This window comes from Leucoraja erinacea, chromosome 20 (genome assembly GCF_028641065.1).
Source record: "Leucoraja erinacea ecotype New England chromosome 20, Leri_hhj_1, whole genome shotgun sequence".
NCBI lineage: Eukaryota > Metazoa > Chordata > Chondrichthyes > Rajiformes > Rajidae > Leucoraja > Leucoraja erinaceus.
In genome coordinates, this window is record NC_073396.1 from 4744895 (window position 1) to 4889073 (window position 144179).

At 44.8% G+C, this 144179-nt stretch overlaps 3 protein-coding genes and 1 pseudogene across 4 annotated transcripts in view; 3 read left to right on the plus strand and 1 right to left on the minus strand.

Annotated features, from left to right (window-relative positions):
* Window positions 1-5280: 5280 nt before the first annotated feature.
* On the minus strand, window positions 5281-42278 carry LOC129706667 (importin subunit alpha-5-like). The gene is made up of 12 exons (XM_055651055.1): window positions 42150-42278; window positions 40747-40890; window positions 20833-20961; window positions 18194-18331; window positions 16993-17078; window positions 15003-15271; window positions 14746-14828; window positions 12676-12939; window positions 10211-10444; window positions 8985-9167; window positions 7797-7946; window positions 5281-6372 (listed from the first exon to the last, which is right to left on the minus strand). The coding sequence occupies exons 3-12, from the start codon at window positions 20899-20901 to the stop codon at window positions 6280-6282; spliced, it is 1569 nt and encodes a 522-aa protein (XP_055507030.1). The 5' UTR covers window positions 20902-20961; window positions 40747-40890; window positions 42150-42278; the 3' UTR covers window positions 5281-6279.
* On the plus strand, window positions 42152-104943 carry LOC129707108 (myosin-16-like). Its single transcript, XM_055651898.1, has 41 exons — window positions 42152-42441; window positions 42946-43089; window positions 44712-44868; window positions 47330-47357; window positions 49821-49917; window positions 51399-51491; window positions 52765-52828; window positions 52979-53077; window positions 56793-56896; window positions 58322-58460; window positions 61921-62039; window positions 63310-63459; window positions 65250-65420; window positions 65797-65973; window positions 67136-67262; window positions 68432-68490; window positions 70055-70142; window positions 70815-70932; window positions 72037-72157; window positions 73128-73264; window positions 80678-80816; window positions 82461-82697; window positions 84564-84650; window positions 86065-86210; window positions 87483-87573; window positions 87759-87815; window positions 88878-88964; window positions 90078-90323; window positions 92208-92325; window positions 93665-93792; window positions 93873-94069; window positions 94866-94998; window positions 96186-96402; window positions 97889-98025; window positions 99241-99344; window positions 99900-100092; window positions 100939-101142; window positions 102623-102748; window positions 103195-103365; window positions 103744-103944; window positions 104665-104943. The coding sequence occupies exons 1-41, from the start codon at window positions 42241-42243 to the stop codon at window positions 104854-104856; spliced, it is 5604 nt and encodes a 1867-aa protein (XP_055507873.1). The 5' UTR covers window positions 42152-42240; the 3' UTR covers window positions 104857-104943.
* A 3243-nt stretch (window positions 104944-108186) lies between these two features.
* Window positions 108187-108305, plus strand: LOC129707128 (5S ribosomal RNA; annotated as a pseudogene).
* Window positions 108306-112170: 3865 nt separating this feature from the next.
* rnf216 (ring finger protein 216) overlaps window positions 112171-144179 on the plus strand; it is a 124503-nt gene continuing 92494 nt past the window's right edge. Inside the window, exons 1-8 of one of the 2 annotated variants that reach the window (XM_055651053.1) lie at window positions 112171-112258; window positions 129694-129787; window positions 133441-133556; window positions 136287-136411; window positions 137662-138279; window positions 141812-141888; window positions 142689-142779; window positions 143231-143395. In XM_055651053.1, the coding sequence (XP_055507028.1) occupies window positions 133490-133556; window positions 136287-136411; window positions 137662-138279; window positions 141812-141888; window positions 142689-142779; window positions 143231-143395 (1143 nt within the window). In that variant the 5' untranslated portion in view covers window positions 112171-112258; window positions 129694-129787; window positions 133441-133489. The remainder of the gene's footprint in view (window positions 112259-129693; window positions 129788-133440; window positions 133557-136286; window positions 136412-137661; window positions 138280-141811; window positions 141889-142688; window positions 142780-143230; window positions 143396-144179) is intronic. The other variant, XM_055651054.1, reaches the window with a different exon arrangement.

The following is a 144179-nucleotide window of genomic DNA, read 5'->3' on the forward strand; positions in this document are numbered from 1 at the left end:
CTGGACTACACGTCCTCCCACCCTGCCCCCTGTCCCCTGTAAAGACTCCATCCCCTACTCCCAATTCCTCCGCCTACGCCGCATCTGCTCCCAGGATGAGACGTTCCACATCAGGGCATCGGAAATGTCCTCGTTCTTCAGGGAACGGGGATTCCCCTCCTCCACCATAGATGAGGCTCGCACCAGGGTCTCATCCATACCCCGCAACACTGCTCTCTCTCCCCATCCCCGCACTCGCAACAAGGGCAGAGTCCCCCTAGTCCTCAACTTTCAACCCACCAGCCGGCAAATACAACAAATAATCCTCCGCCACCTCCAACGTGACCCCACCACTCGCCACATCTTCCCATCTCCCCCTATGTCTGCCTTCCGCAAAGACCGCTCCCTCCGCAACTCCCTTGTCAATTCTTCCCTTCCCTCCCGTACCACCCCCTCCCTGGGCACTTTCCGTTGCAACCGCAAGAAATGCAACAGCTGTCCCTTCACCTCCCCCCGTCGACTCCATTCAAGGACCCAAGGAGTCGTTCCAGGTGCGACAAAGTTTCACCTGTATCTCCTCCAACCTCATCTACTGCATCCGCTGCTCTAGATGTCAGCTGATTTACATCGGGGAGACTAAGCGGAGGTTGGGCGAGCGTTTCGCCGAACACCTCTGCTCAGTCCGCAATAACCTACCTGAACTCCCGGTGGCTCAGCACTTCAACTCCCCCTCCCATTCCCAATCCGACCTCTCTGTCCTGGGTTTCCTCCATTGCCAGAGTGAGCAACACCAGAAATTGGAGGAACAGCACCTCATATTCCGCCTGGGTTGCTTGCGTCCGGTGGCATGAATGTTGAATTCTCCCAATTTTGCTAGCCCTTGCTGTCTCCTCCCTTAACCCTCGAGCTGTCTCCTCCCATCCCCCCGCCCTCGGGCTCCTCCTCCTCCCTTTTTCCTTCCTTCTCCCCCCCACCCCCCATCAGTCTGAAGAAGGGTTTTGGCCCGAAACATATCCTAGCTCCCAAAAGCAGAATGCTCCAGTAAATCTGGCCTAGTGCAACAGTCTACAGGCACAAGATAGACACAAAAGGCTAGAGTAACCCAGCTGGACAGGCAGCATATCTGCCGAGAAGGAATGGGTGACGTTTTGGGTCTAGACCCTTCAGTTTGGGAGGGCTACAGGCACGGCTCTGCTTCAGCAACAGAATTCTAAATATTTCACCCATGCATTAAATCTGTCTGAAGAAGGGTTTTGGCCCAAAACGTTGCCTATTTCCTTTGCTCCATAGATGCTGCTGTACCTGCTGAGTTTCTCCAGCATTTTTGTGTACCTTCGATCTTCCAGCATCTGCAGTTCCTTCTTGAGAACTCTCTTGCTTCATCCTGGTGGATTGTGTCAATCGGGTTCTATTGTGACATGGAATTCTTACTTGAAGCAGCAGCACCACAACACACACAATTATGTTTTTTTCGTGAATGCAACTAAATACAATGCTAATAAATGTATGTATAAGCCGCTGAGAATGTGGGAGGAATTTTGCACAGTTCTCATTTTGTATGTATTTTTAAAATCCTGAATAAAGTTTATTTTGATTTAAAAAAAACAGGTTTGTCAACACACAGTACTCAATGGATAATAAACAAACAGAAAAAGTTCAATAAATAAAATATATGGTGCATAAACAAGAGCATTTTATTGTCATATAAAATCCTTACTTGCAGCAGCATGCAAAAAACAAAACAAGACCCAAGTCTAAAAGTAGAAACAGGGAACTGCAGATGCTGGTTTACACAAAAGGACACAAAATGCTGGAGTAACTTTGCGGGTCAGGCACCGCTTCTTTGAAGAACGTGGATACTTGGCGTTTTGGGTCGAGACCCTTCTTCAGACTCAAAGTTCAAAATCCCTTGAGTAACCCAGAGTTTAATTGGCGTTTGTAGTGTTCAAATAGACTTGATGGGCCGAATGGCCGAATTCTGCCCGTATGCCTTCTGATCTTATGATCAACAATGCACCATAGCTGCAGTATACAGGAATGGGACAATACAGTATGATTACTCATCTTTAGACCACACCTTCCAAACCCACAATTTTCAGCAGCATAGGCAAGGGCAGCAGATCCACAGGAACACCACTGCCTACAGGTTGCCTTCATAATTACAAACAATGCCAATCACGATAAATCCTGCAACTCTCAGACCAATAGCATTTGGAGACATCCTCACCAGAAGAACTTGTAAGAGCTGCCCGTCAATAGCTGACAACACCCTGGCCTTTGCCAGTAGCAACAACATTCTGAAAATGACCAAGTACCCTTGAAGTGCAGCCACAGTAATGTATAAAACATGGCAACCAAACCATGTACAAGATGCATGATCAGACGTGCGGTGGTGATCAGATGTGTGCTTTTGGGTGTTGACTCAGTGATAAATATTGACCAGGAGATGGGAAAAGACAGCAGATCAATAGTTCCAAGAAAACTTTTACATCCAAATAAAAGGACAGGCAAGGGTTCAGTTTAGTATCTCATCCAAAACAACATATTTAACAGTGGTGGCCAAGAAAACATATCTCATACACTGTTGGGACTTGATCCGTTCACTCAGCTTTGTGTGAGCCAAAATTCAGACAATAAAATACTGCAGCTTGAATCCTGGAACTAAACACAAACTGAACCGCTGCTTTCAGTTTTGTTTAATTTAGAAATAGGCTGCAGCCCACCGAGTCCGCACCGACCACAATTACCCGTACACTGGTTCTATCCAACAGACTAGGGACAATTTATAGAAGCCAATTAACCGACAAACCTGTACGTCTTTGGAGTGTGGGAGGAAACCGGATCACCCAGAGAAAACCCACATGGACAGAGGGAGAACGTACAAACTCCGTACAGGCAGCACCAGTAGTCAGGATAGAACACAGGTCTCTGCCGATGTAAGGCAGCAACCCTACTACTGTGCCACCCCAAACATGCAGCTCACAGAAGCTCATTGAACACGATGCTGAAAGGTATAACATTAAATACAACAAATACTAAACAGTAGAATTGTGCAAGGATTGTAGTCCATAAAGAATATACCTACAGTAAGTGCAATAACTGAATGAGGTGCAGTTAAAATTAAAGTACAAGGAATTCTCTGCCACAGAGGGCAGTGGAGGACAGTTCACTGAATGTTTTCAAGAGAGAGTTAGATTTAGCTCTTTGGGCTAATGGAATCAAGGGATATGGGGTAAAAGCAGGAATACGGTACTGATTTTAGATGATCAACCATGATCATATTGAATGGCGGTGCTGGCTCGAAGGACCAAAAGGCCTACTCCTGCACCTATTATTCTATGTTTCTACACAGCAGCTTCTCTGAGACTGCGGTGTGAAAGAGGTGATTGGTTCAGTTTTCTGGGAGCAGGGGGAAGAAGCCTTTCTTAAGTGTCGATTTCCTTGCATTCGATCTCCAGTAACTTCTCTCGGAAGATGGAAAGAGAAAAAGGAATGGCCAGGTTGGCAGGCATCATCAACGACACTTCCAGCCTTCCCGATGCAACGGACCGTGACGATGGACTGGATGGAAGGAAGAGCCGAGCCTACGATGGACCGGGCTGTGTTCACTGCTCTCTGCAGGTTCAGGTGGTCAACCCAGAGGAAATATCACCCTAGTCTGAGATGCATCCCATCAGAATACTTTTTATGGTGTATCTGTAGAAGTTTGAGAGAATCCTTACAGACTTGGCGAATCTTCTCAGATCCAAGAAAGTAAATACACTAGTGTGCAGGAAGGAACTGCAGATGCTGGTTTGCACGCAAGTTAGACACAAAATGCTGGTGCAACTCAGCAGGACAGGCAGTAACCCTGGAGAGAAGAAGGGTCTCGACCCGAAACATCACCCATTCCTTCTCTCCAGTGATGCTGCCAGGCCTGCCGAGTTACTCCAGCATTTTGTGTCGATCATACACTAATGCTCTCTTGATCACAGGATTCATGTGAAAGGACACGGTTTTCTTGCTGGTGATCTGGAGGCCACGGAATCTGAAGCCGCCGGTTATCGCCACAACAACTGCGTTGATAAGGGCAGGGTTGTATTCACCGCCCCTCCCCCACCCCACCCACTTCTTTTGGTCAACAACCAACTCCTTCATCTTGTAAGAGTATTATCAATAGCACAAAATAAAGAATGCATGGAATTAAAGATCTTTGTTTCATCTTCACCACAAAGCACAAAAAATGAGAAATATTTAGAAAATCAAGGCACAGTTGAAAATTTAAAAAAAACAGACGGAAAGAAAATAAAAAAGGCTCTGTGTGATAAATTTGTCAGGAATGTTTGAGTTGCTCACTGACCGCTGTTGAACAAATGCATAGACAACGCATCACAATAGCTTGTCTTTGATGCTTTTGTTCTGAGGTCTCCCAGCAATTTTAATTCATTTTCACAGCAAAAAAATATATCGTAAGAAATGCAATGAGCAAAATATCCACAATGAGGCGGGGCGGCACAGCGGTAGAGTTGCTGCCTTACAGCGCTGGAGATCCAGGTTCAATTCTGACTAGGGGTTGCCGTCTGCATGAAGTTTGTACATTCTCCCTGTGATCGCAATGGGTTTTTTTCCTGGCGCTCCAGTTTCCTCCCACACTCGAAGTTTGTAGGTTAATTGACTTCGGTAAAAATTGTAAATGGTCCTTGGTGTGTAGGACTTGTTACCGCTAGTCGACACTGTTTTCCCAGTTTGATGCTGCTCCAATATGAGAGTAGGATCTCATGCAGGAAGAACCATTGTCATTTATCTGTGACACTGAACAATCATTCCCTGCAGCAATGGTGTACTGCAGCAGCAACGCATGCCCCATGTATAAAAGGCATTGGAGCTCATTGTCTGGGTTACTCCAACAGCTCCTTCCAGTCTGCATCCTTTACCACAATCTATTGCAACACATTACGTGTCTATTGGCATGTATTAATAAATGCACAATGATACCTCAAAATGCAGGCTCTCCTCCTAAATCACCCATCCCTACTACTAGTGATCATCTGCAATGCTGTCTCGGAGGACGAGAATTAACAGCATTGTGAATGTGCCTTCAGAGAGGAGGTTCAGCCACCATCACACAAGGGCAGGTAGCAATGGGGAAAGTTGGTCTTCACCGTCAATGACACCACAACGTGAAAAACTACTTGTTTTATAATAGTCAATTAGGACCTCATCCAAATTTTCAGATGGAGTGATGGAGGCAGGTTTGTTGGTATCATTTAAAAATAAATTGGATAGGCATATGGATGAGAAGGGAATGGAGGGTTGGTGGGACTAAGGGAAAAAAAAGTTGTTTGGCACGGACTTGTAGGGCCGAGATGGCCTGTTCCGTGCTGTAATTGTTATATGGTTATTGTGCCAGCTTTTTCGTGGACGTACCCTCTTGGGGCATGAAGTTTGCAGATGATGGAAAGTGAGACGAGGATTGAAGAGTGGCAAATGATGGCTTTAATGATCCCCCCCCCCCCCCCCATCCAAAAAGACAGTGCAGTGACCATAAATTTGAAGTGGGGGGGGGAAGGAAGGGGGGTAAAAAGTAAAAGTCAGGCAGCATCACTGGAGAACATGGGCGATATTTCACATTGGCCCTTGTCCATCCATCTCACATTCCGCCTCCTTGCCCAGTTTCACCCATTACTTGCCAGGCTTGGTCCTGCCCCTCCTCTACTTTAGCACCTCCTGCACACCCCCCTCACTCCAGCATAAAACATCACCTATGTTCTCCAGAGATGCTACCCGACTTATTGAATTACTCAAACATAGAAATTAGGTGCAGGAGTAGGCCATTCGGCCCTTCACCGCCATTCAATATGATCATGGCTGATCATCCAACTCAGTATCCCATACCTGCCTTCTCTCCATACCCCCTGATCCCCTTAGCCACAAGGGCCACATCCAACTCCCTCTTAAATATAGCCAATGAACTGGCCTCGACTACCCTCTGTGGCAGAGAGTTCCAGAGATTCACCACTCTCTGTGTGAAAAAAGTTCTTCTCATCTCGGTTTTAAAGGATTTCCCCCTTATCCTTAAGCTGTGACCACATGTTAATCAAAGTTGCAGCAAGATGTGGGCTATCAAATGGAAGATGGATAAATTCAGCTATCACCTTCTTTGACACACCTTTGTGTTGAAAGTTTACTATTTTACCGAGACCTTTAAAATAGCAACCCAATTTAAAAAAAAGTTCTGCAAAAGAGGTTTATTTGTGAAAGTACAATATATACACCATTTTTTAATTACAAGTGACTGCACCAACTGCTTTGCTGCACATTTTAAAGATGGAATTTATCGTCGAGAACATCGTTGACTTTGAATAGCAATTCTCCATTTCCTTCTTCTGGCTCCTTGTCTGTAACTTCGTTCTCCTAGAAGAAAACCATTCAGGTTGTATTAGGTTGCTCAGTCTTCAAATGGTAGTCTACCAGAAATATGCAGGAAAATTAACTAGTGCCTCCCTTGTCTATCTTCCTCACCCCCCCACCCTACCCCCCCCTCCCCTCCAAAAAAGAAAAAACAATGCAGACCACTCTGGACAGCAGGGACATTTCACAGTGACATGGTCTAACTGTTCTGCACATTGCAGCCTGCAGGAGTTGACTATCAGCCTGGAAGGGGAACTTGCTGTTCTGGCCCCTGCTCGTTCCCTGAAGACCAGGAGGAGGGAGCTAACAATGACAAACGTGATGGGTGGGGAGCAAGGCAGGAAGGAGAGGGTGAACTGGGGTCTGGCCTACACCACCCTCTGGGCACTTTAGTCCACATCAATCACCCATTCACACTAGCATCATGTTATCCCACTTTCAAAGTCAAATGTGTTCGTCACATGCTCCCGAAGGTGCAGTGAAATGAATATGCCAGCAGCGATACTTTAAAAAAAAAAAAAAAACAACACAATACACAATAGAATTGAACACAAACATCCACCACAGCATTCTTCACCGAGGTGGAAGGCAACAAAGTTCAGTCAGTCCTCCTTTGCTCATACGTGGTCAGGCACATAAACATGGCGTAATCGCCGCGACAGATGGCCGTATGTACAGGCCTTCTCATCCACGCCAGACACGAGGGGCAATTTACAGAGGCCAATAAACCTACAAACACTTCGGGATGTGGGAAGAAACCTATGCAGTTAGATTTAGCTCTTAGGTCTAAAGGAATCAAGGGATAAGGGGGTGGGGGGGGGAGAGAAGCAGGAACAGGGTACTGCTTTTAGACGATTAGTCATGATCATATTGAATGGTGGTGCTGGCTCGAATGGGCTACTCCTGCACCTATTTTTCTATGTTTCTATGTTCTACAAGGAGAAATGCACAAACTCCACACAGACAGCACCAGAGGAAAGGATTGAACCCAGGTCTCTCAGCAACTACCAGCTGTGTTACTCAATGCAAATAAATTGATACATTCAAGACTTTAATTCAGTTATTACATTATGTTAGTGACCACAACATTAACTTTAAGCTCCTAGAAGATTAATTATTCAAGTACTTAGAGTTTGGTTTATGTCAGTCTTCAAATTAGATTCTATAGATAAAAAGTGTCGTTTAATTTTGAATTGACGTTTATTGGCATAATTGTTGAAGCAAAAGCACTGCAAAGGACTTAAAGGTAATGCTCATTTACTTTTTGGCAAACAAATTAAAATAGTCATTCCTTCCCCTCGTCAGTAGCAGGTTCGAGGGAGAGCCATGAATCCAAATATTCCTCAATTCACAGTAACAGAAGCCAGTGTAGGTTTGAAAGGAAAAAGCATTTGGTAGCAGAAGCAAGGTCACCTGTGAGTGCTCACCTCGTCATAGAAATACTTCTCAATTAGCTTTAATGCGGTTTGATACACCATGCTATTTGAATGGAACTGAAGAGCCTCAATTTTCTCCAAGCCATTAAATTCCTCTATTATTAAACATAGTTTATCTGTCTCGCCCAACTGCTCAGCAGCCTGTAACACACACACACAGACACATGCACACACACACAGACAGATATACGATTAATTCACAGCTTTAGTGTACAGTTGCTGCTAATCACAGGCCATGCTACTCACATCAAGATGCCCTTCTCTTTGGGCTGATGCAGTGACAGGTTCTGTCAAATGGTGAGAATACAAATCAACTGTGATATATACTAGGAAAGAGGGGGAGAGCACTTTACAGAAAATATTAACATGCAAAGTCTTCACATCCTGTAAATAATCCCAATATAAAGGAGTTATGATTGGAGTTGATACCTAAATGCAAGTTTTTAATACAATTCCCAAACTTGAAAGAAATATGAAACTATAGAATGGAAGTTGGCCTGGTGACCATAGAGACGCTTATACTTGGAGGTAATTAGTCCCACATTAATGGTTCCTTTAATTTTACTGTTCCTTGTAACAGTAATCTCCCATCTCCAAAATACTCTTCACCAGCTTCAACCAACGCCTTTGGTCATCTACTAATGGGCAAGTTTCATAAAGCTCGAGTTGGTCCTACACGGGTTGAAGCGACATGGCAGAGTGAAAAGATGCTGCCCGACCTGCTGAGCTTCTGGGCTCTCAAGTTCAGCAGAGGGAAGCACTGCCAGGGCACAAAGGCGAGGAGAGGGGCGTCGCATCCAAGGAACAAGATGGCTGGAGGCCTGCAGCAGCCAGAGATCTTGCCTGGATTGGGCACAATTCACAAGAACTAGAGCCAGCGTCCTTGTTAATCTGATGCTACGCTACGGCTTATTGCGCGACTGAGGAGACCGCCGGCAAACATGTGGCGGCAAACTAGTCGCCTGTAGTTGCCTAAAACATTCCCCAAGAGGGACAGGCCCATTAGTGTGCGACATTCTCCACAACTGCTACATTGGTAGATACGTTTCTCCAGTAAAAGGGACAAAGTCTTCACTCATGAAGTCAACATGAACTTTTGCCTCCACCAGATTTATTTATTTATTTATTTATTTTTTAAGTCACAACCTTTGCTACTTTAAAGGAAAAAAAAGTGCTTACAAGAAAGATATTTCCCAGAGCATCCAGGATCACAAGGGTAACTTTGGCATCGTTGATGTCGAGTAGATTAATGAGGGGTTGCAGCACTCCACACTTCACCAGGTGGATAACCTGTTCAACTGTACCTCCGTTAGTGTAGTTGGTAATAGCCCAAACTGCTTCCTTCTGGGCTTTGAAGTCGCCCTGCAAGATGAGTGGATGAAAAAAAACATTAGCTCAAAGGGATGTTTTATCAACAAACATAAAGGCCTTTGATTGTCAGTTAAAACACAACTGCATAACAGTCACTCAATGTACCATACCATAACCTTCACTACTAATATTTCATTGGTGTCAGCAATGCTCATGTCCATGTTTAAATGTGACTAGACCAAGTTGGGTCTGCTCCCCCAATGGTGTGATCCCCCAATCCAATATTCCACCATGCACCCGTCTCCTCCAACGGAACTGAAGCCGTTCCCAAATGTAAGATTCCAGCACTCCCCTGCCTCCCTCAGCAGTGGATTAAAAACAAATTCCAATTGCACCTCCCCTGCCTGCTGCAGCAGTTCCAATTGCAATACCAATTGGCCCTCCCCCTCCTGTTGAAGCACTTGCTGTGATATCCCATTGAGGTGAAAAGTTCAGAGTGTTCCTGTCTTGCAACTTTGTTTTGAAGTGTTGGAAGCTGACAGGAAGAAGCAGCCGTCCATGTAAATGGATCCATTCCGATTGGACATCTGCGAGCATTGAGCGTTGTGACATCACACGATGGGAACGAATCAAAAGGCAGAAAGGCAGCCGGACGCCAGGCGGCAACCACACAGTTTTAATATACAATAGATTGCAATGGTCAAGCCACTTGTCAACAGCTTGGTGGGATTTACTGGTTAAATGCCACCCAAAATAAATGGTGCAAAAACCTTCTGGTGATTGTCGATGCTGCTTGGTCACAGGCACGATTTCGTACACAGATCACACAATGAATAGGCAGATAAAATGCTGGAGTAACTCAGCGGGACAGGCAGCATTTCTGGAGAGAAGTAATGGGTGACGTTTTGGGATTGAGACCCTCCATTCATTCTCGCCAGAGATGCTGCCTGACCCGCTGAGTTACTCCAGCATTTTGCGTCCATCTTCAGTGAAAACCGGCATCTGCAGTTCCTTCCTGCACATTTGCTCAAATAATTCCCATTTAACAAATACAGTGACCAATTCTATGAATGACTCACAACTGAAGTACCTACTTTTTGTAGCAGTTCAAGAAGAGGAGATAAAATTCCACAGGTAATCAGCTGTTGAATCTGCATTGTCTGCCCTGCAGCAATGTTGGAGATGGCCCAGGCAGCTTCCTTCTGTATACAGGCCTTGGAATGCATCAGGAGCTTTGGCAGAACACGGAGAACTCCAGCTTCGAGGACAGCCTCCGTTTGGCTGTCAGTCCCACTCACAACATTGCCGATAGCACGGAGAGCAGGGGTCTGAAACACATGGCAAACACAAGACACTTGTGATAAAGTGGACCAAACTGAAATGGCCAGCAAGTGACGGCACAATTGGTTCAATAACCGATGTTTACATTTGACACATTTCCAGGATGAAGCATCCATGGATACAGATGCTGCAGCGCTCAGCAAAGTCTAGCTCCAAGTACAAAGGTCACATTTAGGGATCAGGTCCTCGCCCGAAGACTTGGTCAGTGGGACTGGAAAGGCTCATCTGACCTTGGTCCTGCTCGAAGTCTCGGATAAGGTAGGTAACCTTCAAGGTGGGCTACAGGAGGCTAAATTCAAGAGGGAGTTAGATGTGGCCCTTGTGGCTAAAGGGATCAGGGGGTATGGAGAGAAGGCAGGCACAGGATACCGAGTTGGATGATCAGCCATGATCATGTTGAATGGCGGTGCAGGCTCGAAGGGCCGAATGGCCTACTCCTGCACCTATTTTCTATGTTTCTATGTTTCTATCCCTGGGGTACAAAGAGACCTGGGCAAGGAGAGGAGCGTGAAGTTGGTTCATGGGAACTGCTCCAGTACATAGATATAGTCACGGGCCAGCTGGGCTGGGCATAATGGCAGTGCTTGCATGTGTCATTTCACTGTGCAGTGGCAAAGAAGCCACTATTGATCTATTGCTAATTGTGAAACCCTATTAATGACCCGATGAGTTGCAGGTGAAGCAAAAGCCAATCTCACTCCTCAAAGCACCTGCAAAGTAAATGTCTTGCAACATGTAGCTGCTGTACACACATCCTGCAGAAGAAATCACCATCAATACAGACTTGTACATTCACAATATCCTCAAACCAGATAAAGCCACAAAGCTAGATCTCACTTTTGCCAAAATTGCTATTTCATTTGGCATACCATGTCATCCATGCATGCCAAAAAACAGGAATTTTAATATCTTATCTTATTATCTCTGCTCTAGTTTAGTTTATCGTCATGTCTAGAGGCACAGTGACAAGCTTTTATTGCATGCTATCCAGTCAGTGGAAAGACAATACACGAGTTAGAGCTCTAGGGGCTAGTGGAGTCGAGGGATATGGGGAGAAGGCAGGCACGGGTTATTGATAGGGGACGATCAGCCATGATCACAATGAATGGCGGTGCTGGCTCGAAGGGCCGAATGGCCGCCTCCTGCACATATTTTCTATGTTTCTATGATTACAATCAAGCTGTCCATAGTGCAGAGATACAGGGAATAATTACTATAGAGGCGAGTAAAGTCAATGCTGCCCACATCTCAAATACTCCAAAAGATTAACAATACTCATCTTGGAATGATTCAATGAATAACTTTGAGGTTTTTTCCCCTTGTAGGAGTAGGGAGGGGGTGGGGGGGGGGGGGGGGGGGGGTGGGTGGGTGTGGGGGGGGGGGGCGAGCTGCCAGAGTAGGCACAACATTTGAAATGGACTTGGACAGGTACATGGTTAGGCAAGGTTTAGGATATGAGCAACATTGGATTAGCTTAGATGGGGCATCATGGTGGAGTTGGGTTGAAGGGCCTGTTTTGGTGTTGAATGCCTATAGACAAAATAATCCATTGTCGCATGAATAAGCATCTCCACCACAAACAGGTTTTCCAGCGTGGTTTTGTGAAAGCTGCTCACACAAATGGGCTGCCGTTTCTCCTCATCTTTCCTTGCAATGCAATTATCGCAATAATGTAAACAAAATACTCGACATGCAGATAAGTATTCAACGCAAGATTGCTTTTTGTCATCAGCAAGATTCTGATGTCCCAGTAGATGAATTAAAATGTGCAAATTTGGAGACTGTGCAGCATCAATCAGAAGCAAATATTAATTGCTAGGCCACACAACCACCTCTGAAAGATGCCTCCCCTCATAAGTTAAACCGAACATGATATTTTCTTTGATTAAATTTACACAACTTATTTTGAAGTTTAATTCAACAGGACTCGCATTCCATCCAGACTCAGGTGGCTTCTGTGCAGAGTTTGCATGGTCCCCGTGGCTAAATGGTCTGGTTCCCTCCCACACCCCAAAGATATGGATTCATTGATGTCTAAATTGCCCCTAGTGTGTAGAGTATAAATGTGAAAGTGAGATGACCTGGAACTAATGTGAAATGGAGATCGATGGTCGGTGTGGACTTGGGGGGAGCTGAAGGGCACGTTTATTTCCATGCTGTATCCTTGGGAAAAAAAAAAATTCAATGAGAAGCAAGATAGAGCCGTCAGAGTACTCACCAACACAGCCAGATGATCACAGTCCATCAACTGAACAAGTCTTGGCAAAATACCAGTCTGAATCACCACTTCAATGCGCTCGTTCGGGCCGTCAGTGAGGTAGGACATTGCCCAACACGCATCAGAGAGCAGTGCAGGATCACGATGATGAAGTAACTGAACCAGCGTGGGCAGTATCTGGCAAACCATCCCCAGCGGCGGGTGCGGGTTTTTGTTGCGGCAAAGGTTCGACAAAGTCCACGCGATGTTGCGCAAGAATCCAATCTAAAATTCACATTTAAAATCCAATAGGTCAACACTGAAGTAGAGGGGGGGGGCAATTTAATAGGTTTAGTAAGTTTAGGTTTGGGATGGCAGGACTTTCTTATGAAGAAAGACTGGATAGACTCGGTTTGTACTCGCTAGAATTTAGGAGATTGAGGGGGGATCTTATAGAAACTTACTAAATTCTTAAGGGGTTGGACAGGCTAGATGCAGGAACATTGTTCCCGATGTTGGGGAAGTCCAGGACAAGGGGTCACAGCTTAAGGATAAGGGGGAAATCCTTTAGAACCGAGATGAGAAAAACATTTTTCCACGCAGAGAATGGTGAATCTCTGGAACTCTCCGCCACAGAATGTAGTTGAGGCCAGTTCATTGGCTATATTTAAGAGGGAGTTAGATGTGGTCCTTGTGGCTAAAGGGATCAGGGGGTATGGAAAGAAGGCAGGTACAGGATACCGAGTTGGATGATCAGCCATGGTGGTGCAGGCTCGAAGGGCCGAATAGCCTACTCCTGCACCTATTTTCTATGTAACAAGATCAGATAGTGAAATATTCAATGCACCAGCTGTAAACAAATTTACAAAGATATTCTAGTTGCCCCCCCCCCCACCCCCACCCCCCCCCCTTAATTGTGACGTTAATGATTGTTGCGCCACCTGGTGGCTAGGCCACTTACTGGGCGAACCCATGGCACTAGGTCCGGCAGAGTCACATGACTGTGGCGGGAAGATGTAGTCATGTGGTTTAGGTGTCTGTGTGCGTCTACAGCTAGCTCTGGGAGAACGCGCCTCAGTCGCGTGTGAGCTGTTCTCTGTACAACACAATAAAGATCACTTTGTTTCACAACACGCCTCTCGCTATAACACATCCAATTTGCACAAGAGATGCAACTGAATCAAAAATCAATGACAAGGGTGGAATTGTACTTGCATCAACCAGGTTCTCTACACGGGAAAGACAGGATTTAAGAGGATTTAAATCTTGTATTTTAAATGTAGCAATGTTTCTCAAGGCATTTCACAGCACCACTTTCAAATATATTTGACTGAGCTACTCAAAGTCAGATGTGATTCTATTATTTATTTATTTTTTTTAATATATAAAGAATCTTGTGAAATTAAGCAATGGAACAAAAGGAGAACATTCTAAATCTCAGATCATTGAAAGCTGAAGGCAGAACATCAGTGAAACCGAGACATTCACATTCAAAGAGTCAAGATATTGCCAAAGAAAAGCAGGAAAAAAATCTTGTGTGATCAGAGGAATATTCTCCTGATTGTTATTCATTTCAATGGTACATTGAAACAAATAACAGGGGCTGCACAGTGGTAGAGTTCCCGCCTGAGATCACCAGAGACCTGGGTGCTGTCTCTACGGAGTTAGTGCATTCATGCCGTGACCATGCAAGTTCTACAGATGCTTCAGATTCCTCCCACATCACAAAGACGTGCAGCTTTGTTGGTTAATTGGCTTCTGTAAATTGCCCCTAGTGTGTCGGGTACGGGTGACATATGGCACAGACTCGATGGGCCGAAGGGCCCATCTCCACGCTGTATCTCTGAACTAAGTGTCTCATGTACAGTTCCTTTTTTGCATAAAGTTCAGTAAAAATCTTACTACGTCTCAGCACATTAATACTCGGGTACAAGTGTGTAGCAATAGTGGATTACACAAAGACCGCACACGAGAATCGGCACAACCCCAGCACCATTTTTGCATCATTTCAAATTGTAACCTCAACGGTATAAACAGCAGCCTCCAACAGAATGCTAAACAGAGGAACTGCACGCGGCAGTCTAAACTTACAGAAATGTCAGGTTTCACCAGCCCCAGAAGTGACGGGATAGCCGAACTCATAATGACAGCATCGCGATAAAGGGTACCATCACCTGAAATAAACTCTAGAGAGTTACCAGTTCCATTTCAGATTCAATTTCAATTCAATTTTTAATTGTCATTGTCAGTGTACAGTACAGAGACAACGAAATGCATTACGCTGGAATTTCAGTGCATCAGTAGAAAGTCAACTAAAAGCAGCTGGCTGGAAACAAGCCATTTCGTACCTGCAATGTTACCCAAAGCCCACACAGCTTGCTCACTGATGTGCATGTGGGGAGAATCAAGGAGACGGACAAACGCTGGAATAGCACCTGCTTCCACCACAGCTTTGGTCTGGAGCGATGTACCAGATGAAATGTTAGTGAGTGCCCAGGCAGACTCAAACTGCAGTGATGCATCATCATCACGGTCAAGGAACTCAACAAACTTCGCGACTAGTCCCAATTCAATGATTTCATCTAGTGGAGGCTTCCATGTTCGTGACAGAATCTTCCTATCGAGGGGAAACAATGTACAAAGGATTTAGTCGCCAGAGTTTTACTCATCATTATGTAAAGTGAATTGACAAAAGTGGACTAGGATTGCGTTTTGTCTGCTTTGGGTTGCACCAAACCTCAAGGACAAACCTTTGGATAGAATGGCAAAGGTGGCGTACAGTCTGCTTGCCTCTACAGGTTGGGGGCATACAGTACAAGAATCAAAGTCAGAGTGCAGCTGTGTAGGACTTTGTTTAGGCTGCAATTGGATTAGTTTGTGCAGTTCTGGTCGCTTGGATACAGGAAGATGGAGGCTTTGGAAAGGGCGCAGAAGATGGCTGAACGAGGGGGGTATTATTTACAAGGAGAGGTTAGACAAACTTAAATTGTTTTCTCTGGAGCGTTGGATGCTGAGGAGAGACCTGATAGAAGTATGAAGTGATGAGAGGAATAAATAGGGTAGCAGTTGCAACTTTCTTGCCAAGGGTGGAAACTGTCACAGAGTGCAGGGAGCTTGGAATGTGTTTCCAGGAGCAATGGTGGAGATACGATAGCAGCATTGAAGAGGCTTTGAGATCGGCACCTGGTTATTCAGGGAATGGAAGGATATGGATGCGAGTTACAGGAGATCAGTTTATTTTGGCATCATGTTGAGTGCAGGAACTGTGGACCAAGTGTGGCCCTTTCCACACTTTACATTCTATGATAAGGACAGAAGTGCAAAATGTCACCTTGCATACAAGGATTCAGAGGTCGAGGTCAGGATAATATAAAGACATAAAACAACTACATACTGTACCACGTTTGCTAACTTTAATAAAAGTTAGCATTTTTCTTCAGGTGATATGGAAACACTTAAGCAGAGAGAACTATATACAGAGACACAGTAACAGAGCAATCATCATTGTTCTGATATTTGAAACTTTAATGACTTTCCACGATTATAGTGTTTAAGAAGGAACTGCAGATGCTGGGAAATCGAGGGTAGACAAAAAACGCTGGAGAAACTCAGCGGGTGCAGCAGCATCTATGGGGCAAAGGAAATAGGCAACGTAGATGCTGCCTCAACCGCTGAGTTTCTGCAAGGGTCTCGACCCGAAATGTCACCTATTCCTTCGCTCCATAGATGCTGCCTCACCCGCTGAGTTTCTCCAGCATTTTGTCTACCTTCGATTTTTCCCAGCATCTGCAGTTCTTTGAATGAATGAATAATTTTATTGGCCAAGTATTCACATACAAGGAATTTGCCTTGGTGCTCTGCCCACAAGTGACAATATGACTGTGTTTAAGAAGGAACTGCAGATGCTGGGAAATCAAAGGTAGACAAAAAACGCTGGAGAAACTCAGCGGGTGCAGCAGCATCTATGGAGCGAAGGAAATAGGCAACGTTTCAAGCCGAAACCCTTGGGTATCGGCCCAAAATGTTGCCCATTTCCTTCGCTTCATAGATGCTGCTGCACCTGCTGAGTTTCTCCAGCACTTTTGCCTTCCCCAATTACAGGTTGGTTCGACAGAGGCCGATGGGGGTTTGGCGTAAAGGGAAAAAAAAAATCAATGAACAAACCTCAATTCAATTGAGAATTCAACACTTTTGTTGATGGTGTCCTAAATTGAATGACTTCACAGACCTACCCGTACAATGGAAATGAGGCCAAGACGGGTGGATTAATACGGTTAGCAGCTCCCTGCAGTCGGGAAAGAAAATGAGAACATTCCCGTAAAGAAGCCAAGCTCATACCTGGCTCTGTATGTAGCCTGGAGCTGTTGCTGTGGATCTTGGCTATTCATTCCCTTCACCATCTCTTCTGTAGTCATGTCAGAATCCTACAAGAGAGTGCAGAGCAAGGCTTCAGGTTTGATGGAATATGGTCATCAGGTTAATTTTTGGATAAGGATAATTTTATGGAGTGCTTGGAGTTCATTAAATGTTTTAAAAATGGCTAAATTAAAAAGGCGTGCAGAACAGTGGCACAGCAGCAGAGCTCCTGCCTCACAGCACCAGAGACCCAATAGACAATAGGTATAGGAATAGGCCATTCGGTCCTTGGAGCCAGCACTGCCATTCAACGTGATCATGGCTGATCATCCCCATGCTAGATCCTGACTCTGGGTGCTGCCTGTACGGAGTTTGCAAGTTCTCCTGTGACTGCGTGGGCTTTCTCCAGGAGCTATCGTTTCCACACACATTCCAAAGATGTACTGGTTTGTAGATTAATTGGCTTCTGTAAATTGTCCCTGGGTGTGTGTGCAACAGGACTAATGGATGGGTGATCGCTGGTCAGGGTGGACTCGGTGGGCCAAAGGACACATTCCCACACGGCATCTCCAAACTAAGAGCATAGACACACTACAAAATTCATGCGTAAATATGGGGTTAGCCCATCTGGGTCACCGCTAACTCACTGCGCTGGAGACCCCAGGTTGGATCCTGCTCTCAGGTGCACGTGACCATGTGGGCATCACAAAGACATGCAAGTCTTGGGTCAATGGGCCACTGTAAAATTGCCCCCTTGTGTAGAGTGGACGCGAAAGTGGAATAACTGAACTTGTGTGACCAGGTGGTCAATGGTCGGCATGGATTTGGAGGGTTGAAGGGCCCCCGTTTCCTTGCTGCATCTTTCAAGCCAATCAATTAACAACTCGTATCTAAAAACGGTAGGTCATTAGCTCATTGTGGACTTGCACCAAAGCAAGACACCAGAGAATGAAAACTGGAGGTACATCTGGCGTTGCTGAGGAAGACTTGGCATGTCACTAGAAGCCACACACGCCACCTACCAAGGACAGCAAATCACATTTGGCAAACAATATCGCAAGGAATGTGTCCCATCCCCTCAAATGCTGAAAAGCAAAACCAATACAAAATTAAGCAAAGGGTAAAATCCTAGCTTCAACTTCAGCTAATTGGTTTGACAGACAGTCAATGGAACAACACATACATGAACTCCCGCTGGTTTCTGCAATGAGTAAGTATCGTCATCTTGGAAGTTGCTGATGTTGCGCCTCTTCAAGATTTGTTCATCTTTTTTCGCTTTTCGTAATTCAACGCAGTATTCAGCCCTTTGTCTCCTCAGGTCCTGTTTTGTGGGTGGGGGTGGGAAGAGAAAAAAAAACTGGAGTAATCGGAGGAATTAAGAAAGAACTTGCAATTCACGGCAAGTCATAACCCATGCACTTGACCCCGTTTGCAACAATTGAAGATATTTCCATCAGTTCAAGGCAAGAGGATTGTGGTCGCCCAAACTTAGTGGATTTGCACAAAACTATTGTAGAAACAATTACAACTATACAGCACAGTGGCACAGCGGTAGAGTTGCTGCCTTACAGTGTCGGACATGACTACAGGTGCTGTCTGCAAGTTTTCCCCCCGTGACCACGTGGGTTTTCTCCAGGTGCTCTGGATTCCTCCCACATTCCAAAGATGTGCAGGTTTGTAGGTTTATAGGCTTCTGTAAATTATCACTAGTGTGTAGGATAGAACTAGTGTACGGGTGATGACTGATTGGCACAGAGTTGGTGAGCTGAAGGGCCTGCTTCCGCATTGTATCTGAGGCCTAAAGAATTACTAAGAACACATAGTGGAGAAAAATAACATGGAGTCCAAACATTGCATGTGTATTCAATTTCAACTATTCATCTGGCTCCTTAATTCATTAGCCAATATTTGTTTCCTCGTATGTTTTCCTTAAATGTATCATGTCAACTGCATAGCATACAACGTCCTGGCGGAAGGACTCCTTTTGGGACTTTTCCTTAAATATTTACTAGTGGTCACATCTTGTTGGGCCATTTCAGCACAAATCTTGTGTTAAATCCTTTTATAATTCTCAGAAGCTGCACCAAGGTCTTTCCTGAGACTCTGCCCAAGTAGAAAGGAAATGTATCCATGATTCGCAAGGAAGTATGGACAATATCAATTCTGGTTTGACTTCAATGCACTCTCAACTATGCTTGTTTCCCCTTACACTCAGGGTGGTCAAACCCATTGGCTGTACTTTTAAGTTTCATCCAACATTTGATAAAGTTGAACATAACAAAGTTTTAAAAAGTCCCTCTGGAAGTAAACTTAAAGGTTATAAGGTCATAAGGAATAAGAGTAGAATTAGGCCATTCAGCCCATCAAGTCTACCCCACCATTCAATCATGGCTGATCCATCTCTCCCTCCAAACCCCATTCCCCTGCCTTCTCCCCATAACCTCTGACACCTGTACTAAACACGCAACTTAACTGAATCACTGTTCAGCATTTAGACTTGTAATTCCATATCCTATTTTTCCACTACAATTTCCAATTGATCACTCTTCTATTACATTAGTGTATTATTGTCACATGTACCAAGGTACAGTGAAAAGTTTGTTGCGTGCCATCCAAACAAAAAACTGTACATGATTACAATCAAAATATTCACCAAGTTAAAATAAGTTTGTAAGTTTTCGGCTAGATGCAGGAAGATTGTTCCCCATCAGGTCTACTCTGCCATTCAACCATGGCAGATCTATATCCAGTTTCAACCCCATTCTCCTAGTCTTTCACCCCATAACCCCTTACTAATGAAGAATCCGTCTTCTACTGCAGTTGTACAGGGTCTTGGTGAGACCACACCTGGAGTATTGTGTACAGTTTTGGTCTCCTAATTCTTGCCATAGAGGGAGTACAGAGAAGGTTCACCAAACTGATTCCTGGGATGGCAGGACTTTCATATGAAGAAAGACTGGATAGACTCGGTTTGTACTCGCTAGAATTTAGAAGATTGTGGGGGGGATCTTATAGAAACTTACAACATTCTTAAGTGGTTGGACAGGCTAGATGCAGGAAGATTGTTCCCGATGTTGGGGAAGTCCAGAACAAGGGATCACAGTTTGAGGATAAGGGGGAAATCTTTTAGGACCGAAATGAGAAAAACATTTTTCACACAGTGGTGAATCTGTGGAATTCTCTGCCACAGAAGGTAGTTGAGGCCAGTTCATTGGCTATATTTAAGAGGGAGTTAGATGTTGCCCTTGTGGCTAAAGGGATCAAGGGGTATGGAAAGAAGGCAGGTACAGGATACAGAGTTGGATGATCAGCCATGATCATATTGATGGGCCGAATGGCCTACCCCTGCACCTATTTTCTATGTTTCTAACCTTGGCCTTAAACGTACCCATTGACCTTGGCCACCACGGCCTTCTGCAGAAATATAACCATTTATCCGATTGGAACCATTCATCTTTCCTTTGATCCGAACAACTTATTCCAAGATTGACAACAACTACCTTCCTTTGAAACCACTGGAATGATTTGAAGCAGAAATTATGTATCCAGAGAAAGAATACAAAGACCCAAATAACGCACCCAATTCAGAATCTGATGATAAAAATGACATGCAAATATACTCCTGCACAACTATTCTCTACAGACTTCAGGGGATAAATAGACAATAGACCAATAGACCATAATTAAATCACCAACTATAAATTTCAGTTGCATATATTGAGCATTCACATTGGACAAGAGAGGGGCTATAGGCAGAGTAAATGCAAGTTTAATGCAAGTGAGAGCCAAATGAAGATAAGAGAATCACGCAAAAACAAATACCTGAGGGTTTTTGCCATAATTCTTGAATTTTTTCATCCTGTCATGCTCCGATTTGCAGCTGGACGGCATCTTCACAGCCGGAGTTTTTACAAAGACTGTGACAAAGCTTCCGACAATGCGAGCAATAAACTAAAAAACAAACAACGCTTTAACAGAAGAGCGCCACGACTAACTCAAAGTTAATCTATGTGAGCACAGGCAAGAAACCACAGTGTTCTATATATAACCATTCATCTCTCATCCCCTCCCATTCCCAATCTGACCTTTCTGCCCTGGGCCTCCTCCATTGTCAGAGTGAGGCCCAGTGCAAATTGGAGGAACAGCAACTCATTTCACTTGGGTAGTTTACACCCCAGCGGTATGAACATTGACTTCTCTAACTTCAGATAGCCCTTGCTGTCTCTCTCTTCATCCCCGTCCCCTTCCCTGTTCTCCCTCTAGTCTTTCTGTCTCCACCTACATACTATCTTTGTCTCCCCCCCTCCCCCCCCCCAACATCAGTCTGACGAAGGGTCTCGACCTGAAACCTCGCCCATTCCTTCTCTCCAGTGATGCTGCCTCACCCGCTGAGTTACTCCAGCATCTTGTGCCTACCATTCATCTCTCCTTTGATCTGGTTAACTGATTGCAAGATTGCCAAGTCCTTTTCAAACTCACTGGAACGATTTGAAGCCGAATTTAAGTTTACTGAGAATGAATACAACCTCACGAACGTCCCATCTAAAAATACCTCTAAACAACTGTTCTCTACGCACCTCATGTATTTATTTCCCCCTTTGGATTTTTAAATGGTTAACTAAACAACCCGTTGCAGTGCAATCTAGTAATGCTGCTTCCATTTTATTGCTCATTTTATGGTAGAAAATAATTTCATACAAATGAAATGAGAACCAGTTCAAGAGTTTTGGAATGATTAGTCACATTCTATCCCCATAAAGATCAGGAGCCCATATAAATGCAATGCAATTATCTTTCAAATACTCAAGCAGGAATATTAATTCTAGATTCAGTGGTTTTTGGGACAATCATTTGAAATGTAACAACTTTGCTGTTATCCACATTTGCTTTTAAATAAATCATTGTTCTGGAAATGACAGTAACTTTGTCTAGACATTCAGATGGCCAACTATCACAATGGCTTTGTAAGAAGATACTCAATGCATTGTAAGGTTAGCTCCACAAGGTAGACAGAAGTGCATTAGAGTCCGAGCATTGGCTTGGTGTTGTTTGGAGCTGGTACCTTCACAGTGCAATCTGCTCCACACTGCCTCTATGTCACGTGAACTTTATGCAAAACCAATTTTGGAGCATGCCACTTTAATTCCTTGATGGCATTTTTTTAAATCTTCATTCACTTACAGCATAATCTGCCTGCTACATCATGTGCTGATTAACCATACATAATATAACCATATAACAATTACAGCACGGAATTAGGCCATCTCGACCCTTCTAGTCCGTGCCGAACACATAATCTCCCCTAGTCCCATATACCTGCGCTCAGACCATAACCCTCCATCCCATCCATATAACTATCCAATTTATTTTTAAATGATAAAAACGAACCTGCCTCCACCACCTTCACTGGAAGCTCATTCCACACAGCTACCACTCTCTGAGTAAAGAAGTTCCCCCTCATGTTACCCCTAAACTTCAGTCCCTTATTCTCAAGTCATGTCCCCTTGTTTGAATCTTCCCTACTCTCGGTGGGAAAAGTTTTTCCACGTCATCTCTGTCTATCCCTCTCATCATTTTAAAAACCTCTATCAAGTCCCCCCTTAACCTTCTGCGCTCCAAAGAATAAAGCCCTAACTTGTTCAACCTTTCTCTGTAACTTAGTTGCTGAAACCCAGGCAACATTCTAGTAAATCTCCTGTGTACTCTCTCTATTTTGTTGACATCCTTCCTATAATTAGGCGACCAAAATTGTACACCATACTCCAGAATTGGTCTCACCAATGCCTTGTACAATTTTAACATTACATCCCAACTTCTATACTCAATGCTCTGATTTATAAAGGCCAGCACACCAAAAGCTTTCTTTACCACCCTATCTACATGAGATTCCACTTTCAGGGAACTGTGCACAGCTATTCCCAGATCCCTCTGTTCACCTACATCCTTCAATTCCCTACCATTTACCATGATTCTTCATGGAATTTCGAGTTGACCATTCTAGACAACTTTGGCACGTGGAGTTTGGGGGGGGGGGGGGGGGGGGGGGGGGGGGGGGGAGAGGAGAGGGCGGAAGAGTGCAAACAAGGGGGTTGGGAATTAAGATTTTAATTTGAACTCGAAGGCTATACAAGGGGAACCATTCCCATTGATAAAAGGGTGGCGGGTGCCTGGAACGCGCTGCCATGGTGGTGGAGAACAGAGATACTGTATAATAAAAGATGCTCTATAGTCTTTGGTGGAGAGGGACAAAATAGTAGCAATTTTCGGGTTAGGCACGTGGATATGCAAGGAATGGTTGGATGATGGATCATGTGGTCATCTTATAACATGGTCTCCGTTGCCATTGTTCCTATCCTATACCAGGGCTCAAGAACAGGGAACTCAGGAAAAAGACAACGTTTCGGGCCGAAACCCAAAGGTTGCCTTTTTCCTTCGCTCCATAGATGCTGCTGCACCCGCTGAGTTTCTCCAGCTTTTTTTTGTGTACCTTCGATTTTCCAGCATCTGCAGTTCCTTCTTAAACACAGGGAACTCACCTTGGGATTGTTAGAGCAATAGAATTGAAGTCAGACATGTAGTGAAGTTGGGAATGCACCGCCTGGGGCAGTGGAAGCAGATTCAATGTTGGTGAGACAAAAATGCTGGAGAAACTCAGCGGGCGAGGCAGCATCTATGGAGCGAAGGAAATAGGCAACGTTTCCAGCCGAAACTCCTTCTTGTTGGTACTCGCGGTGGGGAGCAAGTTACGCGTGATTGCAATTGTAAGAAGAACCGCTGGGCTAGGAATGGCTTAATGGTTCTTGTGTGGGCGTTGTCTCAATGTCGGAGAGGGGGGGGGGGGGAGAAACGGGACCCAACAGCTTAATTGATACAATAAATGCCCAATTATCACTTTGGCTAACGATTTTTATAAATTAAAAAAATAACATCTCTCCGTTTTTCTTTAAAAAAACCTCCCCACCCATCCAAGAGCTAAGACACTGGCAACATTAAGACACTGGCAACATTAAGACACTGGCAACATTAAGACACTGGCAACATTAAGGCGGAATTAAGACAAATCTAGACCAACACTCTTTCCCCAAACGCCAGTGAAACAACCTTGTTCGCCACTACCTGGATGAAACGGTCTCTAGCAATTGGAGATTAGCAAATTAATTCGAAGTCTACAAATGAGTGACCATGAAACCCACACCAACAAATACTGGCGAATTCTAACATCAACTCCACCTTCCAGTCACTAACTCGGATTCGCCCTTCGTTGACAAGGCAGCTCCCATAGAAAAACTTCATTGCGCACGAGTTTAAAAATACACACGAGGAGTCCATTAAGCGTTTTCAAAATCGATTTAATCTAATTAATTAATTCTCTCCGCATACCATGAAGGATTTCCTGGCGTCAAGGTCCCTCAGCAACCCATTGAATGATTTGAGGGCTGTGTAATATCCAATTATGCATTAACTTGAAGGCATTAATACAATTTGGATATTGTGTCGAGCTATTTTTAGCCTGGATACCAAGTTAGCGACATCGCGTAATCAACGCGTTCAACAAACCTCGTTTGTAATGAACGATAAATTCTGATACTTGAATCTCACAATCGATTTGCCACGAAAGACCAATAACGATGACCCAACCCAAGATTCAGAAAATTACCATTGCTTTGAATCTACTCGAACCCCATGTGTTGTTAGTTACCAGATTAATCAAGACCCTGATTTTTTTTTAACTGAAATTATTTTAAATCAAATTATTATACGGGATATTTACTAATCACGAAAAGTCTTAATACTAACGCAATCCATGTCAACAAAAGTGCAGCTTGGTTTTAGGAAGGGCCCGATAAATAGAATTATGGGGCAATTTGGTAGATTTGAACTGGCAAGAACACCGAACTAGCCCTGAACTGGAATTTCGGTAATTTAGCTACAAATACGTCGCTAAATCGAAAAAGGGTTTACAATCTCGATGATATACAACATTTCTTACTCAACAAAATAATTACATCCTATGCAACAAGGAGACTGCAAGAAACGGGAAGCAGAGGGAACGGCAGATGTTGCAATGCTGAACAAAGCCCAGAGTGCTGGAGGAACTCAGCGACGCCCTCTCCACAGATACTGACTGGCCCACTGACTAACTCCAGCACAGAACTCCATCTTAAACCAGCAACTCCACGGACATCAATGTAGAGTTCACAAAAGGAATAACCGAACAGGAATCATTCCAGGAATCGCGAAAGTGGCCGCTTCAAAAGTAGCAAAGGGCTCGAGGTTTTATTTAATTAACAAATTAAAGAATTGAAAATGAGAGCAATGAGATTAAGAGCAAAGATTAATAAAAAAAGACCTTAAAAGGAGTTAATACGAAGTTAATAATAAGTCAAATTATCAAGTTCAAGTCAAGTTATTGGGCAAAAGTAACACAGACATTTTGCACCTGATAGCATAGAAATGTTTCACAAAAACGACAGACTTTTGAGTAGTCCCTAATATCTATGACGAATAAATGGAACCTATTCTCCCTGCATCTTCACTCACCGCCGGGTTACTTTGCTGAATATCAACACGAGAAATGTGGAACTTGCGGCTGGGTTTAAATCTCCCGGCCTTTGCTCGTCTCAGCCCCTCTCTGCACTGGTTGGGTGACCCACAGTGAGCTCCGCCCAGGGCCCGGGACAACGTTGACCCGACCAGCTGTTTAATAAGCACTGATTACAATGAGAAAGACACTGTAAAAAGATACTTAATATAATGAGATGTTTAGTTGGATGTGATTTGGGGGGCAGGTAGAACAGCTTTGAAGGCTATATACACTGGGTTAATTAGATCTGTGTTAGATTATGGTTGTGTGGTGTATGGGGCTGCATCAAGTACTTCTCTTAAGAAAATAGACAACATTCAATATCGGGCATTGACAATATGTACAGGTGCAAGAAAAACAACTCAAACAGCAGCATTACAGGTTGAAATGGGGGAGAGATGCCTCTAGAGATGAGAAGGATTCAGCTTTCATCGGGCTGGATTTAAGAATATGTACAGGTGCAAGAACACCCAGCAAAGTTACTGCCAAACAGCAGGGAAAAGGAGAGAAGGAAACAATGGGTTTTGGATGGACCTCTAGGGAGATGACAAATCAGCATACAGCTTAAATGTGAATTCCAACGGTTCCATTACCCTCAATTCCACCTTGGCCACAGTCCAGAGAACAGTACCCTTTACACATTAGAACTGAAAAAAACCCTAAACAACTGGGAAAAGGAGGATACAGGGAAACATAAAAGTTTTGGTCCAAATGTATACAGATGCATCCAGGGATTTAGTAGATAAATCAGGCATAGCATTTATTGTACCAGAATTTCACAACAAAGTAGGGAAGAGGATGGGGGGTGGGGTGGGGTTTGGGGGGGCACATATGACAATAATGAACCACAATCTGAATGGGCTGCGTAAAATCCAAAGTGCAGAGTTCCTTTCACAATTTCATAAATTCATGACTTCTAGGAGCAGTATAAGGCCATTCGGCCCATCAGGTCTACTCCACCATTCAATCATGGCTGATCTATCTTTCCATTCTCCTGCCTTCGCCACATAACTCCTGACACCCCTACTAATTAAAAAAAAAATCTGTCAATCTCCACCTTGAAAATATCCATTGACTTGGGCTCCACATCTGTCTCTCGAATTGCTAGACTTTTCAAAAAATTAAACAGAACAATATAAAAATTAAAAGAAATAGCTACGATTGCAATTAAAAGTACAATATTTATACAATTAGCAGGAATGTACTATTCTTTAAAGGCTTTGAGGGATATGGGCCAAACGCAGGCAGGTGGGTCGAGTGTTGATAGGGCATCTTGGTTGGCACGGGCAAGTTGGGCCGAATGGTCTGTTTCTCTGCTGTATGTCTCTGTGACTTTACTATTAGCCTGGCCAAGCTAGAGAAGAAATTGTTAACATAAAGGTATTCAGAGGGTATAGATGCAAGGAACTGGTTTACAAAAAAAAAGACACAGAGTTATTCAGCAGGTCGGGCAGCATCTTTGGAGAACATGGATAGTTTTGGGTTGGGACCTTTTTTCAGACTCAATAAGAAGGGTTACACCACAGAAGGTCACCAATCCATGTTCCCCAGAGATGCTGCATGTTAATCCAGCACTGTGTATCTTTTGTAGTGCAGAGGGTAAGATTCTTGGTGTGTCGGATGGAACTGCAGATGCTGGTTTAAACCAAAGATAGACACAAAATGTCGGAGTAACTCAGCGGGACAGGCAGTAACTCTGGATTGAAGGAATAGCTCTGAAGAAGGGTCTGAAGTCTGAAGAAGGGTCTTGACCCGAAACATCACCCATTCCTTCTATCCAGAGAATCTACCTGTCCCGCTGAGTTACTCCGGCATTTTGTGTCTATGTAAGATTCTTAGTGGCAGTTTCCATCTTTCAAATGGGCTGTTGAACCAAGGGTTTGCAGGTTAACTGGCTTTTGGGTGAATGATACCAATAGTCTATCTTGCCAATTTTTCCATTCTTTTTAATAGTGCTGGAATAACTCAGAGGGTCAGGCAGCATCTCTGGAGAAATCTCAGGCAGCATCTTTATTTGTCAGGTCAGTCAACTCATTGCGCTGAAAAGAGTAACTATATCTCACAGTTGCTGTCCTAATATAAATATGTGTGAGGGCCCCATTGTCATAGTTCACAGATGCAGCAAGATCTCAACCTTTGGCAGAAACACTCTTCAAAAGTTCACGTGATAGGAGCAGAATTTGGCCATTCGGCCCATCAAGTCTACTCCGCCATTCAATCATGGCTGATCTATCTCTCCCTCCTAACCCCATTCCCCTGCCTTCTCCCCATAACCTCTGACACCTGGACTAATCAAGAATCTATCGATCTCTGCTTTAAAAATATTAATTGATTTGGCCTTCACAGTGTTGTTATCATCTGTGTGGTGCAGATTAGCAACTATTAAATCATCAGCTGCTGCATAATATAACATTAACTATTTTTGCTGTCTCCGTTTCAATCTTGGAGAGGTTTCACTTTGATGAAGACTGTCCTGCTCAGTGCCAGCTGATGAAATTTATTTATACATATTAACATCATTAATTAGAACTGAATGGATTCAAACGCAAGTGTCTGATGTTACTAAAAATATAGTTGAAATGCGCTTCAGATGCAGTCTAATGGGTCTCCCAGGATTTAACCGTTCAGCCATGAGAAGGCTTGCTAAAGAAGTAATGCATCTGTTTAGGAGTTCCCAGCGCTGATAGATAACGATAAAACTAACCACAGGAAAAGAATGATAACTGGGAATAAACTTCATATTTAGATTTTTTGCTATAATTCCTTTTCTATTTAACACATTGCTATAGACAGCAATGCTGACAAAACAAAACATCTTAATTGTTTTTGCACACTAACAGCATTGAATACTGATTTGAAGATGGTATAAATAGAATATCATACTCAAATTCATCCCCCATTTGAAACTGCTGCTGAGTGAAAACCTCAGCTGTCCAACTTCTGTCAAGTCTTTCCATGCCTGCACATGCACAAATTATCTTGTTTATAGGAGAAATTGTGGATATGGAATACTCTGCATTTTATTTTGTCTGTAAAACTTAATTCAAGAGCATCTGAGCTATAGTCAGGATAGCAGCCAAAGATAAGATGATAATTATATTCTTTTAAGATGCTATTGGCTTAAAAATGATAACTACTGCTTGCTGAATATACACCAATGTTCTTAATAGTTTTGACAATATAGATTATTTATTTACAAACGACTGAATATTTTTCTATCCATAGCAAATATTAACTTTTTAAGTCCAACGGCAGCAAGTGTTAGGTATTAGGTTTATGATTGTCACGTGTACCAAGGTACAGTGGAAACATCGAAACATAGAAAATAGGTGCAGGAGGAGGCCATTCGGCCCTTCGAGCCTGCACCGCAGCAAGCTTTGTTTTGCATGTAGTCCAATTAAATTGGATAATACTATACATAAATACAATCAAGTTTGTTCGCTCGTATGTGTGTGTGTCTGGCGACCCACAGCTCGCTGTTGGCTTCCGTCGTTGTCCTACCTGTTGATAGAATTGGTCTCCCGACATCGTGCCGTCGTCTGCGGGGATCGACACAAGAAGGCTTCTGTCATGATCCCCAATACAAGCAAGTCAAACTCAAGCACAATAGGTAGAGCAAGGTGCCAGGTACAGCGTGCAGAATATAGTTCTCAGCATTATTGCACATCAGTTCCATGGACACTGTTCAATGCCCACAATCAGGTAGCAGAAACTTGGACAGTTCCCTAGTTTATGGAAGGACTAACATGCAGAGACTTTTAACAGCAGCCAAGACTCCATCACCCAGCTGATAAAACTATCAGCTCCGGTTGTCTTTAGTGGCCAAGTAAATGTTGTCCCACCACTCCCCTATCCCAATCTATCCATCTTATAAAAGTATAAGAAATAAAAGCTAGACTAGGTTGAGCCACCGTTGAATTATAACCATGGCCAAATCTATCTTCCTCACTCTACTAACATATAGAAACATCGAAACATAGAAAATAGGTGCAGGAGTAGAGGCCATTCGGCCCTTCGAGCCTGCACCGCAATTCAATATGATCATGGCTGATCATCCAACTCAGTATCCTGTACCTGCCTTCTCTCCATACCCCCTGATCCCTTTAGCCACAAGGGCCACATCTAACTCCCTCTTAAATATAGCCAATGAACTGTGGCCTCAACTACCTTCTGTGGCAGAGAATTCCACAGATTCACCACTCTCGGTGTGAAAATTGTTTTTCTCATCTCGGTCCTAAAGGATTTCCCCTTTATCCTTAAACTGTGGCCCCTTGTCCTGGACTTCCCCAACATCGGGAACAATCTTCCTGCATCTAGCCTGTCCAACCCCTTAAGAATTTTGTAAGTTTCTATAAGATCCGCCCCTCAATCTTCTAAATTCTAGCGTGTACAAGCCGAGTCTATCCAGTCTTTCTTCATATGAAAGTCCTGACATCCCAGGAATCAGTCTGGTGAACCTTCTCTGTACTCCCTCTATGGCAAGAATGTCTTTCCTCAGATTTGGAGACCAAAACCGTACGCAATACTCCAGGTGTGGTCTCACCAAGACCCTGTACAACATATATTTTGTGTCCATCAGTATCCAATTATGTATCTGACTCAATGTTGAATTTGTTCAACATTTGACCATTCGTAGGTCTTAGGGCAGAACATGTCGACCATTCACCGCAGATATTTCTCATCTTGGAAGATGCATTGTACTTTTTATATCTATCTCACAATAATGCCATAACCAATAACTGCCACATAAAGGTTGTCGCCCAGGTGGGGTTTTGTGGGCAGCTCAATAATAATCTCATAACGTATCTCATCGAGAACTCGTAAAGTGTAACAAGGAAAAATCTCTATTTCGGTGAGATTGCCTCTCATTCTCCCAACTCTCATCTCTTGCTGTGATATAAAGAGTTGGCGGTGACATTATTCACTTGAACTTCCACACATTTCACCTCCAATGTCACAGTATATTATGGACCAAAGAAATCATGAGAGGAATAGATCAGGTAGATGCACAGAGTCTCTTGCCCAGAGTAGGCGAATCGAGGACCAGGGGACGTAGGTTCAAGGTGAAGGGGAAAAAGATTTAATATGAATCTGAGGGGTAACTTTTTCACTCAAAGGATGTATGGAACAAGCTGCCAGATGAGGTAGTTGAGGCTGGGACTATCCCAATGCTTAAGAAACAGTTAGACAGGTACATGGATAGGACAGGTTTGGAGGGATATGGACCAAGCGCAGGCAGGTAGGTTCAGTGTTGCTAGGACATGTGGCCGGTGTGGGCAAGTTGGGCCGAAGGGCCTGTTTCCACACTATGACTCACAAAATGGTTCTAAATCTGGAGAACATATTTAATCATTGAAAAATTGAGCAGCCTTCAGCTGTCACTAAGAGTCCACCTCTTCTTTTAGGTGTAGGTTTTCATGTGTACCAAGGTACAGTGAAAGGTTTTGTTTCACATGCGATCCAAACAAATCAGATAATACTGATATATGATCAAGCCAAACCTAAGTCCAATATGCACAGTGAAGAGAAAGATACAGAGTGCGGAATATTGTTCTCATCATTGGAGCGCAAGTTATCAGTCACATTCCCAACAATATTGCAGGTATTGGCCAACAATATGAAAATAATCTGACTCCTTGAAATTTGGCAGAAATAGCCACAATGTAATAAAAAGGGACTGCAGATGCTGGATCTCCTGAGAGATGGACACAAAATGCTAGAGTAACTCAGCGTCAGGCACATCGCTGGAGAACATAGACGGGTGATGTTTCGGGTTGGAACCATGAAAGAGGATCCCAATCCGAAACGCGACCTGTCCGTTTTCTTCGGAGATGCAGTCTGACCCGCTGAATTACTCCAGCATTTTGTGTCTATCTTTCACTGGTTGGTTGTGGAATCATGATTGGTTGCTGTGGAAATCTTGCTGAAACATTGATAAAATATAACGCCATCATGTTCATGGGTTTAAAACACCCTGATAGGCTTTACAGCCAATTAAATGCAGAGAGGATTAGTAAATGTTTCAATGAAGTAAACATTTTAATGTAGGAAACATAACCGTCGATCTGTCAGCAAGGGGCACACACAAACAGATCATGTGATGATTTTCTAAACGCTTGAAGGGGCCATCAGTGGGTTTGGAGAGAAGACTGGATAGACTTGGTTTATACTCTCTGATTTAGAAGATTGAGAGGGGATCAGAAACTTACAAAATCTTAAGGGGTTGGCAGGCTAGATGCAGATTGCTCCCGATGTTGGGGGTCCAGGACAAGGGGTCACAGCCTAAGGATACGGGGAAAATCCTTTAAAACCGAGATGAGAAGAACTTTTTTCACAGTTTCTATGTGAATGTCTGGAACTCTTCACATGAAGTTGAGGCCAGTTCATTTATATTTGTAGGAGGGAGTTAGATGTGTCTAAGGGGATCAGCAAGGGACACAGGTACAGGATACATGATCAGCCATGATCATATTGAAAACGGTGCATCGAAGGGCCAAATGGCCTACTCCATTTCTAGGTTCTATGTTTCTATGTTTTCTGTTAAGTATTTATTTCAAGGCATTCATAGAAGTCCAAACATAGGGTTGACATTAATTTAGCTGAACTTCTAATCATAGTCAAGCATTTTCACAGAAACTAAACCTGCAAATAAAAATAATAGTTTTCAATTAACATTTTCGATCATAAGGTCATAAAACACGGGAGCAGTATTAGGCCATTCGGCCCATCAAGTCTGCTCCGTCATTAGATCTATTTTTTTCCTCTCAACCACATTCTCCTGCCTTTGCCCTGTGAATGTTGACCCCTTTACTAATCACGAACATTTCAATCCCCGCTTTAAACACCCTCAATGTCTTGGCCTCCACAACCATCTGTGACAATGAATTCCACAGATTCACCATCCTCTGGCTGAAGAAATACCTCCTCATCTCTATTCTAAAGGCACGGCTTTTTATCCTGAAGCTCGCCCACGACTCGAAATATCCTCTCCATGTCCACTCTATCTGGGCCTTTCATTATTCGGTACGTTTCAATGAGATTCCCCCCCCCTCATTTTATACATTTTCAGAGAACAATTCAAAATTAAGATAGAAATGAAATTTTGTAAACAAACCTTTAAAAAAAACCAAAAAACAAATAATCTAAAACTGCAATGTATTGTGAAATACTTATCTGAGGTAATTACAGTTTACACATATAAAATTACTGCTTTAGAACGAGTAATGTTGTTAAGCAATAATTATGGCTCATTATGCAATTGGAAACTTCGACAAAGAGTGGCATCTTCAGTGTTTCCATAACAAGGATGATTTGTAAGTACTTGAAATTCTCTTCAAGTGACTGATTTCTGAAGATTATGCCGGAGTGGATGAGAGTAACGTATAGCTTTGGATGGACAAGTCATCAATGGCAGTATCTTCTGGATTGCCGTGTTCAGTTGCATTTACGTACTTCAAAAATTCTCATCGGCTTGTGATTTGTGAATGGGACCAATTCTGCTGTTGTTACAACATCAAGACCTTGACGAGGTACTAGATGACCATTTTACTGACGTGGTCTACAGGATAAATATTTGCCAGCACAGCACGGAGAATTCTCAAGCTCTTCTCCAAATGTTGTTGTGAGATCTTTTATGTTATAATTGCACAAAGAGCAGCTGCTTCACAGGTTCGATCCTGACCTCGGATGCTGTTGACAGGTGTGGAGGTGGAACGTTCTCCCTGTGACTGCGTGGGTTTCCTGCGGGTGCTCCGGTTCCCTCCCACACACTAAAGGCGTACAGGTTTGTCCGTTGATTGGGGTCGGTAAAATTGTAAAATTGTGTAGGACAGTGCTAGCATGCGGGGTGATCGCTGGTCGGCACAGACTCGGTGGGCCGAAGGGCCTGTTTCCATGCTGTATCTCTAACCTAAACTAAACATTGCTGGTTTGTAGGTTAATTGGTCTCTGTGATCACCGCGATCCTGGCCTCTCTCCACTGGCTCCCTGTGCGGTTCCGAATAAATTTCAAGGTCCTCCTTTATGTCCACAAAGCCCTTAACGGGCTCGCCCCCACCTACATCAATAGTCTGCTTCCCCACCACACCACCTCCAGGTCCCTCAGATTGGCCGACTTGGGGCTGCTGAACATCCCGCGGTCTAGGCATAAGCTCAGGGGTGACCACGCATTTGCGGTTTCAGCTCCTAGACTGTGGAACAGCATCCCCCTTCCCATCAGAACTGCCCCCTCCATCTACTCCTTTAAATTGAGACTTAAAACTCATCTCTACTCCCAAGCCTTTCTTGACGTCCTCTGAGTGAGGGCTATATGTATGTATTTATGTATGTACTTGATCTATGAACCAATGTTGTATAACGTTAGTACCTCCACCAATGTAAAGCACTTTGGCCAACGAGAGTTGTTTTTTAAATGTGCTATAGAAATAAAAGTGACTTGACTTGACTCTGTGAATTGCCCCAAGTGTGAACATATCGGCCTGGAAATACTCAGCAGGTCAGGGAGCATCAGTGGAGGGAGTGGAAAAATAAAGGTGGAGACACGAGGAACTGCAGATGCTGGAATCCTGAGCAAAGCACAAAGTGCTGGAGGAATTCAGTGGCTCGGGCAATATCTGCGGAGGGAGACGACAGAGGATGTTTCTGGTCGGGACCCTTCTTCCGACTCCCGAAATGTTGCCTGTCCTTTCCCTCTACAGATGCTGCCTGAACCGACGAGTTCCTCCAGCACTTTGTGTTTTGTTCATGTTTTAAGTTGCTGGGTAAAGGGGAAAGTCGGGAGAAAGAGAGAGTGTCTGTAGTAAGGTGAGGACTAATATGTTTACAGTACCACAGAGTTAACCACAGATATTTTTGCTTTTCAACATTCAACAAAATGTTACAGTCTTGGCCACAGTACCAACACGAGGTGTGAAGTGGAACCTGAAGTGTTCCATCTCAGGTGTAAACCAGGAAGAATATCATGGTTTTCCAGCATCTGCAGTTCCTTCTTAAACAGAATATCATGGTTTATCTTTCCAACAAAAGCTTTGACACAGGCCTTAGGAAAGAAAAAAAAAGTTTCATTCTGCCTGAGCATGCTCCAGGGAAAGAAATTCATAAGTTATAGGAGCAGAATTAGGCCATTCGGCCCATCAAGTCTACTCCACCGTTCATTATGGCTGATCTATCTTTCCCTCTCAACCCCATTCTCCTGCCTTCACACAGTAATCAAAAATCCATCAATCTCCACCTGAAGAATATCTATTGACTAGACCTCCACAGCCTTCTGTGGCAATGAATTCCAAAGATTCACCACCCTCTGATTAAAGACATTCTTTATCATCTGCTTTCTGAAGGTACGTCCTTTTATTCTGAGGCTATGGTCTCTGATCCTGGACTCTCCCGTGAGTGGAAACATCCTCTCCATATTCACTCTATCCAGGCCTTTCACTATTCGGAAATAACTAAAAATGCATAAAATATATGGCCGAAACTCTGTGCATAGTGGCCCTCAGACTTGGAACATAGAAACATAGAAACATAGAAATTAGGTGCAGGAGTAGGCTATTCGGCCCTTCGCAGCCTAACACCGCCTGTTCAATATGATCATGTTCTGAGGCTAATCCAACTCAGTAAACATGCCTGCAGATCTGCCTTCTCTCCATTAGCCCCTGATATCCCCTTAGTGGCCACAAGGGCCACATCTAACTCCCTCTTAAATATAGCCAATGAACTGAGCCTCAACTACCCTCTGTGGCAGAGAGTTCCAGGAGATTCACCACTCTTTGTAAATTTTCCAAAACCAAAGGGATTCTCATCTCGGTGGGAGGAGATGGTGCATTCTTTTTATCCTTAAGATTGTGGTCCTTGAATTGTCCTGCCTACAAATAGTAACCCTAACATCGGGAACAATCTTCCTGCAAAGTGCAGCACAGGCTAAAACCCCTTGGCAATTTTGTAACCATTTCTATAAGATCTGCCCCCCTCAATCTCCTAAATTCTAGAGAGTATAAACCAAGTCTATCCAGTCTTTCTTCATAAGACAGTCCTGACATCCCAGGAATCAGTCTGGTGAACCGTCTCTGCACTCCCTCTATGGCAATAATGTCCTTCCTCAGATTTGGGGCAGATTGGAACAAACATGATAGCCAAATGCTCGGACAGACTGGGGGCTTATTTTATGAAAAGGAAATAGCGAACACAAAATGGGTTCTGCACTAATAACACACGTCTGTCTGGAATTAGCATGCCGCTCTGAGGCTAATTGATGATTAGTGTGATTTAAACATGCCTGCAGATGCTGACATTTTCTTGTAGATTTAGCACTTGATATCTGATTAGTGACAGTTTACAGAAGAGATCTGTCTAACCTCCAGGCATCTTGTTCCACTGAAATTGAGACTGAACCTCTGAATGGAAACGTTGATATTTAAGGATGGGTCGGGACACATGGGTTTTTAATTTTCCAAATGAACATTGGGATATGTAACCCACGTGGGAGGAGATGGTGCAGGAGGGCAGAGGCAAAGATTCTGGTCCTTGAATGCTGCTCCAGTGCCTACAAATAGTAACAGTTTAATGCAAGGTGATGATCAATACAAGAAGCAACGTGCAGCACAGGCTAAAACCATGCGCTGGCAATCACACACCATCCTTGTATAGACCACACATGCATGCACTCATTTGTACATAGATACACAAGCATACACACATGTACACCCACACACATATACACACGCATTGACAATCAAACACCATTACATCCTTGTACAGAGCACACATGCATGCACGCATGTTATAGACACACATGTGTACACACGTATCACACCTGCACACATTTACACACACACAAACAGTTACATACTTGTATACAGCACACATGCACGGACTTGTGTACATACACCATCATCATTGGTGGTCACTCGAAACGAGTATGACTGTCCTCTCCTCTCCTCTCCACAGGGTCGTCTACTTGTGGGTCTGCAGATGTCTGTAGAGGCCGATCCGCGATCCACACGCCTTGGCGCAACGTGGGCAGTGGAGACTGGCGGTGGTTGGTCGGCGTCGAGTCCCCTTCTCTCTCTCTCCTCACGGTGCTGTTGCTTTGTCTCTGTGACACGGCCTAGTTCCGTTTCGTGACGTGCAGCTCCTTCCTGCACGGATTTCCTCCAGGAGCGCCCGCCTGTCCAGTTTAATGTGCTCCCTGTTGCTCGATGTGATGTGGAATTTCTTCAGACTGTTCTTGATGTTGTCCTTGAAGCGTTACTTTGGCCCGCCGGGGGCTCGCCGACCTTCCTTCAGTTGAGAGTAGAGGATGTGTTTAGGGAGACGTGTGTTGGACATGCGGATGACATGGCCAGTCTATCGAAGTTGGTGCTGTATTATTGTGGTGGTGATGCTGATCATGTACACACATGCACATTGTCAATAACACACTATTCACACATGTACAGAGCACATGCAGGCACTCAAGTGTACATATACACACACATGTATATACATATACACAGATATGATCACCCATTCACACTAGTTCTATGTTATCCCCCCCAATTCCTCATCCACTCCCTACACACTAGGGGCGATTTACAGAGGCCAATTAACCTACAAACCCGCACGTCTTTGGGATGAGGGAAGAAACTGGAGGAGAAGATGGGAGGACAAAATGCTTTTATTCAGAACAAACAAAAATGCAAAGTAGTAACACGATCAAAGATCGCCTACATTTGGCATCTTACAAACCAAGTTATCAAATTAAAATATTAACATTTTTATCAACAATACATTTGACCTCCCGCGGTGACCAGCGTCCAAGGACGGCTTCCAGAGTCCCCGTGGACACCGCGCGGGCACGGACGTAACCCCGGAAAAGGGGCAGGCAGCCGACCGCTGTGCGGCCATCGACTGCCCGCTGCCTGGACCCGCGAATGGACAGGATGTACCTTGGGAGTTCAACGTTGTGGCAAATAGCCTTGTAAGGCTGGGCAAGGAGACCAATGAGCGCACTTGGTTAATGCTTAATATAATTCTAGTCTTGCAATGCGTCACTTGAGCTTTTTAATTCCAGTATCAAGTGCATGTATAAGTTGCAGCTATTTCCTGAAGCCCAAGAGGGTCTGTTTATTTTCTGTGCATGTGCTTGATGCTGGAAGAATGTTTGCAAAAGTAGACAGCCTCCACAGTTGCAAAGTTGTTTTAGAAGAATATGGAAATAAATATGCAGTAAATATTTTGACATTGTCAGTTAGATCATAGATCGGGTCACAGGTCCAATGGCCCACATTGTTTGTGTATGGAACAAGTTCCCACCTCCAGCTTTCTTCCAGCTCTTTATACCCCCACCCCCCCCCCCGCCCCCCACTACTAACAGCTTGACCCATACTGTCGCCGATCTATATCCTCCCTGCTGCTTGACTCGCAGAATTACTCCAGCACTTTGTGACTTTTTTCGTAAGAACAAGCACCTGCAGTTCCTTGTGCTGCCAATTTAAACTAATCTCCTCTGCCTACCCTGCGCATGGTCCATATCCCTCCATGACCAAAAGCTTTGTATACACCACTGTTGTATCTGCTTCCGCCGCCACTCCTGGCAATGCATTCCAAGCACTCACCGCCCTCTGTATAAACCGGCACGGTGGCGCAGCGGTAGAGTTGCTGCTTTACAGCGCTTGCTGCGCTGGTGACCCCGGGTTCGATCCCGACAACGGGACATTAGTACGTTCTCCCCGTGACCACGTGGGATATCTCCGGGATCTTCGGTTTCCTCCCACACTCAAAAGACGTACAGGTTTGTCGGTTAATTGGCTTGTGTGGGACAGTGTTAGTGTGTGGGGGTCGTTGGTCAGCACGGACTCGGTGGGCCGAAGGGCCTGTTTCCACGTTGTATCTCTAAACTAAACTAAACTAAACTGGCCCTGCGCATACCCTTAACATTTTTCCTCTCGCACCTTAAAGGCATGCACACTAGACAACAACATTCTACACTGGGAAAAGTTATTTATATTTACTTTTACATTTCCATAACATTAATCTGGCGATTATTTGGTTACGCTACATCATATCGCATCATTTTCCTTGCACTGGGCAGTGAACTACCACTCAGTCCCTGATGGCAAATGTATGATGGAGGAGGGAGGATATATTTCACACACATTTCCATTTTTCCAAATGAAGAATTTTGTCTCTTCAAATTAATTATCGTGCTATTTCTGCAGCCAATGGTGCATGATAGGACGGGGATTTGCGTTCAAAGAGAATTATCAGAGATATTAATTTTCCTAGTTTCCTCACAGATGTTCATCTGTAATGTAGAAACAAGGAACTGCAGAAACCGGTTTACAGAAAAAGACACAAAATGCTGGAGTAACTCAGTGGGTCAGGCAGCGGCTCTGGAGAATTCAACCAGGAGTAGATAAATGGAACACCTTGTTGCAAAAACAGGGCGGCACGGTGGCGCAGCGGCAGAGACCAGGGTTCAATCCTGGCTAAAGGGGGCTGCCTGTACGGAGTTTGTACGTTCTCTCTGTGACCACGTGGGTTTTCTCCTGGTGCTCCTGTTTCCTCTCAGACTTGAAACGTGTACAGGTTTGTAGTTTAACTGGCGTCTGTAAAATTGTAAATTGTCCCCAGTGTGCAGGATAGTGCTAGTGTACGGGGTGATCGCTGATTGGCGCAGACTCAGTGGGCAGGGGGGCCTGAATCTACACTGTAGTCTAAAGTTTACAGTCTACAGAGAATCATTTTTCTTTGTTTATTTATCCTTTCAGAAACACGTCATGAATAAATGAATTATTTTTTAATATGGCTACTTTGTTCATTAATGCTGAATGTTGAAACTCTATCGCCTGTGTCTTAAGTACATACAGACTCCAGGTTAGCACCTGTTCCCTATCCCTTATACGGATATGAACTGGACCACAGAATTCCCATGAAACTGGCTATTAACTGCACCGTACACTGGGGATCCGCTTCAGCCAATGAGAGTTCAATTAAGGATGCTTTGCTTCATCATTTTTGCTTGCTCAGGAGATTATGCGTTAGTATAAAAGTCAAATTCCAATAAGACTTCACAGCAGCTTCTGCCCCCTGTGTCTGGTAAGTCTTTGGTCACGTTTCTGGTGGTGCGTTTATGATGCATTCCTCTTACCTTCACCATATTGACAAAACCTTAGTTAAGCTGCAAATTGTAATGCTTTCCTTTTCTTTGACGGGATAGCAGACCAACAAAAGCTTGTCTCTGTGCCCTTGGTACAAATGACAATAATAAACTAAACTAAACTAACTGTGCAGTGAAGTTTACCCCTTGGTTTACCATGATGGACTGCCGTTTCATATGAAGAAAGACTGGATAGACTCGGCTTGTACTCGCTAGAATTTAGAAGATTGAGGGGGGATCTTATAGAAACGTACAAATTTCTTAAGGGGTTGGACAGGCTAGATGCAGGAAGATTATTCCCGATGTTGGGGAAGTCCAGAACTAGGGGTCACAGTTTAAGGAGAAGAGGGAAATCTTTTAGGACTGAGATGAGAAAATCATTTTTACACAGAGAGTGGTGAATCTGTGGAACTCTCTGCCACAGAAGGTAGTTGAGGCCAGTTCATTGGCTATATTTAAGAGGGAGTTAGATGTGGCCCTTGTGGCTAAAGGGATCAGGGGGTATGGAGAGAAGGCAGGTACGGGATACGGAGTTGGATGATCAGCCATGATCATATCGAATGGCGGTGCAGGCTCAAAGGGCCGAATGGCCTACTCCTGCACCTATTTTCTATGTTTCTATGTTTCTATGTTTTTATGAAGACGTTTGCGATAAGTTTGTAAGTCGCAAATGAGTGAGATGATGTATTTTTTGTAGTGTGTTGGTATGGTTTGGACTGCACATGCCGAAAGTTGATTCTATCATTACTTTAAGAAAGATATTTTGAAAGAAAAAAAATGGGGGATGGGGGGGGGGGGGGGGGGGGGGGGGGGGGGGGGGGGGGGGGGGGGGGGGAGGGAGACAGCGATGTTAAAGGATGTCTGTTCCCAGGTGCTGGGAGAGTTCCTGAACCCTTTGCCTGAACAGTATGAGGATGGTTAAAAATGTGCCCTGTTATATGGATTTTGTGAGTTACAACCTTAGGCCCAGTTTACAATAGAGGCAGAAGGAACTGGACATGTGGGAATAGTTAGTTACCAGAGTGAAGGGGAAGATCTTCTTCTTATCGAGTCCACATCACAAGATGAGAAGTTGTTCAGCCAGAGCTCGGCATCTGCACACAATGGCGTCTGTCTTGTCGCTTCTTGTGCGTGCTGGTGGCCGTGACGTGAACGCTCTTTCCTTGACCCCAAGGGGAAGATATAGAATGCAGAATTTAGTTCTCAGCATTGCAGCGTAACAATTTCATAGACAATGTCCAATGTCCACTACGGAGGTAGATCTCAGCTGCTCGCAGCCTTAGTAAAGTGCTTGATAGGTGAGTATTTGTCACATCTATGCTCCGTTCCTAAGATAGTATTTTACACCACTGACCTGCCCCTGGTTCTGACCTTGCTTCCTCTGCTGCTGCAGCCTTTATCCATGTCATTTGTATTTGGGACTTGACGATTCTCATGTATACCTGACCAGCCTCTCATTTTACCACCTTCCCACCCACCACTTTGCTCCCCGATTATTCCCTTGTTCCTAGTCTTCTTCACCCCTTTCACTTCTTTCCCTCTTGACAGTGTTTCAGTTTGAATATCCTTCACCTTGTTTTCAAATCCCTCCAAGGACTTGATCACTCCCCCCATGCTCTCCATCTGTGCAACCTCTAGAAGCCTTGTGGACCTCAATGCTCCTCTCCTTCTCGCCTCTAATCTCTACGGATTTAATTTGTTCCAAGTCTGCTGGCTGTACTCTCAGCTGCCACAGTTCTAAGGGGTTGGCCTTTCAAAACTACAGCATTATAGTATTGTTTGCAACAATTAATATCAAACACATGCAGGCATTTGGCCTCTGGTTTTATCAACCTCCTCCAGATTGCGTTTCTTTGAAGTCCAGTGACCAACTAAGGTACCCAACCCTAAACATCACCCATTCACGAGGTGCTGCCTGACCCACTGCCTTACTCCAGCACTTTGTGCCTTTCATTGTAAACCAGCATCTGCAGTTCCTTGTTTCTCCATAGGCCATTAGACTTTAGAGATACAGTGAGGAAACAGGCCCCTTGGTCCAACTGAATCCACGCCGACCAGTGATCAGGACTGATCGCTATTCCGAGCACTCGGACTGCTGCTAGTACACTAGCACTATCCTACACTCCAGGGACAATTTACAATTTACAGCAGCCAATTAACCTACAGACCTGCACGTCTTTGGAGTGTGTGAGGAACCGGAGCACCCGAAGTAAACCCACGTGGTCACGGGGCGAACGTGCAAACTCCGCACGGGCAGCACCCGTAGTCAGGATCGAACCGGGGTCTCTGGCGCGGTGAGGCAGCAACTCTACCACTGCGTCACCAGCCCCTCCCCAAACCTCTGAATTTAATAAAGGCCGTGGGTAGTCAGATCGCCAGGTCAACAAGCTTGTGAGTTCTACAATCCTTAGCGTTTCTGACCTTTCTCTCTCCCTGTCTTCTCTTGTATTGTGCCTTCAGAGGGAGATCTCTGTTCTTCTCGAGCATAATCTGCAGCCAACTTGAATCCAAAATGGGAGGCAAGGGAGAATGTGGAGATGATGTTGATCCTATGCCTTTCTTGGCTCCGACCGAGAAGGAGAAGCTGGAATACCTGAAGAAGCCCTATGACATCAAGAGGTCCTGCTGGATCAAAGATGAGAAGAGTGGTTTCGTTGAAGGGGAAATCCAGTCTGAAAAAGATGAGCAAGTCACGGTGAAGACGGCCAAGACAGTAAGTGGCAATTATTACGCAATTTGTATTTGGGGGGGTGGGGAGGGGACAAAACCTTAATGAGAATTGAATAGAGAAAGGTACAGCACAGGAACAGGCCATTCTGCCCACAATATCGGTGCCAAACACAATGCCAAAATAAACTCATTTATTTTAGTTTAGTTTAGAGGTGCAGTGTGGAAACAGGCCCTTCGGCCCACCTAGTCCGTACTGACCAGCGATCCCCGTGTACTAGCTCTATGTTATTCCAGGTTCGCATCCTACACACTAGGGGGAATTCAGAGAAACCAACAAACCTGCACTTCTTTGGAATATGGGAGGAAAATAGAAAACCCATGCAGTCACAGGGAGAACATGCAGACTCCATACAGACAGCACCTACTGTAGAAACTCTACCGCTGCGTCACTGTGCCACCCCAAACCCATATGACCAGTATCAGTTATACTCTTCTACAGTAATATCATAGCTATTAAATTCTGACCATTTTTTGACTTATGTTTCAGACTGTGACTATGAAGAAGGATCTTGTTCAACAGATGAATCCACCGAAGTTCATTCAAGCCACAGACATGGCCAACCTGACCTTTCTGAATGAGGCCAGCGTCCTCGTCAATCTCCGGGATCGCTATGTCAACATGCGAATCTATGTAAGTCTCACACTAATCGTCACCTGCCCCTGTTGATCTGTGTGGGAAGGGACTGCAGTCGCTGGCTCACATCAAAGGTAGATGTGCTGAATGCTGGAGTAACTCAGCGGGACTGGCAGCATCTCTGGAGAGAAAGGATGGGTGACGTTTCGGGTCGAGACCCTTCTTCGGACTTGTGATGCTGCCTGTCCCGCTGAGTTACTCCAACATTTTGTGCCTGTGTTCCTTTGTGAGAAAGCAACGTGAAGGAACAGCGATCTCAACAGAAATGATCACCTGCCACTCTTTGTCCTGCCTCACCTTTCTTCCCGATTTCTTTACCCCCCCCCCCCCCCCGACCGCAACGTTCTCTGGATACTTTCAAGAGAGAGCTCGATAGGGCTCTTAAAGATGGCGGAGTCAGGAGATATGGGGAGAAGACAGGAACGGGGTACTGATTGTGGATGATCAGCTATGAATGGTGGTGCTGGCTAAAAGGGCCGAATGGCCTACCCCTGCACCTATTGTCTATTGTCTATAATCAGTTTGAAGAAGGGTCCTGACCCAAAATGTCACCCATCCATGTTCTTCAGCGTGCTGCCCGACCTGTGCTGTGAGTTACTCCAGCACTTTGAGCCTTTTTTTTTGTAAACGAGCATCTGCAGTTCCTCATCTCTCCATGGTTCATGTGGTGCATTTTTGTCCACCTCCTTTAGATGTTGCCTTTAGATCTCCACTTATAGCTACTGGATGCCCCGTTGTTGCGAATGCTGAATTTCCGATAAGACGTTAAACCAAGACCTTGTGAATTTAAAAAAAAACAAGCATTTTAAGGGGGTCAAGGGTCAATGGGGAGAAGGCAGGAGAATGGGGTTGAGAGGGGAAGATAGATCAGTCATGATTGAATGGCGGAGTTTGGGCCACTTGGCCTAATTCTGCTCCTGTAACTCATGAATTGTTTCATTGGTGCTTTTGGGAGTGTTTTGTGTCTAATTATGGGCGGCATTACCACAGTTACAATTTCAAAGGCCTTTCATTGTCTGAGAAGTGTTGTGAAGTTCCAAGCTCTGTCAATCCTTGTTGTCATTGTAGTTTCGGGTCAGTTGTGGATATAGACAATAGACAATAGACAATAGGTGCAGGAGGAGGCCATTTGGCCCTTCGAGCCAGCACCGTCATTCAATGTGATCATGGCTGATCATCCCCAATCAGTACCCCGTTCCTGCCTTCTCCCCATATCCCCTGATTCCGCTATTTTTAAGAGCCCTATCTAGCTCTCTCTTGAAAGCATCCAGAGAACCTGCCTCCACCACCCTCTGAGGCAGAGAATTCCACAGACTCACCACTCTCTGTGAGGAAAAAGTGTTTCCTTGTCTCCATTCTAAATGGCTTACTCCTTATTCTTAAACTGTGGCCCCTGGTTCTGGACTCCCCCAACATCGGGAACATGTTTCTTGCCTCTAGCGTGTCCAAGCCCTTAACAATCTTATATGTTTCGATGAGATCCCCTCTTATCCTTCTAAACTCCAGAGTGTACAAACCCAGATATTTAACTAAGACTTTGTGAAATCAATGAAGCAAAAGTGTTTTTATGAATGGGCAGCACATTCTCATTCCATTCCACCTGTGTTTGATGTTTGCAGACATATTCTGGGCTGTTCTGCGTGACTGTGAACCCTTACAAATGGCTGCCCATCTACGGCACCAGAGTGGCGAATATGTACAAGGGCAAGAAACGCAATGAGATGCCTCCTCATCTTTTCTCAATCTCTGACAACGCATATCATGACATGCTCATGGGTAAGGAACTGATAGATCGCACCCAAAGCTCCGAATCCAGTACTGAGCAGAATTCTGCATCGAACTTTAAAACGTTGCTTTTTATCAATAAACCTTCTCAGTTAGTTTAGTTCAGTTTAGTTTGTTGCTGACGGTGCCAAGGTACGGTGAAAAGCTCACATTGCATGCTAACTAGTCAGCTGGTCTGAAGAAGGGTCTTGACCCGAAACGTCACCCATTCCTTCTCTCCAGAGATGCTGCCTGTCCCACTGAGTTACTCCAGCTTTCTGTGTCCATCTTCAGTTGAAAGACTATGATGATGACATGACTAAACTTAGTTTAGTTTTGTTTAGTTTATTGTCACGTGCACCGAGGTACAGTGAAAAGCTCTTGTTGCGCGCCAACCATGATTACAATCAAGCCATCCACCGTGTGCAAACACAGGGTAAAGGGAATAACGTTTAGTGCAAGATAAAGTCCGATTAAAGATAGCCCGAGGATAGATAGTAGCTCAGGACCGCTCTCTAGTCATTGATATGATGGTTCAGTTGCCTGCTGACAGCTGGGAAGAAACTGTCCCAGCTTATTTTATTTGTAGGAAGGAACTGTAGATACTGGTTTACACCGAGGATAGGCACAAAATCCTGGAGTAACTCAGCGGGTCAGGCAGCATCTCTGGAGAGAAGGAATAGGTGACGTTTCGCCTCCCCGGCTTGTTTTTATTATCAATTGGCTACTTTAATAAACCAAGTTCAATATTTTTATGGAAAGGGCTGGAAAACGTTTGACAGAAGCTCCATTTACAGCAGGAGCTAGAGGCAGCACAGACGTTAGGGCAGGATGTGCAGCAAACCATCCATTTACTCAGCAAACAAAGTCTGTTTAAACAACAGAGGACAGCAAACAGGCAGACCCGTCCACTTGGAAACCTGAGTGTTTATCGGCTAAATGAAATCAATCTTCATTTAAGACTGTTAACAGCTTTTTGATTAGAAACTGAGTTATTCCTTTTGCAAAATGCACTGGGTGGAGGGGAGTTGCCCGCATATGTTGTGGGTGAAATCAAACCTGATACTTCCAACAGTGCAGTGTCCACGATGTGATTTGCACACACATTATTTCCCTTCTGGCAAAGGGTGGTAATGTCACATTTTACTTGTATGCAAGTTCCAATCAATAGTAAATAGGGGTTTTGGTAGCAGATGGAATCTGGGTACTCTCTGAGTACTGTTGACTTCAGCAGCATTTCAGTGTTTACATGAGCCTGTTCCACCAAACCATTGCCACACTCTCTCTCTGTCAGCCTCTCTTTTGGTCCTGCCCAGTACATCCACTGAGCACAAGTCTGTCATAGTTTGGTTTAGTTTAGTTTAGAGATACAGCGTAGAAACAGGACATTTGGTCCACCAAGTCCGCGCCGACCAGCGATCCCCGCACACTACCGCTATCCTACACATACTAGGAACAATTTACAATGATACCAAGCAAATTCACCTACAAACCTGTACTTCTTTGAAGTGTGGGGGGAAAGCGGAGATTCCGGAGAAACCTCACGCAGGTCCCAGGGAGAACGTATTAACTCCGTACAGACAGACACCCATAGTCAAAATCGAACCCGGGACTCTGGCACTGTAATGCCCCTGTCCCACTTAGGAAACCTGAACGGAAACCTCTGGAGACTTTGCGCCCCACCCATGCTAGTTGAAGGTGGTTGCCGGAGGTTGCAGGTAGTGGAAGGTCTTACCTGCAACCTCTGGCAACCACCTGCAACCTCAGGCAACCACCTTCAACTAGCATCGCAATCGGCTTCGACTAAAAAATTACTGATTTTTAAAACGGCAACCTATTTTTAGTCGCGGCCGGTTTTGAATTTTTTGAAATAATCGCCAGAACATGGAAGAAGCGGAAACCACTTTTGACCATTAGGGAGACTGACGAAAACCTCCGGGAAACCTTGGGTGGGGCGCAAAGTCTCCAAGAGGTTTCCGTTCAGGTTTCCTAAGTGGGACAGGGTCATAACTCAGCAGATCAGGCAGCAACTGTGGGAGGAATGGATGGGCGATGTTTCGGGTCGGGACTCTTCTTCAGACTGATTGTAGTTGGGAAAGATTATGAAAAGCTGGGAAAGACAGATGAGGGTGATGAGCGTTTATAAGTGAAAGGGAAGTTACAAGACTGTTACTATCAAGTCAGCAGAAATGGAGCCTTGTGCTTTGAGAATGTTGGAACGGCAGAGAGGAATATCACAAGTAGATTCCGACACCCCTGAAATATTTTGATATTAGCAGCATTTTGACCTGTGTAATAACTTTACAATTTATGGGTAGTTTGAGACAGGTACACAGGTGATGCCAATGTTATGTCCAAATAAAACCCCGCCATTACTGATTTAATGCTGTGACGTATTATTGTCACTAACTTTTATAATGGAAGAGACGGAAATGATGCCTTTGACTAATGTTTCTTTTACTTTTTTTTGCAGAGCGTGAAAACCAGTCAATGTTGATCACGTAAGTTGATATAAAGTTTAAGGAGGAACTGCAGATGCTGGAAAATCGAAGGTAGACAAAAATGCTGGAGAAACTCAGAGGGTGAGGCAGCATCTATGGAGCGAAAGAAATAGGCAACAAAATAGGAAATAGGCAACGTTTCGGGCCGAAACCCGGAAGGGTTTCGGCCCGAAACGTTACCTATTTCCTTCGCTCCAATGATGCTGCCTCACCCGTTGAGTTTCTCCAGCATTTTTGTCTACCTCCTGTTTATATAAATCTTTTTTTTTGTAAACTGAAGTATAATCTACAACAAATTATAAAAGAAAGGAGACAAGCGACCCTGTAAAAAGAATCTAGGCAAACAGGTTTAAATCTTAGAGTACTGAGTGTAGAAGTTGGGAGGTCATGTTGCAGTTGTATAAGATTGTTGGCGAGGCCACAATTAGAGTATTGTGTTCGGTTCTGGGCACCGTGTTATAGGAAAGGTGTTGTCGAGCTGGAAAGGGTACAGAGAAGATTTACAAGGATGTTGCCAAGGGCTAGAGGGTCTGAGCTATAGGCAGAGGTTGAGTAGGCTGGGACTCTATTCCTTGGAGGATGAGCGGGTGATCTTACAGATGCGTATAAGATCTTGAGAGGATTAGATCGGGTAGATGCACAGATTTTTGTTGCCTGGAATAGGTGGATCGATGACCAGAGAACATAGGTTTAAAGTGAAGGGGAAAAGATTTCATAGGAATCAGAGGGGTAACTTTTTCACACAAATGTTGGCGGATGTATGGAACAAGCTGCCAGAGGAAGTAGTTGAGGCAGGGAATATCCCAAGAGGAATCAGGGGGTATGGAGAGAAGGCAGGTACGGGATACTGAGTTGGACGATCAGCCATGATCATATTGAATGGCGGTGCAGGCTCGAAGGGCCGAATGGCCTACTCCTGCACCTATTTTCTATGTTTCTATGTAAAGAAGCAGCTAGACAAGTACATGGATAGGACAGATTTGGAGGGATGTGGACCAAATGCTGGTAGGTGGGCCTAGTGTAGATGGGACATGTTGGCCAGTGGGCAAGTTGAGCCGAAGGGCCTGTTTCCACAATGTATCATTCTATGAAACAAGGAACAAACTGCAGATGCAGGTTGAAACACAAATGGGCTGACAGTGCTGGAGCAACTCAGCGGGTCAGGCAGCATCTCTGAAGAACATGGATTGGCGATGTTAATTGCAGCCAACCTAGATATTCCTTCAGTGAAAGCCCAACCCTTACTGCATCCATTTGTTGGATTCCCAGACATGAACCCCACTGCTAAAAATGGATAAAATATCAAGATGCCAGAAATATGAAATAAAAGCATAACATGCGGGAAACACTCAGCAGGTCAGGCAGGCTGGATGAGAAATTAGGACGGTTTCACAATTTGCTACTCTTCAATCCTTTTGTCTCACACCCTCTGTGTTATTCTCTGGGCTTTGTTACAAAAAGCCCCGGCAGACACAAAGTGCTGGAGTCACACGGTGGGTGAGGCAGCATCTACTGAGAGAAGGAATTGGCGACGTTTCGGGTCGAGACCCTGTCAAAAAGCCTGAGTCCCCCTATCACCTGCTGCCCTTTGTTGTCCAAGTTGGCGATATGCAGAGTACTACAAAATTCAGAAGGTTCAGAAGGTATCTACATTCTCTCGAGATGCTGCCTGCCCCGCTGAGTTTCTCCAGAGAGACTGCCTGCCCCGCTGAGTTACTCCAGCAATTTGTGCCCTTTATGAACCAAAACATCGTCTGTCCATTCCTTCCACAGATGCTGCCCGACCCACTGAGTTCCTCCAGCACTACTTGTTTTTCCACATCTTTGTGTTTTACCATCTGGACTTCCTTCACAACAGTCACCTAATGTGCCCGTAATACCAGCCAGCAGATGCCCATGGCCCTTCTTGCACGGAGTTTAGATATATTTGATATATGTTTAGAATAAGGATAAGGGGAAGCATAATGAATCAATACTAAGGGAGGAAATGATGGGTGTGATGAGGTCAGATTATCGTCAGCCATCAGTGCTTGTGTTACCCTGACGACTGATGCTAGCTTGTGTTAAGTGGAACTGCAGTGCCACCACTAGGGGTAAAAGCGAATAGCAGGTACAGGTCCACCATCGATGTTCCAGCACCCTTGGTTCCAGAGCCTTGGTGGGTTATCCGTTTTGCCAGACCAACAGGGGTCACGTAATAATAATTCAACTCTAACCCACTCTTCACCGGCTGCATCCCTGTGCCGCCTGCGCCTACAGAGTTCAGCTTTTGCAAATAGGAAGAGTCACGTTGCGTACAGTACTTGAGAGAGGGAGTTTCAGTTCTATTTGTGAGTTTGACATTAAAAGGATGACAAAGTTTCAGCATTTCAAGGTTTTCAAGCAGTGAAAGTGAAAAGAATATTTGCACTTCGACCTGAGAAATCAATCAGCATCTAAGAATTACTTTTTTTTTCCACACAGAGGAGAATCTGGTGCTGGAAAGACTGAGAATACCAAGAAGGTTATCCAGTATTTTGCCAACATGGGCGGCTGTAAGCCAGTCGGTGGCGATGAGAAGGTAGGATTGGAGCCATGTGCAAAGATCTGGGAAAAAAAATGTCAACAGAGCAATAGTCACTGGGACCTTGATAGGCGGTTTAGAAAGTGTATATTTTCAACATCATTAGACAACGTCTATAAAACAAAATCAAGAAAGTTTTGCTAAAACAGTAGACATAGCCCAGTCCACCGTGCAATCCAACCTCCCTTCCACTGACTCCATCTACACTTCCCGCTGCCTCGGCAAGGCCAGCAGCTTAACCAAGGACCAGTCTCAACCCGGTCACTCCCTCTTCTCCCCACTCCCATCAGGCAAGAGGTACAGAAGTGTGAAAACAAGCGCACACCTCCAGATTCAGGGACAGTTTCTTCCCAGCTGTTATCAGGCGACTGAACCATCCTATCACCAGCTAGAGAGCAGTCCGGAGCTGCCATCTACCTCATTGGAGACCTTCAAACTATCTTTAAGTGGACTTTAATCAAAGTTTACTGGACTTTAACTAGCACTAAATGTTACTCACTTTAACCTGTATCTGTACACTGACAGCTTGTTTGTAATCATGTATAGTCTGACTGGATAGATAGCACGCAACAAAAAAGCTTTTCTCTGTATCTTGGTACACATGATAATAATAAGCTAAGCTAAACTAAGCTGAACGTTGGGTCATTGTTTATATGAACCAATCTAATTATGACCTTTGCAGCTTTTATCAAAGCTCGGTCAGATGTCTGATCAATATAGCTATAGTTACATTATATAACTGTGCAGGAAGAAGCTGTTGTATTGTATTGTATTGTATTCAAATTTATTGTCATTGTCTCAATTTGAGACAACGAAATTAATGCTGGTTTACACTGTAAATAGACACAAAATGCCGGAGTAATTCTGAGGGACAGGCAGCATCTCTGGAGAGGAGGAATGGGTGACGTTTTAGTTCAAGACCCTTCTTCAGACTGGGCCCGCAGTCTGAAAACTGGTCTCAAGCCAAAACATCACCCATTCCTTCTCTCCAGAGATGCTGCCTGTACCCGCTGAGTTACTCTGGCATTTTGTGCATTACATAACTGCTCTTACACACAGATAATTATTTTAATTCAAACACTTTACGAAGTAAATTTGGAACTGTTGGTCATTATTTATTAATATAAGTTTTAAAGTATCTGAGCTTTTAATGTTATATCCTTAATTTTGTTACTCCTCAAGTGAGTTTACTCTTACTTATAAAAATAATTACTTATGCAGGATTTCAAGATGTATTCAAGGGAGAGTTGGATGTGGCTCTTCGGGCTAACGGAATCAAGGGATATGGGGAGAAAGCAGGAACGCGGTACTGATTCTGGATGATCAGCCATGATCATTAGGGTTGAATGGCGGTACTGGCTCGAAGGGCCGAATGGCCGACTCCTGCACCTTATTTTCTATGTTTCCATGTTTCTAAAATGTGTTGAGCTGTTACCAGACATTTCATTTTTTTCTTTCCTTCTTCTTTATTTATAAAGGGCTCCCTGGAAGATCAAGTCATCCAGGCCAACCCTGTGCTGGAAGCTTTTGGCAACGCCAAAACCACCAGGAACAACAACTCCTCGCGCTTTGTAAGTCTTGGCTTGCTCTTTCCCTTCCTTAATTTCCCCCGGCATTATCTCATCTCCGACATGTCAGCAGAGAATCGTGATGAAGTTGCTTTCCAATGTTATGAACAACTGCTAGAATTTAGAAGATTGAGGGCGGATCTTATAGAAACTTACACAATTCTTAAGGGGTTGGACAGGGGCTAGATGCAGGAAGATTGTTCCCGATGTTGGGGAAGTCCAGGACAAGGGGTCACAGTTTAAGGATAAGGGGGAAGTCTTTTAGGACCGAGATGAGAAAAACATTTAGTGGTGAATCTGTGGAATTCTCTGCCACAGAAGGTAGTTGAGGCCAGTTCATTGGCTATATTTAAGAGGGAGTTAGATGTGACCCTTGTGGCTAAAGGGACCAGGGGGGGTCCCTTTAGCCACAATCTACCTTGGGCCCACAATCTTTACTTACAGAATAATGAAAGGTATAGATAGAGTGGATGTGGAAAGGATGTTTCCACAGGTGGGAGAGTCTAGGGTCAGAGGTCATAGCCTAAGAATTAATGGGCGCTCTTTTAGAATGGAGGTGAGGAGGAACTTGTTCAGTCAGAGGGTAGTTAATCTGTGGAACTCGTTGCCACAGAGGGCTGTGGAAGCCAAGTCAGTCGATATTTGTAAGACACAGATAGACAAATTCTTGATTAGAACGGGTGTTGGGGTGATGGGGAGAAGGCAGGAAAATAGGATTAGGAGGCAGAGATCAGCCATGATTGAATGGCAGAGTAGACTCGATGGGCTGAATGGCCTAATTCTACTCATATAACGTGTGAACGTGAACTTATGAGCAATGTCTGTGCCGTACATGATGCTAAGACCAACTCTTCTCTGCCCTCACATAATCCATATGCCATTCTCTGCCTATTCAAAATCATACTATGGATACTATTGTATATCACGATCATATTACTGGCATGTTTGACCGCACCACCACCACTGGCGGCAGCTTGCAATCGCTCACCACCTTCTGCGTAAAAAAAAATCGAACTTTAATCGAACTCATAAAAATAAGTTCGATTAAAAATCGAAATCGAAATCGAAATCGAAAAATCGAACTCATTAGAACTCGAGAAAATTAGTGTTAAGTTCCAGATAGAAGAGAGGAAGGGACGTTATGTTGTGCGTGCGTGCGTGCTTGCGTGTGCAAGCGAGCGTGCAAGTGTGTGCACATATACTTAGGATTGAAGTTGAATATTAATGGTAACTCGTAGCAAAATACCATCTAATTTCACTCTCTCGTTCTCTCAAGGGAAAATTCATCCGCATTCACTTTGGTCCATCCGGCAAACTCTCGGGTGCTGATATTGAGAGCTGTAAGCAGATGTTTTTATTCATACATATTTTTTTAGAGCTGCATTTGATATTTAAAGAACGTTTAAGATTTCAGCCATTTCATGATTTTGTGACAATAAGCTGAACTGGAGAGTTTAATTCACGCGCATGTTATGTATCTATTCACTCAGATTTGCTTGAAAAATCGCGTGTGATCTCGCAACAGTCAGCTGAGAGAGGCTACCACATCTTCTATCAGCTCTTGTCTGGGAAGATCCCAAGCATAATCGGTAAGCAGTTGACGGTTAACAAACATAATTAACTTACTGGGAAGAAACTATTCTCAGTCCATAAAGGGTGCCCAGCGCAAACTATCAAATCTGAATCATGGTGATCACACAACTAAAACCCCTGTCCCACGGTATGAGTTGATTCCAAGAGTTCTCCCGAGTTTGTCCTGATTCCAACTCGGAGATTTACGGCAATGGCCACTCGTCGGTACTCGGGGCTCTCGTGGACATTTTTCATCGTGTTGAAAAATCTTCACGAGTCTTCCCGTGCTTACCTGCCGTTAGCGAGTCTTCCTGAGTACCTGCCGTTAGCGCTAAAGAGACGTCCCCGAGCTCCGACGTACCCGCTACGTTCATTCTCCGTGCTTACCACGAGTTTGATTTTTTTATAAACTCGGGACAGCTCTTGGAATGAACTTGTACCGTGGGACAGGGCTATTATCTCCTCAGCAAGAGCCGGGCCTCCCAAGCTCATTGCCACTTTATAGAGTGAATTGATGTGGACAAGCTTTTCCCTTTGAGAATAGGGAAGATTCAAACAAGAGGACATGACTTCAGAATTAAGGGACAGAAGTTTAGGGGTAATATGAGGGGGAACTTCTTTACTCAGAGAGTGGTAGCGGTGTGGAATGAGCTTCCAGTGGAAGTGGTGGAGGCAGGTTCATTGGTATCATTTAAAAATAAATTGGATAAGCATATGGATGAGAAGGGAATGGAGGGTTATGGTATGAGTGCAGGCAGGTGGGACTAAGGGAAAAAAAAAAAAAATTGTTTGGCACGGACTTGTAGGGCCGAGATGGCCTGTTTCCGTGCTGTAATTGTTATATGTTATATGGAAAGGTAAACAGGCCCTTCGGCCCACCAGGTTCACACCGACCATCAATCACCCGCCCGTTTGCACTAGTTCTATGCTGTCCCCATTTCTCAACCACTTCCTCCACACCGGGGACAGTTTGCAGAGGCCAATTAACCTACAAACCAGATGTGGGAGGAAACCGGAGTACCTGGAGAGAACCCCACTCGGTCAAAGGAAGAACGTGCAAACTCCACACGGAGAGGTCAGACTTGAACTCGGGTCTCTGGCGCTGATAGGCTGCAACTCAACCACTGTGCGGCCCCTACTTTGCAAACATTCATTGATTATCAAATGTATTTATTGGTCAGGGGATTATTTTATATTAAAGATCCAGATTAGCTGTGAATGATTGTTGTACAACAAGGCGATTCTTCTACTTGTTTGTCAAGTGGATTAAAGCCTTTGGAATCAATGGGTGTTCACAAATATAAGTGAAAATGTTCACAGCCCTTTGATTCAAAGCGCTGGATCATAAGAGATAGGGGTAGAATCACCACCCTCTGACTAAAGAAATTCCTCCTCTTCTCCTAAAAGAATGTCCTTTAATTCTGAGGCTGTGAGCTCTAGTCCTAGACTCTCCCACCAGTGGAAACATCCTCTCCACATCCACTCTATCCAGGCCTATCACTATTCGGTACTTTTCAATGAGGTCCCCCCCCCCCCCCCCCCCCCCCCCCCCCTCATTTTTCTAAACTCCTGCATTCTCCTGCATTTCTTCGTCATTGAGTTTATAAAACAAACATATCCTCCGTGTGGCTTGAATGTATATGATGACGTACAGTACATTATAATATCGTGGACAAATTGGATGGGACAGGGTGTTGAGTTTATCATTTATCCTTCACCTGTGCATTGTGGAAGGTAATCAAGTATCGGCTTTTCTTTGACTGGATAGCATGCAGATAAAAGCTTTTCACTGTACCTCGGTGCATGTGACAATAATGAACTCAACAAAACATTTTTTTTTTAATTCTACGAGGCATACGGAGCCTTCATAGGAGACAAAGCTCCACCCAACTTTCTTGATTAGTGCGGGTGTCAGAGGTTATGGAGAGAAGGGGGTTCGGAGGGAGAGATGGATCCGCCATGATTGAATGGTGGAGTAGACTTGATGGGCCGAATGGCCTAATTCTGCTCCTATTGCTTATGACCTTCTGACTGCCTATCATCTTTCTATGGCGGGTCTTCAGCTGGCCACCAGTTGATGTGTTCTCCCTGCTGGGGCTTTGGTTCGCCCTGTTGAATGTCCGTCCCACCAGATGCTGGAGATCAGTTGGATAAACAGCTGGGCCAGATGTGCGCGAGCAGGCAGGAATGCAAATAGCCGTGCCACGGTGGTGCAGCGGTAGAGTTGCAGCCTCACAGCGCCAAAGACCCGGGTTCGATCCTGACTACGGGTGTCGTCTCTACGTTCTCCCCGTGGCCTGCGTGGGTTTTCACCGAGATCTTCGGTTTCCTCCCACACCCCAGAGACATACAAAGGTTTGTAGGTTAATTGGCTTGGCATAAATGTAAATTGTCCCTAGTCTATGTAGGATGGTGTTAGTGTGCGGGGATCGGTGGTCTACGTGGAAGGTGCCTGTTTCCGTGCTGTATCTAAAACTAAACTAAACAAGTCAAGGTGACAAACCATATCCACCTCAGTTCACCCAACCTTGTTGCAAGTGTACGCCTGTACGTACAAAACCGATGGAGCAAATTGTCTCCGTCCAATTGAGCTCTTCATCACTTTGATCAGAGAACCAAAGAACAACTCAAGGATGAGATAATCATAATGAACATTTGAAATGGATGAGATAATATATGTGGAAAAAGTCTTGGCTGAAAGACATGATCTAATGTTATCTTTGGTGTAAAATCTAGTGGGTCTGATGGTTCTCTGCATCATGCAGCCCATCTGTTGTGACAAGAATACACGGGATTGGCAGAGTTGACAGTGATTAAGATAACACAGGGAGGGAAATGTGTTCTTTCATGCCTCCTACACCACGAATATACTTAGAGACAAATTAAAATAGACTGCACTTGGCCTCAAAACTGTTCCAAACCAAGATGGGAAATGGTGACATGAATGGCACAATGGACAGTGTGACTCAACTTGAGATGAATTGGCCGACATTCTGTCACAAAGTGCAGGTTTTGTCCACGTCTTATTAAATATCATCAAAAATCAACTTGAATACTTTGACAAAAAACATTGGAGGAACTCAGCGGGTCAGGCATCCGGTCTAGAGGACATGGATAGGTGACAACTCAACATCTGCAGAGTCTGAAGAAGGGTTTCGGGCCCAAAACGTTGCCTATTTCCTTCGCTCCATAGATGCTGCTGCACCCGCTGAGTTTCTCCAGCACTTTTGTCTACCCTGGATAGGTGACATTTTTGGTTGGCACCCTTCTTCAGTCTGCCCGAGCCAAATCTGGCTATTATCACATTGCTATTTGGGGAATTTGCTGCACACAAACTACCTAACTGTTTTATTTCTCACTGAATATCACTGCCTACATTTCAAATATAGTTCATTGTGAAAGCGAGAACTGCTTTGGGGCATCCTGACGTGAACTATACTATCTTAATGCAACTCCGTTCTTTGATTCTCTTTAATTTATAATTATGATAAGCTGTTCCTTGTTTTAAATAAAATAATTAGAGGTGTTAGTAACAAAGACAAAGAATGATCAAAACTCTTTGATAAACACAAAACGCTGGAATAGATCTGCAGGTTAGGCAGCATCTCTGGAGAAATGCAACTAGGTGGCGTTTCGGGTCGAGACCCTTCATGAGACTGAGAGTCAGGGAGGGGAGAAATTCTTTAAAATTCTTAAAACTATTAAAACTGTTGTTGTTATTTTTCCAAACAGAGGCGCTGTTGTTGCAGCCCGACCCGAACCAATACTTCTGGGTCTGTCAGGGTGTCGTTAGTGTGGACAACATGGATGATGGAGAGGAGTTGGGTCTCACTGATGTAAGTATTTTAACATTTAACACTTGGTTCCTTGAAACTTACCGAATAGTGAAGGGCCTGGATAGAGTGGATGTGGATAGGATGTTTCCACTAATGGGAGAGTTGAGGACCAGAGGCCATCGCATCGGAATAAAAGGACCTACCTTTAGAAAGTAGTTGGAGCGGCACGGTGGCGCTGCAGCAGCGTTGCTGCCTTACTGCGCCAGGGACCCGGGTTGGATCCTGACTGCGGGTGCTACCTGTACGGAGTTTGTATGTTCTCTCTGTGACCCGCGCGGGATTTTGTCTGGGAGCTCCGGTTTCCGAAGGTGTAAAGGTTTGTAGGTTAATTAGCTTGGTAAAATTGTAAATTGTTCCAAGTGTGTGTAGTATAGTGTTACTGTGCGGGAATCGCTGGTTGGCACGGCCTCAGTGGGCCGAAGGGCCTGTTTGTGCACTGTTTCTCTAAACTAAACTAAGTTGAAGATGAGGAATAATTTCTTTAGTCAGAGGGTAGTGAATACGTGGAATTAATTGCCACAGATGGCTGTGGAGGCCATTAGTGGGTATTATTAAGTGGGTATTATAAAGGCGCAGGTTAACAGATTGGTGATTAGTAAGGGTATCAGGGGTTTTGGGGAGAAGGCAGAAAATGCGGTTGAGAAGAAAAGATAGATCAGCCTTGATTGAATGGTGGAGTAGACTTGGCCTAATTCTGCTCCTACAACTTATGAATGCACTGCAACTGTGAAGTGGCAATACTTCTCGGTGGAAATAATTGTTATAAATTGGAAAATATACTTGGATGGGAGGATGGAGGGTGCAGAAGAGCTTTATCAGCATGCAGAAACAAGGAACTACAGATGCTTGACTGCACAAAAGGACACAAAATGCTGGAGTAATTCAGCCGATCAGGCAGCAACTCTGGAGAACATGGATAGATGATGTTTCTGGTCAGCTCCCTTCTTCAGACTGATTGTAGGTGTGGGGGGTGGGGGGGGGGGGGTAGGGGGGGAAAGTTTTTAGATCATAAGATCATAAGTGATAGGAGCAGAATTAGGCCATTCGGCCCATCGTCCACTCAACCATTCAATCATGGCTGAACTATCTCTCCTTCCTAACCCCATTCTCCTGCCTTCTCCTCATAACCTCTGACACCAGTCTCCAGACCTGAGTTGCCACTTGACTCTGAGATGACCATTAGACCATATGGAGGATAGACACAAAATGCTGGAGTAACCTAGCGGGACAGTTATGAGCAACAGCATTTACAAGGCTGTTGGATAGGCACACGGATACGAAGGGTTGAGGGGGATTTTGGCCAAACAGGTAAATGGGATTATCTTAGATGGGGCATCTTGGTTAGAATGAACGAGCTGGGCCGAAGGGCCTGTTTCCGTGCTCCGTGACAATTGTGTAAGACAACTGTGAATGTTTGATCACCAGGTTGCCTTTGATGTCCTGGGCTTCACTCCTGACGAGAAACTGGGCATCTACAAGTTGACTGGGGCAATTATGCATTTCGGTAACATGAAGTTCAAGCAAAAACCAAGAGAAGAACAAGGAGAAGTTGACACTCCTGAAGGTAGATGCCCTTTGTTCAATGGAATATCTTCAAACATATGAAATGAAAGAAGCACCAGGCAGTAAAGTGGGATTTGAGCAGGGAGGTTCTACTGCAGTTGTACAGGGTCTTGGTGGGACCACACCTGGAGTATTGCGTACAGCTTTGGTCTCCTAATCTGAGGAAATACATTCTTGCCACAGAGGGAGTACAGAGAAGGTTCACCAGGCTGATTCCTGGGATGTCAGGACTTTCATATGAAGAAAGACTGAATAGACTCGGTTTGTACTCGCTAGAATTTAGAAGATTGAGGGGGGATCTTATAGAAACTTACAAAATTCTTAAAGGGGTTGGACAGGCTAGATGCAGGAAGATTGTTCCCGATGTTGGGGAAGTCCAGAACAAGGGGTCACAGTTTAAGGATAAGGGGGAAATCTTTTAGGACCGAGATGAGGAAAACATTTTTCACACTGAGAGTGGTGAATCTCTGGAATTCTCTGCCACAGAAGGTAGTTGAGGCCAGTTCATTGGCTATATTTAAGAGGGAGTTAGATGTGGCGCTTGTGGCTAAAGGGATCAGGGGGTATGGAGAGAAGGCAGGTACAGGATGCTGAGTTGGATGATCAGCCATGATCATATTGAATGGCGGTGCAGGCTCGAAGGGCCGAATGGCCTACTCCTGCACCTATTTTCTATGTTTCTATGTTTCTATGAAAGTGACTTACTGGAAAATACTGAGGTGGACAAAAAGCTGGAGAAACTCAGCGGGTGAGCCAGCATCTATGGAGCGAAGGAATGGGTGACGTTTCGGGTCGAGACCCGGAAGGGTCTCGACCCGAAACGTCACATATTCCTTCGCTCCATACATGCTGCCTCACCCGCTGAATTTCCAGAAGGGTCTCAACCCGAAACGTCACCCATTCCTTCACTCCATAGATGCTGCCTCACCCGCTGAGTTTCTCCAGCTTTTTGTCTACCTTCGATTTTTTCCAGCATCTGCAGTTCTTTGAATGAATGAATAAGTTTATTGGCCAAGTGTTCACATACAAGGAATTTGCCTTGGTGCTCCACCCGCAAGTGACAACATGACATACAGTGACAGTTAAGAATGATACATAAAACATTAAACATTAATAATAAAACATTATCGATTAAACATGTGAATTAAATAAAATAAAGAAATGGAGCCAAAGAAAGCTACAAATTTTTGGTTATTGAGTAGAGCAACTACTCGTGGAAAAAAAGCTGTTTTTATGTCTGGCTGTGGCAGTCTTAAACATACTGGAAAATACTGAACAGTAATAAGTGTCGAAACATCTAAGGAGGCACAGGGACGCAGGTGGTGGTGATGCTGTCTCACCAGTCAGTTCAGTTTCGTTTATTGTCACCTGCACCGAGGTACGGTGAAAGGTTTTTTGTCGCTGCTAACCAGTCGGCAGAAAGACCATACGTGATTACAATTGAGCCATTTACAGGGTATAGGTACATGATAAAGGGAATAACATTTAGTGCAAGGTAAAGCCAGCAAAGTCCGATCAAGGATTGTCCGAGGGTCACCAAAGAGGTAGATAGTAGTTCAGCACTGCTCTCTGGTCGTGGCGGGATGATTCAGTTGCCTGATAACAGCTGGGAAGAAACTGTCCCTGAATCATGGTGCCTGGGTTTGATGCTGACCTCGTTTGTGTGGAGTTTGTACGTTCTCCCGACGAGCGCAGGAGCTTTTTTCTTTGTGCTCTGGTTTGCACCCACGTCTCAAAGATTTGTGGGTTAGTAGGTTAATTGAGTGGTGAAGAAAGTGGGATAGCATGGAACTGGTGTGGACGGGTGATTGATGGTCGGCGTGGACTTGGTGTTTCCATGTTGTGTCTTTCATGGAAACATAGAAACATAGAAATTAGGTGCAGGAGTAGGCCATTCGGCCCTTCGAGCCTGCACTGCCATTCAATATGATCATGGCTGATCATCCAAATCAGTATCCCGTACCTGCCTTCTCTCCATACCCTCTGATCCCCTTAGCCACAAGGGCCACATCTAACTCCCTCTTAAATATAGCCAATGAACTGGCCTCGACTACCCTCTGCGGCAGAGAGTTCCAGAGATTCACCACTCTCCGTGTGAAAAAAGTTCTTCTCATCTCGGTTTTAAAGGATTTCCCCCTTATCCTTAAGCTGTGACCCCTTGTTCTGGACTTCCCCAACATCGGGAGCAATCTTCCTGCATCTAGCCTGTCCAACCCCTTAAGAATTTTGTAAGTTTCTAGATCCCCTCTCAATCTCCTAAATTCTAGAGAGTATAAACCAAGTCTATCCAGTCTTTCTTCATAAGACAGTCCTAACATCCCAGGAATTAAATCTCAATTTCTCAAGTCAGTTCAAATTCTAGAGAGGGTATAAACCAAGTCTATCCAGTCTCCTTACTTTGCTCAGCTGTTTCATCAGAGCTTCACTGCACAAACGCCTATCTCACCAGGGACTAACTCTACTGAACGTTTTTCCTTCCATTATTTATTATGTAAAGGTATATGTGTGTTATGATTGTGTTTATAGTTTGTTTGGTTGTTTGTCCTTTTGCACAAAAGTCCGCGAGCATTGCCACTTTAATTTCACTGCACATCTCGTATGTGTATGTGACAAATAAACTTGACTTGACTTGAGATCTAGGACAGTCTAGAGTTAGGTTTGTTATTGCCACGTGGTACATTGTAAAAGCTTTGTTTTGCATGCAAACAGACCAGATAACACGACACAGAGATACAAGTCAAGGTCAAGCTGAGCTTGACTCGGGTGGTGGGTGGATGGAGCAAGCTGCCAGAGAAAGTAGTTGAGGCTGGTAAAATAACAACATTTAAAAGACATTTGGACAGGTGCATGGACAGTAAAGGGGCCAAATGTGGGCAGGTGGGGCCAGTGTAGATGGGGCATCTTAGTCTGGATGGGCCGAAGGGCCTGTTTGCTGTGTGCTGTCTTACTCCGTGACTCTGGCTCTAGAAGAGGCTTGGATAGAGTGGATGTGGGGAGGATGTTTCCACCAGTGGGAGAGTCTAGGACCAGAGGTCGCAGCCTCAGAATTACAGGATGTTCTTTTAGGAAGGAGACGAGGAGGAATTTCTTTAGTCAGAGGGTGGTGAATTGGTGGAATTCTTTGCCACAGAGGGCTGTGGGGGCAAAGTCAGTGGATATATTTAAGGCAGAGATAGATAGATTCTTGATTAGTACGGTTGTCGGAGGTTATGGGGAGAAGGCAGGAGAATGGGGTTAGGAGGGAGAGATACACGAGCCATGATTGATTGGCAGAGGCGACTCGCTGGGACGAATAGCCTAATTCTACTTCTATCACTTATGACCTTATGAAGAGGAGATATAAACTACTGACATTTCATTGTGCGGCGCAGTAATGTTTTGTGACAGTGAACCAGAAAATGCCAAAGGAGATTCAGCGGGTTCATACAACTTCTCAACCCTTCTGTGTCTTCTGTCCCCAGTGTCGGACAAAGTCGCCCACTTGTTTTCCATCAATTCTGGAGATTTGCAAAAGGGCATCACCAGGCCTAGGGTGAAGGTTGGCAACGAGTTTGTGCAGAAGAGTCAGAACGTGGACCAGGTGAGCATGGGCATCCAACTTCATAATGAGAACATTGAACAGAGAGCAGTACAGTGCAGGACCCGGCCCTTTGACCCATGATGTTTGCACTCACCCTGATACCAACACCAATTTTTATCTCACTGCATAAAATCCATATCCTCCATTCTCTGCATAATCCATATGCCTATCCAAAAGTTTCTTAAATGTTACGATCTCCTCTAAGTATCTATCTCCTCCACCATAACCCGGCAGCCTGTTCTAGGCACTCACCACCCTCTGTGTAAAAACTTGCCCTGCACATCTCCTTAAGGGCCTGTCCCACTTAGGCGACTCTTTAGGCCACTGCCAGGGACTAGTTTTAATGGAATTCACCTATGACACCTGGCGACGACCTACGCCAACACCTACGTCAACCTACGACAGCAAAACTTGTTGCCGAAAATTTTTCAGCATGTTGAAAATTTTGAGGCAGTCACCTGTAGTCAACTAAGTGGGACAGGCCATTAAAACTTTGTCCCTCTCACCTTAAACCGATTAAATTTCTATTGTTTAAAAAATTTCATCCGCCAGATAAAAACCCTGATATATTATCAGTCAACTACATTTGGATTTGGTTGCTTTCATTGCCAGCTTTCACCTCCTTCCTCTTCAAAAGACTTGACTATCTTTTTGATCGTGCCCCCTTGATAAAAGAGCATTGGCTCAGGTCCTCGCTGGTGGCCTTCAGTTGCCTAACTTTTCACTCTGGAAGCATTTTTCACGTGGATTTTGGATGCTCCCAGCGCTGCCAACATGAGGCAGAATTTGTTTTGTACACATTAAGCCAGCACAGAGGTAGAGTTACTGCCTTACAGCGCCAGAGACCCGGGTTCCATCCTGACTACGGGTGCTGCCTGTACGGAGTTTGTAGGTTCTCCCTGTGACCTGTATAGGGTTATTCCGGGTGCTCCGGTCTTCTTCCACACTCCAAAGACATACAGGTTTATCGGTTAATTGGCTTCGGAAATTTTTTTAATTGTCCCTAGTGCGTTGGACAGTGCCGGTTACAGGAATCGCTGGTCGGCGCGGACTCGATGGGCCGAAGGGCCAGTTTCCACGCTATATCTCTAAACTAAAAACTAAACTAATAATGACAGGCTTCCACTGTCATCTCGATCCATCTCAAACTCAGGGACCAATCTTGCTGCATGTTAAAATGTTGTTCCTACACAGTAAGAATAGATCTTGACTCTGAAGTCGATGCGAGGGTGAGTTTGATGAACTTGTTTTTATTTGTGTCTGCTTTCAGTGCTACAATGCGATTGGCGCGTTGGCGAAGTCTGTTTATGACAAAATGTTCAAGTGGATGGTGGTCAGGATCAACAAGACCTTGGACACCAAGTTACAGCGCCAGTACTTCATAGGAGTGCTGGACATCGCTGGCTTTGAAATCTTTGAGGTAGAGTCTTACAATGCAGACACTTTGCAATGCAGATCACCAAAAATTAGCTATCACCTAACATTGTTGATTATGAAAGCAGAAGATGAAATGTTATTTGAGTTTCAAGTTGAGATGATATAAAAATAATCTTTACCCTAATAGGGGCTAATTTTAGCTTTAACTAGACCAAATGCAGACCCGTTGGGTCTGTTTCCCCAACGTGCGGTTGTGGGGGGAGGGAGGTGGCATGCAGCGTCACACACACTAACTATTCTCGGAAATTTCAGCACAGATGGCCAAAACCGGTCAAGAACAGACTTTTCGTAATATATAAGATAATGGATATAAAATTGGCAGTATTGATTCAACCATTCTGGACTACTAACATCTGAGAAGGAGTATGTTGGGAAGAACATTTGTTATAGTTTATTGTTCAAAGTCAAATGATCCTAAATACCCCAAAGGACAGAGAGCACAGGGACAATTGTCTCTTCGCAGCTGCTGTAACATTCCTAACGATCATGGCTGATCTTTTATCTCCACAGTTCCTACTCCCACTGTCCCCATAACCTATGGTTCTCTGCGTATCTAACGCTAAGCACTATGGATTGCTGAGCCAAATTTGCTCCACAATAGGACATTCGTTGTCCTCTGGAGTAGCAACATCTAGAGCCTGACAGCTCTCTGAATGAAGATGTTTCTACTCATCGATCCTAATCGAAAGATCGATTATTCTGAGACTGGATCCCAGTTTTAGTCTCTTGACTCAAAGGAAACATACTCCCAGCATCCAACCTTTCAAACTCCTTAGGAATTTATTTTTCTCTTTCATTGAGATCACCTTTCATTTTCCTAATCTCAATCGAATATAGGTTTGTTTTATGCAACCTCTCATGATGTGATTATCACCCCAAGCCAGAATCAATCTGGTCATAAGGGCAGTCGCGGTGGCGCAGCGGTAGAGTCGCTGCCTTACAGCGAGTGCAGCGCCGGAGACGCGAGTTCGATCCCGACTATGGGCGCTGTCCGTACGGAGTTTGTACGTTCTCCCCGTGACCTGTATGGGTTTTCTCCAAGATCTTCGTTTTTCTCCCACTCTCCAAAGACGTGCAGGTTTGTAGGTTAATTGGCTTGGTAATTGTAAAAATTGTCCCTAGTGTGTGTAGGATAGTGTTAATGTGTGGGGATCGCTGGTCGGCGCGGACCTGGTTGGCCAAAGGGCCTGTTTCCGCGCTGTATCACTAAACTAAACTAAACTAAAACAAAATAAGGTCATAAATAATAGGAGTAAAATTAGGCCATTCGGCGCATAAAGTCTGCTCTGCCACTCAATCATGGCTGATCTCCTTCCCAACCCTATTCTCCTACATTCTCCCCATAACCTCTGACATCCATACTAATCAAGAATCTATCACTATTCTGTATGTTTCAATGAGGTCCCCCCCCTCATTCTTCTAAACTCTTGTGAGTACAGGCCCAGTGCTGACAAATGCTCATCATACGTTAACCTACTTATTCCAGGGTTCATTCTTACAGTAGAGTAGAGAGTTGCTTGGGTCCAGAGACTTGTAACTGAATTTAAAATATATCAACAGAATCATGGGTGAAAATGTAGATTTTGAAAATTGGGATTTTCAAAGGACAAAGGAATGCCAATCAATAGATAATCTTAATGGTTTGAAAGCAAACTTTGATTTCTAAATAAATAAATGCTATTCGAGATGCAGTAAGGAATGAGAATTAAGCAGGTGTCCAAACAGTTTGGTAAGGAAATATTCTTATTTTTCACCATTATTATACTTCCACAGTTCAACAGCTTTGAGCAACTCTGTATCAACTTCACCAACGAGAAGCTGCAACAGTTTTTCAATCACCACATGTTCGTCCTGGAACAGGAGGAATATAAGAAGGAGGGGATTGTTTGGACTTTCATTGATTTCGGCATGGATCTCCAAGCTTGCATCGAGCTGCTGGAGAAGGTAATTGGGTCAAACAACTCACAAAAAACATTGATAGAACGGACATTGAGCAGGAGCAAGAATCAAGAAGGCAAAACCTTGGGGAGAGAAAGTCATAGAGTCATAGAGGGTGTAAACAGGCCCGACTTGCACACCAACCAATTGTCCCTAGTGTGTAGAAACCTAATGAGAAAGTGGGAGAATGTGGAACTGGTGTGTACGGGTGATTGATAGTCAGCATGGACTCACTTGGCCAAAGGGCCGTTTTCAATGCTATATCTCTAAACGTGGTTGGGAAATCCAAATGTGTCCACTTTGGGTAGCAGTTTGACGATTACTTTTGGATGAGTAGCAATGGAACAACCCAGTGAAAATTCTTCTGCTCTTTTTTGTCCAGCCCATGGGAATCTTCTCCATCCTGGAAGAACAATGTGTGTTCCCCAAAGCCACGGATGCAACATTCAAGGCCGCCCTGTACGACAATCATTTGGGCAAGTCCAACAATTTCTTGAAACCCAAAGGTGGCAAAGGAAAAGCAGAACCCACGTTTGAGCTGGTCCATTATGCTGGCACGGTGAGTGTTGACATCTTCAGCAAAGGCACTGCGCGCGCTCTGCAATTCCACCAGTTCTGAAATGCGACTTGGTGGTGCTTGGTGAGGGGTGTGAGGCAAGGGTGGAATTGGCCAATGTTCCTGGCTGCAGATAGGTTGATGGCAAATAACTCAGCAGGTCAGGCAGCAACTCTGGAGAAAAAGGATGGGTGACATTTCCGGTCGGGACCCTTCTTCACCTGTTCTTTTTCTCCAGAGATGCTGCCTGACCCGCTGAGTTACTCAAGCATTTTGTGTCTGAATTTGGTCTAAATCAGCATCTGCAGTACCTTCTCACGCTCTCGATTGCAAATCCACTCTGAGGATCCTTGGCAAAGAGAATGGTGGATACTTAGGTTGTGTGTGCTGATTTGTCACCAGTCCATTTCACACAGTGCCACAGTTGGTCGAGCTGCTGCCTCACTGTGCCAGAGGCCCGGGTTCGCTCGTTTTCTTGGCTGCTGTTTGTGTGGAGTTTGCACGTTCTCTCTATGACTGCGTTGGTTTCCTCCAGGTGCTCCGTCCGGGTTCCCCTCCCCCCATCCTAAAGACACGGGAGTCTAAGTTTACATTGCCTCTTGTGTGTGGGGAGGGGATGTGAACATGGGATAACATGGAACTAGTATGAAGGGGTTGGGGTCTTATGGGGTTGGACAGGCTAGATGCAGGAAGGTTGTTCCCGATGTTGGGGAAGTCCAGGACAAGGGGTCACAGTTTAAGAATAAAGGGGAAATCCTTTAGGACCGAGATGAGAAAAACATTTTCACACAGAGAGTGGTGAATCTCTGGAACTCTCTGCCACAGAAGGTAGTTGAGGCCAGTTCATTGGCTATATTTAAGAGGGAGTTAGATGTGGCCCTTGTGGCTAAAGGGATCAGGGGGTATGGAGAGAAGGCAGGTACAGGATACTGAGTTGGATGATCGTATTGAATGGCGGTGCAGGCTCGAAGGGCAGAATGGCCTCCTCCTGCACCTATTTTTTATGTTTCTATGACTGGGTGGTTGATGGTCGGCATGGACACCATGCTATCCACAAGGTCCCTACCTGCATGACTCAACTCCAAGCTAAAAGTGTCACCAGAGTCTGGACTCTATGTGTACCTTCATTGGGTTACATTGCAATTCTCTTCCTGCTCTTCATCAGGTTGGCTACAGCACCCAGGGTTGGCTGGAGAAGAACAAGGATCCCTTGAATGAAACGGTGGTGGGCCTTTTCCAAAAGTCATCCCAGGCTTTACTACCCATTCTGTTTAAAGAAGAAGAAACACCAGGTAGGTTACAGAGAGCAGCAAGACATCCCGAGAGTGGGTGAGACGTTGGGATAAACCAGAAGGGAAGCCCAATGGGGTTCAGAACAAAGATGCAACCTCTTTTATTTTGTATCTTTCTTATCTTGATAAATGTGTCCAATTCGGATGAATTGTAGATTACAATACAATGCAATTCAATACAATTTATTTGTTGTCATTTGAACCCAGAGGTTCAAACGCAATTTGGTTTCTGCAGTCATACAAACAAGAAGAAGAACCAAGAAACAACCCAATTGACACAAACATCCATCACAGTGAATCTCCTCCTCACTGTGATGGAAGGCAAAGATTAAGCTTTTCTGTAAGGCACAGCTGGTGGGGCAGCTACCTCACAGCACCAGAGACCCTGGTTCGATCCTGAACTCGGGTGCTGTCTATGTGGAGTTTACACGTTTTCCCTGTGGTCGCGTGGGTTTCCTCCAGGTGCTCCAGTTTCCTCCCACATCCTAAAGACATGCAGGTTTGTAGGCTAATTGTGCCTAGTGTGTGTGGGGACTGGATGCAAAAGTGGGATAACGTAGAACTAGTGTGAACGGGTGATCGATGGTCGGCGTGGGTCCGGACGGCCAAAGGGCCTGTTTCATGTAATATCTCTCAATTCAGGTCACCAATCTCAGGTGGCATAGAAAGGAGAGGTACTTTACTCTGCAGTGCGTTTACTAAGCTGAAGGAAAAGGGAGATACACTTGTATGAGTTGGACAAACTGGAATTAAGGAGTTCCTTCCACATCACACATGCATGAACATGCAGGTCTCAACTTCCTCCAAGCCTGTTGTTTGGTTTAGAAGTATAAGAACTGTTAGTTTAGATTAGTTCAGAGATACAGCGCGGAAACCACACGAGTCCACACCGACCAGTGATTCCCCGCACGTTACAGTACCCTAAACGCACTAGGGACAATTTTACATTTACACCAAGTCATTTAACCTACAAACCTGTACGTCTTTGGAATGTGGGAGGAAATCAAAGATCTCGGAGAAAACCCACGCAGGACGCGGGGAGAACGTACAAACTCTGTGCAGGCAGCACCCGTAGTCAGGATTAAACCCTGGCGCTGTAAGGCAGCAACTCTACCGCTGCGCCAACATGCCGCCTGTTACGTGAGTGTAACCCTTCTATCCCATTGCAGCTGGTGGAAAGAAACAGAAGAAAGGCTCTTCCTTCCAGACTGTTTCTGCGTTTTACAGGGTAAGGTTATTACTTTAGACATTTAACTGTCAGTGCTCACTCTAATGCTGGAAAATGATGACTGGGCTGGGATTCGAAGGCTGCACAATAATGACGTCCAGTGAACTAGACAGTGTTGGGCCATCACCAATTGAAATCTGATAATAGACACAAAAAGCTGGAGTAACTCAGCGGGACAGGCAGCATCTCTGGAGAGAAGGAATGGGTGACGTTTGGGGTAGAGGGTGAGGGTTTTACAGGGTAAGGTGTCTGTGTGGATTCCCCAGCAAGGACATTTGGCAAAACCTTCTCTCCATTGTATTTCATTGTCCTCAAACTAAACCAGGAAGCGGTGAATGATGAGCAATCTGGAATGAAGGCAAACCAATCAAGAAAATCAAGTCAAGTCAAGTCAAGAGAGTTTATTGTCATGTGTCCCAATGGGACACATGACAATAAACTATCTTGACTTGACTTGACTAGATTTTCTTGATTGGTTTGCCTTCATTCCAGATTGCTCATCATTCACCGCTTCCTGGTTTAGTTCAGTTCATCGTTGTCGCTGATAAGCTGTTGCCTGCATGCTATCTAGTCAAAGAAAATATTTCTCAGCTGTAATCAGGCAACTGAAACATCCTCTCACCAGCTAGAATGTGGTCCTGACCTACCATCTACCTCAAAGACCTTTGAACTATCTTTAAGGGCCTGTCCCACTGTACGAGCTAATTCAAGAGCTCTTCCGAGTTTAAAAAAAAAATCAAACTCGTGGTAAGCACGTAGAATGTACGTAGCGGGTACGTTGGAGCTCGGGGACGTCTCCTAGCGGCTTGTAACGCTAATGGCAGGTACTCGGGAAACGCGGTAAGCTCGTGAAGACTTGTGAAGATTTTTCAACATGTTGAAAAATGTCCACGAGAGCCCCGAGTACCTATGAGCGGCTATTACCGTAATTCTCCGAGTTCGAATCAGGGGAAACTCGGGAGAACTCGCTCGTACAGTGGGACAGCCCCATTAACTGGACTTTATCTGGCACTAAATAATAAACCCTTTCTCGTATATATCTGTACGCTGTGGATGGCTTGACTGTAATCATGTATCGACTTCTCATCGACTGGATAGCAAGCAATAAAAACGCTTTTCACTGTACCTCGTTACACCTGGCAATAATAAACTAAACTAAACTAAACTAAATAAACTAAACTAAACTAAACTAATCTTCACTAAACTAAACTCAATTCAACTTGAACACATTCAAGCCATCCACAGTGCAGATACAAAGGATGAAGCATAAAGGGCACAATATTTAGTGCAAGATATAATATTCAAGTCCGATGAAGTTCGATGAAAGGTTAATCACATGAGGTAGATGGGAGGTCAGGACCGCACTCTAGCTGATGAGAGGACCATTCAGTTTATTGAATTATTCAATTTAATTATTCCATACAGCTCTTTATTCAACACTTCTGGATTTCATTTAACTGGTGAAGTAACTTTCACATTTCTGGACCTCTTGTTGTTTTTGCTGGTCCCGTCTTATTTCCCTTCACTGCCTCCATTTAAAATATTCCTTCTTTCAACACTACAGGAACAGCTGAACAAGTTAATGACCACGCTACGCAGCACCGCTCCCCACTTTGTACGTTGCATTGTGCCGAATGAACACAAGCAGTCAGGTGAGTCCCATTCTATGTACAATCTCAGCAACACGTACAAAAAACATTATGATTTTCTCTGTCTGAGGTGGATTATCACCTTGTCGTGGTGGAGAAACTTGTGTGGACCTGAAATCCTGAGAGCGATGCCGTCTGGAGCTATGCTCCTGGTAGGGCCACCCATGGTGGTAAGAAGGTCTCTGCAGAGGTCCTTCTGCAGTTGTACAGGGCCCTAGTGAGACCACACCTGGAGTATTGTGTGCAGTTTTAGTCCTCTAATTTGAGGAAGGACATTCTTGCTATTGAGGGAGTGCAGCGTGGGTTAACAAGGTTAATTCCCGGGATGGCGGGACTGTCATATGGGTGACGTTTCGGGTCAAGATCCTTCTATCAGTCTCGACCTGAAACATCACCCATTCCTTCTCTCCAGAGATGCTGCTGGTCCCGCTGAGTTACTCCAGCATTTCGTGTCCATCTTCAAATGATGCCACACGCTCCAGACGGCCGTGCGGGCGCATGATGACGCGCGCGACTCTCGCGGGACCGTCGTGCGACCGTCACTACTGGCCTGTCGCATAGGTGACGGCCCAAGTGGGACAGGGCCTTTACTTGAAGTTAGAGGAATTAATATTCGCTGGGTTATAAGCTGCTCAAGTGAAATGTGGTAATCATTGGTTTTGGTTTCTCTTGCAGGTGTGTGTGATGCTGGCCTAGTTCTTCATCAACTTGCGTGTAACGGTGTACTGGAGGGCATCCGTATCTGCAGGAAAGGATTCCCCAACAGACTGCAGTATCCTGAGTTTAAACAGAGGCAAGTTTGGTTCGACGACATTTGGAGGATGAGTATTTCAGCAGTGAATGAACTGAGACATGGACTGTTTAGTTACATAGTGTAGAAACAGGCCCTTTGGTCCACTGAAAACATGCCAACCAGCAATCACCTGTACACTAGTTCTATCCTCCACACTAGGGAACAATTGACTTTTCAATGTACCTCAATGTACATGTGACAAAATTAGGAAGCTAATTAGCCCACGAACCTGTACATCTTTGGGATGTGGGAGGAAACTGGAGCACCCAGAGAAAACTCAGGTAATCACAGGGAGAACGTGCAAACTTCACAAAGACATCACCTGTAGTCAGGACTGAACCCGGGTCTCTGGCGCTGTGAGCCAGCACCTCCAAGACTGTGCTGCCGTGTGTGATAAGGGTATTGTTACAGAGATGGTACGTGAGACCCTCAGGTGGATTTGGAGGGAGATATTCGGCTCAGTATCAGTAAGATGCTCAGATTGGGGACAGTGTGGGTGGGGCAGTATCAGACGTTACTGAAGGGGGTCTTGGCTGGAAGCTGAGGGAAAGAAGTGAGTGGTCTCTTAAACTAATTTCACTGTTTAAATAAGAAGCAGTAGAATAAATGTGAGGGGAGGAATTGCAGATGCTGGTTTACACCAAAGGTAGATACAAAACGCTGGAGTAACTCAGGGGGACAGGCAGCATCTCTGGAGAGAAGTAATGGGTGACGTTTTAGTTCGAGACCCTTCTTCAAACTTCCTTCTCTCCAATGATGCTGCCTGTCCTGCTGTTACTCCAGCATTTTGTGTCCATCTTAGAAGCAGAATAAGGATAATAATAATAATAATAACTTTATTTATAAAGCACTTTAAACAACTGCAGTTGCCACAAAGTGCTGTACATGAGAACTCATGGACAAGAAGTTATTACAAACCATTAAAAACCGTAAGACAAAGGACTATAGAACAGTAAAAATTAAAAGACATTAAAAGCACTAAAGACAGGAGCAATGTCTCAGCCGATGGAGACAGGAGCAATGTCTCAGGATGAGTAATAAAACTGCAGTCATGAAGTCTGCGTAACATTGCCCAGTCTCACATCATGTATTGCTTTTGTCCAGATACCACATCTTGAACCCCAATGTCATCCCTAAGGGATTTGTTGATAACAAGAAAGCTTCAGAACTGGTCCTTGGTTCACTTGGTCTGGAGGAAAATGAGTACAAAATTGGACACACTAAGGTAACGTATCTCTTAGCCGAACAGAAAAATCACTCAAATACTAAAGCACAGGTAACCCTTATTACAACAGAGCGGGGGGGGGAATGGTGTCCGTTATTGCCGATTGTCCGCTATAACCAGGTAAGGGATTCACTCCAACCACCCAGCCGTCTCTCCATGAAATAACGAGTAGTTTTCACGTGTAAAGTTCTTTCTAACAGCTAAAAATGCATTTTTGTTACTGTTAGAAATGTCTAATGAGCGTAGGTTGTCATAGGTGTGGTCGTAGGTGGAGTCCTACGGACACCTAATGGGTCGCCGGTTGTCGGTAGCTTACCGTAGCTTGACGTCGACTAGGTGGTGGTAGGTTGTTGTAGACATTGTCTTGGGGGGGGGGGGGGTTCCAGTCGCCGAAAAATGGAGACAAGAGCACCCGGAGGAAACCCACGCAGTCACAGGGAGAATGTGCACACTCCACGCAGGCAGCACTCGACATCCGGGTCAAACCTGGGTCTCCGGCACTGTGAGGCAGCAGCTCTACCAGCTGTGCCACTGATGGTTGGAATAATCTTTCATGACTCTTGCTTTCCATATCATTTATCAGTGTGTAGCCTCATTTAGTTTTAGAGACACAACGCAGAAACAGGCCCTTCGGCCCACCAAGTCCATGCTGACCAGTATCATTAATATGATCCCACATACCAGGGACAATTTACAGTTTTTACTGAAGCCAATTAACCAACAAACCTGCACGTCTTTTGGAGTGTGGGGGGGGGGGGGGGGGGAAAAACTGGAGCACCCGGAGAAAATACACGTGGTCACGGGGAGAACGTACAGACTCCGTACAGACAGCACCCGTAGTCAGGATCAAACCGGGGTCTCTGGCGCTGTGAGGCAGCAACTCCACCTCTGTTCCACCGTGCCGTCCGCTGTGTTGAGAAGACGTTTGTTTGAGTTTGAGTTTACATCTCTTGTATCTCGTGCTGAACAGGTGTTCTTCCGGGCCGGTGTCCTGGCCAAGCTGGAGGACTTCCGTGATGAGCGACTGGCAAAGATTCTCACAATGATCCAGTCCCGTTGCCGCGGGATGCTGATGCGAATAGAGTTCAAAAAGATGCTGGATAGAAGGTGGGTCTTCACGTTCAATACAGCTTTGATTATACACATCCTCCTCTATCTCAGACTTCCTTCCCTAACCCAGCGCACATTTCCCAATTCGCCACCTCCTCCTCAGTGCCGACATTGGACTTTGTACAATACAATACAATACAATACAATACCTTTATTTGTCATTTGAACCTCACATGAGGTTCAAACGAAATGTAGTTTCTGCAGCCATACAATAAAAGAACCAAAACACACACCAACACTATTCACATAAACATCCATCACAGTGGCTCTCCTCCTCACTGTGATGGAAGGCAAAGTTCTTGTCTCTCCCCTGCATTCCATTTCCCTCCCGAAGTCGAGGTCAAAGCCCCCGGCGGGCGCTAGTCCGCGGCAAATTAAGGCCGCGCCGGGCATTGTAGGGCCCCCCTCCAGGTCACTCTCAACCCCACAATTCGGGCGGGAGAAGTCGCCGCTGCCACTGCCGGTGCCCCGCAAAGCAGCCTCACACCGGGGATCCGCGAGCTCCCGGTGTCACCATCCACCGGAGCCGGGCCTGAGATAGATGTCTCGAGAACTATAACACAACAATGCTGAGAAACGATATGATGCACTCTATATCTTTCTCTATTGTTACTTGAGTTTGGCTTGATCATATTTGTGTATAATATTATCTGAGTTGATTGGATGGCACAGTGGGGCGCAGCAGTCATCCTATGGATGCGAAGGAAACGGCTAACTTTCTCGGAGGCCGAACGCGTAAAAAACCAAAGGGTTTCGCCGAAACGTTGCTTTTTCTTGCGCCCCTAATGGCTGCTGCTAGCCCGGCATGAGTTCTCCAGCTCATTTGTGCACGCAAGATAAATGTATGTTCATTTGAAGGGCATTTTCTTCGACAGTGGTCCTACATGGGGAAGATGCAGAATGTCAGTAATTAAATAAATTAAAGCTTGTTGCATTCGTTGTCTCGTACTGTAGCACTGACAATGCAATATATAAATTGCATCTGATCTGGATCTGAATCTTAATCTCAAATAAAATCCAAGGTCGCATGATTTTGTGATCTTGCCGTCCATCCGCGACAGTTTACATAATACATACGGCTAGTGTATATGGGTTATCTTTAGGACATTGTTCATCTCGGCACGTGGGGTCATACGCCGCCCCACACCAGGTGGCAAATTTGATTTTTAAGGGGGGGCTACTGTGAGCGCGACTCTGCGGAGGTCGGGGTCTAAATTTCCGATTTTTACTATTTTTGATTTTCCAATCAGGTAAACAATTAGTTCTAGGTTTCAGATTTACTTTTGAGTAACTGACTTTTTTGGGGAAAAAGTCGTTTATTGTGTAGTGAATTAGCATAATCACCTGCATCCCACTCGGCGTCTTCTATGCACGTCGCACCCAACTGAAGACGCGCCTGAGGTCATGGTAGAACCATTTTTTATAATTGAAAGCATATAAACATAGAAATATTAGGTGCACGAGTAGGCCTATCGGCCCTTCGACGCCTGCACGCGCCATTCATATTGATTTGCTGAATCATCCCACACTGCAGTATAGCCGTACCGCTGCTTCTCCTCCATACCCCCTGATTTCCCGCTATAGGGCCACAAGTGCGACACATGCTAACTATATGTCCTGTCCTTAAAATAAGGCCAATGAATTGGGCCCCTCTACGACCCTCTGTGCAGAGAGTTCCAGAGATTCTACACCTGCTGCTTCTGCGTGAAATACGTTCTATTCATCAATAGCTCTGGTTTGAAAGATTTCACACCTTTATACCTTAATCGCTGTGACTCAACCTTTCTGACTGCCTCAACATCGACAACATGCTTCCCTGCATCTAGGCGCTGTCCAACTTCGTCATTAAGGAGCCATGTTGCCCTTTTGAGCTTGTTTAACGCAGGTTAGGAATGAGAATAATTATATCTATCACGGGTCACATGGGGGGGAGGGGGGCATTGCAGGATTTTAGATGTGATAGGTGGGGGCGAATGGCGCAATAAAAAGGTAGATAGGGAACCGACTCGCTTTAGCTTCTTAGAGATACAAAGTGTCGATAGGCCCCTTCGGCCGCCACTCATGTCCACTTCTGACAAAACATCCCGCATTCAGCCTAGCTTCTATCGCTACCCTAGGAAGCAATCTTGCCAGAAGCAATTAACCCCTACAAACCATGAGAACGTCTTTGGTAGATGTTGGGTTAGTGAAACCCAGGGCAAACTGTCCCGAGCAAACGCCACCAGCGAGCACAGGACAACGTGCAAATCTCCGAGTACAAGACTAGCACCTCCTCGGTAGTCAGGATTCAACGCTGGTTCACTTGCGCTGTAAGGTCTAGCTATACATCCCCGCTTGCGCCACCTGTGCCGGCGCGCTTGCATTCATCAGAGGCATAACCTTGATCCATAGCTCATACAGAGATCCCGTGATTTCACAAGGAAATCTTCTTACCGTGTGAGACATTGTAGAATGGCAGGGGTTCATGGTGCACCCATTATTTCTCGCCAACGTTTATTTCTATTTACCTATTGCTATTCTTGTACAGTATGTTATGCGATTCCATATTCCTTCACACTTCTATCTATTAAATAATTTGTGTGCTTTACATAGTTTTAGGCATATCCGCAGCAACTCTATTAGACCGCAGTACAATGTAAATTCATTCCTAAAAAAAAAAAAAAGATACGCGGCAGTCCTGCTGCCAAGGTAGCAAACTGCATGTGAGGAGATAACTTGTCATCCTCCCTCCGACCCAAGCACGCAAGTGGTGGGGGAGTCCAGAACCCTGGGGCACTACAGTTTGAAGAATACGTATTACGTGCTGATTTAGACCTGGGAGCCGAGTGAGTGTGTGGGTAATATTCTTTCGCCGTCGAAGGGCGGTGAGGTCAGTACTCTCTCTTAATGCTTTTGCAAGAGAGCGCTATTATAGGAGCTGCTTAAAACTAGTGACGCAGGGATATGAGATGAGTAAGGCAGGAACGCGGGTGCTGATGGGATGATTACGCCTGTCAACAACCATTGGTATCGGTCAGGGGCTTCGTCCTATAGGTTTGTGCGAATGCACCATACTCTGCACACTATTGGTCTATTGGTCTATTTGTCAATGGTGTAGCCGATACGTTGGGATGTCATGTTGACACCATCATGACGTGCAATCGTTCCTAGGTATTAATAGTCTAATAACTGAACACTCCAAAGATGATGGGAACAGGTAATATATGATATTAATAAGGAGAGCAGGATATATTAAGCGTCATGTCTCTGGTGTTGCCATACCTTGCACGTTGCATAAGAAATATTCTTGTTTACACTATTTTTCAGCATCTGGCAATCGTGATAGGTATTCAACGCACAACCCCCAGTCACCATGTCGCGCTAAATGCGCCGGCACTCTCGGCTTCTGGGGCTTGGGTGATAACTGGTTACTAGCTAATGTTATAAGTATTCTAAAGGCTATGTTATTTGTTTTATCTTGTCTAGACGGTAATATGTATTTCATCGAGTTCTACGCAGAACTCCTGATAAGTAGAGCCCCAATTTGGCCAGGCATCATCCATGGCCGACCAAAGCACCCCACCATGTTCTTAAGATTAGTTCAATTGCTGCGATTATCCCCTCCACCACCTATCTCTAAGTGTCCGTAGCGACGCCTTGGCAATTAGTGAGACTAAAGGCTGGAGTAACATCCAGCCGTGCAAGGAGAACATGATAGGCTTGATGATCATGAGAGGTAAGGAGTAATCACAGAGGGGGGAGCTCAGTTAGGAGAGAGGTTTCTAAAGAATAGCTAGTTCTTTCCCGGCAGGCACGCATCAGACTGGAGAACATTCCTTCTCTCCCGGAGATGTCTGCGTCTCCTCCACCCGCGATTTACTTCCTAGCATTTGTGATCTACGCTATCCAACATGGATAGGCAAATTATCTTTGGATCGAGGGGGTCATCTGATTTACCTTTCCGCTCTGATTTATTCTCAAGGCAGCTTGATTCTCGTTTTTTGTGAGTGCCATTTGTACTCTCGCCTCGTTTCTGCAGTTCTCGGTCTACTGGAGTTCTGACCTTATAGCTCTATTCCCATATCTGATGCTGAAACATTAACTTTTTTTGCTCTTTCTTTTTATAAAATTTTTTTTAATTTTCATGTCTGTTTATCTAGCGTATTGTGGGATGTTTGTACTATTGTGATGTGTTGTCCCCGTTATGGCGAGGGTGGGTAGGGATAAGAGGTTTGGGGGGGGGGGGGGGAGGGTTGTATTATGCTATACTCGTTGGACTAATTATGTTGTGTCTGACTGATCACCACTCTCATTCATTTGTATTATGCAAATTGGCTGTCCAAGATCAAAATTCAATTAAAAAGATTTATAAGATAGAACCATGAACTCTGGGCTTTCTCATCCGTTCTGTTGCCTACCTGCTGAGTGCCTCACGGCTAATTTTTCTGTCTCTATTCTGCCCAAAGAGTCTCTGTTGGGCTGGTCGCACTTATAATGGAGTCTCCCATATAAGGCGTTAGGCCCAATCAACCCTCTTCAGCGTTAAAGCCTTAGCTTGAACGTGGCGCCGTCAGGGAGGCACTGAGCTGAGCTAGGAAAGAGGAGAGGCTTAAGCCGCAATGAATCAGACCGGCGACCTCCTTGGGGCGATCAAGGAACATCGCGGAAAGACAGCACACCTTCTTCTATCTAAAAAGAATGCACCGCTCCTTGCCAGTCCAGCTGTATAGTGATCAGTAATAACGCATAAGACACGCTATAATGGGATGGCAATACACAGATGTTACTTTACTAGTATACTAATTTCATAGTTAACTAGAACAGCAGATATACACAGGCGCAGCAGTAATTGAGGGTCTCTATTTGCTCATCATTCTATCATGGATGCTCTTATTTTTTCCATCTCAGATCCTCTCTCATTTATCTCCTCTCGTAACCGCGACGGCCGACTCAGACATCAGGGGGAGATGACTTTCAAGGAGAGAGTATGATGCTGGCAAGAAAATTGATAACGGCTCTTATCCCGGCAGAATTACGGTCTACATGTCGCGAACCAGCCCTGCATCGCCCATCACAGACGCTTAGAAGAGGCTCACCAACGACTCTTTGGTGACTGGGGATACCTAATCACGACCATAAAACAGGCGACACCCTGGCTACATGTCGCGGTGGAGGGGGGGGGTGGGGGTGTGGGTGGTGGGTTAAGCTGTATGGTCTAGTAGTTGCGCGCATTAGAGTTCGTAGCCTTGGTCTGGTGTGCACCGGCTGCATTTTCAACATTCTTTGAAAATTTTTGAGACCTGCTGCGACGATGACGGGTGCTCGTCATAGTTCGCCTATAAGAGTTGCACTAGGTGGTTGACAGGTCCTCTTTAAGGATGAGATGATTTAAGGGAATATGAAGAGAAGGCAGAGGGGATGATGGATTGTGGAGATCTAGCCAACCATCGATCACAATGATGGCGACGCTGGCTCAGAAGGGCCTGCCTCCTGTCTCTAGCATTTGTGCTATTGTCTTATAAGAAATCCAAGCCTTATCGTTTCTCGTGCCGCTGTAATATAGATACCATATGACTGTCGCCAATCCTGAGAGGGAGTAAGAGAGTAGGTTGCACCAGCCTGATTCCTGATGGCTAGGAGTATTCCTATGAAGAAAGACTGGATAGACTCGCTTGTACTCGGCTATAATTTTAGGAATATTGAGGGGGCGGTATTTTATAGAACTTATGTAAAATTCTTTAAGGGGCTTGGACAGGTTAGAATGCAGAGAAGATTTTTGCCGGCATATGTTGGGGAAAATCCACGACAAGGGGTCACAGTATTCAAAGATAAGGTGGGAAATCTTTTAGTACGCAAAGAGATAGAGTAACACCTTTCACATACAGTGAGTGGTTGAAGTCTCTGTGGAATATCTCCTCCACATAGAAGTAGTTGAGGCCAGTTCATTGGGCTTATATTTAAGAGGGGAGTTAGATGTGGCGGTTTCCTATGTGCTACAAGGGATGCAGGGTCGGGTATGTCGAGAAGAGAGTACAAGGATGACTGAGTTGGTGATTCATGTGTGATCACCATGGGTTCAATATTGAATCGGTGGTGCAGCTCGAAAGGGCCAAGGGGCTCTACATCCGGCACTCTTATATTTCTTCTATGTTCTATGTTTCTAATTCTCCTCTCTTTTTGCTGTTTCCATAAGGAACGAAGACTCAGATTTCGACCTGAGGACAGCGCTCACTCTAATGATGAAGACTAAGATCGGAAAAGGAAAACTCAGACTCAGCATATGAGTGGAGCGGCTGTGGAAGAAGAGGAAAACTCCACTACGGCATCTTTTATCGCATAAACGGCAAAAGGGAAGCAGGAGGATATCCGACCGAAACTCGACGCTCGGCTATGGAAAGCAACTCTTGTGAAAACCGAGATGAAAAGTGGCATGTAGTAGCGACTGGCTAGTATTTAGGTGTCACATATTGTATTCACCTTTAGAGAGTACAAGCATGGGAAACAGTAGCCTCTTTGGCCCTGCTCACGGAGTCCCTGTCTAACCCAGCAAGATACACGACGCCTGCTGTGGGCACCAGCATATCCTACACACAAGGGTACAATTATACCAAAATCCATTTAACCTACCAATCCTGCTGACCATGAAAATGTGCGAGGAGAGACTGGAGGAAGTCCAGGATGTTAAACCACGTGTCCACAGGGGCAATGTACAACTCCAGTACAGAGCAGGCACCGCGTATCGACGATCGGACCCAGTACTCTTACTCTGTCTCTATTGATACTATGCACTCGGCAAGATGGCTCCATATGCACGTACGCATCTGTGATCTGAGCTTTTTAAAATTCCTTTTTTCTTACAAGTGGCCGAGATGCCTTGTGTTTAGCCAGCCATTCATTGTATTTCATACATACTAGGGCACCGCGCCTTTACAGCCTGCTTCACATGCCATTCACTCTCCCTAGCTGCCTGGGTGAGGTCTGCCAAATCCTATACCGACTTTAATTAAAAAATAGTTCAATCCGGCTGTAGTGCGATTTCCTCAGATTAACTTCAGTTACTGGTAATAATCGAGGCAGTCTAAGAGGAGGTCTCTTCGAGGCAGTGTACATACAACACAATAAGACACTTGGACGTCTACATGGAATACGAAAGGTTTTAGAGGAGGATATTGGGGCGGTGGGAGCTACGCTTAGCATCACTGGCCTCTTGGTTGGGCATTAGATTCGTGTTGGTGCGCAAAGGGCCGTATCCGGTTGTGTGACATTAAGACATCTTCGTAATCATATCTTAAAGTTGACATCAAATACATCACCTTCTATGATATACTTATCCGTTACTTGCTGGTTACGGTTTCGGGCACCGCAAGCGACCGATGTAGCACAGCTGCAAGAACTTTGCAGACACAATACCGTTGAATCACTGTATTTCAGCTACGCTGTATTTGGGCTATGTACAGAATACAATGAATATGCCTTTTTGTTAAATATTCCCCTTTTTAAGATTGTCAGTATTCAGCTTCTGCAGCTGACTGCTGAAATGGCTAAGTGTTCGTACCGCATAAAAGCAACTGTAAAAGTCAATTGAGAGATAGTGAGTAAGCAAGGAAACAGCACTTGGGGCTGGGGCAAGTCTGAGAGAAAGGGTAATAAACTGGCTAATAAATGAGGAAGTAGTTCTTAGATCTTGGCGGCTAATTATCACCAGTGGCTCTGTGTAGCATGACTTGGAGCGACTTAAAAAAACGCACGCATTTACAATTATCAATCTGCTGGCAATGTTTGCTCAGTTGCATGTGCAGACGCGCACCAGACTGAGAGCACCCATTAGTTGTAAGCTGCGAGCTGAATCTGTGGAGTAACCAGCAGGAACTCTTTAGCTGCTCTTATTTCAGTACATGTTTCCGGACCTCCTGAGTTATCTCCAGCTGGGCATTGGTGTCATGTTCTGACATTGTAGACCAGGTGTGAGTGGGTATCCTGATGGCAGGAATCATTCTCCTGGTCCCTTCCTCTCTCCGACATTATGCAATGCCCATCGACTGCTCACACGATCCTCCAGCACGCGATTATATTTTGCTTGGCTTTAACGGGCCCAGACCACCAAAAGGGAATATTAACATACATCTTAAAACCTAATGAACCCAAACTATCCACAGCCTTCCCCGTCACGCACAAGATTAAGTGCGTCGATCAAATCCAATACAGACTTTAATTAAAAATAGTTCAAGTTCCCTCGATTCCTGTCAGATTACACTTCAGTTACTGGGTATATGAGCAGCAAGAGGAGGGTGTCGAGGCAGGTACAATAACAACACAAAAGACACTTGGACAGCTACATGGATAAGAAAGGTTTTGAGGGGATATGGGGCAGGTGGGACTAGCTTACATCATGCATCTTGGTTGGCATAGATGTGTTGGGCCGAAGGGCCTTTATCCGTGTTGTGTGACATTAAGACATTCGTAATCTTCTTTAAAGTTGACATAAATAACACACTCTATGTAATGATCTACCTTCATGTACGGTTTCCACCAGCCCAGTAGCACAGTTGCAAGAATTTGCAGACACTACGTTGAATCACTATTTTCAGCTACCTGTATTTGGCTATGTACATAATAACAGAATAGCCTTTTTTTTTTAAAATATTGCCCCTTTTTAAAAGATTGTAGTATTCAGCTTCCAGCTACGTGAAAACTAAAGTGTTCGTACAGCACAACTGTAGAAAGTCAATTGAGGATTAGTGAGAAGCAAGGGAAAGCAATTGGCTGCAAGTCGAGAGGAAGGGTAAAAAATGCAATAAATGAGGAAGTAGTTCAGATCTTGGCACTAATGATCACCAGTGGGACTTAAAAACCCCCCATTAATATCAATTGCTGCAATGTTTCTCAGTTGCATCAGACGCCACACAGACTGAGAGCACCCTTAGTTGTAACCAGAGCTGGAATTGTAGAGAACCAGCAGAACTCTTAGCCATATTTTCCAGACTTGTTTCCTGACCCACTGAGTTACTCCAGCACATTGTGTCATTTGTGACTTGTAACCAGTGTGAGGTGGGATCCTGATGCGAAACATCTCCTGTCCATTCCCTCCCCAGATGCTGCCCGACCTGCTCAGTTCCTCCAGCACCATTATATTTTGCTTGGCTGTAACTGCACTGACCACAACAGGGAAATTAACATGCATCTTAAAACCTAATGAACCCAAACTATCCAGCAGCCTTCCACCTTCCCACCACAAATAAGTGCTCGTTCTCAACCAGCAATAAGGCACAGGTCCTCCTGCATGCACGTTATTCAGCCGAGCTTACCCTTGCCCACCGTTGATGATCGGGTTATGTTACTCCATCAGGCTCTGGATGGCAAAGTGCGCTCCATGACCAATGACCTCAATCAGCGGGACGAAACCATCGCCAAACTGCAAAAGGAGAAGAGAGCCTTGGATGAGCTTCAGCAGGTTGGTATGACTCCGCAAAGCCTCTGAACTGACCGTATTAGTGGCCATTATCTGCGGCTTCCTCTTTGCACCATTTTAAGCGCAGAGTGATAACTTCAAAAAGTTTGTAATGGAACTAAATGGCTCTAATCGCGGATTGAATGTAAAATTTGAAATATTGTTAGTTCTTCAACATTGGCACCAGGGTTGAGATTAATGATAAATGGTAGATTGATGCTTCTTTCTGTTGATTATTCCGGGTATTTTAAAGGTGTGCAGAATGGTTAGTTTAGTTTTATTTATTATTGTCACATGTACCTAGGTAAAGTGAAAGGCTATAGTCAGCGGAAAGACTATACATATGTACATTCAAGCCGTCCACAGTGTGCAGATACAGGATAAAGGGAATAATGTGATTAACGTTCAGTGCAAGACAAAGTCCAGTCAAATCTGATCAAAGATAGTCGGAGGGTCTCCAATGAGGTAGATAGGTAATGAGGGCCATCTTGCAATGAAATGTGAGGTTATCCACTTTGGTGGCAAAAACAGGAAAGTAGACTATTATCTGAATGGTGGCCGATTAGGAAAAGGGGAGATGCAACGAGTCATGGTACACCAGTCATTGAAAGTAGGCAGCAGGCAGTGAAGAAAGCGAATGGTATGTTAGCATTCATAGCAAAATGATTTGAGTATAGGAAAGGCTACTGCAGTTGTACAGGGTCTTGGTGAGACCACACCTGGAGTTTTGCTCTCCTAATCTGAGGAAAGACATTCTTACCATAGAGGGAGTACAGAGAAGGTTCACCAGACTGATTCCTGGGATGGCAGGACTTTCATATGAAGAAAGACTGGATAGACTCGGCTTGTACTCGCTAGATTTTTGATCTTATAGAAACTTACAAAATTCTTAGGGGTTGGACAGGCTAGATGCTGGAAGATTGTTCCCAATGTTGGGGAAGTCCAGAACAAGGGGTCACAGTTTAAGGATAAGGGGGAAATCTTTTAGGACCGAGATGAGAAAAACATTTTTCACACTGAGTGGTGAATCTGTGGAATTCTCTGCCACAGAAGGTAGTTGAGGCCAGTTCATTGGCTATATTTAAGTTAGATGTGGCCCTTGTGACTAAAGGGATCAGGGGGTATGGAGAGAAGGCAGGTACAGGATACTGAGTTGGATGATCAGCCATGATCAAATTGAATGGCGGTGCCGGCTCGAAGGGCCGAATGGCGTACTCCTGCACCTATTTTCTATGTTTCTATAGTAGCTCAAGAGCTGGAGTAACTCAGCAGGTCAGGCAGCATCTCTGGAGGACACGGGTGTTTCGGGTTGGGTCTGCAGAAGAGACCCAACCCGAAACGTTGCCTATCGATGTCCTCAAGATTGTGCTGCCTGACCCGCTGAGTTACAGTACTCCAACACTTTGTGTTCTATCCACCTTTTAATTAGATTGTGTTTAACCGATACCTCTACTCCACCGACTCACCTTAGCTACTTACCATCAGACATGTTGAGTAACTCTACAAAACAAGTACTTGATTAAATCATTGAATTTATTTCTTTAAGGAAGAACTGCGGATGATGGAAAATTCGAAGGTAGACAAAAATGCTGGAGAAACTCAGCGGGTGAGGCAGCATCTATGGAGCGAAGGAATAGGTGACGTTTCGGGTCGAGACCCTTCCGGGTCTCGACCCGAAACGTCACCTATTCCTTCGCTCCATAGATGCTGCCTCACCCGCTGAGTTTCCGGAAGGATCTCGACCCGAAACGTCACCTATTCCTTCGCTCCATAAACGCTGCCTCACCCCTCTGCGTTTCTCCAGCTTTTTTGTCTCCCATTGAATTTATTTTCAACAAATAACAACTTAATCATGTTCTATAATTTCAGAAAACACTGGATGATCTTCAGTCTGAGGAAGATAAAGTCAACCATCTGACCAAAACCAACGCAAAACTCAACTCCCAGATTCAAGAGGTAAACTTGCGCACTGTATACTGAAGAAAGGTCTTGACCCGAAACGTTGCCTAGTTCCTTCGCTCCATAGATGCCGCCTCACCCGCTGAGTTTCTCCAGCATTTTTGTCTAGCTCAGAATATTCTGAAGATATTTACCCAAGAGCTGATGGTCGAAGCTTTTCATTTTTGTTTGTCATGTGGCTGTGTCACAAAATACTTTTACATTTTGCATGTAAAGATTAAATGTGTGCTTGGATTGCTGTAGATGTGTTTCAAAAGACGGGTAGTAAAAAAACTCAGTGTTGCAATTTGTGAATTATTCATTAAATCACAATAATAGTCAAGTAAATATTTTCAAATTTACTGCTCCACCGGTATGGATAAATGACTTTACATTTTAGAGATAGTCAAGTCAAGTCAAGTCAAGTCAAGTTTATTTGCCACATACAGTGTAGAACCAGGCCCTTTGTCCCACCGTGTCTGCGCCTACCATCAATCACCCCCTATCCCATACACCAGCCTACCCTACCCTACTCTACACACCAGGGACAATTTAAAATTCACAGAAGCCAATTAACCTAATAATCTGTACGTCTTCGGAGTGTGGGAGGAAACCAGAGCACCCGGAGAAAACCCACGCAGTCACGGGGAGAACGTACAAATTCCAGCACTGCACAGATTGTGTGATTTACCTGTTTGTCTGAGGGTGACATATGGGGCTGTCCCACTGTACGAGCTAATTCAAGAGTTCTCCCGAGTTTCCCCTGATTCGAACTCGGAGAATTACGGTAATAGCCGCTCTTGGGTACTCGGGGCTCTCGTGGGCGAATCTTCACGAGCTTACCGCGTTTCCCCGAGTACCTGCCGTTAGCGTTATGAGCCGCTAAGAGACGTCCCCGAGCTCCGACGTACCCGCATCGTACATTCTTTTTTAAAAAAAATTTTTTAAATATTTTATTTATTAGACGTAATGTACATTACAGTGATATAAGCCAAAAATAACAATACATTTCTTGTACCACTTCTTGTTTTAAACTTTAAAAATAAGGAAACTAGAGAGAGTAAGATAGGATAGTAAGCGCGTGAAAGAGTGATCAAGAAAGACCCGTAGAAACGTAAAACATGGATAGGAGATGAAAAGAAAATCAAAGAAAAAGACCACAAGCTTGATTTTAACTCGTGAGAGCTCTTGGGTAAACTGGTATAGTGGGACAGGCCTTTAGGGGTCAGGATTGAACTGGGGTCCCTGGCGCTGTGAGGCAGCAACTCTACCACTGCGCCACTGTGCTGCTGCCAAGAATGCCTCCCAGAAGCTTGGCATTTAGTCTCCCATGATATTGTGAAGAGGTACCGTTATCCCTCCAACAGTGGTTAAGGTAGACTTCACAGGTAAATGTAGTCTAATGTTTGACAATTGTTTCAATACATGCCAGCTGGAAGATAACTGGAGCCAGGAGAAGAAGATCAGGACTGAGGTGGAGAAAGCTCGGCGAAAGGCTGAGGGAGATCTGAAGATGACAATTGAAAACCTGAATGAGATGGAAAGACTAAAGCTGGACCTGGAGGAAATTCTGAAGAAGTAAGTGACTTATTTTTCAGTAATCTGTATTTATCCTGGCATCTCTTATAAAGGTCCAGGGTCAACTTTTTAATTGATAACATTTTCGTTGGGTGCCTTGGAACAATTTACTCTATTTAAGCTACTGTAGAAATGCAAGCTGATCCAGGAGTTGAAGTCTTCACTGTTTATATAAAGAGTTAATCATTTTGAAATGACAAATTGGAGAAAATTGCTCATCGCCCTCATTCTGAATGAGGAATGACGAGTATTTTTTATTGCAGTCCCGGGAATATATTTAACCGGGGAAATTATATTATGTGAATAGTGACACACCCCCATTCCACAATATTGTGGAAGTAATGATGAATGGGGGTGTGTCATTTTAAAGACCTTAGTTCTTATAAATAATCCACAGATTTGACTCTAGGCTGTCTTCTTGAGAAGTAAAGACCATTAGAATGTAAAATACACAAAGGAGAGAGATTCAGGCAACACTTGCAAGTGTACCAGCCGATCCCCAAATTCATTGCTCCTGTCAGTCCATATTCCTATAACTTTTTTGAAATTTTAACTTAACTGTAGTTGCAAAGTCTGGTTTTATGAGAAATGTTTAAAAAAAAACCTATTTCATTGAGTCATTTAAAACTATTTCATTGTTAGTTAGAGCTCTAGGGGCTAGTGAGATCAAGGGATATGGGGAGAAGGCAGGCACGGGTTATTGATTGGGGACTATCAGCCATGATCGCAATGAATGGCGGTGCTGGCTCGAAGGGCTGAATGGCCTCCTCCCGCACCTATTTTCTATGTTTCTATACAACTCGCTAAACATGCTCTTTGGCCCAACTGACCCATGCCGACTAAGATGGCCCATCTAAGCTAGTCCTATCTGCCCATGCCTGGCCCATATCCCTCTAAACCTTTCCTGTCCATGTTCCAACTTAGTGTCATAGAGCATGGAAACAGGTCCTTCAGCCCAACTCGCCCATGCTGGCCATAATGCCCCATCTACACGAGTCCCACCTGCCTATGTTTGACCCATATCCTTTCCGATCCACCTACATGTCCAAATGTCTTTTAAATGTCGTTCAGGGCTCGTGGTTGACGTGGACTCGGTGGGCCAAAGAGCCTATTACCAAGCTGTATCTCTGAAACTAAACCATAACTGAAACTAAACGAAATAATCAGGTCATTTGGTCTTCTCCGTCAAATTTTTGTTTACCTGAACCGCTGACATTATTTCATCAACAATGGTTTGCACTGTGACCTGAAACTAATTTTTGATTTTTGAAGGAGGGACATGGAGATTAATTTATTGACCTCCAAGTTGGAAGATGAACAATCTCTGAACACCACGTTACATAGGAAGCTGAAAGAGCATCAGGTATGGAGAGGACTAATCTGATAAAGGCCATCACAACATGGTCTATTCTTGCCAATAACCAACTGATGGAGATACATTTTGGAGCACATTGAAACAATGCAATGCATGTAAAATTGGCCAATGACTCAAAGCCAGAATGTAAGGTTGGGACCATTAAACATTAATGCATGTGTTTCTGTTTGTAGTCTCGAATTGAAGAGCTGGAAGAGGAACTTGAGGGCGAACGGGCGATGAGAGCCAAGGTAAAACTACGTCGATTGCTGCTTCGTGCAAAAATCTCTCATGATACGGCCAACCAGTCTGTAACAGTTTTGCTTATTTAAGAGATACAGCACTGAAACAGCGAGTCCTCACGGCCATCCATCACCCGTTCACACTAGTTCTGTGTTGACCCACATTCTCATCCACTCCCTGCCACGCTGGGGCCAATTAACCGACAAACCCGCACGTCTGTGGGATGTGGGAGGAATCTGGAGCACCCGGAGGAAACCCACGCGGTCACTGTGTAAACGTGCAAACTCCACGCAGACAGCACCTGAGGTCAGGATTGAACCTGGTTCTCTGGCACTGTGAGGCAGCTGTGCTGCCCAAATCTTGCCCATAGTGACACTTCATTAATCATTAACACCTTTGCCAGGGTACATTAAAAACGTGTTTTTCTCATTATCTTAATGCCTAATAGCTCGGCCACATGCCGACCATGGCTCAAACAGTGAAGAACCAAATAGAAATGTTAAAGGTGGGGTAAAGGGATATATCATGCCGTATCTCGGTGCAGAGGTCATGGGGTCAAGCCCTTTAACGGGGAGATGCTGGAGCAAAGGTCTTGACGCAAACTGGTGAGATGGGATGTGAGAAAGAGAAAAACATTTGGGAATGCGATCACCATCAATGGCCTCATGAACCAGCGTCCTAATAATCTACCATCTCCTCCATGGAGTTAGAAGAATCCTACTCTGAAGACCGCCACCATAGCCATGCTTCTTGCTTCAGCATTTGCCCTCCCCATCATCTTGCACCACGTGGCTTCCAGCTCCGTTTCCACACCTCCCAGTTTGGACCCAACTAGGATTTCAGGTACCCAGTCTGAAGAAGGGTCTCGACACAAAACATCACTGATCCAGGTTCTCCAAAGATGCTGCCTGACTCACTAAACTACTCCAGCACTTGGTGTCTTTGCCCATCAAACCGCCCTTGGTGGCCGTGGCAGCAAATAATATCTGATAACAGCTGGGATCGTCTTTACTGTTCTTGTTTTAAGTGGTTGTGCTTGGTTTCAAATGTCGTTCGTCCAATCCATGCAGGTCGAGAAGCAGAGAGCTGAGTATGCCCGTGACTTGGAGGAACTCAGTGACAGACTGGAAGAAGCTGGAGGGGCTACAGTATCTCAGGTAACTTCAGGGGCAAGTGGAGGGATTTCAATCCGAGTGCTTTTATCAACGTGTCTGCATGTACGTTTATCTTCAATTGGAGCAGGGAAGAGTTGTTTACTTTAGATTGGTTTAGAGATACAGCACGGAAACAGGCCCTTCGGCCCACTAATTCCACACGGTGACCAGCAATCACCCCGTACATTCGTTCTATCCTACACATTGGGGACATTTTACAGAAGCCAATTAACCTACGAACCCGCATGCCTTCTGAATATGGGAGGAAACCGGAGCACCCGGAGAAAACCCACACGGCCACAGGGAGAACATGCAAACTCTGCACAGGCATCGCCTAAAGTCAGGATCGAACACGGGTTTCTGGCGCATTGAGGCAGCAATTCTACCGCTGTGCACGCCACTGTGCCGCCCAGTTGCCGTATCCCTGCTTCACCCCTTCTCCACCCTCACGTTGAAAAGACCCAGAAGGGAGGCAGCATCCTGAGATGTTGCTGTCGGTTTGGTTATATGTATTGTCATATGTATTGAGGTACAGGGAAAAGCTTTTGTTTGCATGCGGTCCAATCTGCGGATAGAGTATACATCAATACAATCGTGGCTTGCACAGATACAGGATAAAGGGAACAACATTAACATATTAACAGGGATTAACATATGGAGAGAAGGCAGGCACAGGATACTGAGTTGGATGATCAGCCATGATCATATTGAATGGCGGTGCAGGTTCGAAGGGCCGAATGGCCTACTCCTGCACCTATTTTCCATGTTTCTATTTAGTGCAAGATAAAGTCCACTTATCCGATTAAACTTAGCTCAAAGGCCTCCACACCCGTCAGTGGCAATGAATTCCACAGATTCACCACCCAGATTAGATCATCCATGATTGAATAGCAGAGTAGACTCGATGGGCTGAATGGCCTAATTCTGCTCCTAGGAGTTATGAATTTATGAACCCTCTGGCTAAAGAAACTGGTCCTCACACTTTAAAATTATTTGCAAATTCTTCAGGTTGTTCAGCAAAAGAAGGCGTGTTTTTTGGGGGGGGGTGGTAAGGTGCAGACAATGCCTTCTCTTGCGAGTGTTGTGGTAATCACATTGTTCCCACTGTCCCCACAGATTGAGATGAACAAGAAGCGGGAAACAGAACTGCTGAAGCTGCGACGGGAGCTGGAAGAGTCCGCGCTGCAGGCTGAGGCCACCGCCGCGGCGCTCAGGAAGAAGCAAACCGACTCCTTGGCTGAGCTGACGGAGCACATCGAGAACCTGCAGAGGGTCAAGGGCAAACTGGAGAAGGACAAGCAGGTCATGAAATCCGAGATCGATGATCTCAGCGGCAACGCCGAGGCCCTGCAGAAAGCCAAGGTGAATGGGCCAAAAAGCACCGTGAAAAATAACCTAAATCTAACCCTGGGTGGACAAAAATGCTGAAGAAACGCAGCGGGTGAGGCAGCATCCATAGAGCGAAAGGAAATAGGCGACGTTTCGGGTCGAGACCCTTCTTCAACTAGACAATTTACAATTTTTACCAAAGCCAATTAACTTACAAAACTGTACGTATCTGGAGTGTGGGAGGAAACCTGTGCACCTGGAAAAAAACCCACGCAGTCCCGGGGAGAAAGTACAAACTCCCCCCACACAGCACCCGTAGTCAGGGGCGAACTCAGGTCTCTGGTGCTCTAAGGCAGATGGGTCTCGACCCGAAATGTTGCCTATTTGAAGAAGGGTCTCGACCCGAAACGTCGCCTATTTCCTTCGCTCTATAGATGCTGCCTCACTCGCTGAGTTTCTCCAGCATTTTTGTCTACCTTCGATTTTCCAGCATCTATAGTACCTTCTTAAACATTTAATCTAACCCTGACTCGCCGCAATGGTTTGCTAAAGCTAAAAGCAGTGTAGGGAGTCAACATGATTTTCAGCATTCTCAATGATACCTCAAGATGCTAAGCACCAAGTTGGGTCTAAAGAAGGGTCCAGACCCAAAATGTCGCCTCTCCATTCTTTCCACAGGTGCTGTGGACCCTTTATAAAACAATGTTTTACTAAGGGATAAAGGTTGTTCGGCACGGACTTGTAGGGCCGAGATGGCCTGTTTCCGTGCTGTAATTGTTATATGGTTAATGTATGTTTTGCTCAAGATTCCAGCATCTGCAGTTCCTTACATCATCAAGTTTGATCTGATATGCCACTTGGTACTAAATTATCAATCATAGTTCAGAGAATTTCCCGGCAATATTGAGTTTATTTGGAAATACAGTGCAGAAATAGACCCTTCAGCCCACCGAGTCCGTGCTGACCAGCGATCCACCCTCCCGGCACACTAGCATTATACTACAGACTAGACAATTTACAATTTTTACCAAAGCCAATTAACCTACAAACCTGTACGTATCTGGAGTGTGGGAAGAAACCTGCGCACCTGGAATAAACCCACGCAGTCACGGGGAGAACGTACAAACTCCATCCACACAGCACCCATCGTCAGGGGCAAACTCGGGTCTCTGGTCCTCTAAGGCATAAACTCTACCGCTGCAACTTCATGCCGCCCCTGAACTGAGTAATGTCTTATAAGTGGCATAGATATTATTCTTTCTAGTATTGGTTTTACACATTGAAAACGCAATGTACAAAGAACTTTACATCTCGCTCTGATGCAACTCCCTCTAGCATTGATGTTTGATCATTTTGCAATCTTCATCTCCACGGAAAGATATGTCCAGGAGGTGCAGGTGTGAAATTAACTGCAACTTTAAGGGTCTTTCATCCAGATTCAGGGAAGTTCCACACAATTTCAGGCAGTCTCCAGATCATGTACACATTGATAGAGCTGAAATAAACAGCCTCTCTTTTCCTCTCTCTCTCTTTCCCTCGCATCCTCTACCCCTCTCTGTCCCGCTAGCCCTCTCTCCTTTTACCCCTCCCCTTCTCTCCTTCTACCCCTCCTTCCCTCTCATCCCAACTCCCTTCCTCTCTCTCTCTCTCTCTCTCCCTCTCACTATTTCCCTTTCTCCCTCTACCCCTCTCTACCCCTTTGTCCCGCAAGCCCTCTCTCCCTTTACCCCTCTCCTTCTCTCCTTCTACCCCCTCCTTCACTCTCTCCCTCTCACCCCAACTCCCTTCCTCTCTCCCTCTCCCTTTCCCTCTCCCTCTCTCTGATCCTGAGCATACTGGTTGTGCTATTTTCTTTGTTCTACTAAATGGTAAAAGCCTTTTCCATGATAAATGATCATTTTACTCTTGTGTGGGCAGCTTGGTGCAGACATGCATGTTCGAAAGCTGGAAGACAACTTAACAGAGGCCATTGCCAAGTATTCCGAAATGGAAAGAAACATGAGTGAAGTTAATACGGTGAAGACCAGGTTATCAGGTATCACATAACCTGCCACTCCTCCCTACACCTGAAACTGTTGCGGTCATAAAAGTTTACAAAGCAGAAAATAACTTCCCTTAATTAATATTCTTCATGAATTAAGAATCAAATCTTAATGTGCCACCGATCAGAATTAGTTGAACTTTCGCACTTGCTATAACGCTTTGATTTGAAACCAGTTTCATTGACCTTAAAGAAAAAAACCATCTGTAAAATATAAGCAATATCTTTTTAATAAAATGCAATTTATCCTTCTCCATTTATCCAGTGCTCGGAATGAAATGTATTTATGATTTATTTTCTGTAATCTAGTTTCGTATTTCTTTTACCTTGGGCTGATGTCCAATTTGGCTCTGGTCTGTTGGTCTGCTACACTGTCCCTTTGTCTGCAGAGAGTGCCTTCATGTTGAGCCACCCTGTCCCGACATTGCTAGACCTGCTGGATTCTATTCACCTAGTTTTCCTAGTTAAAAGTACAATATAGAGCCAGAGATACTTCTGAAATACTTTGTATCATGAAACATGTTCATTCAAGTACACGGATAGGACAAGTTTAGATATGGGATAAACGCAGGCAGGTGGGACTAGTGTAGATGGGACATGTTGGTTGTTGTGGGCAAGTAGAGCTGATGAGCCTGTTTCCATGCTGTATGACTCTATGACCTGAAGAGACTATTGTATAGGCATGTGGACATGCCGGGGATGGAGGGATATGGATTATATCCAGGTATCTAAACGTTGGTCTTGGCATCATGTTCGGCACAGACTTTGTGGACCAAAGGGCCTGTTCTTGTGCTGTACTGTGTTCCTAAATGCCACTATGGCATCTGCCTTCACCACCGCCCGTTACATTGTACAGGAAACTCCGTGAAGGTTCAATACACTTTTCCCTGCAGGTGTTGCCAATGGTAACTTGGAACCTTAAGTAAATGCAGAAAGGAAACAGTGAAGGAAGTGAGTAAGTTTATTGGCAAAGCATTCAATACAAGGAATTTGCCTTGTTGCTCCACCCACAAGTAATAACATGACATACAGTGACAGTTACGAATGACTCAGAAAACACTAAACATTAATAATAATAAAACATTAATGATAAGACACCATTGATCAAGCATGTGGACCAACAAAATACCAGATCAAAGGGAGGCTACAGGTTTTTGGCTGTTGAGTAGAGCAACTACTCGTGGATAAAAACTGTTTTTATGTCTGGCTGTGGCAGCTTTGAAAATCCGGAGTCGCCTTCCAGAGGGAAGTGATTCAAAGAGTTTGTGGCCAGTGAACATAATTGACAGCTATAGTTTGCTGACCTTTTATTCTCTCTTTCTTTCTTGACCAGCGGAGAACAGCGAGTTGAGTCGTGAACATGAGGAAGCCCAGAGTAAACTGAACCAGCTGATCAGGACCAAAGTTACCCTCAGTACACAAGTTGAAGACCTCAAGAGGCAGCTAGAAGAAGAGTCACGGGTGAGGCTTGTTTTATTTTGTGTGGTTGCATGTTTGGTTGGATGGAGCGCCGCATGGTAAATGCCATTTCCAATCTTCAGTCCAGAAGCGGAGCAGTGGTGGGTCTCGCCAACGCCAAGCATGACATGGACCTGACAAAGGAACAACTGGAGGAAGAGCAAGCGAGCAAAGCTGAACTGCAGCGACTGGTCTCCAAGCTAAACAGCGAAGTGACAACATGGAGGACCAAGTATGAGACCGATGCCATTCAGAAGACAGAGGAACTGGAAGAGACAAAGTGAGTCATTCTTCTTGTCCAGAACAAGGGGTCACAGTTTAAGGATAAGGGGGAAGGAAGTCTTTCAGGACCGAGATGAGAAAAAAAAAATTCACACACAGAGAGGTGAATCTGTGGAATTCTCTGCCACAGAGGCCAGTTCATTGGCTATATTTAAGAGGGAGTTAGATGTGGCCCATGTGGCTAAAGGGATCAGGGGGTATAGAGAGACGGCAGGTACAAGATACTGAGTTGGATGATCAGCCATGATCATATTGAATGGCGGTGCAGGCTCGAAGGGCTGAATGGCCTACTCCTGCACCTATTTTCTATGTTTCTTTAAGTGAGTAACTGATTGATTAAAGTCCACAGCCATTGTTACAGAGCTTTCCCAGAACATTTCCTGGGAAAAGTGTTCCCGGGATACAGCACCTCATATTTCGCTTGGGCATCTTACAACCCAGCGGTATGAATATTGATTTCTCTAATTTCAAGTAACCCTTGCATCCCCCTCTTTATGGCCCATTGAGTCCACGCCGACCAACAATCATCCTGTACACTAGCACTTTCCCACACACAAGGGACACTTTACAGAAGCCAATTGGCCAACAAACCTGTACGTCTTTGGAAAGTGGGAGTAAACTGGATCAGTCGGCGAAAACCTACAAAGGGAGGACGTACAAATTCCGTACAGACAACACCCGTAGTCAGGATCAAACCCGGGTCTCCGGCGTCGTAAGGCAGCAACTGTACAGCTGCGCCACCGTGTTGCCCTCTATCTCTGCGCGAACATCTTACACCACCTTCTGGTTAACAGGAGGAAGCTGGCCGCTCGGTTGCAGGAGGCTGAAGAAGCTGCTGAGGCTGCACAAGCCCGGGCAGCCAGCCTGGAGAAGTCCAAGCAGAGACTCACTGGAGAGGTGGAAGACTTATCCATTGAGCTGGAAAAGGTAATGAGACATTGGCTGCTGCTCGTCCTTGATATATATATATATACACCATATAACCATGTAACAATTGCAGCATGGAAACAGGCCATCTCGGACCTACAAGTCCGTGCCGAATACTTACTCTCACCTAGTCCCATCTACCTGCACTCAGACCATAACCCCCCATTCCTTTCCCGTCCATATACATATCCAATTTATTTTTAAATGATAAAATCGAACCTGCCTCCACCACTTCCACTGGGAGCTCATTCCACACAGCTACCACTCTCTGAGTAAAGAAGTTCCCCCTCATATACGGTGAAAAATGCAATTGATTCCTTCTGCCCAACAGATTAAATACAGATCACCTTAGATTGATTAGTTGGAAGGTACAGCATGGAAACAGGCCCTACAGCCCACCGACCATCGATCACCCGTTCACACTAGTTCTCTGTTATCCCACTTTCCCATCCACTCCCTGCACACCGGGAACAATTAACTAACAAACCCGCGGGCCTTTGGGATGTGGGAGGAAACCTGAGCACCCAAAGGAAACCCACCTGGTCACAGAGAGAACGTGCAAACTCCACACAGATGGCACCCGAGGTCGGGATTGAATCCGGGTCTCTGGCGTTGTGAGGCAGCAGCTCTACCCGCTGCGCCGCCATGCAGATCCGGTGGCTCCCGGAGTGAAATATTTTATTACCAGGAAAAAAAACCAAAAAGGCCATTTAATCAGTGTTAAAAAAAACCCACAAAAAGACATTTTAAAAAGGTATGTATTTTTGATTTTCATTAAATAATAACGCAAATAATCGAGAATTGTTTTGCAAAAAGATCTCTTGATTGAGTGGCCTGTTTGGAGGTTATATGGAAAAATCTCCAGGAGTATATCAAATCAGAATCAACACCTTCACAAGGTCACACACAATGGGTTCACCGACTCAAGACATAAGGCAGAGGAGCAGTATTAGGCCATTTGGCCCATCGAGTCTGCTTGTGGCTGATCCATTTGCCCCTCTCAACCCCATTCTCCTGCCTTCTCCATGTAACCTCAAGTGCTTAGCCACGAGTTAAATGGCCCTCCAGTTTCAACCAATGCACTCAGGATGTAAATTTGAACATGTTCAGATGAAATAGAAGCCCTATTTCTCAGGATATTTCTGCAGGGGGGTGTAACAAGTGCCCTCTTTTCTGATTATTCTCAGTCAAACGCTGCTGCAGCTCTTCTGGACAAGAAGCAACGATCCTTTGACAAAATGCTGTCAGAATGGCAGCAGAAATATGAAGAAATACAGGTTGAACTGGACAGCTCGCAGAAGGAATGCCGGAGCTACGTGACGGAAGTCTTCAAACTGAAGACAAGCTACGAGGAGATTATTGAGCACCTCGAGGTTGTGAAGAAAGATAATAAAAATCTTCAAGGTAATTGTTTCAAGGCAACCGTCTCATGGCAGAGAATAGCAAGCCAATGTTTCGATCTGCTTTAAATGAACACATTTCAATTGGAACAAACTAGATGTTGCAATTCAATTCAATTCAATTCAACTTTAATGTCATCGCACAGATACAAGTATCAGTACAACGCGCATCAGACCGTAGTACATACATCGAGAAAAGCACAAGAAAACAGAGACAGATACACACACACACACACACATGGGGACACACACACATCGTCACTCCGACACACAGTGTGACATAGAACACACATCCACACACACCTGAGGCTCCTGTACCACCTCCCTGATGGGAGGAGGGCAAACAGTCCATGGTTGGGGTGTGAGGGGTCTTTGATGATCTTCCCAGCCCGTCTCAGAACCTTCGCTTTCCCTAGATACAATGTAACGCACGCACACACATCTCGCACACACACATGCACTAGCATGTGCACACATACACACAAATGCACGCTTGCATGCAATTAAATCATTATATAACCTCAGATAGAAGGATAGATGATTGGTGATGGGTGTTTAAAAACGCACACTTCCAGATCCAGACAGTTTCTTCCCAACTGAACCACCCAACCACATCTAGAGAGCAGACGAATTGTGTAAGAAGGAACTGCAGATGCTGGTTTAAACCGAAGATAGACACAAAAAACCGGAGCAACTCATGGGGTCAGGCAGCATCTCTGGAGAGAAGGAATGGGTGACGTTTCAGGTTGAGACCCTTCTTCAGACCCTTCAGGAGAACAGTCCTGAACTACTATCTATCTCATTGGAGTCCCTCGGAATATCTTTGATCGGATTTTGCTGGCATTATCTTGCACTAAATGTTATTCAAGTTATTCCCGTTATCATGTATTGATACACTGTGAATGGCTCGATTGTAATCATGTACTGTCTGACCATCTTTCAATTGTCTGACCATCCTTATTATCTAATCATCTTTCCGCCGACTAGTTAGCACGCAACAAACGCTTTTCACTGTACCTCGGCACACGTGACAATAAACTAAACTCAACTCAACCCACTGAGGTCCTCCAGCACTTTTGAGTGTTGCTCAAGATTTCAGCATCTGCAGTTCCGAGTGTCTCGATGAAATTAGAGTTTGATTCAGTTTAGGAAACTAGGCACAAATAATGGGGTGCTCGACACTCAGATACATCAGTGCTCTGTCCCGTTCAATAAAGCTTTAGAAAGGAGAGGACGTCTGAATTGCCCTGTTGCTGACAGATGTTTCCAAAATGGAGACACATGAGCTGCAGATGTTGGAATCTTGAGGAAAACATAAAGGAGGAACTCCACGGGTCAGGCAGCGTCTGTAGAGGTAAATGGGCAGACAATGTTTCGGTTGGAATCCTTCATTGGATATATGTCCAAAGGCCTGATCTCACCTGCGGTTATCGTGATACAAATGGTCATTGGACTCTGATTTCACTGTATAATTTGGTGTGATCCTTCAGAAGAGATTAAGGAGCTGGTCGATCAGCTGTCAGAAGGTGGCAAGAGTGTGCACGAGCTGATGAAATTAAGGAAGAAGCTAGAAATTGAAAAGGATGAACTGCAACTGGCTCTGGAAGAGGCTGAAAGTTTGCTGGAGGTAATGAAGTTTGATTCAGTGAATGGCTCTCAGAGTAAGCGCCTGATTTATCATAAAGATGTGAACTGCATGGCATGGAATCATTATCTCTGTGACGTAAGTTTCACAACTGACCAAGACAAGGCAAACACTCAGTGTAGCTTTCACGTTGTGATTTAATTCATTTTAAGCCAAGTGCATGCGGACGGCTCGATTATAATCATGTCTCATCTTTCCTCTGACTTTATTTTTATTCGTATGGCTGTATGGTAAACCAAATTTCACTGTATCAATTGGTGCATGTGACAATAAATGTGAACTTGAACTTGAACTTGGTTAGCGCACAACGAAAAAGCTTTTCACCTTACACATGACAATAAACTAAACTAAACGTTCTCCAGAGATTTGATTCAATTTATTGTCATTGCACTTTTCAGTGCAACGAAATGGTTTAGCCTGCAGTCATAACATAGAATAAATAACAAACACTCAACACAGTTTAAGTCCCAAAGTCATTGTCTCTTCCCTCCTTGCTCTCCCTCTGCGCTGAGGCAATCCAAGCCTCCGATGTTGTGACCCCGCCGGGTGATGGTAGGTAAGTCCCGCGGCGGAATCCGTGCTCCGCAAGCGGGCCGGTTCAAATTCCGCGGCCCGGGGCGGTGCTGCCTGACCCACACTTTGTGTCCTTTTATGTAAACCAGCATCTCCAGTTCCTTGTCTCTGCAGGCAACATTGTTCCTGTTCCTTGTTGCTGCATGCAACAATGTTCCTGTTCCTCGTTGCTGCATGCAACAATGTCCCTGTTCCTTGCTGCTGCATGCAACAGCTATGTCCCTGTGATTTTGCTTTGCATTCACACTGTGATCATAACCTAAATCACATATCACTAATTCTGAGTCCAGTATCAGAATCTCATGGAATTGCTCAGACAGGACTAGCATGGTGACAATGAGCTGAAGGGCCACCTTCTGTTGCAGTAAATACGTACATTATCTGCTTTGTGTGAGGAACAGTCTTTAATTCTTCTTTTAATAAGAGGATTTTGCTGGAGAGCTACAAAGTTCACATGAAGAACATCTCTGAAATCTTTACATTTCTAGTTTTATATTTTTATTTGTTTCTTTTTGGGAGTTTCCTTTTAACATTTTTTTTATATTCGTATGTCCTGCATTTAAGATAATGCATGACCAGTTTGTACTTTATTGAATGGACTTATTTTGTTTTCTTTACCTGTAGACAGAGGAGGCTAAGTTGGTTCGGGTTCAACTGGAACTGGCACAGGTGAAGGCAGATATCGAGAGGAGAATCCATGAAAAGGAAGAGGAATTCGAAACCACCAGGTATGCAGGATTATAAGATTATTTTAAATGTATCCATTTTATTAAGTACGCCTTAGGTAGAGTCCTGCACCAATTACGCAATACATGTCTCAACTCAAATTAACCATTGCTTAATGTCATGGGCAGCACAGTGGCGCAGCTGGCAGAGCTGCTGCATCACAGCGCCAGGGGGCTCTCTGTGTAGAGTTTGCACGTTCTCGCCTGTGACCATGTGGGTTTCCTCCAGGTGCTCCTGGCTTCCTCCAACATCCCAAAAACATGCACATTTGTAGATTAATTGGCTTCTGTAAATTGCCCTTGGTGTGTGGGGAGTGGATAGAATAGAACTATGCACTCAATGGGCCGAAGGGCCTGTTTCTGTGCTGTATCTCTAAATCAAACTACACCAAATTGTCATCATGATTGCAGCAGCATCCATTTCATACTTGGCTCTCTGACTCTCACAACTGCCAGCGTTCCCTGACAGAGAACATTGTGTGTAGACATCACTGTGATATTTCACCGGGAAGTAGGAAACCTGCGCTTCAAATGCCACCTTCTCCAATGAACTTGCAGAAAGAACCACCAGCGTGCCATTGAATCGCTGCAGGCCAGCTTAGATGTTGAATCGAAGGGCCGTGCTGAGGCTCTCAGGCTGAAGAAAAAGATGGAGTCCGATGTGAACGAGATGGAGATCCAGCTGGAGCATGCAAACAAGAACAATGCCGAGCTGGTCAAGACCCTAAAGAGACTCCAGCAGCAACTCAAGGTAGATACGAGCTGACGTCTTTTCTTTCAAGGGAATACTAGGACATGTATTTCTAGAGAAGGTAGTGAGAGGCATAGATAGTGTAGACAGTCAGGACCTTTTTCCCCAGGATGTAAAATGTCAACGACTAGAGGGCACAGCTTTAAGGTAAGAGGGGGAAAGTTTCAAGATGTGCGGGCTGGTTTTATTACACAAAGGGTGATGGGTGCTTAGACCAGAAGACACAGCCTCAGAATAAAAGGATGTAACTTTAGAAAGAGATGAGGAGGAATTTCTTTAGTCAGAGGGTGGTGAAACTGTGGAATTCATTGCCACAGACTGCTGTGGAGGTCAAGTCAGTGGGTATTTTTAAGGCAGAGAAGGATTAAGGGTTAATAGGGGGAGAAGGCAGGAGAATGGGGTTGAGAGGGAAAGATAGATCAGCCAATGTAAAATTGTCTCTAGTGTGTGTAGGGTAGTGTTGTCGATGTGTGGGGATCGCTGGTTGGTGCGGAGTTGGTGGGCCGAAGGGCCTGTTTCCGCGCTGTATCGCTAAGCCAAAAGATGAAACTAAAAATTAGCAAGCAAACTTTGATTTGAAGCAGTTAATGACAATATTTGTGGCTGTGAGGCTGCTTTGAGGGAGGAATTTCAGAACTTAGGCCCAAGTAAAATTTAAAGCCTGTCTGCTCATGATTGAACAGTGAAAATATGGAGCGCGGAGCTAGTCAGGGTCGGAAGGCCACAGTGCACGGTGCACATGACTTCTGGGACGTGTGGGGCGTGGAGAGATTTGGTGGTGAAGTTCAATTCAAGGAGTTGGCAGTCTCTCTTGTGATGGAACAAAATGGTCTTCTCGCCCCTCAGGAAACACAGGCTCAAATGGACGAGGACACCCGGCATCACGAGGAACTGCGCGAACAGTTCAACCTGTCGGAGCGGCGCATCAGCCTCCTGCAGACAGAGCTGGAGGAGCACCGCAACACGCTGGAATCTAGCGAGCGATCCCGCAAACTGACCGAGCAGGAGCTGGTGGAAGTGAGCGAGCGGTATAACGAACTCAACGTGCAGGTAACTAACTGCGAGTAAATGTCGTGAGAGCTAATCAAAAATTAACATTGCCGTCACACACACACACACACATGAAAGCAAAGGAAAATGATTTGAAAATTTCATGTGATAGGAGCAGAATCAGGCCATTCGGCCCATCAAGTCTACTCCACCATTAAATCATGGCTGATCTATCTCTCACCCCAACCCCATTCCCCTGCCTTCTCCCCATAACCCTGACACCCGTACTAATCAAGAATCTATCTCTCTGCCTTAAAATATCCATCGACTTGGCCTCCACAGCTGTCTGTGGCAAAGAATTCCACAGATTCACCACCCTTTGACTATAGATTGATGTTTATATAACTTGAAAGAGGATCTGGTTTGAACTCCAGAACACAATGATGGCATCATCATTTCTATTCCTCTCTGCCTATATCTTGCCCTTTAGCTGCTGGAGGTGAGAGTTGAGGCAGATACTAACACAACGTTTAGCAAACATTGGACAGGTTTAGAGGGAATTGGGCCAAACACAGGCAGGTGGGAGTAGTGTAGATGGGACATGTTGGGTAAGTTGGGCCGAAGGGCCTGTTTCCATGCTGTAAGATTCCATGACTCTATATGGGCTGTAACTCAAATGGATGTTCATGGTCACAGTGTCGAGAGCATAACTGACCTGCAGTGGTAGGTAGTTTACAAGTTGTGTCTCAGCTCTCAGGCTAACTGCAGTAAATACAACATCATCCTCCTAAAGTGGGACTGCTGCCCTTCGGAGTAGTTTATGATTCACTGCAGATTGCCTCTGTGCCACACTCCTCTTCTTGGGCATCTCACGGAATTGAGAATGACTAACCTGAAGTCCAGTTCCGTGTGGTCTGATGGGGTCGATGTGCACATTGCGGGCATGGTCATGAGGTTCTCAGCACCGTAACGAATGGTCCGTCTCCACCTTGAGTAGTCATGGATAGGTGGCGCTTTGGGTCGAGCAACCTTCTTCAGAATTATGAAGATTAGCCCCACTCCCCTGCAAGGTCTGCTGGAGGTGAGGAAAGATTAGAACCAGTGCAATAGCCTTGTTTGATACCAATCTCCACTAAGAATGGCTCTCTTCTCGACCTTTAAAAAGCATTTGGTCAGATATATGGTTAGGAAGAATTTAGAGCTATGGGCCAAATCTAGTCAAATAGGACTAGCCAAACAGGCCAAATTGGCCAGCTTGGACAAAGTGGGCCGAAGGGGGCTGTTTCCATGCTGTACAGCTCTATGAGCCATTCAATTCATGGTTTAAATGCCATTGTGAGGCAAGTATAAGATGGAGATGGATTTCTGAGGAGTGTATTCTAGTGTCCTTCCTGATCAGTTTTCAGTGCAACATAGCTAAATATTGGCCAGGCGTCTGGAATGCTGTGTGCGAATCAAGGTGATCAGGCAACACTCTTCCAAAGCAATCAAATTGGACAGAATAAATTGCCTTCAAACTTTCAATGTTCTTTCCCTTCAGAATAGCACCTTGCTGGTGTACAAGAGGAAACTAGAAGGGGATCTTCAGTCACTCACCAATGAACATGAAGAACTGATTCACGAGTTCCGATCTGCTGATGAGAAAGCCAAGAAGGCCATGAGTGACGTAAGTTCAGTCTAGAATCGCTCCACAATAGAAATACTCTTGCTAAATAGTTGTACATCATTCATTTCACTCAGCCAACATTATTCTTAAACTAATCAATTTTTGGTTTAATTTCCATCCATCATTATGCTTTTAATTTGAAATTACTGCCTCTGGTCCTTATTTTATGTTAATGATAAGTTACATTAAATATGACAAATTAATATTTTACAAATTGATGTCGAGTGGGTTTGATCAGTTCCGTGCCGTCGATGCCTGGATATGAACGTGGGCTGAATTTACAACCATTTTGTGCACATTTTGAAATGTTGATATTATTAATATTGAAAGTGCCTAATGAGCACAAAAGCCATTTAACCAAAGGCTGCTGATATAGTTTGACCTGAGTGGATTCGAAGTCCACCACAAGCAGTTACCTGAACGTCCCCTCTTTCTTCTTTGTCCAGGCCACCCGCATGGGCGAGGAACTGCGGCAAGAACAGGAGCACTGCATGCACCTGGAGAAGATCAAGAAGAACTTTGAGATCACCATCAAGGATTTGCAGGGAAAACTGGAGGAATCTGAGCAAATGGCCCTGAAGGGTGGAAGACGTATGATCCAGAAACTGGAGACAAAGGTGAGGAGAGAGCGAAGCGGCTGGGGGGGGGGGGGGGGGGGGGGGGGGGGGGGGGGGGGAAAATGTCACTGGGGCAAAGGATGACCTCAGAAGAAAATGGCCAGTTAATCACTGCAGAATTAGGCCATTCGGCCCATTGGATCTACTCTGACATTCAATCATGGCTGATCCATCTTTCCCTCTTAACTCCATTCTTCCCATAACCCTTGACAAAAATAGCGGAGTCATATGACAGTCCTGCCATCCTGGGAATTAACCCGGCAAACCTACACTGCACTCCCTCAATAGCAAGAATGTCCTTCCTCAAATTAAAAGCCGTCCAGTTATAACATCATGGGATAATGTGATCACTAAATTGGTGTTTTTGCTACAATCTAGATCAAGGAGCTGGAGTCTGAGCTGGACACAGAGCAGAAACGCCATGTGGAGACAGTGAAAAATCTGCGTAAGAATGAGCGCCGGCTGAAGGAGCTGATCTTCCAAACCGATGAAGATCACAAGACGAACCAACGCATGCAGGAACTGGTGGAGAAACTGCAGGCCAAACTGAAGAGCTACAAAAGGCAGATTGAAGAGTCTGTAAGTCATCTGTACATCCCTGACCTTGGAACTGTGTTTAGAAAAGCAAGCTATTCTGAATGTCCTCAGTCTGAATGTCCTTCATCAGGTCCCTCTTTAAAGAGCATTGTTACAGCCCACAAGTGCAGGCTTGATCCTCTTTAATAGCTCCTCTTTCGCTACAGTGGAAAGCTTTTCTCCTGTGTGCTCTCCAGTCAGTGGGAAGACTATTTACAATGAAGGCATCCAAGTATATGAATACAGGATAAAAGGAATAATGTATACAAATACAGGTTACAGGGAATAAAGATACAATTGAATTGCGATTCCATTTTATGAGACAATACAGTATATCCCACAACAGTGACTTTAGACTCTGGAGATACAGCGTACAGTGTGGAAACAGGCCCTTTGACCCACCGAGTCGCGCCGACCAGCAATCACCCCATACACTAGTACTATCCAATGTAAAGAATTGTCCATCCTAATGCCAACTGATTTGGACATTAATCCCCAACACCCATCTGAAGGACCAGTTGTGACTGTCCCAAACAAAGGACACCAGCTGGAAAAGAGTCAGTAAATATCGGTCGATTGGATCAATATTCACTGCTTCTAAGTGCTTATGTGTAGTGATACGTCCTGAACTGTATACAAAAAAAATAGTTTCACTGTACCTCAGCAGGTGTGACAAATACAGTGTCATTAAACCATTGTTTCTCTTGAACTCCTCATTCACAGGAGGAACAGGCTAACCAAAGCCTGGCCAAATACAGGAAGACTGTGCACGAGTTGGACGATGCCGAGGAGAGAGCAGGAATGGCAGAGTGTGCCCTGAACAAACTCCGCACCAGGAACCGCGTGTCCGCCAGCAAAAGTTTCAGCACCGTCGAGGTCATCCAGGTGTCCTCCAAATCTGCCCCCGAGGAGTAGGAAGGGCCTTGCCTCGTCTCGCCCAGTGGCCCCAACTTCAGTCACTCAGCAAAACCATGTGTAAAAGGCACATTAAAGTGTTGAACATTTCATTTGTTCCATGCCTCTGTATTCTTTACTGGCTCAGAATGTACAATAGATAGTCTGATTGAAAGATACAGCACGGAAACAGGTCCTTCAGTCCATGTCGAACATCCATCCATTTTCTCCAGCAACATTGGATAAAATCACCTTCAACATCAGCAGCTTAATTGATAAAATGGATCATCCATTTACACTAGTTTTATGTTATCCCACTTCTGTAACCATTCCCTACACTTTAGAGACAATTTACAGAGGCCAATTAATCTATAAATCTATTGGGGTGTGAGAGGAAAACAGAGCAACCGGAGGTAACCCACACGGTCGTAGCGAGAACATGCAAACTCCACACAGACAGCACCTATAGGAATGTGTAATAACTCTGAATCCGTACATGAGCATAAGTTGTTTAGTTGTATATAGTTGTATAAGTTGTAAAGAGTTTGTGGCAAGGGTGAGAGGGGTCAGAGATTATCTTAACCGCTCGCTTCCTGGCCCTTGCAGTGTACAGTTCGTCAATGGGGGAGAAGGTTGCAGCCAACAACCTTCTCGGCTGATCGAACGATGTGTCATGCTTGGTGGCTGAGCCAAAGCAGACCATGCTGGAGAAGGTGAGGACAGACTCTATGATGGCAATATAAAACTGGACCATTGCCTGTGGCAGATTGTGTTTTCTCAGCTGCCGCAGGCAAGTGGGACTAGTGTAGCTGGGTCATTGTTGGCCAGTGTGGGCAAGTTGGGCTGAAGGGCCTGCTTCCCTCTATGACTGTATCACTCTGTGACTCTAAGTACGTCCTCTGTTGGGCCTTTTTGACTATGGAGTTGATGGTGGCCTCCCATTGGACTGATGTTGGGCAGCAAGGAGGGGGGTGGGTAGTGGATAAGGGCTCAGTCTTTGCAGACTGGAGTCAGGCTGTAAGTGGGTGTGAAGCAGTGATTGGGGACGGGTCCAATCTTTGCAGACTGGAGTCAGGCGGAAAGTAGGTGTGAAGTGGTGATTTGGAGGAGGGGGTACGGGGGTTATGTTACTGTCTCTCGAACCTGCAGTAGAACTCATTCAGGTCGTTGGTCGGCTGACGATTGTCCAGGGAGCGGGGGGGGGTTTCCTCTTAAAGCTGGTGATTTCTTATAAGCCCTTCCACACTGAAGAAGAGTTATTAGCTGAGAACTCGCTCCTCAACTTCTCATTGTACCTTTCCTTGGCAGCTCTGATTCCTCTTCTCAGCTTGTACTTGACCTGCCTGTAGAGATCTGCATCCCCGCTCCTGTAGGCCTCCACTTTAGACTGGTGGGACTGTCTGAATTAGACAATAGACAATAGACAATAGGTGCAGGAGCACCTAGTTGAACGGGGTACTGATTGGGGATGATCAGCCATGATCACATTGAATGGCGGTGCTGGCTCGAAGGGCCAAATGGCCTACTCCTGCACCTATTGTCTATTGTCATCTCTGGAGAACATGGAGAGGTGATGTTTCACAGAGTGCTGGAGTAACTCAGCGGATCAGTCAGCATCTCTGGAGAACATGGAGAGGTGATGTTTCACAGAGTGCTGGAGTAACTCAGCGGGTCAGGCAGCATCTCTGGAGAACATGGAGAGGTGACATTTCAGGTCAGGACTTCTTCAGACTCAAGACTAAATTTGTTGATAAACATCAATGATTTACACAATACTAACACTCCGAAAAACCCAGATAATTCATGGCTTGACTGATGTATGTTTAATCGGACGTGATAAATCTCATTAAAAAATGCAGTTTCGTTTTAATAAAAGACAGTTTTTAATATCCCATAATACAATAATTTGAAAAAGAGAAATCTGACCCGTCTTTCGAAATATTTTTCAAATAAATTTAAATTTGGAAAAACATTCGCCTGACGGGGATTTTGCATGAATATTTTGCCCATTATAGTGTAAGTGCAATATTTCACCAGGCGTCTAATCATTTTTCTTCTAATCATTTGCATTTGTTGTTATGTTCCTCAAGGAAAGTTTCAACCACAGAGGTGTCCTATCAATAATTCAATTATTCTTAATATTTTGTCTGAAGAAGTCTGACAAAACATTTTAGTCTGAAGAAGGGTCTCAACCCGAAATGTCACCTATTCCTTCTCGCCAGAGATGCTGCCTGTCCCGCTGAGTTACTCCAGCATTTTGTGTCTATCTTGTTAATATTTTGCATACTTCATAAGCAAGGTAACAAATGGCAAATGTGGCTTCTCAATTGTGTGAGACACCTTCTGCTTCAAGAACATATTATTTTTCTAAGTGTTGGTCTCCTCTGAGATTGAGGTAATTTACATTTCAAGATTTGAATACATTTGCAGAATAGTATGTGAGATTTTCTGACAAAAGTATCAGCGTTAATACAACAATTGAACAGACCTCAATACAAAACATCAATATAAATGCACAGTTAGAGCGAGAGGCATGGGAATTAAACTGACAACTGATTGAAAAGACACACATGGTATATCTAGCATCAGAATGACACAGCGCAGACTGGCTCTTTGTAAGAGGTGTCCAATACATTCATCTGTCTGATTTGCTTCCCGAGCCCAGTAATTTAGCTGTGCTCATGTTCTTAATCAAACCACTTTAGTAAATCATTTTAGAACCTTTTCTGTCAGCCTTTAAGGCAGTGAACTTGGATTCAAACAAATCAGAGTGAAATAATTGTCCGAATTTCATCTCACTCCTTTGCCTTATATTTGAGTCCTGGGTTATTGATCCATTTATCCATCAGAACATTTTATCCTCAATTAAATTGTTCTTAATTGTACACACTTTTTCATAACGTCACTCTCGCCATGGACACAGAACATCCCTCTTCACTGCTGATCAAAACAGAATGGCAGCATTTCTCTGTTTTAGTAAGATCAGTAAACAAGGGGAATTGTCAACAATCAACTAACACGAGCAGCTAATAGAGCAATGTATCAAAAGTCATCAAAACTCAGCAGGTCAGGCAGCATCTCTGGTCATATAGAGTGAAAATAGCGTGGAATCAGGCCCTTCGGCCCAACTTGCCCACATCGACCAACATGCCCCATCAACACCAGTCTCACCTGCCCATGTTTGGCCCTTATCCCTCTAAAACAGTCCTATCCATGAGCTTGTCTAAATGTTTCCTTAATGTTGCAATAGTACCTGCCTCAACTACCTCCTCTGGCAACTTTTTCTATACACACACCACCCTTTCTGTAAACAGAGTTACCCCTCAGGTTCCTATTCAGGTCCCGTAGTATGTCTACGGCCAAACTAGCCTGAAAACGCTCAATCTCGTCTAATCTCGAAAGCTAAACAGGCTCAGGTCTGGTTAGTACTTGGATGGGATTCCGCCTGGGAATACCAGATGCCGTAGATTTGGGGCGGCACGGTGAAGCAGCGGTGGAATTGCATCATCACAGAGCCAGAAACCCTGGTTCAATCCTGACTACGGGTGCTGAATGTATGGAATTTGTACATTCTCCCAGTGACCTGTGTGGGCTTTCTCCGGGAGCTCCAGTTTCCTCCCACACTCCTACAGGTTTGTAGGCTCATTATCTTGGTAAAATTATAAATTGTCCATAGTGTGTAGGATAGTGTTATTGTGCGGGGATTGTTGTTCGACACAGATTCGGTGGGCCGAAGGGTTTGTTTCCACACTGTATCTGGAAACTAAACTAAATCTTTCTCTCCTCACCTTAGAAACATAGAAACATAGAAATTAGGTGCAGGAGTAGGCCATTCGGCCCTTCGAGCCTGCACCGCCATTCAATATGATCATGGCTGATCATCCAACTCAGTATCCCGTACCTGCCTTCTCTCCATACCCCCTGATCCCCTTAGCCACAAGGGCCACATCTATACTCAAATCCTTTTGCAATGAAAGCTAACATACCATTCGCTTTCTTTACTGCCTGCTGCACCTGCATGCCTACCTTCAATGACTGGTGTACCATGACACCCAGGTCTCGCTGCATCTCCCCCTTTCCCAATCGGCCACCATTTAGATAAACCTATGTCCTCTGGATCTCGATTCCTCTACTCTGGGCAAGAGTAATGTATTGCCCGATCTATTCGTCTCGTGATTTTGTACACCTCTATAAAATCGCCCCCCACCCACTTGTGCTCAATGGAATAAAGTCCAAGCCTGCTCAACCTCTCTCTATATATAGCTCAAGACTCTAGAGTCCTGGCAACATCCTAGTAATTTTTTTCTGCACCCTTTCCTACTGGACAATATCTTTCCTAAAACATGATGCTCAAAACTGAACACAATACTCTAAATTTGGCTCCGTCAAGGTCTTATTTAACTGCAACATGACCTCCCAACTTCTTTACTCGGAAGGACACAAAGTGCTGAGGTCATTCAGCAGGTCAGGCAGCATCTCTGGAGAGAAGGAATAGGTGACATTTTGGGTCAAGGCCCTTCATCCTGACCATCTTCTCAAGGTATGCCTACTTTGAAGAAATTCTCATCTGCTCAAGGTCAGGCAGCATCTTTGGAGAACATGGGAATGTGCCAAGTGTGTGTGGGAAGGGACTGCAGTTGCTGGTTTAGACAGAAGGTCGACACAAAATGCTGGAGTAACTGCTGGAGAAAAGGTATAAATTATGTTTCAGGTTGAAATGCTTCTTCAGACTGAGAGTTAGCGGAGAGGGGGACATCGAGATATGGACAGGTAAGGTGTGAAAACAACAGATCAAAGCAGACGATGATCAAGGAAATGTACAATGGTTCATTGTTAACTGAGGGCAAGGTGACAAGGCCGCATACAATCAGTAAAATTAATCAGGTGAAACCGGTGGGAGAACTAGGGTGGGGGAGGAACAGAGAGCGAGGGAAAGCAAGGGTTATTTGAAGTTAGAGAAATCAATTTTCATTTGTGTAAGCTGCCCAAGCTTTATATGAGGTACTGTTCTTCCAATTTTTGTTGGGTCTTACTCTGACAGTGGAGGAAGCTCAAGGCAGAAAGGTCGGTATGGGTAGGAAGGAACTGCAGATGCTGGTTTGCACCAAAGATAGACACAAAATGCTGGAGTAACTCAGCAGAACAGACAGCCTCACTGGGTAGAAAGAATGAGTGACGTTTCGGGTCGAGATCCTTCTTCAGACTGAGAGTCAGGGGAGAGGGAGACACAGAGACAAGGAAGTGTAAGGTGTGAAAACTAGACATCAAATGGGATGGAGATCACGGAACATGTGGAATAGACCATTGTTAGCTGGGAGAAGCTGACAATGATGCATACAGGGATAAAATGTAATCAGGGGATATTCATAGAGTGATACAGCGTGGAAACAGGCCCTTCGGCCCAACTTCCTCACACCGGCCAACACATCCCAGCTACACTAGTCCCACTTGCCTGCGCTTGGTCCATATCCCTCCAAACCTGTCCTCTCCATGTACCTGTCTAACTGTTTCTCAAATGTTGGGATAGTCCCAGCCTCAACTACCTCCTCTGGCAGGTTGTTCCATACACCCGTCTGAAAAAGTTACCCCTCAGATTCCTACTAAATCTTTTCCCCTTAACCTTGTCAGACTGGTCTGAAAGTGGGATGAGAGTGGGATGGAGAGATAGGTTATTTGAAATGAGAGAAGTCAATGTTCATACCGCTGGGGTGTAGAAACATAGAAAATAGATGCAGGAGTAGGCCATTCGGCCCTTCGAGCCTGCACCGCCATTCAATATGATCATGGCTGATCATCCAACTCAGTATCCTGTACCTGCCTTCTCTCCATACCCCCCTGATCCCTTTAGTCACAAGGGCCACATCTAACTCCCTCTTAAATATAGCCAATGAACTGTGGCCTCAACTACCTTCTGAGGCAGAGAATTCCAGAGATTCACCACTCTCTGTGTGAAAAATGTTTTCCTCATCTCGGTCCTAAAAGATTTCCCCCTTCTCCTTAAAATGTGTCCCCTTGTCCTGGACTTCCCCAACATCTGTCTCCTCAGATCCTGGTGACCTTCTACCGCTGCACCATCGAGAACATCCTTACCAACTGTATCACAGTATGGTATGGCAACTGCTCTATCTCCGACCGGAGGGCATTGCAGAGGGTGGTGAAAATTGCCCAACGCATCACCGGTTCCTCGCTCCCCTCCAATGAGTCTGTCCAAAGCAAGCGTTGTCTGCGGAGGGCGCTCAGCATCGCCAAGGACTGCTCTCACCCCAACCATGGACTGTTTACCCTCCTACCATCCGGGAGGCTCTACAGGTCTCTCCGTTGCCGGCCCAGCAGGTCCAGGAACAGCTTCTTCCCTGCGGCTGTCACACTACTCAACACTGTGCCTCGGTGACTGCCAATCACCCCCCGAACACTCCTCCTACAGGAAAAAAGAAGTCTATGACTGTATGCATGTAAATAGATTTATTTATTGAAATCATATTCTATGCCGCTCTTCCAGGGAGATGCTAAATGCATTTCGTTGTCTCTGTACTGTACACTGACAATGACAATTAAATTTGAATCTGAATCGGGAACAATCTTCCTGCATCTTGCCTGTCCAACCCCTTAAGAATCTTGTTTAAGAGGGAACTGCAGATGCTGGAGAATCGAAGGTTACACAAAAAAAGCTGGAGAAACTCAGCGGGTGCAGCAGCATCTATGGAGCGAAGGAAATAGGCAACGTTTCGGGACGAAACCCTTCCGGGTTTCGGCCCGAAACATTGTCTATTTCCTATTTAGTCGCCTATTTCCTTCGCTGCATAGATGCTGCTGCAAAAAAGCTGGAGAAACTCAGCGGGTGCAGCAGCATCTATGGAGCGAAGGAAATAGGCAACGTTTCGGGACGAAACCCTTCCGGGTTTCGGCCCGAAACATTGTCTATTTCCTATTTAGTCGCCTATTTCCTTCGCTCCATAGATGCTGCTGCACCCGCTGAGTTTCTCCAGCTTTTTTGTGTAACCCTTAAGAATTTTGTAAGATTCAGATTCAATTTTAATTGTCATTGTCAGTGTACAGTACAGAGACAACGAAATGCATTAGACAACGAAATTTCTAAGTTTCTATAAGATCCCCCCTCAATCTTCTAAATTCTAGCGAGTACAAACCGAGTCTATCCAGTCTTGTGAGCTGCCCAAGGTGCTGTTCCTCCAATTTGAGTTGGGGCCTGTGACGCAGGTGGAGTAGGCCCAGGACACAGAGGTCAGTGTGGGAAGCGGCCAGGAGCTGGGAGACTACAACTCCCAGAGTGCACCGGCGGGTTGCGGCTGCGGCTGACGTCAGGCGGAGAGCGCGTGTGCGTCAGTTCCTGCCGGTGAGGCCGGGGCCCTGGGCTGCGGAGTGGGATTTGGACTCGGCGACGGGCGGGCGGACAGACAGCAGCACGGTGAGGGGTGAGGCAGGGCCAGCGGGGCGGGCAAGGCCGGGCGGTCTTGTCAGCCCCGGCCGCTTGTGACGATTGAGGCAGTGGGTGGGTGGGCGGAGGCGGCGCTGCGTCGGGATCGGCCTCTCCTCAACAGCCCTGGGAGTTGGTGCGAAGAACTCCTTCCCCAGAGGGACAGGAGGTGAGGGGGGGAGGGGAGGGACTGGGGACTTGTCAGACCCGGGTGCCAGCTGTAACACCTGGCAACTGTGGGCAGGCAGCCCAACCTTGGCACCGGGCACCTTCCTCTGAGCGTGCGTACACTCACACACTGTTATCCCTACTTAATTTTACCATCACTCATAGAAACATAGAAATATATCCCATAGAAATTAGGTGCAGGAGTAGGCCATTCGGCCCCTTCGAGCCTGCACCGCCATTCAATATGATCATGGCTGATCATCCAACTCAGTATCCCGTACCTGCCTTCTCTCTCCATACCCCCTGATCCCTTTAGCCACAAGGGCCACATCTAACTCCCTCTTAAATATAGCCAATGAACTGGCCTCAACTACCCTCTGTGGCAGAGAGTTCCAGAGATTCACCACTCTCTGCGTGAAAAAAGTACTCCACCATATATCCCACTAACCCATCATATATCCGACTTTAACGCTGCAATCTAAAACCAGCTCTTGCTGTTGGATATATCCCTTGCCCCTTATATACCCCCTTGCCCGAGGATAGATGTATCACAGCACTCTAACACTAGCCCTTACCCCTGCATATATCCTGTGCCCCGCACATATATAGGGTGCCTAGCGCATAAAACCCCATATCCCCATATACACCTTGCCCCAGGATGTATCCCACTGTACCCTTGTGCTCTAAAACCAGCCCTTGCGTATTTCCCCATGTGAACTACATATATCCTGCTGAACCCCCTGTACTCTAAAATGAGCTCCCACCCCAACATATGTCCCTCTTTCCTAGATGTACCCCACTGCTAGAAAATCAGCCTTCATTTCTGCACATATCTCACTGCACCCTCTCTAAAATCAGATATCTATGATATATCCCACTGTACCCTATGAGATATTACACTGTATTCTCTGCACTCAAAAATCAGCCAACACTGTGTACATATCCTGCAATAACCCCTCAAAAAGGGCCCCACCTTTGGACATATCCCAATGTATGCCCTGCCTTTCAGAAACTGGCTTTTACCCCTGAATATATCCCACCATACCCCATCCAAAGTTCAGTTGAGTTTAGTCTGTTGTCACATGTACCGAGATACAGTGAAAAGCTTTTGTTGCGTGCTATCCAGTCAGCAGAAATTTAAATTGTATAAATACATGATATGGTAATAACGTTTAGTGCAAGGTAAAGCAAAGTCTGATCAAGGATAGTCCGTTAACAGTTGGGAAGAAACTGTCCCTGAATCTGGTGGTGTGCGTTTTCACACTTCTATACCTTTGCCTGATGGGAGAAGAAGAGGGTGTGACTCATCCTTGATTATGCTGCTAGCCTTGTCGAGGCAGCGTGAGATATGAATGGAGTCAATAAAAGGGAGGTTGGTTTGTGCGATTGTCTGGGCTGCGTCCATAATTCATTGCAATTTCTTGCGGTCTTGGATGGAGCTGTTCGCAAACCAAGCTGTGATGCATCCTGATAAAATGCTTTCTATGGTGCATTGGTAGAAGTTGGTGAGAGTTGTAGGGGACATGCCAAACTTCCGAAGCCTTCTAAGGAAGTAGAGGCATTGGTGTGTTTTATTGGTTGTTGCTTCATATATGGGTCACCCAAGAGAAGCTCTTGGTGATATTGTCTCCTGAGAATTTGATGTTTTCAGCCATCTCTACTTCGGCACTTTGGGGTATGTGTACCACTTTGCTTCCTGAAGTCGATCACCATCTCCTTTGTTCATATCCTCACCGCCTCTTGCAAGGCCCCTGGTTGTCCTCTCGCTTGCTTGAATGCATTTCGTTGTCTCTTAATGCATTTCGTTGTCTCTGCTTGAAAGACAATTAAAATTGAATCTGAATCTGAAAGGCTCTAGCTGAAGTACATAAGAAATAATAGTTAGAGTTTGTCACTCAGCACCATGTACTTGAGCTGCCAGAGATTCCAAAGATTGACGACTCGTATTTCCTCTCTTCTGCCCTGAATGGCCATCTGTTTGAGTTGAGACTGACCCCTCCCATTCTTAACTGTTCAATGAAGAGGAATATTATTCCTGTAAGAATTTTGCATGTTTCAATTAGATCGCCTTCCATTCTCCTAAATGCAAGAGAGTTTAGGCTCAATGTACTTCAGCTCTTGTCACACAACAAACCCTACATACCAACAATCTTGATCCTTCCTCACAGCCACCCGAGGCACCTCTAGCCCTCACTGATAGCCGCCTCTCGGGACCCGTCACCTATCCACCCAATCCCAGCTTGCTTGTCTCTGCACCAAAGCTATGAAGCAAACCAGTGACCTGGATTGCTTCCGTCAGTTGCGGTTCCTTGAAGGATATGTATTGTGGATGAAAAAATACAGTGAAATATCTCGTGGACATTGTGTTATGGAATGGTTTAGACATTTTCTAAAAATGTGTAACGTATTAATATAGTTTACGTTTTTCCCCAAAATTATGAGAGCGTGTACTGACCTGGGCAAAATACCTTGAGGAATAAAAATTCTCTAACTTCAAATATCTCTAAACTCCCCCAAACAAGTCATACCAGCTTCTCGTTTTCGCCCAACAAACAGCTAACAATGGCCTGCTTCCTTTATCATTGTTACTTTTTTGCATATCTTTCATTCATTGTTCTTTATCTCTCTACATCACCATCTATATCTCTTCAGAGATGCTGCATGCCCTGCTGAGTCACTCCAGCTTTTTGTGTCTATCTTCGGTTTAAACCAGCATCCTTCCTACGCGAATAAAAGTATTTGTTACCTTTCCCCAACTTTATTGGTCATGCCTGCAGCTTTTTTTTGTAGTGCATTCCATAATTTAAGTTGATCCTTAATTCATCTTGGGCTGTTGTGAACATTGGAAATCCAGTGTTTCGGATGAGTTCTGTGCCAGCATGTGTCCTGTAATATAATGAGATTGTGACTGGCTCGAAGCAAGTGGGCAATCAATACTATTGTAATATAATAGCAGTCAGTGTCACAACCATATCATTTGAATTGCGTATAGAAACTAAAACTATTGATTCAATAGTTTTAGTTTCTGCTATTGTATTATAATCCTCCCACCTGAGATCAAGAGCTGTGAACTGTACAGTTATTGTATTCTTGGCATGAGACAACCATTTAGATTGAATATAGTTCAGACATTCTTTGTTTAAAATCCAGACTAGGATTCTTCTCTGGAGGCAACTTGTTTCTTAACCTCAGTATAGTTATGCTCTTTCTGTTCCCAGTATTTGTATGCATCTGAAGATACAAAGTGCTGGAGTTACTCAGCAGATCAACAGGGGCAGCCCAGTGGTGCAGCGACAGAGCTGGGTTCAATCATGACTGCGGGGTGTAGGAAAGAACTGCTGATGCTGGTTTAAATTGAAGGTAGACACAAAATGCTGGAGTAACTCAGCGTGGCAGGCAGCGCCTCTGGAGAGAAGGAATGGATGACATTTCGGGTCAAGACCCTTCTTCAGGCTGCGCGGTGCAGTCTGTACGGCATTTGTAAGTTTTCCCTGTAAGCGCGAGGGTTTTCTCCCACAGTCTTAGATGTTCAGGTTTTTAAGTTAATCGGCTTCTGTAAAATTGTTCCCAGTGTGTAGGATAATTCTAATGTAGGGAGTAAGTCGTCAAGTCAATTTTATTCGTCACATACACATACGAGATGTGCAGTGAAATGAACAGTGGCAATGCTCGCGGACTTTGTGCAAAAACAAACAAACAACCAAACAAACTACAAACAGAATGGAACAGTATCACATATTATTTTACATATTAAATATTGTGGGCGGAAGGAAAAAGGGAAAAAAAACAGCACTTTTATTTTTAAAAAAGCAGTAGAGTGGTACAGTAAAAGTTAGTCTCTGGTGAGATAGGAGTTTACAGTCCTAATGGCCTCTGGGAAGAAACTCCTTCTCAACCTCTCTGTTCTCACAGCATGGCAATGGAGGTGTTTGCCTGACCGTAGCAGCTGGAACAGTCCGTTGCAAGGGTGGAAGGGGTCTCCCATGATTTTATTAGCTCTGGAGTTGCACCTCCTGATGTATAGTTCCAGAAGGGGGGACGAGTGAAGTTCCCATAGTGCGTTCGGCCGAATGCACTACTCTCTGCAGAGCCTTCTTGTCCTAGGCAGAGCAATTCCCAAACCAGATGGTAATATTTCCGGACAAGATGCTTTCCACAGCCGCTGAGTAGAAGCACTGGAGGATCCTCGGAGACACTCTGAATTTCCACAATTGCCTGAGGTGGTAAAGGTGCTGCCTTGCCTTACTCACGAGTGCTGAGGCGTGTGATGCCCATGTCATATCCTCAGAGATGTGGACTCCCAGATATTTAAAACAGCTCACCCTGTAATCACTGGACTCGGTGGGCCGAAGGGTCTGCTTCCACGCTGTATCTCTAAAGTAAAGTAAAGGTTAGGGACTGCTCCTAAAATCACTTTTGAATGGATTGATTTATTCATCTGATAATAAACAGAGCACCAGCATTGTTGCAGTATTGCTTTGGGAGTATTGCATTGGGACATTCTGAAACTCGTCTCTAAGTCAAGCCAGACGTTCACAACATAACACAGAATTGTCCATTCGTTCTCAGAAATCGTATTTTTAATGTTCTTGCAACTGTGTACAAACGCATATGTATCCACCACCTAGTTGACGTGCTTCACAATGGCTAATATTTTAAAACTAGAAACACCATTGAGTCACTGCCTATTTATTTATACGTTTTGGTTGTGAATCTCGAATTGTTTTGTAACAATCCCAACAATTGGCAGACAAACTTGTTCTCTGTTTATTATCAGCGGAGTAAATCAAATATACAAAAGTAAAGGGCCTGCCCCACTAACGCAACTTTTATGCGACTGTCAAGCTCGAGGGCACTCGCCTGAAAAACCTTGAGCTGGATCGATCGTGAGCGATGAAACCGCGAGCCGGATCGACCATCTGCACACACGCACACGCACACGCACACACACACACACACACACACACACACACACACACACACACACACACACACACACACACACACACACACACACACACACTGGCACACACACACCTATGTTGAGTCCTTTAGAGAACGCGAGGGGGGGGGAGAGAAGGGGGAAAGAAGGAGTGGAGACACTTTTAAGAAGCCAGACAACTTTTAGTAAAGTTTGGCAGGCATTTAACATTACCGGTCGGTTTACTTACCTTTTTTTTCTCAACGAGCTTAACCTTTGACTACCTTCGATTACCTTTGATTGCCTTCGATTACCTATGATAGCATTACGACCTACCTTGACTAAACCTGCAACCTTATTTTATTCGGGGGCATTTTTCAGCATGTTGAAAAAAACGGCGCGACCTAGCTGAGTCCTCGAGCGGGGACTACTCTCGAGCATGAAGGAGAGTTACAAAGACCTTGGACCTCCTAGGACCTTGTGTCGACCATGCTGCGAATATGTGTCGAGGGCAAACTCTTCTAAACTCATGAATTAGGTCGCCGCAATGGGACAGGCCCTTAACCCTTGCATCCCCTCTCTTTCCATCACTCTCCCACCCAGTTGTACTCACTTCAAAGTTGTCTTGTTGAGTCTCATTGTCTGAAACTCATTTTCACCTAGCCCTCTGCTAACAATGACCTGTTTCCTTTATCCTCGTTACATTTTTTGCATATCTTTAATTCATTTGTTCTATATCCATCTCTTTCACCTATATCTCTTGTTTCACTTTCCCTGACTCTCAGTCCGAAGAAGGATCTCGACTCGAAATGTCACCTATTTCCTTTCTCCAAGGATGCTGTCTGACCGGCTGAGTTACTTCAACTTTTTGTGTCCATCTTCAGTTTGAACCAGCATCTGCAGTTCCTTTCTACGTACAAAAGAAATTGTAGGAACAGGCCTTTGATCTCATCTGCGTTGGGTGATTAATGCTAGACAACAGAAAGATTGCTACATTTTATTGTCACATGTACCTAGGTAGAGTGAAATTCATTTTTGCATGGTAAAATCTTCTGTAAAAATCTTTGTATACATAGGCACAATCATACTTGAATACAAGACTATAAGGATAGTAGATCACACTAAGACAGTACACAAGTTGCCACGTTTCCAGCACCATCTTGTACCCTTCATGTTTAAAGTTTAATAAATGTAGTCTTTAGTGTACAGTGTATAAGTGTAGTGTCACAATGGGTCCTGACAATCTCACTTCTGTATCTTTCTTTTAATTCTCTTCCCCTTTGTTTTATACTTGCGGCCTTTAGTCCGTGATCCTTCCATCAAGGTGAATAGCTTCCCGCTATCCACTCGGCCTAATACCTGCTCATTTTATATATTTATTTTGGCCATTTAGAACGGAGACGAGGTAAAACTTTATCACCCAGAGTTGTAAATCTGTGGAATTCTCTGCCTCAGAAGGCAGTGGAGGCCGATTCTCTGGATGCTGTCAAGAGAGAGTTAGATAGAGCTCTTAAAGATTGCGGAGTCGAGGGATATGGGGAGAAGGCAGGACCAGGGTACTGATCAGTGGATGATCAGCCATGAACACAGTGGATGATCAGCCATGAACACAGTGAAGGGGGAGTGAAGGGCTGGCTCGAAGGGCCGAATGGCCTACTCCTGCACATATTGTCTATCTCAGACATCTCCTCTAAAGAAAACACACCCAGCCTCTCAAATCCTTGTAACTGTAGTCCCTCATTCCAGGAATAATTCTTTTCTCAAGTCTTGCTGGAAAGGGTTTGCATGCTTACTGTAATGTGTTGACCAGAATTGAACACTGTATTCCAGTTGAAACGCATCTACTGTTTCTTAACTTTAACTAGTTTGAACTCTCTGTGACATCTCTCTCTGGCAATATGATGTGGAATACTGTGGCATTCTCTTTGTTCACTGCCGCCAGCCTTTTCTTCTCCTTCCTTCCCTGTAGTTCCCAGACACTTAAAATATCTCCAATATTTAATGCACAAACCAGTATCCTTGAATCAAGTTTTTGTTATTATGATTATGTCAGTGTTACGTGGGTATCAGTGAAAACTCAACTCGCCTATCCTACTTGCCCCTCCAAGCATGTTTACAGTCAGGCCTCTTTGCCCCACCATGTCCACTCCGATCTTTTTGTACAAGTCCTCCCCAGTTACAACGGGGTGGGTCCCATTCCTCAGAACTGTTTGTATCCCGAAATGTTTGCATGTTGGAAATGTGGCCCTATGCCAATATATTTAGATAAAAGTAAAGGCCAGCCAACGGCAACATATGGTTTATGCAGAGCATTTAACTCAGCCATTCAGATGCTGCTGCATACTGAGTTAACACTTGGCAGAAGATACCTGCAGCAGCTGGCAATTTCATACAAACGGCCAATGGCTCTTTATTGTCACAGGTACCGTGAAATTATTTTTTTGCATACAGTGTTGAACACTTTTAATATACATATGCAGAGACCAAGCGTAGGCTTGGCGATCGTTTCGCCGAACACCTCCGCTCGGTCCGCATTAACCAACCTGATCTCCCTGTGGCTCAGCGCTTCAACTCCCCCTCCCATTCCGAATCCGACCTCTCCGTCCTGGGCCTCCTCCATAGCCAGAGTGAGCACCATTGGAAATTGGAGGAGCAGCACCTCATATTCCGCTTGGGCAGTCTGCACCCTAGTGGCATAAACATTGAATCCTCCAATTTCCGGTAGCCCTTGCTGTCTTCTCCCCTTCTCAGTTCTCCCTCAGCCCCCGGGCTCCTCCTCTTCCTTTTTCCTTTCTTCTCCCCATCCCCCCCCACCCACCCCCACATCAGTCTGAAGAAGGGTTTTGGCCCGAAACGTTGCCTATTTCCTTCGCACCATAGATGCTGCTGCACCCGTTGAGTTTCTCCAACTTTTTCGTGTACCTTCGATTTTCCAGCATCTGCAGTTCCTTCTTTAAAAAAAAAATCCAAGTAGAAGATATCCGTTGCTTAAAGCCCAAACTTCCATTATGTCATGTTTTAATCTGAACAAATTTAAGCACATTTATTACAGCTCCATAACAGAGGACTTGCTGACTTACGAGGTATTCCCAGGGACAGATTTATACACGGGCTTCAAGTGGTGCTGGACGACCATCAATTTGGCGGTGAAAGATACTTGTTGGTGTCCCAGCAGAACGAGATGCCTGTCAGGGAATGTTGCCAGTTGGCCAGCTCCAGACTGCAGGAGCGTGCGCTGAGGGACGCACTGAAGCTTGGTGCATCCAATGCCAAGGCTCTGTGGGGCGGAGGACTACAGTCTGGGGTCCCTCAAACAAGGGAAGGGATATCACCCCAGGGGGGCCACATGAGCGGCAAGGGTGTTTTCCTGAAGGATAGGTGTGCACACGACTGAGTATGACACTATTGAATGCATAGACACTGAGAATATATGAAGAGTTTGTGCATTGAATATATTTTTCATTCTGAATAAAGTATAATTTTGAAATAAAACGTTATTGAGTAGCTACATGTTATTGTAGGCAGATAATTGGTAGTCTGCTCTGACTTCCTAACTCCACCCATTTAAACATCTTATCAACTCCTCCTAGATTTTCGCCAGATCTGTTAATAATGGCAATGCTTATTTAAAGCGCAAGGAAAAGAAAGAGCATAGTTATCCAGCACCTGCAGTTCCTTTTTATTACTTTATAGCATAGGAGTTACTCTGTGTGGGCCATCCTATGCCGTGCAACCTTCAAAAACACAACCCTGTCTATCTTGAGTTGTAATGGTGGAATGCTGTGTAGGTGTTGCAGGAAATTTAGACATTTTTGTTGGGTTCCAATGAAGAATTACTTCAACATAGCTGACATTGAGAATTTGAGCTTTACCTGCTTCTCGGAATCCTTCATTATAGTTATGAATATATAATTGAATAAAACCACTATTGGTTATCAATGAAGCTGATCAGCAGATTTGAATTTTTTTCATTTGAATTCAGGAAAAAAAAATTTGGCCTAATTGTGGGGCTGTTGCTTGTTATTCTTGAAGTGATGGATTGTGATCTCTTGCACTTGCCTGAGGTGGCAATTGTTGCTTTTGCCTAAGGTCCTGTCTGGAAGAAAGCCTGGTGTATCATTTGCTCGATTCACCACTAAATTATCAGCCTTTATAACAGGCTTAAAATGCTTGTCCCACTTGGCAATTATTTTTTTGGCGACTGCTGGCATCATTGACTGATCAGGTCACCGAAAAATTAGTGGCGTGATGCGGCATGATGACATATTGACGTGCGGTGTTTTTTCAAGTGTCGCAACATTTTTTGTCCCTGCTGGATTTTGAAATGTTCAAAATCTTTTGGCGACACTGATATGACGCTGGCAGTCGCCGAAAAAATTGCCAAGTGGGACAGGCCCTTAAGTTTCAGGAGTGACTTTAGACGTTAGCATGAATATAGGCCCTTCATTAAGGATAGCTCCTTATTCTTCATTGTTTTTGCATTGAATCTCCGAAGCATCCATAATGGATTTTTGGTATACTGACGACAATGCCGTCCTTGTGTGTCTGAGCTGATTAACCTTCAGATCTCCATTCGTCGTGTGTGTGTGTGTGTGTGTGTGTGTGTGTGTGTGTGTGTGTGTGTGTGTGTGTGTGTGTGTGATTCATTGGCTATATTTCATTGGCTATATTTAAGAGGGAGTTAGATGTGGCCCTTGTGGCCAAGGGGATCAGAGGGTATGGAGAGAAGGCAGGTACGGGATACTGAGTTGGATGATCAGCCATGATCATATTGAATGGCGGTGCAGGCTCGAAGGGCCGAATGGCCTACTCCTGCACCTAATTTCTATGTTTCTATGTTTCTATTCCGTAGCACAAGATTCTTGCTTCACATTAACACGATTAAGATGTTCCATCAGGTCGATCCACCACAATGTGGCATTGATGCACAATCAAGCTGCCAGTTATCTTTGTAGCCTCATTTCTCAAAATACTAATGTTGAGTGAGAGATTCACAAAATGAAGTACATGCTGATTGTGAGCAAAGGAAGAAGAGACCGACCACTCACTACAGGGAAATCATCATCTCTACCTATGAAATCTTGATTTACCAACATGGCCATGAGGGTCAAGATTGGAAGGGTCTACGTTTACCTACTTCCTTGGCACCCAAGAAATTCCTTTGCATCATGTGGGCCTGTTTGCACCATTAATGACGGCAACCATGGTGAAGCCACTCTAATTAATGCTGACCATAGGTTCTTGTCCACCAATTCCTTATGAACTGGACATGGTTTACAGATCCAGATTCCCAAACAAACATTGTACTCCCTGCTTTCCCAAGATTGGAGATCCATAGTTGGATTAGAAGAAATGCCACAAAGACACGTTGAAAACATATCTAGCTCATCAAGTGTTTATCCTTAGGTTTCTGGATTCCTCCACCTTTTCAAGCAGTGAGTTCCTGACTTCAACCCCTTCACCTCCCCCATCATACCTTAATCTTCAGATTCCTTGTGATCTTTCAACCACAGACCTGCATCAAACCTTTGCTTAAATATCTATAATTGCTTTTGCTTCAAACATTCAGGCAGGGAGATCTACATTTTTGATGAAGATCCGTTTGAGTCTAAAGTTAAAATCCGATCCATCCACTTGAAACTCGATCCATAAAGGCTTAATAGATATTTTTTCCCCATATCTAATTCCACCCAGAGGATTGTGAAAAGTCAAATTACACTTGCCAGTAACTCCTGAAAAAGATACTCCAACTCCAAACAGTTTCGTTTTTAGAGAAACAGGCCCTTTGGCCCACCAAGTCCGCTCCGAACCGAGATCATCCCGTGCACTAACACTATCCTACACACGAGGACCAATTTACAATTTTTACTGAAGCCAGGTTACCTACAAACCTGTATGTCTTTGTACTGTGGGAGGAAACCAGAGCACCCAGAGAAAACCCACGCAGTCACGGGGGGAATGTACAAACTCTGTACAGGCAGCACCTGCAGTCGGGATCGAACCCGCGACCTAGGTGCTGTAAGGCAGCAGCTCTACTGTTGCGTCACTGTGCAGCCCCTGTTGAAGAACCCATGTCAGGGTTGAAGTCCCTTATCCACTACCCCCCCACCTCAATGACGATGCCACATCTGGTCATGACACTTAAAGGAAGCTGATGGTTAGAAATGTCTTGGCATCATTCACTGCCCATCCCTGTGCTGTATATCCCTGCCTGCTTGTAGCACCAAGGTGTAAAGTAAGGGTTAAACAAACTGTGTTAGCTGACAACTCCATTTTAGCCGTCACTATGTTTAACCCTACTAGTATTCCATTACAAAAGGTAAATTTGAAAGAGACACCTGCAGATGCACACAAAATCCTTTGCCAAATATTGTACATTAGCTGGACGAAGTTCATTGCCTCCTCCCTCGCTGACTTTCGCTCACTGATATCAAGACTAACTTTAAACAGAAGCGTGAGAATGAGCTTCTAGTGCCCACCAATACTCCCATCTGCATTGTTGTTTTCATGTCAAAGTTGAAATTGACCGTAGAAAATCACCTTCCCATACTTACTGGTGAGTTATCCATTGTACGCAGTTGCCATCCACTCCAAGTCAAACTGACCTGTGTAAAATACCTAACCAGATTGGCACTGGCTGATGTTTTCTTGTACTTACCCGGCCTTGAGTGAACCCAAGTGTTTCGAACTATAAGCCAAGTCTGACGCTCACAGTTGTATCCTGTTGAGCTCAGATTAGGTAACACGGTTCTGATTCTTAATGTTCTTTTTGGTGATAAATTTCTTCTAAATTCTTTCTCATGCTTTTGGTACAAGTGTATCAAAGAATCAACCACTTAAAATGTATCATTATCGCAAGGCTAGTGACTGGAGAGGTTGAATTTTCTTCACACAAATGTACTGGGTCATTGACTGTTTTGCCAAAGGGCGTGCCTGTGCTTTGCAAGTTTGGAAGAAAATATGAATAAATATTGGAAACTGCAAAATACAGGACAATTCCAATTTTGTGCAGGGATATGACGAAGGACAAGGTGCTGTTACATTCTTTTAGGCTTGTTGAAGGATTCGGAGGAGAGCCTTGGGCATTGCAATAGATTTTGGTTTGATGCAAGATTGTGGCGTGGGAATGGTACAGTGAGATTAGATTGCAGGGACAGAATAAACAGAAGAATGAGTTTTGGATTGATGCAATGCTGCAAGAATAATAAATTATGGGATATGTTTTCCGTTCCTCCATTAAAGCAGACGGGAGTTCAAACTGAAGTAATGAAATCCTCTCTCCGCACTGTTTCTGGCCGAGGTGAAATCAGTTTTTTTGTTTTCTGCATTTGAAGCAATTAGCAATGGTCCAAACCTCGGCTCTTAACTTACATGGTTCATGACATGAAAAGCATTAGCTTTTATTGTTCTGAAATTTGTAGGAATATACTTTGCAACCATAAAGTGTCACTTAAGTAAGGAGTTCTTTAGCTTGAAAGTATTTGCACGGATTGAAAGAAATGATGAGAAATGGAACATGCATCCTCTCTGTCGCTGTGTAACACTTTTAACAGGGTTTTTTTTTCAACTAAGTTCTTAAGTACATAAGAAATCTGTACTACATATTGTAGTTGAGTAAAATGTTAAAAAGTGCTTCACAGGGACAACATCGGGTTAAAACCCCTGTCCCACGGTACGAGTTCATTCCAAGAGCTCTCCCGAGTTTGCCCTGATTCGAACTCGAAGATTTACGGTAACGGCCACTCGTCTGTACTCGGGGCTCTCGTGGACATTTTTCATCATGTTGAAAAATCTTCACGAGTCTTCCCATGCTTACCTGCCGTTAGCGAGTCTTCCAGAGTACCTGCCGTTAGCGCTAAGAGACGTCCCCGAGATCCGATGTACCCCCTACGTTCATTCTCCGTGCTTAAACGGATTAAAATGGCGCCGGTGAGACGGCAGCCTGTCGCGTGCAGCTGTGTGTAGTGTATGTTTATTTAGTATTTTAATAATATTTTAGTATAGTTTTTAGTATAGTTTTTAATAATATTTTAATAGTCTATTTTAATAGACTACGTATAAGTGTTATAGCCACAACTATCGCATGTTGTTGAGTTCTTATCCGAGTGGAAATATGTGCCTGATATCAACCGGACGGACGGAACAAACTGCCGTGGTATACACCCGTCAGGGACTGCTAAGCCTGGTACATGGCTCAATATTCGGGATTCAACATGACATACCGAAGGAACTCCTACAGAAGAGACATCGGGGAACGCGTGCAGGGGTGAAGAGAAACAAGAGGAGGTTGGTGAGAACATGGAGAGAGACTTTTAAACCAGCCCTACCATCTATCACCATGGGAAATGTTTGCTGCCTAACGAACAAATTAGACGAATTAGAAACCCTGGTCAGGTACCAGAAATTGTACCGGGAGAGCAGCATCGTTAGCCTGACAGAGACGTGGTTGACGGAAAATACGCCCGATTCTCTGGTCAGTTTTACCGGCTTCAGGACGATACGAGCAGACAGGGACCCCGGAGCTAGCGGTAAGCAAAAAGGTGGGGGGCTTTTACTGCTCGTCAACAACAAGTGGTGTAACCCTAATCATGCTACTATCAAAGAACAGATATGTAACAAGGACATTGAACTTTTAGCGGTTAGTTTAAGACCATATTACCTACCCAGGGAGTTCACTGTGGTGGTAGCCATTGTTGTTTACATTCCTCCATCTGCCAAGGCGGAAGTTGCGTGTGACGTGCTGCACACCACTATCGCTGGACTGCAGTCAAAGTACCCTGAGGCGTTCATTGTTGTGTCTGGAGATTACAACCATGTCTGCCTCTCTAAGATTTTGCCCACTTTTAAACAGTTTATTGACTGTGCAACTAGAGGTGATAAAACGCTGGATCTCTTGTATGCAAATGTGAAAAATGCATACAAATGTACTGCACTGGCCCCTCTTGGTCGATCAGACCACAACATGCTACATCTCTCTCCCTCCTACACCCCAGCTGCCAAGAGGCTGCCTGTCACCACCAGAACATTAAGAGACTGGTATCCTGAGGCTGATGAAGCCCTAAGGTGCTGTTTTGAGACAACAGATTGGGATGTGTTCTGTGAGGAGTATGGGGAAGACATTGACGGCCTAACAGAATGCATTACCCATTACATCAATTTCTGTTATGATGACATCATGCCATCCAGGGTAATTCGTTGCTACCCCAATAACAAACCATGGATTACCAGCAGCCTGAAGGCCTTACTAAATGAGAAGAAAAAGGCTTTCAGGGTGGGTGACAGGAATAAAATCAAAGAAATTCAAAGGGAACTGAAGGTGAGGATTAAGGAGGAGGGGAAAGAAGCATATAGGCTCAAACTGGAACGTCAGCTGCAGCAAGATGGAGTGAAGCAAGTATGGGCTGGAATGAAAAAGATCACGGGTATGAAGCAGAAGGGCGGTACACTGCCTGATGGTGAACAGAGTCTGGCTGATGATCTGAACAGATTTTTCAACAGATTTGACTGCCCAACACAATCTCAGCCTCCCCCACCTGGTCTGCTGACCATTGATGCTTCCTCACCATCTCCCCTCCCTCTCTCCAATACTCCTGAGATGTCATCTGCACGGGGTCCCCCCTTCCCACCTACTACTACACCACCAGCCCTACCTATGACTCTTCATACTGCGCAGGTCAAGATGATGCTGGACAGACTGAAGCCAGGGAAAGCAGTGGGGCCCGATGACATCAGCCCAAGGCTACTGAAGACTTGCTCCTCAGAGCTGTGTGGTATCCTAACACACCTGTTCAACCTGAGCTTGCGTCTACAGAAGGTCCCAAGGCTGTGGAAAACATCTTGCCTGGTACCTGTCCCAAAGAAGACCTATCCCACTCACCACAATGACTACAGACCAGTAGCGCTCACTTCACATATTATGAAGACATTTGAGAGACTTGTCCTCTCCTACCTCAGGACTAGTGTGTCAACTCAAATGGATCCTTTACAGTTTGCATATCAGCCCAACATCAGTGTCGATGATGCCCTTATTTACATGCTGCAGAGGGCGTACACACATCTGGACATCCCTGATGCATCTGTAAGAATTACATTCTTTGACTTCTCTAGCGCTTTTAACACAATTCAGCCTCGACTGCTAGGGGAGAAGATGGAGAAGATGAAGGTGGATCCATTAATGGTACTGTGGTGTTTGGATTACCTTTTCCTCAGACCACAGTATGTGCGCCTACAGAACAATGTCTCAAGCACCATCATGAGCAGCACAGGGGCTCCACAAGGAACTGTGCTGGCTCCATTCCTGTTTACCATCTACACAGCGGATTGTCAATATAACACCAACAGCTGCTTTTTGCAGAAATTTTCAGATGACACAGCTGTTGTAGGCCTCATCAAAGGGGGCAATGAGGAGGAGTATAGAGACACAATTAACAACTTTGTGGAGTGGAGTGCACACAATAATCTCCATCTCAACACCAAAAAAACGAAGGAGATAGTTGTGGATTTCAGGAGGGGGAGGAGGAGGATTCAACCAACACCGATCACCATCAGGGGCACTGAGGTGGAGGTGGTCGCCAACCACAGGTACCTTGGTGTGCAGCTTGACAGTGAGCTGGACTGGAAGAGTCATATGGAGGCGGTGTACAGGAAGGGACAAAGTAGACTGTATTTTTTAAGGAGGCTAAAGTCATTTAATATCTGTCAACCCCTACTGTGCAGTGTCTACCATTCAGTGGTGGCCAGTGCTCTGTTTTTTGCTGTGGCCTGTTGGGGAGAAGGCGCCCGAATAGCGGACAAAAACAGACTGGATAAGCTGATCAGGAAGGCCGGCTCAGTGGTTGGGGCAGAGCAACTAACGGTCAAGCAGGTGGCAGAGGCCAGAACTCTGAAAAAACTAGGCTCAATAATGACCAACCCCACTCACCCACTCCACGCCCTGAAGGTGATCAAGTGCAGCATCTTCAGTCAGAGACTGATTGCACCAATGTGCAAAACGGAGAGACATAGGAAATCTTGTATACCAGCTGCTATAAGGTTTTTTAATGCACAAAAATTTTAACTTATTATGTATTGAAGATATCTGTTGAAATGTGTGGTGTTATGTCTGTCTTGAAGCTGTTGTGGCACTGTAATTTCCTGTAAAGGATTATTAAAGGTTATTCTATCTATCTACCACGAGTTTGATTTTTTTTTAGACTCGGGAGAGCTCTTGGAATGAACTCGCACCGTGGGACAGGGCTATGAGGTTTTTACACTGAACCCATGAAGGAGATTTTGGCCAAAATGACGTTGATACAAATTATTTTAGCAGATTTCTGCAATTTCATTTTTCAACCTTTTTTAATGTGTTCTAGTTTATTTATTTTATATTTCGGACCAAACATATTGCATGCACTGAACTTTTGCAAACAACCTTTGCTACCAAAATATATTCACCACTTAATGGTGGTGTTTGTACAAGTTAAGCTAATGGATACAATGAATTGATTCAATGAAAAGATTTAATGTTTCATTTAATTGACTCCGTTAATTCATTTTCTGCAATTGTATGTTTGTACATATGAAGATGCAAGTAATATGAAAATCTGAGAACGTAAATATGCCGACCTGTTCAGTGCATTCATTGAACTGAGTAACTTCAAGCGGAGAATGCAGGAAGAACTCTTTTGAAGAATTGGAACTTTAATCTTTTAGTGATAGATGAGTCTGCGAATGGATTTGATGCCATAATCATTTTTGTATCATGAAGTGGCCTGCACATCTGCTGCCTTTTACTATTTTCCTTTTCAAAATAGGATGATTGGAAGTTTTGTGCTTAACAGAGCTGGGATAAATTACTTTTTTAATGTATGCGATGGAGGACAGGTTTTTGTTTCAGTAATAAACACACTTCTATCAAATACGAACAGACACTAAATGCTGGAGTAGCTCAGCGGGACAGGTAGCTTCTCTGGAGAGAAGGAATGGGTGACGTTTCAGGTCGAGACCCTTCTTCAGACATTCAAATACGGTCGGTGTTTTTTAAGGTTTTGAAAATACCTCCCATTGCTACATTTTGCGTATCTTACACAAATCTTGCATTGGGATGTTCAAAGCATTCTATTCCTTATAGTCAAGGAAGATTACTGTTAACTTCCATTCACCAAATAAGATAACATTTCATTGCATCATATTTGTGATGTCGAAACTATAGCCAAGTGGTATGTGTCCTCAAAACTAATGGACAATCAATCCTCAATGATTTTGTTTTTGCTAATTTGTCCCATTTGTTCAATGACCTTGCAGTTCTGGTGAAAGCTTGTTAAGCTGGAATGTTGATGCTAGTTTTTCCCTCCCACAGAATTGACGCCTGATCTGTTGAATATTTCAACATTTTCTACTTTTATCAACCCACAATCGATGGACTGCTGTTATAGAAATTAATCCAGTGTTCGGTGAGTAATTATTTCTGTGTTTAATTAGGGAGGTTAAGGTTTCGAGACTGTTTCTTCAAGAGCAAGAAGATTGCCTCCCAAGTTGTGGAGGGAAAGCAACATTACTACCTACATGCCCATTTTGCAAATCTTGAAGGCCACCATTGCATTTGGATGAGGGTATACTTATTTAAAATTCCCCACTGTTCAAATCGCATTATTATTAGGGCATAACTGGTTAAATATTGAAGAAAGATTTTGTATACGAGGAATTGAATATGGAAAATTTGAAGAGGTGAACCCATTCAAAACTGTTTACCTCACATTTGTGTAATGCCTTAGCTTATCTTCAAATTATCTCAAAAATGCTTAGCCATCCATAAAGTATTGTTGAAATTGCTTGTTTATGTAAATGTGTAATGGGCCCCTCCCACTTGGGTGATATTTTAGGTGACTACAGGCGACTGCCGAAAATTTTCCAACGTGTTGAAAAACTTTCGGCGACAGTGGCGACAATTTGTGCTGTCGTAGGTGATGTCGTAAGTTGTCGCCAAGTTAACGTAGGTTGTAGGTTGTCGCCGGTGCTGACTTCAGTGAATTCCATTGTCCTAGTCGCTGGCAGTCGCCTAAAAAATTGCCTAAGTGGGACAGGCCCATAAGAAGGAACTGCAGATGCTGGTTGAAACCGAAGTTGCACTGACTGCAACTTGCTTGGACTTGCACGAGTGATGGTGATTATGATTTCTTTATAGAGAGGCTACATTGATAAAATGTTTCCGGCTACAGCATTTGCATCTCCTCAATTGCAATGCCAAAGCTTGTAGATTCAATCATCCCATTGATCAGCACCATCTAAACACTTTCTGCAGCATGTTTGTCAGGTACATGCAGGAAATCTCCATCTCGCCTGTTTATGAACACAATTTTTTGTGCCCAAATTTTGATATTCTATTGAAAACATTGTGACTACGTGGATACGTTTCCCATTCTCTTTGCTAATGTGAATTGTTTGGAAAACTATTTAGTACAACTGTAATCGAGAAAGCTCCACTATGTTGCAATTTGCTTCGCCCTTCACTTGCCGAGTTCCACAACTGCACCTTCTCTAACAGTGTATAGAACTAACAAATTGAATGTAAATAGGAGCAATGTAGTTTTATGTTCTCTTGGGTATGGTTCAGCAGCAGGATAAGACTCTGGATTGCGATTGTGAATCCATTCAATGGCTTCGTGTGAGGCGCTATGTGGAAAGATGTTGTGCCCCGGCTGAAAAATCATTTACGAGAGGGATTAGGACCCATTGTCTTAAGAGTACAGCCGCCACCATAGATGTGCCTTTCTGTTACATACTGCATTGTAGCAAGTGATTTTGTCTTTGCTCATCTGCTTGCAAAGGGTTCAAGTTCTCCTGCCAAAGGTGAAAGTATCTTCCTGATTTAGAACCGACGCCAGAGCCCAGATGGTGTCTTTGGCATTTCACCAGAGTTGTGCCGTCAAGTAGAAAAATGGCCTCGTGCGCATATGGGTATTGTCTGCATTGAAAAGCAGTCTGAGATTTCAGCCACATTTGATGGATATCAAAGAACGTGTGTCATCAGGAATTCCTCAATTGTTGCAAGTGATATTAATACAAGTGTGTAAAATCATGGGGGGAGCAGATAGTGTGAATGCACAGACTATTACCCAGGGTAGAAAACTGGTGGAAGATCTAGAGGGTGTAGGTTTAAGGTGAGAGGGGAAATATTCAATAGGAGCCTGATGGGCATCTTTTTCATTCGGAAGTTTGTGGATACATCGAAGCAATTGCTAGGGGAAATAGTTAAGACAGGTACAATAATAACATTTAAAAGACATTTGACAGTTGAATAGATAGGACAGGTTGAGAGAAACCTAGGAATAGGAATACTTTATTGTTGCATGTGACTATGCACTGCGACATTCTTTGCTTGCATACGCAATGAATACAAATAGCGGCCACCTACGGCGCTGCAAAGTTACAAAGCACGCCGGCTTCCCATTTTGTTGTCTTTCGCCCCCACCCCCCAACAGTTCCCTCACACCGGGTCCTCCATTGTCCTTCCACTCCCCCCTCATGGTGGTCCTCCACGCTCTCATCGACCGTCGACCACGGGTCGACCCGCGAGGCATGGCTGCCGAAGGGAGGCTTCACCAACAGTCGAGACCCCATTGTCGCGAGGCTCCACTGCTGCCGCCGCTGAGGCCTCACCGGTGTCTACGCCCCATTTCACGCCTCCATGATGCCGACCCGGGCCCCAGCCGTGGGCTCCGCCGGCCGCCTCATCTGACCCGGGCTTCTACCTGCGAGACCCCGTCCAGGCCCCGACCCGGGCTTCTACCCGGCTATCCAGGAGTCATCGAGACTGCGACACCTCGATAAAGGCCTCCGGCCGAGTCCCCAGTCCACAGCAGTGGCCCTTCAGGAAGCCTTCAGGAAACACGGGTCAAAGGCAGGAAAATTGGACCAGATTAACATGGTCATGGATGAGTTGGACTGAAGGGCCTATTCAAAGCCACTCGGACTCCATTGTATAGTAAAAACGTCCCCCACCTGCTTGGTGGCATGTTCCAGGCATCTACCTCTCACTGCATCAAAAAAAAATTGCCCTGCACATCTCCTTTAGACTATTTGCCCTCTCACTTTAAATTTATGCCCGCTGGTATTTGCCATTTCCACCCTGGGAAAGTGAATCTAATTGTCTACCCCATCAATGGCTCTCACAATTTTATATACGTCTATCAGGTTTAAATTGGAAATGCTGAGTTTTTAAGTAGTATTCTTGGCTCTTTAAAATGAACAAGTGGATGATTTAATAGTGACCTAGGATTGTTTGCTGGTTTTATGCACATATTTATAGACAAGAGCCTAGCAATAGATTCTCAGCCACTTTCCCAATTTAGCCACCAGTCCTCAGAAGCTCAAGGTTCCTCTGATTTTGTCCACTTGTTATATTGCGGACTGACATCTAGGCGTTGGTGGCCTTTGCTGGAGAACAACTTTTGAGAGCTCCACCGCGGGGAGCATAGGGGACTTTAACATCGCGTAGCCCGCGATCCCTTTGCCCGGGATCGACCTCGGAGCTCCAACCGCAGGTGTTTGCGGGACTTAACATCACGGAGCTCAGGGTCTCTGGAACTCCAAGCAACAGAAGCTTCGATTGCCCCGACACGGGAGCTTCGATCGCCACGAAGGATGTTCAAGTGCCCCGACCGCGGGAGAATTAAGAGGAAGAATATTGGACGTTTTTTACGCCTTCCATCACAGTGAAGAATTTGGGGAATCCACTGTGATGGATGTTTATGTTAACTTTTATGTAGTTGTGTGCCCATTTTTTTTTTTTCCGTTTGGCTGTGTGGTATTTCGCACATCACTGTATCTTAATTGGTACACGTGACAATAAAGACCTTTGAAACCTTTAAAATACCATTGATAATGAGAAAACGGTGACTTGCAAGGCCAATTGAGAAGGCAGTAACATTACTGCGGGTCTCAAGTTGTATAAAGGCCGGATACGGTAAGGTATGGTCACATTTGAACTTGTAAGTCCCTTGATGTGACTTGTAATTATTATTTGATATGGCACCATAATGAAACATCAGTCTGTTATTACATTGGTAACATGCTTATTTTTTTTATTCTTTTGATACTGCTTCAGGTATGTGAAATATCTGGGGGACAACATTTTGGTTCAGTGTGTGGTGGCGATGGCTGAACGAGTACTGGAGGAGGAGGTCATCAATGTCTCCATGTTTCAGGGAAATTCCCACAGTGGTAAGTACCTCCATTGGATAGCTTTGTCACCATTTTGCCTTCTGTTTTCATCAGTTTATGCAATATGAAGATAAAGTCCAATTACAATACAATACCGTTTATTGTCATTTGAACCTCAAATGAAGTTCAAACAAAATTTGGTTTCTGCAGTCCTACAACAGGAAAAGAACCAAGACACACCCCAACACAATTTACACAAACACCTATCACAGTGAATCTCCTCCTCACTGTGATGGAAGGCAAAGTCTTGTCTCTCCCCTGCTCTCCATTCTTCTCTCGATGTCAAAGCCCCCGGCGGGTGCTGGCAAGCCCCGCGGCCGTTAAAGCCACGCCGGGCGATGTCAGGCCCCGCTCCGGGCCGCCTTCAACCCCGCAACTCGGGCGGGAGAAGCTGCTGCTGCGGGAGCTCCGAAAAGCGGTCTCCACTAGGGACCTGCGAGCTCCCGATGTTCCTGTCCACCGGGCCTGCGGCAGGAGCCTCCGAGCTCCGGAGTCGGGCCGCAGCAAAGCGCCACCACCGCTCCCCACACTCCGAGGCTGGCCATCCCCACGATGGTAAGAGGTGAAGTCCGTTATTAATGAGGTAAATAGGGTGGTGTGGCGGTTGAGTTGCTGCTGCGGCGCCTACACACCCACGTTGGTTTTGTATACGCCTGTTACCGCTGACGACTCGCCAGCAGCCTCATGTGAAGGTCCAGACATATGAGCTCAATATCAACTCCAAGGTCAGACGCACTAATTGGCCTCATCTGCACACGGGTTATGATTGGTGAGAATGTAGGTAATGGGGCTTCTGGAATAAACGTGACACAAGGTGTCTGGTTCAGCTAAGTATCGTTTGTTCTTTGCTTTCTGTCATGGGATTCAGTAGATCCTACACTGCCGTACAGCACCAGAGACCTGGGTTCAATCCTGACCACGGGTGCTATCTGTACGGAGTTTTAACGTTCTCCCCGTGACTGCCTAGGTTTTCTCTGGGTGCTCCGGTTTCCTCCTGCATCCCAAAAGACATACAGGTTTGGAGGTTAATTGGATTTGGTAAAAATTGTAAATTGTCCTTGGTGTGTAGGATAGTGCTAGTGTACAGGGTGATCGCTGGTTGTCGCCGACTCGGAGGGCCGAAGGCTTGTTTCTGCGCTGTATCTCTCTAGTAAACTAAACGGCCAATAAATATACACTAAACAAGACACATAATAAACAGGGTTTAAGAGGGAACTGCAGATGCTGGAGAATCGAAGGTTACACAAAAAAGCTGGAGAAACTCAGCGGGTGCAGCAGCATCTATGGAGCGAAGGAAATAGGCAACGTTTCGGTCCCCACCCACCCCTGCCCCCGATCAGTCTGAAGAAGGGTTTCGGCCCGAAACGTTGCCTATTTCCTTCGCTCCATAGATGCTGCTGCACCCGCTGAGTTTCTCCAGCTTTTTTGTGTAACCCACATAATAAACAGGAAAGGGCGCAAACTACATAATATTTGTGTCTACCTTCTACATAATATTTAAACGCAGGCTGTGGCAAGATTTGCTCCAGCCACCGGGTGGATCATTCCGTGGAACAACAAACACAGTCCTTTGCTCCCAACGGCTCGTGGTAAAGGATGCCTGGGTGGCAACGGATTTTGTTCGCCAAAACCGAAATCCGTTATCGAGAAGTCTGTAATAACGAAGATGGACTACACAAGCATTCTGCAGGAACCAGTGTGCATTGAAGAAGTAACAAACTATGAATATGATAAATTTCTCTAGAGCTGGCAGTGGGTCCTGCCATATGGTAGAGAACAGCATGTTCCGTTTGTTAGCTTTTCATCAGCCTTTCTATGGAGGGAACAAAAAAAAAAGATGTGACAGCTGGTAAAGTCAATAAAATTGATTACATTTGGATGATATTTGCTTATTTTTAAACCATTTGACAGGTGAAAGGTGCACATCCATTCTTGGAAAGGGAAACCGGCCGTAACTATCAGATGCATGATTTTTAGTTTGAACATAAGGTTGTATTAATATGCTATGTATGTAATACCAAGTCAGCCCACTGTCCTCACCAGCTTTGCTCCAGGCTTCAGCCATGGTAACTTCAGTTTCTTAAATCAGTTTTGTCTGTATCTCTACGTTGTTAATGTTACGCTGATGTACCATACATTTCATGTTGTTTCATTCAAATAAATAGTACAAACTATTGGAAATATCAGGTTAGGCACTATTTAGGGAGAGATATTATCAACCTGAAACATTCTGTTTTTCAGTCTAAAGTAGTGTTTGAACTGCTGACACAATCTGTTTTAGTTTAGTTTAGTTTTTCAGCATCTGGTTATTTTTCATTTTGTTCCTTTCCTCAACAAATTGATCAAGCCCACACCTGGTCTATACGCTACCTGTGGGGAAACTCTTTAGGAGTGCTTCAAACAAACGCATGATAAATGTTTTGAAAGAGATTTTGTTTCACGGGTCGACAAAAATGCCAGAGAAAATCAGCGTGTTAGGCAGCATCTATGGAGCGAAGGAATAGGTGACGTTTTGCTCCATAGACGCTGCTGCACCCGCTGAGTTTCTCCAGCATTTTTGTCTGCCTTCGACTTTCCAACATCTACAGTTCCTTCTTAAACACTAAATCCTTCTGAGACAAATTGTTTCCTGGGTGATCACTGGTCGGCACGGAATCGGTGGGCCGAATGGCCTGTTTCCACGCTGTATCTCTAAACTAAACTGAAATTGTTTTTCACTTTCTGTGACAGTATGGAGGGACTCTCGCAGCACACCAGTCATCACCATCTCCGATGATTCTGACTCGGAGGACGATCCACCAGTTGTGCCCATTAAGATCGAAATGACAGAAGACCAAGATGTTGTACTAATTGAGGTATTGTGCGTTTTGCTGCCTCTTGCTGATGGGGGATCAGATTTTGAGATGTTGTGCCTTCTTGCAAACTATGGTAGAAAATAAGCCCTAGAAAAAAGGAACTGCAGGTGGTGACTTATGTAAAAATGAAAGGCACAAAGTGCTGCAGTGACTCAGTGGGTCACGCAACATCTCTGGAGATTGCTGACGTTTTGGGCTGGAACCCTTCTTCAGACTGATTCCTGCTCTCCAACAATTGTTCTGAACCAGACTCACTGCCATAGCCACTCGTGTTTATGCCTGTGACGCCATTTTGTGCCACGTGGCTTCCAGCTCTGTTTCCAGGCCTCCCAGTTTGGACCCAACCAGGATTTCAGGTACCCAGTCTGAAAAAGGGTCTCTACTCAAAACGTCACCTATCCATGTTCTCCAGAGTGCTGCCTGACCCGCTGAGTTACTCCAGCACTTGTGTCTTTTTTTTTGTCGAAAACCTCCGCAAAGTTCCTTGAGCTAACATGCCACATAAAAAATAATGAGAGTTGCCTAAGCATTATTTAAGATGAGATGAAGTATTCAAATGGAAGGTACACAAAAATGCTGGAGAAACTCAGCGGGTGCAGCAGCATCTATGGAGCGAAGGAAATAGGCAATGTTTCGGAGAAACATTGCCTATTTCCTTCGCTCCATAGATGCTGCTGCACCCACTGAGTTTCTCCAGCATTTTTGTGTACCTTCCATTTTCCAGCATCTGCAGTTCCTACTTCAACACTGAAGTATTCAAATGGTGTTCCCCATGGAATTATCCGGCTCCTAAGTATTTAACCATACTTGCCAAAGACATGGATGTAAAAATGAAACTAGAATTGCGTATTCATTTTTCCAGATGACACCAAGTTAGGAAACTATAATAGTAAATGTAGACAAAAGTCTTACAAGTGGGCAGTTTACAGACCAATTAGCCTGCAAACCCGCATGCCCTTGGGATGTGGGAGGAAATCAGAGCACCGGGAGGAAACCCACGTGGTCACAAGGAGAATGTGCAAACTCCACATAGACAGCACCCGAGGTCAGGATCGAACCCGGATTTCTGGTGGTGTGAGGCAACAGCTCTACCCGCTGCACCACTCTGCTGGCCCTGCCGTTAAGCAATGGTTAATGTTGCCCATTTGGGACTATCCCAACAACAATGTTACTCCTTATTTTCCAAAGTTTTGCTGTTATAATTCGTGCACTTGTCATTAACTGGTGCTCACCTGTCATGTCCCTTTCAGCCACCAGAGAGACAAATGCGACCTCCGATCATCATCCGGCCTGCATCAGAATGGCAAAATATCCAACAGGGAGATCAACCACGGGAAAACCAGGGAGCGAATGGAAACTTTGGAGAGGAGAGGAGCTGTATCATCGTGACTCAACATAATCGAAACCAACTTGTGTCAGATGTGGTTGGAGCTCGGGTCAGACCAGAAGAGGTCCACCCTCAGCCACCCATAGACGTGGAGGCTGCCCCTGCTGCCGAGCACCAACTTGAGCAGCGGAATGAGGAACAAAATTGGGTGGACCCTGGAGCGGCTGCTGGTCCCAGTGAGCCTCCAGCTGGGCGATTAAATGAGGTGGAACTACTAGACGTTCCACTTTGTTCAGCGGCAAAGACAGTGGAGCGGGAAGAAGCACAAGCGAATGTGGCGCCAGAGCAAGACCCTGTACCGCCGCAGCCCGACGTTGCCCAGGAAGCTTTCAGAGAAGAGATTCAGCCAATTGACAACGATCAAATCGTGCAGGAACAGCAGGGGGAAGATTTGTTAGACAATATGATAATGGACCTGGAAAACCTTGAGGAAGCTGCTGACGAAACCAGTGAACTCTTACAGTCACTTGTGAAAGAAACAGTAAGTTCTTGCCATTTGTTAAGGAATCTTTTCCAGTTTAGTGCATTTTGCCGAGCATTTAAATTCTTACCTAATAATTCGCAAGGGATCTTGGGGTCCAATTCCAGAACTTCCTGATAACGACAACACAAATAGATGGCGTGCTAAAGAAGGTATAACTTACGCTTGCCTTCATTGGTCGGGGCAACGTTGCCACATGGTGGCGGGGGGGAAGCGGCGTGACGCCTGTATTGTCGTGAGCTGTTGCCTCGAGTGTCGTGGCCTTTTTCGTGTCACCGCTTGGTTTTGAAATGTTCAAAACCTCTCGGCGACAGTTAGCTTGGCGTTGCGTGACTTCTCCTGGCGTAGGTGCTGTCGTAGGTTGTCGCCATCTGACGTTGGCTGTTGCCGGGTGCTGACTTCGTTGAATCCAAGTGCCGGCAGCCCACGTCATGCAACGTCAACCGGCGACCGTATCGCCGTCACGAGAAGTCGTGTAGCGTAATTTGGAAAAAAAAGTCCACCGCTCCACCTGTCTTCAGTTAACGCCGTCAGGGTCGGGCTGACGTAGGGTAACTTTGGTTGTCGTAGACAGTCGTAGGGGCTGTCGTGGGTGCTATCATGGGTTGACATAGAAACATAAAAGCATAGAAAATAGGTGCAGGAGTAGGCCATTCAGCCCTTCGAGCCTGCACTGCCATTCGATATGATCATGGCTGATCATCCAACTCAGTATCCCATCTCTGCCTTCTTTCCATACCCCCTGATCCCTTTAGCCACAAGGGCCACATCTAACTCCCTTTTAAATATAGCCAATGAACTGGCCTCGACTACCTTCTGTGGCAGAGAATTCCAGAGATTCACCACTCTCTGTGTAAAAAATGATTTTCTCATCTAGGTCCTAAAAGACTTCCCCCTTATCCTTAAACTGTGACCCCTAGTTCTGGACTTCCCCAACATCAGGAACAATCTTCCTGCATCTATCCTGTCCAACCCCTTAAGAACTTTGTAAGTTTCTATAAGAAACTTATAAGAAATGTCGTGTCGCGACGAATTGGGATGTCGGTTGACGTAGCTTGTCGTAGCTTGACGTCAACTTGGTGGCAGCCGGTCGTATGGGGTCGGTTTCTCGCTGTCACGCCACGACAGTGACTGTCGCCGAAAAAGTCGCCTAAGTGGGGCAGGCCCTTTAGGAAGTCATGCGGCTGTGGAGGACTTTGGTTAGGCTGCATTTCAAGCATTGTGTGCAGTTCCGGTCACCCCAGTACAGGAAGGATGAGGGAGCTTTGGAGAGGATGCAGAGGAGATTTATCGGAATGATGGAAAGATGCTTGAATTAGTGGGCATTAGCAACGTTTCGGGCCAAAACCCTTCTTCAGACTTCAGAATGATGCTTGGATTAATGGGCATTAGCAACAAAGAGAGGTTGGACAGCCGGATTGTTTTCTCTGAAATGTTGGGGGGGGAGTCCTGGTGGAAGTATGTAACATTTTTCAGAGGCATAGATAGTCAGACCACTTTCCCAGAATGGAAATATCAAATACTAGAGAGCATAGCTGTTAGGTGAGAGGAGCAGTTTAAAGAATATGCAGGGCAAGTTTTTTTTTAAAGAGGGTTGTGAGTACCTGGAACCCACTGCTGGAGGTGGTGGTGGAGGCAGATAGGATAGTGGCATTTGAGACCTTGGATAGGCGCAGGGATATGGATTATCTGCGGGCAGAGAAGAGTTGATCTTGGCATCCTGTTTGGCACAGATATTTGTGGGCCAGAGGGCCTGCTCCTGTGCTGTACAGTTCTATTTTCTATGTTTACTTTAGATTAATGGTGGTTCTGCCTAGTTACTCTCCTGCTTTCTGTTAGGCACTACTGCAGCTGTGGGCACAACACGCCAAACTTGCAATGCAAGCAGAAACTTGAAATCTGTATCATATGTACAAGCACTTCAGCAGTGCTGTCAAAGCAGAATCTTCGCAATGATGGTGTTTGCTGAATATTGTTGAGGATGGATTTTAACTATTTCTTATTGGAGTCAGAGAGAGGGAGAGCGAGAGAGCACAGGTGATGTCCTTTGGTCCAATACTGACCTTTAAGCACCATTTTTACACTAAATCCACCTGAATCTGTTTTATTCTTCCCATTATCTACTTAGGGTAGCACAACAGCAGAGTTACTGCTTCAGTGCCAGAGGCCCAGGTTTGATTCTGACTACCGGTGCTGTCTGTGCGGAGTCTGTACGTTCTCCCTGTGATAGCCTGGGTTTTCTTAGCTTGGGTTTGCATTCATTGCAAAAGGATTTCAGTATAGGAGCAGGGAGGTTCTACTGCAGTTGTACAGGGTCTTGGCGAGACCACACCTGGACAGTTTTGGTCTCCTAATCTGAGGAACGACATTCTTGCCATAGAGGGAGTACAGATAAGGTTCACCAGACTGATTCCTGGGATGTCAGGACTTTCATATGAAGAAAGACTGGATAGACTCGGCTTGTACTCGCTAGAATTTAGAAGATTGAGAGGGGATCTTATAGAAACTTACAAAATTCTTAAGGGGTTGGACAGGCTAGATGCAGGAAGATTGTTCCCGATGTTGGGGAAGTCCAGAACAAGGGTCACAGTTTAAGGATAAGGGGGAAATCTTTTAGGACCGAGATGAGAAAAACATTTTTCACACAGAGAATGATGAATCTCTGGAATTCTCTACCACAGAAGGTAGTTGAGGCCAGTTCATTGGCTATATTTAAGAGGGAGTTAGATGTGGCCCTTGTGGCTAAAGGGATCAGGGGGTATGGAGAGAAGGCAGGTATGGGATACTGAGTTGGATGATCAGCCATGATCATATTGAATGGCGGTGCAGGCTCGAAGGGCCGAATGGCCTACTCCTGCACCTATTTTCTATGTTTCTATGTTTCTCCAGGTGCTCTGGTTTCCTCCCACATTCCAAAGACGTACAGGTTTATAGGTTGATAGACACAAAGTGCTGGAGTAACTCAACCAATCAGGCATTATCTCTGTTGGTTAATTGGCTTCTGTAAATTGCACCCAGTGTGTCGGATACGAAGCGGGATAATAGTGAACTAGTGCAAGGGTGATCGATGGCCAGCCTGAACAAAGGGCTTGTTTTCATGCTGTGACTAAAACTAAAATTAAAATTACTGCATAAGCATAGTGTAAGTAGCCCATACAAAAGCCTCGGTGCCAGGTCAGTACGTCCCAACAGCAATTCTCTAGTCTGTGATAAACTTACCGCAACCAGGGAACTATCTACCTCACTGGCGACCCTCAGACTATCCTTGCTCGGACTTTGCTGGCTTTTCCTTGCACTAAACGTTATTCCCTTATTATGTAGCTATACACTGTAAATGGCTTGATTGTAAACATGTATTGTCTTTCCGCTGACTGGATTGCTTTTCCCTCTACCCCAGTACATGTGACAATAAACTAATAAGCAATAACAACTGTTTGTTTCGGAGGCAGATACATTCTTCACAATTGCCTTTATTTTGACTTTTTTTTTAAATCAAAATATAATTTTCATTGAACTTGAATTTTTCATGCAGGTGAATTTGTTTCCTGAAATAGAAGAACAATTTGTTGAAGAGCTGATTACAACACATGAAATCTGGGATTTAAATGTGTAAGCACATCATTGTTGTTTATTTAATTTAGCTTTTTGATTAATGGGCAATGAGGAATTGTGGCACTGCAGTTTTAGTCAGTCCTGCTTCTGTTCTGGTAGCTCACCCCCTGAAACATTTCAAATGAGTTGAAATTAGAATCAACAATGCATGGTACAAAGAATAACAAACTGCAAAACTAGAAAACTGTTATTGCAGGGTAATAATTTATCAGCAATGTTGCTTGTCCAAAACTCAGTCGTGAGAAGGATGGGAAGTTTCTGCAACTGCGTTTAATCTTAGACAATTGTGCACAACTCATCCCCTTTTCCAAAATTCTGTCGTTCTTGTCGGAGAGCTATTTTTTATATGAAGTTGATATTAAGATGATGAATGACTCCCATTTTTCAGTGTTTCTTGGTGGAAGCTTCTGGGTTCACTTAGTGATTCTCTGAAATATAATGTTATTCATAACCATCCAAGGAGAGAAAGTGAGCCAAGACTCGCCTCTAGTGGGGATGAACACATGAAATAGAAAGATGCCTCAAACAAACAGTACATGGCTTCTGACCATAGCTTTGGTTAGGGATACATAGGATAGCTCAGGAGAACTTTTAACAAGTGAAGAAAAGTTTTTTTTGAAGATAATATTAACAATATCTGTTTGTGCATTGACTACCTATTATATATTGTGCAAGCAAGAATCAGTCACTAAAAGTTGTGGAATAGAGGGTTCTGTTTTTCTGAAGAAAATAGATCGTTAGTTAGAATGTTATATACATATAAACCTGTGTACCAACATTTCATTCTTGTTTTTCAGCTTGTGCAACCACCTCCTAGAAAATCCTGATTATCCGAAAAAAAGTTTAATTTTCACCCACAGCAGCAGTTTGCTTGAAAGTAACGAAGAGGTAACTGGGCTTATTCTCGCCTATTGATTAAGTAGGACACAAGGTGCTGGAGCAACTCTGAGGGTCAGGCAGCAAACTTTTACCCAGAGTAAGGGAATTAAGAACCTGGGGGGCAACTTTTTTTATACAAGGGTGGTAGATATATGGAACGAGCTGCTGGAGGAGGTAGTTGAGACAGGTAATGGTTAAAAGACATTTGGCCAGGTAAATGGAAAGGACAGGTTTGGAGGGATATGGACCAGATGCAGGTGGATGGCAATAGTGTAGATAGGGCATGTGATTGGCATGGGTAAGCTGGTCCAAAAGGCCTGCCTACCAACTCTGTGACGACCAGCGTGGACATTCATAAACACTCTCCCAGATAACTAGTCAACCGCAAATATTAATATGCTCTTTTCCTCAAAGCAAAGGATATATATGTAATCAGCGTTATGTCTTTTCTGTTAAACAGAAACCCAAGATCGATTTCTTTGACTTTTCGAAACTTGTGCCTGTAAACCAACAATGCTTCCTTCAGGCTTCTGACCTCCTCATGTCAGATTTCAAAATGCTCAACAGTCAAGACATCAAATGGGCTTTACATGAGCTCAAGGGACACTATGCAATCACCCGCAAGGTTTGTGTTTTCTCAAGTGGCGTGGCATATCTGTTACGTTTTATGGCTGTCTGTGGCCAATGATGAGCATGTCCAAAATGTGTCCTTGTGTCAACTTTATGTATGTGGTGGCTAATCACATTGCAGTCTGCAATTCTTGCACTTAAGAATATATTTATGAAACTTGAAGATGCGTAAAACTGGCACTTAATTTTGCACTGGACACTGCCTGAACCCTTGAGTCATTTGGCAACATTTATTGAGGTAATGGTGAGGATGCGTTAGACTGAGTAGAGGTAAACTTGAGTCAAAATGTTCTTGCATTTGCTGGCTTCCATAAATGGGAAAGTGTTTTGTTTCAACCCTAAGTTCTATTTAGATGGGCAGGTGATTGTCACTAATCTTATATTTTCCTTGGTTATCACTGTGGGCGGCATGGTGGCACAACGGTAGAGTTGCTGCCTACAGTGCCAGAGACCCGGGTTCGATCCTAACCACAGGTGCTGTCTGTATGGAGTTTGTACGTTTTCCCTCTGACCGCCAGGGTTTTCTCTGGGCGCTCAGGTCTCCTCCTACATTCCAAAGACATACAGGATTGTAGGTTGTTTGGCTTCTATAAAATTGTGAATTGCCCCTCAAGTGTGTAGGATAATGCTAGTGTAGAGGGTGATCGGTGTGGAGTCGGTGGGTCCATGCTGTATCTGTATCTGAGAGAATGGAGCAGCTAGGCTTGTACACTCTGGAGTTTAGAAGGACGAGAGGGGATCTCATTCAAACATATAAGATTATTAACGGCTTGGACACA

What these genes read in the sequence shown, in the direction of transcription:
- LOC129706667 (XM_055651055.1), bottom strand. Translation starts at nt 20,901, where the DNA reads ATGCCGTCCAGCTGCAAATCGGAGCATGACAGGATGAAAAAATTCAAG. An exon ending in CAGGCTACATACAGAGCCAG is followed by an intron (nt 15,272 to 16,992) that starts GTATGAGCTTGG and finishes TCCCCTCGATAG; the next exon opens with GAAGATTCTGTCACGAACAT. An exon ending in AGAAGTATTTCTATGACGAG is followed by an intron (nt 6,373 to 7,796) that starts GTGAGCACTCAC and finishes GTTTTCTTCTAG; the next exon opens with GAGAACGAAGTTACAGACAA.
- LOC129707108 (XM_055651898.1), top strand. Translation starts at nt 42,241, where the DNA reads ATGGGAGGCAAGGGAGAATGTGGAGATGATGTTGATCCTATGCCTTTC. An exon ending in GCATCGAGCTGCTGGAGAAG is followed by an intron (nt 65,421 to 65,796) that starts GTAATTGGGTCA and finishes TTTTTTGTCCAG; the next exon opens with CCCATGGGAATCTTCTCCAT. An exon ending in TATCCATTGAGCTGGAAAAG is followed by an intron (nt 94,999 to 96,185) that starts GTAATGAGACAT and finishes GATTATTCTCAG; the next exon opens with TCAAACGCTGCTGCAGCTCT.